Below are 143250 nucleotides of genomic sequence, written 5' to 3'. Positions count from 1 at the left end.
GAAGAAAGAAATAGAAAAGGACACTAGAAGATAGACTCTCCTGCTCATGGATTTGAAGAATCAATGTTATAAAAAAATGGCTCTCTTGTCTAATGGCTTTCTTATCTAAAACAATCTCCAAAGTCAACACAAATCCCTCAAAATTCCAATGACATTCTTAATAGAACACAAAAACAATCCTAAAATTCAAGTAGAAACACAAAAGCATTTCCAAGCAGAGAACAATGCTCAAAGTACCACAGCTGATGCTCTCAAACTATACTCCTAAGCCATAATAACAAAAACAGCACAGTACTGGCATAGAGACAAACATGTAACTCAATGGTGTAGAAAGCAGGAATAAAGGACTCTCACGGATATCGACATGTGGTGCTTATACATACCCACATGCAGGTAAACACCCATACATTAAAAATTAAACATACGATAATATTGGTTTTTTAAAGGATTGTATCTTTCCTCAGAATGGCCATCATCAAGGAAACAGATAAATTCTGGGAGGAAGTGAGGGGGAGCTCTTGTAGAGTGCTGACAGGAGTATGAACTAGTATAGCCACTATAGAAATTAGAGTGGAGGTTGCTCAAAAATCTGAAGATAGAAATACATATGATCCAGCTATACCACTCCTACCAAGTACTCAATGGGCTCTTAGTCTACATACCACAGAGATAACATGCATGCACATTTGTGTTTATTGCTACACGATTTATAATAGCTACTTATAAGGGCTAAGAGATAGAACAAGTGTAGCTGTCCACCACCTGAAGGATAAAGGAAGCATGGTACCTACCTACAATCAGCCATGGAGAAATATTTCCTGTAATTGAAGATGATTGTGTTAGGTTAAATAAACCAGACTCAGAATGACAAATTCTGGGTATTTCTCTCTCATATGCAGGCACTAAATTTGTGTGTGGGAGACTGTGAATTCTTACAGAGGAGTGTGTGGAGGAGGAGGATATATTATATGCATGAATATATATCATGAGTTGACACTGATAAAGCAGAATTCAGATTCAGATGTAATATTTCAATGCAAATTTCAGTGCAATGATAGATTCTGATCTGAGGAGTTTGTCTTCGAAGGCAGAAACGTGCTAACAAAGCAAAACCAGAGACACAGCTGGGATTGGTCATTTCAGAGTTATGTCCCTGTATAGTTAAAGCAAAGGGAAATTCCTTATTGAGTTATTTTCATTGACTAGACTCTCCTTTTTTATTGAAAAGATAATTGGCCCATTTCATTCTTTACTTGGATTACGTGATATGTAACACACATAATTCCATTCCGTTTGGTTCTAACAGTGAAGGTTTATAACTACTGTTAAATGAATTTTGTGGGAGGGTGCAGTCCTGGAATAGCCTCCTGTTCTAGGCCCTCACAGATCATAACCAAACCATTACTTCAGAGTTATGCTCCTGTAAGCATGTTGTTTGTTCAAATCAATGACAGTGTGAGACTTCATTCAAACAATAGAGTAGGACAGGGCCCACCTCCGCAGTACATGATCTAGGACAGGGTCACCTCACAGTACATGATCTAGGACAGGGTCACCTCACAGTGAGTGATCTAGAACAGGGTCACCTTACAGTGCATGATCTAGGACAGGGTCACCTCACAGTGAATGATCTTGAACAGGGTCACCTCACAATGTGTGACCTAGAACAGGGTCACTTCACAGTGAGTGATCTAGGAAAGGCTCACCTCACAGTGAGTGTTCTAGGACAGGGTCACCTCACAGTGCATGATCTAGGACAGGGTCACCTCACAGTGAATGATCTAGGAAAGGCTCACCTCACAGTTTGTGATCTGGCAGCTCTGGACAGGCTTAAGCTCATCCCTCAGCTTTCCCTCGTTTATAGGACTATGGGAGATCTAGAGTTACTGTGTTGTATTTATCTTTATTATATTCTCTTCCATCAAATCTACACAAGCACTTCAGTGGCAGCAGTCTAGATTTACAGAGAAAGGAGCAGTTATGTTGTAGCTAAATAATTACTATGTAACCATTGTGCTCTTGAGGTAAATCAGACACCTAAACCAATGTAGCAGAATAGAGAATCCAGAAGAATTTGTGAGTCTGCAGCCTGCTAGTTTTTAACAAGGGAGCCAAAAGCATATCCTGGAAAATGAAAATTCTCTTTAACAAAGTGTCCTGAATTGTTTCAGGGAGATAACATGTCCACACAGTGAAGAACGCCATTCAAAGCCTCCCTTCCAGCATATGTGACAATGAACACAGAACAGATACTGACTCCACATTACAAGCTGGAACTATAAAAATTCTAATAGAAAACATATGGAAAGTGCTTCATGACCTTTGTCCAGACAAATATTTCTTATATTTGACCCCAAAATTACAGGCAAAAATTGGGGACAAAAAACCCAAAAAGTGTAAGTGGGCTTGCATCTTTACTCATTAGCTGGGTGAGGTATTTCTCTTTGTGCCTCAGTTTCTCTATGCATAAAAGGACACTAACAATAAGTCCTGCCTAGTGTGTTGGCTGTCAAGGCGAAGTGAGATCACTTGTACTTGAACCAGAGTGACTAGAGGTGGCTGTTTCTATTTTGGTTTTTGACAAGGTCTGTTTAGATTCTTCTCTGTTCGTAGTTACAGGTTTTATGACTGTTCTTAAGGAATGGTTGTGTACAAGATTTTTTGTTGTCTAGATGGGCAAATTATATTTTATCAATTGGGTCAGAGGATATTGTGTGATGTATTCTTTCATGTGGTGACTTAATTGCATTCAAGAGATTATATGGTGGCTGGATGCACCGGGCCCACCACGGAATTGGGATGTGAATGCATGGCATGGTGGAAACCAGCCAAGAGAGCTGTGAGCGAGGGCGGGACGGCCTGACAGGGTCCTGTGCTGGAATGGCTCATGGACAATGGGTCAGAAAGTACTTGGGGGCAGCATGGAGCTGCGAGATAAATTAGTGCAGTTCCAATGTCCTGCTGGAGCTGGAACTAGCGAAAGCGTGACCGACAGGGTACGTGAGGGAACCGTTCGCGCCTTTTTAAATTTTTTACTGCAGCAAAGGTCTCTTGCAGCCTGGGCTGGACTTGTCTCATTTAATGGGTAGTCAAAGAGGACTTTGAACTCTGACCTCTTGCCTTCACCTTCATCTCAGTACTGAGATCAGAATGCTTTACTATGCCCTGTGTAAGTTGTCAAGGGGTAGAACCCAGTGTTTCAAAGTGGTATGCAATTACTCTAGCAAATCCTGTCCTTACCCAGCCCAGGGCTGTTCCTTGTTAATCTGGAGGATGGATGACCTTTCTTAACAGGAGAGCCCTTTGACCTTTACCCCAGTTCTTGAGTTATTTTGGTGTATGAACTTGACATAGAATTGGGTGTCTGGGTCCTCACCATGCTTGCTCTGCGAAGGCTTATCTGCCTCGTGTGAACTGACCGGCTGCTTTCAGGTACACAGACCTGAAGGTAAATCGGGGTCCAGTCTGTCTTGCAGCTGTGCAACCTTTTGAGGATCTGGGGGAACAAAACTGGCATGCTGTGAAGTGCAGTGCTGGGTGGGATCTGGGGGACCCTGAACCCCGACTGTTCAAATTAGAGGGAGGGACCGTCACAGCTGCTCTAAGCACTGTACCTCAGATTGATTCACTGCACGGCAGTGGGAACAGGTTGATGGGGCTGGAGACCGTGCTGGGGTTATAGGGAGGCCCATTGAACAGTCTTCAAGGCTCTTGTGCCTGAGTGTTTCTAGCCTGCCAGGGGAGGGAGGGATTGGAGAGAAAATTTTTTACCGGGTGTTTGCCTTTACCTCCCATGCTTCTAGGGCATCTCTACCTATTGTACATGAGAGACACTACCCCCATAATAGGGTTTACTGTCTTTTTTTTTTTTTCGAGGGGAGGTTCATGTTGGAAACAGAAACCAAGGTCTCATATATACCGAGAAAGCACACTTATCTCTGAGTTACAACTGGACTGCTTTTGGGTTTTAATCCCTTTTTATTCTACTTTGAGACAGAAGCTCACTAAGTCACTCGTGTGCAGCCCAGTGCAGACCAGTGCAGACTTCGTGCAGACTGCGTGCAGACCGAGACCTGCCCACTGCTCTGTGGTAAAACTGAAGCAGAGAAACAGAGCCCACTTGGCTCCTAAGGATTCTCACAGGCACCACAAGGAGAAGCTAAGTTTCTTCTGCATCTTCCGTTCAAGCATGTTTTCATCTTCCCAGGCTTGTGGGAAGATCTGCCTGCCATCCCGAGCTTGTCGTGTGTAAATACACACGCACGTTGAAGGACAGATCTAAGGGGAGATTAAAGGATAGATAGAGTTCCCGTAGCCCCAGCTCTCCTCACTCACTGTTTGCTTGAACTACAGTCCAAACGATAAGGCTGGAGCATAAAAAGGTCCTGGTGGGTCCCAGGAGAACAAGCACCTGGCTCCTGTGACCACACCAGTCACCTTAGGATCTGCATCTCCATCAGCTGAAAAAGCAGAGGTGAGGCAAACAAGCCCTGCACCCCCCACCCCCACCCCCAAGACTTTGCTCCAACCCAGGCTGAGTATGTCTGATGTCACTGACTTTGTTGTAGATGCTGACCCTCTGGACAGTCTCTCTTTTCCTACTGGGAGCAGCTCAGGGTAAGCAACGCCACAGTGCCCCACGGCTGTCGATGTGTGCTCCGACCCTCTCTAAGGCTGGAGAAAGCGCTGGCCCAGACAAAGCTTGCAGGTGCCCCAGACTTTCCCACGGTTCTGGGAAAGGTGGTGCAACAGCCTGGGAGGATGGGCTGGGCGACTGAGGGGAATGGGTCCCTATGCCTGCAGGAGCTTGGGGCCTGAATTTTTAAGGAAAAATTCTAGAACGTCTAGAAGTGACAGGTGCACTTTTGCTGCATTAACATGGACCTCTGGGGTTGGGGCTGCTCTGCAAATATGCTGGAAGAGTTTGGGAAGGGATTTGGGGTGTTTTAGGGTTTTTTTCTCTTTTATTGAGAATAGACTTTTTCCATGCAATATGTTCTGATTGCAGTTTTCTCTTTCTCCCACTCCTCCCAACTCATCCCCATCTCCCCTCCCATCCTAATCCACCCCCTTTCTGTCTCTTGTTAGAAAACAAATGGGGTTCTAAATGATGATAATTCAATAAAAATAAATCAAAAAGCAAACAAATCTGAATATGACCAAAGTTCCAAACAAGAAAAAGAACCAACTAAAAGGTGCAAACCCACATGTAGATGCAGAGATAAACATGTTCACACACACAGGGATCCCATAAAACCCCCAAACTGGAAGCCATAACATATATGCAAGGACCTGTACTGTTAAAAACAAATTCATCGTCAGACAAAGACACTCTGAAGATGCTGCTGAGTTCATTTTATGGTGAACTCCTACTGCTGGGCACGGTGCCTACCCTAGGAGTGGTTTCCCCAGTGAGACTTTCTTGGCGGAAACTAGATTTTCATTTGCAAGTGTCTATCAGTTTGAAATAGCTTCTGGGTTAGCATGCCTTGCACAGCCATCATCGGAGAAGCTTCCCCCTTCAGAGATTGGAACAACCAGCCAGACAATCTGTAGAGAGTGAGAGACCTTGGAACACTCGGGTTCCCATCAAGCCCCCCAGTCAGGAACTTGGGAGCTCAGCCACAATAGCTTCTTCTTGAGCCTATCCACATTCTCTCTCCCCAGGAAAAGAGGTTTGCTATGATAACCTTGGATGCTTTTCTGACGCTGAGCCCTGGGCAGGGACAGCTATCAGGCCCCTCAAACTTCTCCCATGGAGCCCTGAGAAGATCAACACTCGCTTCCTGCTGTACACCAATGAGAACCCAATTGCTTTTCAGGTAAGACTTCTCTTCATGAACTCTGAGGATATCCCTTATCTTTGTACCTGTTTCCCACGCCCTGCCCCACCTTATGGGTGAGTGACTGGTTCACAGCTGTGTAGTTCCTGCTAACTCTTTAGCCCTCATCTGGACATGGGCTTTCTGTCCAACGATTCCACAGGAATGATAACTTGTAAGCCCCCATCCCAGACCCAGTGGAGGTAGGGTATCAGGAGTGAAAAGGTCAGGGTGGCCTCCTGAGGTGACTTTGTGCTCAGCCTTGAAAGGCCAATACAGTGGGAAAGGCGAGGATGGAGATGGGAACAGATAGGCTCAGGGGACAAGTAGGCAAAAACCTAAACCCTTCCTGCTTGTCACAGACTCTCCAGCTTTCTGACCCATCGACCATTGGAGCCTCCAATTTTCAAGTTGCCAGGAAGACTCGGTTTATCATCCATGGCTTCATAGACAAAGGAGAGGAAAACTGGGTGGTTGACATGTGCAAGGTAAGGAACACCTCTCATCCAATCACTCAGCCCCACTCACGCCTCTGATCTACACAGCCCTGTCCTACTGACCTGTCACACCTCACACAGCCACACTACGTAAGCTTGAAAGCAAAAGATCTGGCAGCTCAAATGCTTCTCTTCACCAAACCCCAATTCCTCTCCAGTTTCTAATCCAAATTTGCAGCCCGAAGCAGGAATTTGCTGTGGGAACTCTCCCCTCCCCCATGGCTGCGCGTCCTGTTTAGCTGTGGTTAAGGTGCACTCTCAAATTTTGGCAGGAGTGTTTGTATTTCTGCAAACGAGGGATTGTGGAGTTTCATTTGTCCAAATCTTCTCCACATTCCTAAGAGTCAGAGGCATGTGTCTGTGACCACTTATTGAAGACACAAAGGACTAAGGTTGACATGGTGACTTTGAAGAGGCCCAGTAGGGAGCAGGACACCAATAATGAGGCAGCCATGGGAGGACACAGACCTATACACATGTGCACATGGGAAACTGGCATAGAGACATGCATGGCTGTACATGCTTAGTCTACACACATGTAAAAGATGGTATCCTCCTTTCTTATTATATGTACAGATTCTGTCTATTTGTCTCAGAAGTCGTGCAGCCACCTGCCTTCCACACATGTAGAAATAACAGTGATAATTTTGACAATAAAAATTACAATTTGTCCCTTGGCGCCTGTCACCCCCCTTGACCTGTCTTTTATAAACATCTCGTTAATCCAGCTACAGCCCCAAACTTTCCAAGGTCTGGAGATTTCCCAGGCTTGCTTTGAGAATGGAAATCTCGAGGAACAGGACCTCAGAAACTCAGACATCTGACGTGTTAGCACTATTGTCAAAATGTTAGATGGGAATCTAAGATATCGGTGCCAACTGGTCATGTGTGTGGCCTGGATGAGCACAAGGATGCGCTCCCTAATTCCCTGATCTCTCCCACATTCGTGTCCTATTTCCTACAAGCCTGAAGTGTGCGTTCTTCCCTCCATGAAGTGTTTACACCATCTTGACTAGAAAATGACCCTTCTCTGCCTCAAAGCTCAAGAAATACCCAGCAGCCTAGCATGTCACCTAAAGGACCTCTCGGGCAGAATCGTGAGGTCACATAGACACCAGCCACCAGATGCTACAGTGAGGCCATTTCCTGTCACAACTGGATTCCTTTAAGGCTGCAACCCATCCACCTTGTCAGATTCAGTTAAAATAATCAGAGGGGCCAGCTTTTCCTCCATCTTTAGGGTGTAGATGTTCTCTGCTGCTAGATTTACTCTTTTGGACTTCAGGATCCCCTGGAGAAAGAGTTCAGCCCATCTCAGCACCCCAGCTACAAGACACAAGGGACCCTTCTGACCCCTGGCTGAAAGGTGTCCCCCCATGCCCTACGGCAATACTGTATCTCTCCAACCCTAGAACATGTTCCAAGTGGAGGAGGTGAACTGCATCTGTGTGGACTGGAAGAAAGGTTCTCAGACTACCTACACACAGGCTGCCAACAATGTGCGAGTAGTGGGTGCCCAGGTAGCTCAGATGATCGACATCCTTGTGGTAAGTGGGCTGGCACGGAGGTTGGGGGATGGAGCACAGAGGTGAATTTAGGAGTAATCAAAGAACCACCTCAGTGGCACACAGGTAAAGGGAGAAGGTGTCAGCTAACACCCAGTGCTGGGATTTTATTATCCTCTCCTATTTATAGTTGAGGAAACTGAGGCACAGGGAGGTTAACTAGCTTGCCAAAAGATAGAGCGGGTGAATAGAAGAGTTGTCTTGGGGCCCAGAGCATCTGGCCTCCACAACATAGTGTCATCTGTGTGATGCAAAGCCTAGTATTGCAAAGAAAGCCACACAGAGCCAGGGGCAGGATGTGCAATTGACAAGTGTGGGTGCCTGCAACTCCAGGTCCCTGCGATCTGGGTCCCCTGTGATCTGGGTTCCTAAGACTCTGGGTCCCCAAGACTCTAGGTCCCTATGATCTGAGTCCCACTCTTGCTGGGAAACCCTTCCTTCCATGATCATTTCAGTTCCTTCTTCCAAACTTGGTCTTTGATCTTAGCCAATACTGTAAGACTCTCCTTCTCTGTGTTGATTCAGGAATCCTTTGTGGCCATTTTCTGTACCAGGTCAAAGTCCCACTATTTCCCATCTTTGAGGTCATAAGTCTACAAAGAATGAACTACTTCTGCACCCCTACAGAAATCAGAACCTTTTGGGTTTGTGCAGGAAGCAGAGTAGACCCATTAATGAGAGGCCTGTTGAAGGATATCACAGAACAGTGCATGTAGCTGCCTTGGTTGTCCTGTGTTTCTAAAGCACAGGGGCAATAACTTGTGAGGAGGTAAAGGAAGTCAATGGGATCCTAGGCGTTCAAGGAGCTGCATGCAAGGAAGACTTGCAGTGACCACAGAGCTATCAGTGATCTGTTAGAGGGTTCTGGAGGTGGGGGAAGGGCGTGCAGGCTTTATGTGGGAACATGGGGATAGTTAGTCCACCTTGTATGTGGGCATGGGGTAATGTTTGGGAAGTCTCCGCAGGAAAATGTTACTGAAGAGGGTCTTCAGATAGTTGGTGAGCAAGTAGTAAAGAAGATGGGTTACCATGGTATAAATCAGGTCCAGGGAACACATTGAAGGAAAGGGACACTGTTTCAGATCACAGGATTTTAGCTTGAGAAGATTCTAGTAAGGGACATGTTGAGTCGGGAAAGCTCTGAGGTTCTTGTCAGAAGCTAGAGTTCAATTCTGAGGTCCCAGAGAGCAGGGAAAGTTTACTGCAGGAGAACCCAGAGTATAAACATGTCGAGCACATGTGATCTCTTCTCTCTAGAAAAACTACAGCTACTCGCCTTCCAAAGTCCACCTCATTGGCCACAGCCTAGGAGCCCACGTGGCCGGGGAAGCAGGAAGTCGGACTCCAGGTCTAGGCAGGATTACAGGTAAGGCCCCAGGTCCCATTCCAGCAACCCCAGAGTGGTCACAAGTTTGCAGCCCAGCTGAGAGCCATTCCAAACCCCTCACCTGTGGTAGGGATGGGTATAACCTAGACGAGTATCTTAGGAAGCTTCTAAGAAACACATAGGCCATCATTGTTGGCAAGAAAGATGGTGGCTATGTCTCTGTGATACTTCAACTGTGATCATAGTCAGTCCTCCCCAGAGGCAATCCTTCCTTGATATGGGCTCTGTAGCCACTTTGAACAGGCAGGAAAACAAGCGTGCAGCAGATAGCTAGTACAGACATGAGCAAGTAGACTGAACAGGGGCTGCTCTACCCATTCCTTGCCTTCCTTTCAAAGTCAGAGGAAATTGCTTTCCGCCTTTCTACTGGTAAAGGCTTCTACCCAACATATCTACCAAAAACACCCTTTAATCAGCACCGCCAAAGCAGCCTTTAAACACAGCAAGGCCTTCACATTATAACAAGAACAACAGAACATATCTACATGAGAATATTAGCACCATGATTTAAGACAGCATATGTTAAGTTCCTGATTGCCCTAAACACTGTGCAAAGCTCCTTGTGTTCCTCAACTAATCCTTAGAACTGAAGAAACCCAGTCAGGGAAGCAATACTTGCCTGAGAGCACATAGATTATGTATGATTCCATGCCATTCTTTGTGCTACACATTGTATATTGAATTATTTAATTAACAACTATATAAAATTAATGAATTCATTGTTTTTAATTCATGAAATAGGGAAACTGAGATACAAAAATCTTTGATGGTTTTTGCAAAGTTATACACAATTTGTTCCAAAACTTGCTTAGCAGAGATTTAGAACCCGGCAACCCAGACAGGCCCAAGACACTGCTTTCTTTTTAATTCACTAAAATAAAAGAGAAAAAATGAAAATATTAAATATGAAAGATACATGCAAGAAACTGATGTAGAAAGAAATCCTAGCTCAAACATAATCTGAATTCTTTTGCTCATGTGCCCTCCTCTCCTGCCACAAAGCGCCTTATAAATGAATAGCACTGAGACTCCGTGTCCCCATGTTTCAAACCCAGGCAACGGCACTGTACTACTACAAGTGTGGTGCCATCCAATTGCATAATCTAGCCTGCCCCTCATGAATCTACAGTTTGACATGTTTGCCATCCCTTCTAGGACTGGATCCTGTAGAAGCAAACTTCGAGGGCACTCCTGAAGAGGTCCGGCTTGACCCCTCGGATGCTGACTTTGTTGATGTGATTCACACAGATGCAGCTCCCTTGATCCCGTTCTTGGGTGAGCCCTATGGTGCTCTGGCCTATAGATGTGGGCAAAAGTGGTAGTGCTTTAACCCTAAGAGCTCTGTGCTTCCAAAACCCTGTCTTATTGTTGGTACAAATATTTTAGGCTTCGGAACAAACCAAATGTCAGGGCACCTTGACTTCTTCCCCAACGGAGGACAGAACATGCCCGGGTGCAAGAAGAATGCTCTGTCCCAGATTGTAGACATCGATGGCATCTGGTCAGGTAAAGCCATGGGGGCCACTCTGGAGGATGTTGCTTCTTTGGGATACCAGTGCTTGCCATAACAACCGTGTGTGTGTGTGTGTGTGTGTGTGTGTGTGTGTGTGTGTGTGTGTGTGTGTGGGGGGGTATGTGGAGGGGGTGGGGGTGGTGTGGGGTGGGGTGAGTGGGGTAGGGGTGCATGTGTATAGGTAGGTATGGGGTGTGTGTGTTTGTGTGTGTAGGGGTATGTGTAAGGGAGTGTGTGAGTAGGGGTGTACGTAGAGGTGTGTGAGTAGGGGTGCATATGTATATAGGTGGGTATAGTGTGTGTGTAGGGGCATGTGGAGGGGTGTGTGTGAGTAGGGATGTGTGTAGAGGTGAATGTGTGTAGGGTGCATGTGTATATAAGTGTGCATTGGGTGTATGTGTAGGGGTACATGTGTGTAGGAGTGCATGAGTGTGTAGAGATGCATGTGTGGGTGTGTAGAGCAGTGTGTGTAGGGGTACATGTGTGTAGAGGCGCATTGTGTATAGGTGTGTGTATATGTGTGTATAGGTTGTGTGTGGGGTGTGTGTGTCTGTGTAGGGGTGCATATGTGTGTAGGGATGTGTGTGTAGAGGTGTGTGTGTATGTGTAGTTTGTGTACGGATATGTGTGTCTGTGTAGGGGTACATGTGTGTATGTAGGGGTGCATGTGGGGGGCAGTGGAAAACTTACTGTGTCATTCCTTAGATACTATGTACCCTTTTTTAATGGCACCAGATCCCACCATCCTAGAGAATGTCCTAAGGAACCTTTACTCTGCCAGGACTATCAAAATGCTGCCACATTTAGCTTCTTTTTAACATGGACTTTGGGCATCAAACTCAGGTCCTCCTACTTTCAAGGCAAGCATTTTACTGACTAGGCCATCTCCTTAGCACTATAACAAATCTTAGTAATGAAAATGTACTTCCTTTTAAGAATATATAATGTTTCTTTGTGCATATTATTTCTGAAAAAAAACTATGAAGTTCTTATGTGTCAGATCTACTGATTCTGTGTTTCTCTCAAGCATTGTTTTGAATGTTCTGGAATACATAAGCAACAAAGAATTAAAAATCTCTGTACCATCCCAGCTGTCAGCTGGTAGTTATCTCACAGAGAACAGGAAGTGGCAAGAGGGATCATACAGGATGTCTCAAGAGAACTTTTCTGCAAATGCTTCTGTGAATCAATATTGCAGTTCAATCCTAGACAGCTAGCTTCTGTTTTGTCCCTAGAATAAGGGTATCTCAGAAGTGTGCATGGTGAAGCCATCTCCATAGTGCAAGTCACTGCTCACTTATGGTGAAAAGGGCAATCACATGAGGGAGGCTAGAATGAGGACCATCCATTTGCCATTGATGAGCATGCCTGGGTTAAAGGGCATCTTTCCGGAGTCGGGGATTTAGCTCAGTGGTACAGCGCTTGCCTAGGAAGCGCAAGGCCCTGGGTTCGGTCCCCAGCTCCAAAAAAAAAGAACCAAAAAAAAAAAAAAAAAAAAAAGGCATCCTTCCTTCCATTACAGCACCTATGCTATCTATTGAGATCAAGAATCCAACAGCCATTTCGAGTCATGATAATCAACTAGCACCATATTCAAGTTAAAACCCTTCATGGTGTGATAGAACCTTACAAGTGTCCTTTCTATTCACTCAAAAGGGCTTGGATGGCCTCTATGCAAATATTAAAGCTATATGTCTGGACTTTGATCGCTCCATCAGCAATGGAGAGTAGTTAAGGCCAGGTCAAGAGGTTTGCTGGGACATTTGTCAGGTGGCTTGGGTGAGGACATAGAACACTGAGGGAGAGAGGGAGAGACACTCAGGTGAAGCCACTGGAAGCTACTTTTACCTTCCTGTACATAAGAGCATCATGGCAATGCTCTAATGCTGACCGTGTCACATCTGGAAGAATAAGGCACATCTGGTTGTATCTCTGGGGATTTCCAACCTTGTACCTGGACACAGAAGCTGGAAGGACAGTATTGAACCAGATGAACTTGTGTCCATTACAGCTCTCCCCTTTGCCAACTGGAATCTGTGAATCATTGTGGATGCATTTACAAAAGTGGTATTATGACATCTGCCTCCTAGGAAAAGGGGATGTTTAGCAGACAAGGCCAATGAAGTAACCAGAAAACTACCTCCAACACCCAAAGCCTTGTTTGCTTATTGTCATTATTGTGAATGAATTATGAACTTAAATTCTGAAGACCTGAACTTAAACTCTGGACCTATTACACTGGAGAAAGAGAGGCATAGATCCTGCATAGATCCTGTCACAGCCTGCCTCCAGTTGCCTGGACTGACCTCTTGCCCTGTTTCCCCAGGAACCCGGGACTTTGTGGCTTGTAACCACCTGAGAAGCTACAAGTACTACTTGGAGAGCATCCTTAACCCAGATGGGTTCGCTGCATACCCCTGTGCTTCCTACAAGGACTTTGAGTCTGTAAGCTATTATTCTACCATGAGCGAAGGGCATCACACACCGAGGTCCTACTGTATAGAGACCATAGTGCTTTCTTTCTGCATGCCACACCCTGCCCCTCAAAACCCACTCTCAGATGAGCCACCTAGGAGAGGAAAATTCTTGATGATCAGAGAACAGATCCACATTGACCCGAGCTTAGGAGGCATCCTGCAGAAGGCTACAGTGGAATCTGGCTTGAAAAACAAAGCAATAGAGATTAGAAGGGGAAGGAAATGCCTTTCTGCAGATCAAACATAAAAGGGATGTGTGAGGAGAGTCACCCGCAGTGCAGAGTGGAGGAAAGGCAGATGGTAGGATTCTCTGTGCCAGGCTGGCCACAGCAAAGAGACAGACACCATGACATACTGCTGTGTGCCCCTTTGACTCATGAGAGCCAGTAGGGACATCCTTCATTTAGCTCCATACTTGAGACATCATGTTGGCAGCCTAAAGCTGGCCAGGGTTAAAATATTTATACCATAGAAATTGGCAAACTCTGGGGGCTGTAGCTGTAGCTCAATTGGTAGAATACTTGCTTGGCATGCACAAAGCCCTGGGTTCAATCCCCCCGCACTTTATAAGCCAGATATTGAGGCCCAGCATTAGGGTGTGAATAGCGGGAGGATAAGAAGTTCAAGGTCATTCTCTACTATATAGTGAGGTCAAATACAGCCTGGGCAACATATGATTCTGCCTTTAAGAAAATAAGAAAGAAAAGTGTTGGTAAATGCTACAATCAATATGGAGAGGTGGCACCACCACCACACACCTGCCTGAGAAACACAACCCAAGATGGAAACTGGGCCCAAGACGGCAGTGCTGTTAAAGGTCTCTGATAATTCTAACACGCTGTACATCAGAGCTTGGGATTGTGCTGAGATGGAGGGAATTCAGAGATGATGAGCTCTAATTCCTTTCCCATTGCAAATGGGGGAACTGGGCTCCAAGGGAATAGAGCATCATCTTTTTCCAGAGAGCATAAGATGACAAACCTGCTTCATAGCCCCCTGTTCTCTTTACCAGAACAAATGCTTCCCCTGCCCAGATCAAGGCTGCCCACAGATGGGTCACTATGCCGATAAGTTTGCCGGCAAGTCAGGTGATGAGCCACAGAAGTTCTTCTTGAACACAGGAGAAGCCAAGAACTTTGCACGTAAGTTGACTACTTGCCTGTGTCAAGAGAGTGTCATACTTGGTATGTGGAAAGGCTTGTCCCTAACCTAAAGATTTCTGAACATGTTTAGATTACCTTAAAGGAGGATATGCCTTCCCTCAGTGCTCCATACATGACTCCACTGAGAAACAGGACACATCCAAGCTTCTTCCATTTGATTTCCATTCTGTGGAACAATGGGAAGTCAGCAGTGTCATTTGTGGGTTTGTGGCAATTTACAGAGCTTTGGGAACAACGAGCTTAAACTTTTACCCCTCTAGAGTTCATTGCCCCCTTTCTTATTAGGGTTCTCTCTCAGTCTCTTTCTTGTTTTTCTGTCTGTCTCTCTGCCTCTCTGCCTCTATCTCTCTGTCTCTGTCTCTCTGCCTATGTCTCTCTGTCTCTGTCTCCCTGTCTCTGTATTTCTCTCTCACACATACACACTCCTGTGTACTCCTGTGTTTCTGTGTCTTTGTATCTCTGTCTCTCTCTCAGTCTCTCTGTCTCTTTGTCTCTCTCTCTCTCTCTTCCTCTGTCTCTCTGTGTGTGTCTCTCTCTCAGTCTATTGTTTCTCTGTCTGTCTCTCTATTTCTCTGCCTCTGTCTCTCTCATACCCACACTCCTGTGTATTCCTGTGTCTCTCTCTGTCTGTCTACTGTATACTTGGCACTGGTCCTTCACCAGGGAAATCTCCATAAGGTATTTCCCTTTCTCTATCATGTGCCCCAGGTGCCTGTCTGATGTAGAATGGGGTGCTCACTGAGAAAGGGATGATTCCTCTCCTAATCATCTGGAACTCATTCAAGAGGCCAGGTCTGAATTAGGCATGTTTGCACCGTTTGTGACAACTTAGGTTAGCGAATTCCATGAGGTGTCCCTAATAAAAACAGAAACAATGAATTACAAGACTCCATAAAAATAATGCTGTCTGTAGTTTCTGAAAGTCAGGTGTATTGAGGTATAATTTATGTTTAGGAAGACTCATCCTTTTTAAGACATATTTCTGATCTGACAAACCAATAGATGGATAGTCAGATTCCATGGAGATCTGGGGCCTTCCCATCATTATAGATACACATACCTATAATTTTTTTGGTCTGATTAATCAACCCTCAGTGATGTAGCAATATTTGGAATGCTTGCCTATATTTTTAAAGGAATAGTTCAAAACCGTGTGTTTATCCCCTCAACCCCAACACTTATTTATGTGTCACAGATATGGGCCACTAGGTATGGGGATGGAAGAATGACCAAGATACTGCTTTGGAATTTATGAGTCCTTGGCAGCATTTGTCTGGTGGCTGTTGCATTGATTTGGTGGACTGCTGCATTGGTTGGAAGGACTAATGCATTGGTCTGGTGGGCTGCAGAATTGGTCTCGTGGGCTGTTACATTGGTTGGGTGAGCTGCTCCATTAGTCTGGTGGACTACTGCATTGCTCAGGTGGGCTGCTGCTGAACTAGAGAGAACATGGAAAACTTGACCCTGAGAAGGGAGACAGGAGGGGCAACATCTCAGGGAATGTGAAAGATGAGTGTGACTTAGACAGAGGTATATGTGTTTCTATACGTGTGTACATAACTGAGTGAATTTGTGTGTTTACATGTGTGTACACTGGATGCACATGTGCATACCTGTGTGTATATGTATATTTATATGTTCCTTTGTGCAATGCCTGTGTGTGCATGGGTATTTGTACATGCAAACAGGCCCTGGGACAACAGCACCCTAGTATAAGTTTGCATGACAACTAGGTAAGCACCAGGGGTCCTAAGGATGTAGAGATGGGACAGACCCAGGCTGGAGGTCTGACCCTGAGCTGCCCTCCCTTGGGTGGCCTGGACCCCTGGCTCCTCCTCTTGTCATAATAAACAACACCATCACTCTGGAACACAGCTTTCTCCAGCAAAGGGCTTGCTCAGCCCTGTTGGATCCAGAGGTCATTGACTCCAGTTGGCAATTTAAAACCCACCACATGGCTATTGAACCCGAGGGAGTAAACAATTTATTTATCATGAATTTAACGGTAGGCAGTCATTACTTCTTACTGGGCCAAAGGAGCCACCATCGGGTGCTTATCTAAGGTGTAGATTGGGAAGATATTTCATACTCTGAGCCTCCGTGTAAGGGGTGGGGGTGATAATTCTGTTTAGGACCCCTATTTCTTTATCAGTAAGGTGACCTCTCCCTTGCTTTGTCTAGGCTGGAGGTACCGTGTTTCCTTGATACTGTCTGGAAGAATGGTCACAGGGCAAGTCAAAGTGGCTCTGTTTGGAAGTAATGGCAATACTCGCCAGTACGATATCTTCAGGTAATCCCTGTGGAGTGGACATAGCACTCGAGCATTTACATCTTTAGACATCAGGGGGCTTGAAACTTCTTTATACACATACACAAAAAAAATTTATACTTCCAATAAATTTTCATTTAAACCTAACAGTCCCTTTCTCTCAATAGGTTATATTTTAAATATCTATTATTGTTCCAGATTCCCTCTATATTGATTAGCCTAACAAGATACATTAAGCTAAGAAGATAAATTACTATATAGACAATGCTTCCAGAAAAAAAAAAAACTAAAGTAATTTGAGAGAGGTTTATCATTTTTTCTATGAAGAAAGAGAAATTAATGAGAGTGGGAAAAGCAACACTGAATAATAAGTTGGAGTTGCCGCCAGCTCACTGCCGATTTTCCATGCTTTCATCTTTGATTAGAGGGTGAATTTGAAGGAGACTCATTATTTTAATAAAGGGTGGAGGGCATGGTCCTTCGTGAACTTTACAATATGCCTCAGTGGACAGGAGTGTTTCTCTTTCTTTATTTCAAGGGGAATTATCAAGCCTGGTGCTACACATTCCAGTGAGTTTGATGCCAAGCTCGACGTGGGAACAATTGAGAAAGTCAAGTTTCTCTGGAACAATCAAGTGATAAACCCAAGCTTCCCCAAAGTGGGCGCAGCCAAGATCACTGTGCAAAAGGGAGAGGAGCGGACGGAGTACGTATCTTCCTTTGCTGAGTCCTCTCATGATGTTTGCAGAGGGTGTCTGTAGGGGAATCCCCTCCCCACAGGACAGACAAGGGGAGAAGAAATCATTTGAAATGGGACATGCAAAGTGCAGACAGGGCAACACTTGACAAATCCCATGCCCATCCGCAGCTCCCTGGTTCCTGCCTGATCAGGCACAGGGCTTTCAGTAAAACAGAGGGCAGCTGGAATGGGGAGAGATGACAGAGAGAGGCAGAATCAAGCTTCATCCATCATCCATCCATTCCTGGTGGCTTGGTGGGAAGTGTCAGCTGCTGATGGTCTTTGGGATTGGTGGTTAAATGGAGTCAGCAAACCCAAACCCTTGGAAACTCAGATGCAGATGAGAAGAGGGTTGGCAGAGAGGCTTGTGGTTGATGCAGGGGTCGTCACCTTGGATGGATGGACTTCTGAAATCACCCCTGATTTCACAAGGTGAGAAAACAGGCTGGTGAGGTGATCAGCAGGACCAAGCATCCTCTCAGTAGGACACAGAAGACCCAGGCTGGCCAGTGGAGAACCTTCCCTCAGCCTCCACTGTAAGATACTGCCTGTAGAGTCAGTTCCTAAGGTCTGTTAAGAAGTGTTCCTAGGCCTGGATCCTGCAACTGTGTGCCTAAAATCACATTAGAATATCACTGGGCTCCTAGAGGTTTTTGAAGAGAGATGCACACTTTCTGGAAATCAAACAGGTCTAGTGGAGGCTACCCCTTAGGCCCTATGGACAGTATATGTCTGATAACTTCTCCTGTGACTGAGCACAGTGACTTTGCCTAATCGCTGTCTGTGGGGAGAATCTCTAAAATGTTTTATACATTGTCAAGTGATGACGGCACGCAATTTTAATCCCAGCACTCAGGAGGCAGAAGCAGGCAGAACTCTGAGTTTAAGGCCAGCATGGTGTGTTGAGCGAGTTCCAAGATAGCCAAGGCTACACAGAAAAAACTTGTCTTGGGGAAAAAGCATGCATTTATTTGTGTACACACGAGCATATGCCATGGTGCCCAAAAACTCAGAGGAGAACTTGCTGGAGTGAGTTTTTTAGTTTGTGAGTTCTGGGGAATGAACCTCAGGCCTGGTCACAAGTGTCATTACATGCTAGGCCATCTTACTGACCTACAACGCTCTCTCTCTCTCTCTCAAGGGATTCTGATCCCAAGTGGTTAAAATAGAAGAAAGTCAAAACCCACTTCAAATGTCACAAATGAGCTTGGGGAATAGAACAAACTCAAGGAGTAAATTACTTAGATATTCTACTGTTGTGAGGACTGCCAGGAACACTTGCTATTCAATAACACTAATAGTAATCATAAAATTAAGAACAGTTAATATTGTGACACAACCTCCTCTTGGCACCCTCTCCCATGTAACCTAATGTAGTCATCGCGATGGGATTCCAACCTGCTGACTAGAATTTCTTCCAGGGACATGAGGCCCAAAGAGAAATACAGCTTGTCCTGCATGTGTTACCCCCTCCCATTCAGTACCCATTGCCATGAGACTTTGTCAAGGAGAGTATCAAGCACCTGTCTTGGGGAATTAGAAGGAAAAGCAAAGGTAGAGGCTGCATCAAGGACGTTACTTCAGGCACACATGGCAGATCACATGACCCAGGAGGACAGCAGAGACCACAGAGTGATTGAGAGACTGGGGCAGAGGGAAGAGAAAGGACAGCAGGTGCTCATGAGGGCAGGCAGGTGGCAGCCAGGTGGGCTGGCAGTGGAGACTAAATGCAGGGCTGTCAGGTTAAAAGTTCTAGCAAAGCCACTCAGAAGAGAAAGCTGGAGGGGCCGAAGACAAGTAGTTCTGTTTGGTTGCTTACAAGAGCATGGAGAATGGGCTATTTAAGGTGCAGGGCACCCTGCCAAGGGCTACACTGATGGAAAAACAGTTGGGACAGAAAGTCAGAGTTCACAGAGCCTCAGAGGAGCCCTTGGTCCTTCCACAACCACAGAGATAGCCACTTGTGTCTGCTTTAGCTTCATGTTCGAAAACATTTTCTGTTTGCTGTGAGCTCTCACATAATTACCATGGAAGTCTCAATAACACGAGAGGGAGCCCTCTCATACAAGTGAAGACATCAGAAAACAGCAAGCAGGAGTAGCTGGAAGGGGGTGGGGGGGACCAAGGAGAAAGCCATGCTCTCTGGCCCTGGAAGACAGGCAGGGAGAATGGGATGGGTAATACTACAACAGAAGATGCTGATCATGGCATAAGGTAGGCTTGCAGTTGCATCCTGCACTTTTACCTTAGGTGAGCTTTCTATGCTTCAGTTTCCTCTCCCGCAAGGCAGGGCTAATCATAAGACCTCCTCGCCCATAGGTAGTGTACTTTACACAGGAGAACCTTTTGGTGTATTTGCCTGCAACTGAGAGCTCAGTCTATCGTAGATGATGATATGGCATTCCACTGAGACTTAAGAGTGACTAAGGTCTCTAAGCCCACTGTGGCCACCAGTATCTGTTAAAATGGAAAAAGGAGTGTTCCCTTAGGAAGCCTCAGTCTGACAGGACCAGTGGCCCATCACCTCAGAGCAATAGCAGGCCCAGCCCTAGGCTGGGTGGGCTTCTTCCTAGAAGCTCAGTGGTTGCAGCCATAGCCTTAGTGTGTCTCTCCCAGGCTTCTGAACTTCAGATCCCTGTCAACTGTTGCTCAACCCCCAGAGAGCAGAAGCTTTCCTAAGGGTAACAGAGCACACCAGTGCCAAACCCTTGTGTCTCGTTACAGGTACAACTTCTGTAGTGAAGACACCGTGAGAGAAGACACTCTGCTCACTCTCTTGCCTTGTGAAACCTCAGACACCATGTGACCTCTTAGTGACACCAATAAAATCATCAGCTGCACTTAGCCAAATACCGTCTATCTCAGATGCCCGCGGCCGCGCACAGGGATGTTTAACAACTGGATGTTTAAAGCACAGATGAGCATTTCCCTGCATGTGGGCCTCTCACCATAGCATCTAACAAAATAGCACCTTCCCCTGACCCTTGGTCACTTCCACACACACTGTTTTCTCTTCCCCGGGGAGGGGGTAGATTCACAGAAGTAAAAGGTGAGGGGCCAGGGAACTCTGTAAATTCTTGTCCTCACTGTATCTTCTTACAGGGGAAACTGAGGCACACATCAGGCAGGTTCTATACTCACCCATGAATTCATGCCCCCACCAGGGGTGACTCAGGGGCCAAGCTCAACTCCACTCGTTCCTTCCTGGCCCAGCTACTAACTTGGTGGGGTCATGGAATCTGTGATGCCGATTTCCTAATATTTTAGGGGTGAGAAGTGGGTTTTGGTTTTGGTTTTGGTTGGGGGGGGGAAACTTATGGTAGCCTTAGTTGATAATTGCAGAGACTCATTTAAGCTCATTTGCATAGTCCCTCTTGACTGCAAGTAAGGCTGCTTAGGGTCCTACCTCCCTTTCTCCCTGTCTGTCTGTCTGTCTGCCTGCAGGTTCTGAAGGATGTTTCAGAATAGATTATAGGATACTCATGATGCAGACCTCCTGCTAGAATTACTGGGGGGCTCTCAGTCAGTGATCCCTGACACAGGTCACATTCACATAGACTCGGGTATAGATACTTTCAAGGTAACCCAGCATCGAGCATGCTGTGTCTAAAACAACCAGACACATCCGTGACTTTCCACAAAGTCAGAATCTGTTGAAGGACAATAAACTCCCAAGTCATGTGTGCTACAGGTCACCGAGGGCCCCTGGCTCTGCCTGACACACACTGCCCTGGCCACGGACAACCACAGTCCTTTCATTATGGTCTTAATTACTAATATTAACTCCTTCACACATTACATCAGATGAGCAGACGAGATCTGGCGCTTTGCTAACCACAGCACAGAGCTGTTCCCAGTGCAGAGTTGTCAAAACGCAGGGCCAGGTGGCAGGCCATTCCAAGTACACGGCGAAGTGGGCTGGGTGTCATGAGCATGGGGATCCTACACTCAAGCTGGAGCCTAGGGACAGGCGTAGCAGTCCCTCCTTGTGGTAATCTTCCTGATGGTGGTGGCTCATGACAAAGGACCAGATAGATGATGAGCCAATCTGCCTACCACATCTGTGTTGGAGTGCCCCTTGCATAGTCCCAGGTCTGGATGACTGATAAGCCCATATGTCTGGTGATATAGTTACAGGTATCACTGACAGTTTGTGGCTTGCAGGGTAAAGACAGACAGAGACTGTTCACTTGTATAAACAAGGGGTAGACTCCATCTTCCCTGGTAGTCATACTAAAATGCAATGACTCAGGCAGACTGTTATATTAAGATAGAGTAACCCAAACTTAAGGCTGTGATTCTATACAATATACTGAGCCCCCTTGCAGACCTAGTCTCTTCTCACCCAGCCTAGCGGTAAATCTTCCAGGCAAGCCACGCCCTCCCCAGATGGTAGCCCCTTTAGTCCCTGCAGCAGCCTCAGTACTTCGATTCATTTCTGGCCATCTGAGCAACACCAAACCCTCCCAGTGCTTACAGTTGAATGTCAGTCAGCAGAAGTGGTGCTGTGGTAGTCTCTAAAGAAGCTGTTGTGGGAGAGGACTTCCCAGTGTAACCGAGAAAACCTAAGTAAGCCCCACTGTTGATAGTCATGTGCCTTGAAAAGTTATTAATTCTGAGGACCAGAGAGGTGGCTTAGTGGCTACATGCATTTGCTGTTCTCAAAGAAGACTCAGGTTCAGTTCCCAGCACCCCCAAGATGGCCCAACAATCATCTATAACTTCAGAGGCTCCAGTGCCTACCTCTCACCCCATAGCCAACAGGCATGCACGTGGTGATTGGACATATATGCAGCAAAACAGCTGCACACGTAAGACCAATGAATGAAAATCTGTTGCTGATTCTGCACACCGTACAACTGAGCAAAATGCACCACACCAATGCCTTGCTTAGACATTGTCTCCAGTACGTGCATTCTAATAGCCATTGCTTTTCGGGCCCTTTAAGGCCACTTCTATGAAAAGCACTTACTTTCCCCTTGGGCCTATGTATGTACCTATAAATGACTAAAACCATAAAAGGGCTTGGCTTCTCTGCCTTCATCTTGGAATACATGGTTACCTTAGCCTTTGGAGATAACCATTTCTGCTCAACTGAACATAGACAGATTAGTACTTAGGGAATATGTGTCTGGAACTGAGAGTTCAAGGTTATTTTATCTGAAACTTTCCCAGTCTCTCTCAAGACTGAAGGTGGCCAACAAGATAAAATTATCTAAGATTCTCTCAGGACAATGGAAACATCATCAGCAAATCATCAGCTCCCAAACTTTAGCATCTCAGTTGCCACACGATGGAGAGGCATCAAGAGTCTTTCCATAGTTGAAGCCCTTTCTCTTGCTTACGGGAAAGAGCTTGAAGCTGACTGGGGAGAAGACCATCCTCTCTCCATGCTAGTCCACCATTTCCTCACTGGCTGGCACTGCAACTGTGCCCTTTCTTCCTTTTCCCAACTCCCCTTTGCCTCTTTTGAAATGTCAGATGAACAGATTAGGGCAACAGCAACAGCACAAACCACCACCATCAATAGTACGTAGTCATGCAGGGTTGACAGAGGTGATGGCAGTAGCAGGGGACACTCAGCTCCTTGGTGATGGGGCCTCCAAGCAGTCAGGGCGGGCAGATGCTACGTGGCCTTTTGCCACAGTGAGAACCAGCTGTAGACCTGATCCCACACCATGGCAAGGAGAGGCCATATTAGCAAAAGACTCAGTGTAGTCTAGGTTCTACAATTCTACAGACACGTATCACAGACCAGCCCTGTATGTGTGACCATGCCAGGCACTGGTCACAGAAGAAAGCAGAGAATACCAGCTGTGATGAGCCCAGATGGGCACTGCTGTGTGGCTGTGTCATGGGGACACAAAGCAAGGCATGCCAGGAAAGAGAAGGAGCACATTAGTAAAGTCTTTACTGAGATAGTGGTTTGAGGCCCTAGTTTGATGACAAAACCAAAAGACATCTCTTGAGAGGTCTGGCTGTCAGATAGCTGGGAGGAAGCAGTCCCTGAGTGTTGGGAGCGATGCCCTTAAAGCCCTCCATTATTGATGTTAATATTATGGTTAGAGTTAAGTATACTGGGTTCATGGAAAATCCCCAGCCAGCTGCAGAAGACCAATACAAATCTAGTGGTCAGGATGAACAATGATATGATAAAGCTCTGACCTTGTTGAGAAATACATCTGACATCAAGACGCCCAATGCGATGACCTATAACCTTTCTGAGAAACCAACATCCTGCTGACTAATGATATGACAAACCTGTGACCTTTCTGAAAAAACAACATCCTGTTGACATCAGCTGACCACACGAATACTGTGTCCTTGGCCTGCGTAAATGTTTCACACTTACTCCCCTCCCTCTGTTACCCTTGTTATGGTATAAATTCAGCCTTGGGAAAAAGTAAAATTGTCATACTGATCAGACTCTTGTCTTGGCGACCTTCTTCGCATCTTTTGTCCCCCATTCTCTTCCAGGTACCCTCTGCACCCTGAGGATATGCAAACTACAGAGGATGAGAACTTGTCTGAAGTGGCTGTGTAGAGCTCAGATGTGATTGAGGTAGTCATGAACGACAGCCTTGCTCCCTGGTCAAGGGTAAGATGCTGCATTGCTCATCAAACTACAGGCATAGCGGTGTAGAATCATTGATTTTAAAATAAAGAAAAGCAGAGATTATTATGCAGGTTGGAGAGAGGAAAGTAGGTTGGACATGCCTGCTGGGCACACCATTATCACACCATTTGCATCAGCCTTGAGCCTCAGTGACTTCCTGCAGACATAGGGGTGGCTGCGTGCTCCAGGAGCAGGTAAGGCAGTCATAGCCAGTGGATCCTGAAGCTGGAGTGATGCCAAGCTGCAGCCCTCCTCTTCCCACTGCTTTTCCTAGAACGTGTGTCCTCATATGCAGTGTGCACCTGGACAGTGTCCACATCTGAGATATGCACCTGGGCAAAGCTCACAGAGAGGCAAAGGGCAGGTTCCAAGGTTACACTGATCTGCGTAGGGGCAAGAACTCACTTCCTGGGCTGAAGGAGCTTGCAACCCCATAAGAACAACAATGCCAACCATTTAGAGCTTCTGGGGACTAAACTACACTGAAAGACTATACATGGACTGACCCAGGGCTCCAACTGCATATGTAGCAGAGAACAGCTTTTTTGGGGCACCAGTGGAGAGGGAAACTGTCTCTTATACACATCTAGATGTGTATAAGAGACAGGGTAAGAAGAGGATTGGGCAGAGGACTCTTAAGACTGAAGCATCCCGGGGTTGGGGATTTAGCTCAGTGGTAGAGCGCTTGCCTAGCATGTGCAAGGTCCTGAAATATATCTAATAAAAAAAAGAAAAAGAAAAAGAAAGAAAAAAGAAAGTGTGATGCATATCACTCGGCCCCAAGGCAGGAAGATTTACAATTGCTAAGAAACACTAGGAAGAATCAAGCAGAAAGCTAGAAACAAAATCCAAAGTATTACCACTATAGCTAAGGAAACAAAACTTTTCAGAAGGAGGGCATGGTCAGATGGACCAGGAAGTAAACTAGGAAAATTATTGACCAGGGTCAAATGGAAAGTAGGGATGACTCTGACAAGAGCAGTTTTAATTGTGTGATGGAGTGAAGCCAAGGTAAAATGCAATGCGTGGGGCTAATTATTATGACAGTGAATCTAGAATGTCAGTCTCTCATACTTGACTCTGAAAGGAAATACATGGAAAGGGTGGTGGCTGGAGGGAGAGTCCCTAGCCAAAGAAGACCTGCTGGTTCTGGTTGTTTTAATTGGTGATTGGGAAAAAGAAGTGAAGAAAACATACGCTTAGAAAAGAGAAAGAAACGTTTGAATAAAGAGAGAAAGGGGAGAAGGGAATAAATCTAGGTAATACTGGTACAGTAGGTGCATACGGGTTATGTCACAGTATCTACCACAAAGTGAGGTTAATCTTTATTCGAGGTGGGGGGATATCTGTTATCACAGATTTGTCAGAATTTCACAGAGATTTAGTGAGACAAAAACTATCACGAAAAAACTATTCTGCATCTCTCTGCCTCTCTGTTCTGTTCTTTCTTCTCTCCACTCCTAATCTCCCTCTCCTTTCTCCCCCCCACCCTGTCTCTACCTCTGCCTCTGCCTCTGCCTCTGCCTCTAGCACTTTTTCTTCCTCTCCAAGCATTTCTTTAACAGGCTCACATCTCAGCATAACTCTTCGGGATTCTCAAACTGAATCTAGATGCATTTTTAGTTCCATTCAGTAAGTCTTACGCTGCAGGGTAGGTTCCCTTTCAGTAGAGCAGAACTAGTAGAGTCTGACTAGAATCTTGCAAGAAGTCTTTGGAAACAGAATACACATTACCATCCTCGCACACATGAAGGAAGTAGGTGGACAGTACATGGAAGGGAGTGAACTATTCTTTTTTTTTTTTTCATTTTTAGTGATGCCCTTTCTGTCATTTACTGGTATTTCAATAGAAGAAAGCACAGTATAATATTGTCTCTCACAAACACTGCTTGTCTACAGTTCAAAACATGTAAATAAAGGCAATGCTTCCAAAGGTTAAAAAAAAAAAAAAGAACTCACTTCCTGATGCTGCTGGGATGTGTATTCTCACAGGCACACCTAGGAGATGGACAGACTCTGGTTTTCGTGGTTATTCCATGGAACATCTGTGTTTTCCAGATCTCAGGGGGTATGTAGGGCTAGATTCATTGGTCTTTTAGTGGTTTTGTATTTTTCTTACTCAAATGCCAAGGCTGGTTCACAATGCAAATGAGTAGAGTCTTTGAGGCATTAGAAATATGTTATGCTGTCATGAAGCTTTGAAACAATTCCAGACACTGACATAGTTGGCTACGCAACATTTGTTCGGAGCCTATATTCCCCTTTCCTTCGAGATTAGACCTTGTGTGAGAACTTGGTTTAGCTCTCCTCTTCCCTTGGGAACACGGCATCTGATATTGTTGGAATTCCACGTGGGTGTTCCTGACCTCCAGTGCTGGACTGGAAAATATATATAAACCCAAGAGTTAATGGTTACTTCGGAACCTTAGGCAGGAGCAGACAGTGCCCCGTTCACTTCAGGGCCTTGCAACCTAGCCCTCTATCACGTTTCTGCCCTGTGGTGTCACAGGACATGTGCCCTCCAGGATACCCACTGTGGAGGATCCTCAGTAACCACTCATATGAGGCTCTGTTCAACCTGACCTAGGCTTGGCTTTTCACCAAAGCCTGCTTCCACCCAGACAGAAAGAGTGGACTCTAGTGATTCTGTGAGTCACCCACTGTGTGCTGGTGCACATGCAGCACTTTCTCTGCCAACTTGGTGCACAGTATCTTCCTCCGTAACCATCGCAAACCTCAGGAAAGTTCCCTTTGTATGTGATAAGCTCTGTGACTCATGGAAACACGTTTAGATCACCTTCCTGTCTCCACAGTATGCAGATTGGTGTGCAATTTATTAACATGAAGCTCAAATGCCATTCAGACTGTCTAGAGGCAATATAATGGGGCTGGGAGGCAGTAGTGTGCTCAGGCCAGATGACCTGTGCAAGGGCTGTTTCCTCTCTGGTTTATAGCTCCCTCATACATTCAATGGAGACAATAAGTGGGCCCTGAATTCCTAGTATTAGTGTCTGTCGGCTCCAGCAAGGAAATCAACTGTGTGGTGAGTTGTCACGCTTTATCGTTTAGTTCAGTGGGTTAACCTCAGGGAGTGGTCAAGGTCTGGCTACAGACCTACAAGATGGGGAGGGTTATTATAGTCCCTGGATCTAGGGAATGCAGTACTTGTAAAGAAAGTCCAACCAATCTACATCCTGTTTGCAATCTCCCAAGGTACACAAACTGACCACTTTCTACCGTAATTCTTTGTATAAAAAGCCTAAATTACATGTACTATAGCCCAGATGGGAGCCCTGCTAGTAAGATTCTCTTATTAATCATTGCTAATTTTATACTTATTTGTAAATAACCATGTATCCCATAGGACTTTTGGTACCACAAGATCTAGGAAGATGGGTGTGTAACAAGTTCATTGCTGTGCCAGTCTCCTGCGTAAAAAATACCTGAGACAAAGAGCTCATGGGTATGGCATGGTTATTATCTCTGAATTAGACATAACCATCACCATCTTGAAACAGAGAAGCTGTGGTTATCTGTATGAGACCCTCACAAGAGCTACCCTATGAATGCTCCCTTGTGGAAGGATGGGGCAGGTAAGACTCACAAGGCTCCTCCTCTCCTGAAGATCCTAATTACCATTATAGAAGACATAAATGATTGACTTACGTAAAGTTGCCTGAGTCACCCAGGTTCCTGATAGAAAACCAATAAACTCCCTACTCCACCAAGCTGGACTTCCTTGGGTCTATCAGCTCCTGGGTCCACAGTCCACAGTCACTTGGCCCTGGTGCTTTGACTCTGTGGTGGCAAAGTACGTCACAGCAGGAACATTCCACCGAGGGAACACAAAGAGCCAGGTAGAGGTCAGAGACTCAACGTCCCTCATGAGTACATCCTTTGTGATCTCACTTTTTTTTTTATCTTTATTAACTTGAGTATTTCTTATTTACATTTCGATTGTTATTCCCTTTCCCAGTTTCCGGGCCAACATCCCCCTAACCCCTCCCCCGTCCCTTCTATATTGGTGTTCCCCTCCCCATCCTCCCCCCATTACTGCCCTCCCCCCTATTATAAATAAGGCTGCTATGAACATAGTGGAGCATGTGTCTTTGTTATATGTTGGGGCATCTTTTGGGTATATGCCCAAGAGAGGTATAGCTGGGTCCTCAGGAAGTGCAATGTCCAATTTTCTGAGGAACCTCCAGACTGATTTCCAGAATGCTTGTACCAGTCTGCAATCCCATCAACAATGGAGGAATGTTCCTCTTTCTCCACTTCCTCGCCAGCATTTGCTGTCACCTGAGTTTTTGATCTTAGCCATTCTGACTGGTGTGAGGTGAAATCTCAGGGTTGTTTTGATTTGCATTTCCCTTATGACTAAAGATGTTGAACATTTCTTTAAGTGTTTCTCAGCCATTCGGCATTCCTCAGCTGAGAATTCTTTGTTTAGCTCTTAACTCCATTTTTTCTTTCTTTTTTTCTTTCTTTCTTTTTTTTTTTTCAGAGCTGAGGACCGAACCCAGGGCCTTGCGCTTGGTAGGCAAGCGCTCTACCACTGAGCTAAATCCCCAACCCCTGAACTCCATTTTTTAATAGGGTTATTTGTCTCCTTGCTGTCTAACTTCTTCAGTTCTTTGTATATTTTGGATATAAGCCCTCTATCTGTTGTAGGATTGGTAAAGATCTTTTCCCAATCTGTTGGTTGCCGTTTTGTCCTAACCACAGTGTCCTTTGCCTTACAGAAGCTTTGCAGTTTTATGAGATCCCATTTGTCGATTCTTGATCTTAGAGCATAAGCCATTGGTGTTTTGTTCAGTAAATTTTCTCCAGTGCCCATGTGTTCGAGATGCTTCCCCACTTTTTCTTCTATTAGTTTGACTGTGTGATCTCACTTCTTTGTATTAGGTCCCACCTGTTAGAGACTCTGACACCACCCAGTGGTCCCAAAGACTAGGCACCAAGCTTTCAACACTTTGGACCTTTGGTAGAACACTCATGATCCAAACTATAGCAGTGGAAGAGAGCCAGGCGCACTGCAGTCCCGTGGAAATTAATGTGAATGAGGAAGCTAGTGTAGGACACAAGGACCTTCATACAGAGCTAGAGCTGGAAGGATGGAAGGAAGTGCTGTGGCTGGCCTGGACAGGGGTATGGGATATGCTAGAGAGGTGATATAAGATAACAAGCTCAAGGCAAAGGGAACAGAGAAGGGGTAGAAGACAGACAGGCCTCTGGTGTAAGGACAGAATGACCCAAGCTAGTCCCAGGCCCAAGGCAGCTGCAGTGCCAGTTGGCAAGGATAAGGCTCCCAATCTAACCTTGTAGGCATATGTGGTTGAGAAAGAGATTTTCCCACAGGAGCTGCCCTTCACCTCCTTGACCTACTTCCAGCAGGCAACTAGAAGAGCCTCCAGTCTTCCAGGTGCCTCCAAAAAGGGCTTGCAGCGGAGAGGGAACCGGCGTGGGCAAGCAAGTAAAAGTTAATGAGTTCCTAGATACAGCTGGATTATCCTGCAGAAGAGACGGGGCAGTCTCTGAACTCAAGGGCACCCTGTGACTTTTCCTTCATCCAGCACTTCAACATGCCTCCGCTGTGTATGTGCGTGTGTAGGGGAGGTTCCCAGCCCCCTTTGGAGTCCAAGGACAGAGGTTCTACATTCTGCCCATTCTGTGGATCAACAAGCTAAGACCTTCAGGAATAGAGAAGAGTACTAATGGGGCCCTCGGATTAAGTACTCATTCTTCCGTTCCTCTACACTCAGCTCTTAATCTTTCTGGGTCCCGATTGTCTCAGGTGTAAAGTGGAAATGGCATGTCTCTACTTCACAGCTTTACACTGCTCTGAGAACATAGTTTCAATCCCTGTGCTGACGTTTTCTCTGAGGATATTGTGTATGACCACTGTCTAATTTTTTTCCATGCCTAGCTCTCTCTACCTGCCATCTGGACTATGGTCCCCAAATATTCAGCTCATGTCTCATCACCTTGAATAACATCAGCTCTGACAAAATTTCTTATCCACTTTATAACTCGGGTAGAAATTGTAACAGGCCTGGAAGGAAACACTTGTATCCTTCCCTTTGACTCTGAAACAGACTATTGCAACAATAACCTCCAGGAATCTCACACAGGAAAAGAGAAAGGCTAAACGGGGAACAGTCAGAAGGAGAATATTCTTTTTCTGGAGATTTGCAACTTGTCAGCAATCCTCGAGAGAAAGTGGAACCAAAACAAGGATGGGTCAGCTGTGGGAGGGACCACACTTTGACAAACTGCTTAGATATGCATAATTCTGGCCCTCTGCTTAAATCTAAACCTCAGCTCAGGATCTCAAAGATAGAAGAGCGTGTGTGTTGCAGGGGGTGGGGTGGAGGACACGACATGGATGACAGAGGGACAGATGATCAATGACTCTCTTTATCCCTCTTCTCCCTGTGGCCAAACTGAATAAATTGTATTATGCTTTAAACTATCAATTCAGGTCTTTTAATTGGCTTGTCGAGGATGAGTGCCTGAAACCTGGCTTGTTGAGGCATGGGCCGTGACCCTCAATCTGGTAACAAATGATGTCTTCCTTTGGTGCAGCTCTCGCTTGGACGGAAAGATGGCATCTTGTAGGATCCCAGATCTGAAGACATCCAAGGAATAGACAACCTGAATGAAGACGTTCCTGAGTTACGACTTCTGTCCTGAAGTGAGGCAGAGAGCTCAAATTCCACTAGCAAAACCCTGTGCAGTTTTCTAGTGAGTTTGGCCTTTGGAAAGTGTTCCCTTACATGGCATAAATCTGTTTTATTGGACTCCTGGAAATGAGGGTGACCATCACTTGTCCTTGACCTTTGGAATGGAACCTGGAACCTGGGAATAATAAGAAAGACTTCCTGTGTTACAGGGCTGTAACTCTCCCTGGTGTCTAGCCCTCCTTCAGGTGTGCCAGGCGAACCACCACTGTTCTCTCTGGAGGGGTTTCTCTTGGCTCCTTGCTGATCTATGACTGAAGCCATAGTCACACTCAACCAGGACCAGAAGATGCTCAAGTATTCAGAAGAGGTGGTGGCCTGCTGATGCCAAGACAGTCTGTAGAAAACCACAGCTACCTGTACTGTCTCAGCAGCTACCCATAATCCCTCAGTGATGTTTCCCTTGTACAGTGACAAAACCTCAAAGCCATGTCTGCCCCTCATCCTGGCTTCTGCTGTATCTTGAGAGCCTGAGGCTCTTGGACCTCCCTCCCTGCCCCACTCTCCATCACCAGAGATTGGAATCAAGGGCCTTGAATTGAGTGGCCCTTGTAATGACCACAGTCTCAGAACCTGGGCAGAGAACATTTGAGGGCTGTTAAAGCCAGGAAATGCCAAATTTGGATCCTTCCCCACCCATTTCCCCTGGCTGCAAGGCTTGGTCCTGTTACCTATAGGGTCTCTGGCCATGCTTCCACCTTTGTGCCATGGCAGAAGCTCGGCCTCATGCTGCCAGGTCACCCAGATGGAAGTAGGCAGACTTCTGTTTACCCGCTAGCCCAGTGGGTACAGAATCCCCTGAGGTTTGCCTGTTTATGACATTTAGTTGAGGTTCAAAGCCAAAATTTCAAAGCTGCTCTGGAACTTTTATTTTAACTCACATCTGTGGATTTAACTTTTGTATTTTTTCTTTTTGAATGTTTTTGCGACTTTATTATTAAATATTTTAGTATCCACAAAGTCATCTATATTTGGATCTAAATTGATACACTTTTCCCTCCCCTTTCATTTATCGCCCCCAGTTTCCCTCTCGATTTCATTTTCTCTCTCTCTCTCCCTCTTAATTTAATACCCATCAAGTCTATTTAATGTGACATATATCAGCATTTGGGAGACTGGATAGCATAGTTACACATATGCACTTAGGATGGCACTAGGTCAAGCCAAACAAAATCCCCACAAGGAAGGGAGAGGGGCTCACAAAGACTCACCTCCATATTGAGGAGATATTGTAGTTGGTCTCTATTGGGAGAGTAATTTGTTACCTTTTTAATCATAACTCTGACACAAAGCATTTTTAACATTTCTCCTTTTGTATTTAACTTACTAATTCACATTTGAGATGCTACTCTTAACTTGTGATCAAGTTCTGTGTGAGTTACCATGGAAATGGGCTGGTGTAATGCTATTCTGTATCCAGTATCTTGTGTCTAATAGACAGCACTGAATTCACAAGAACTTTCTACACAAGAAAGGGATATTGGAGGGGGTTGCATGGTGTTGTGACAAGCACTCAGGCTGTAAATATGGCAAATCTGTCCCCCACCATTCTGAGACAAATCCAACTCTCCCAAATCTACCAACCCGGAGGTGTGCTGCTGCTGGTAGAGTCTTTGAAGCTTCACTGCAAGGACCACATCTGTGAGAGCATTTGGGAATACCATCATAGAAACTGGATGGGGAGCTTGGGTATCACTATAAAACCACAAATATATTACCGATTTCCTTTATGTAGTCTAGCTCAGTACCCATTCAATGGGGAATTCGGGACCACTCGGGTGTTCCTGTCCCAGTAAGCCTGGTCTACACAGCAACTGTAAAAGGTAATGGGTCTGGGATGACCACTCAGAGGTCAAGAGCATTTGATGCTGTTGCAGAGTTCAATTATCAGTATTTATGTTGTATTGCTCAACTGCCTGTAACTCCAGTTCCAGGGGATCCGCTATCCTCTTCCTCTTCTGTCCCCAGCATCATCCTGACACATGAATATATAGCCATACATAGATACACACTCATTAAGAAAATATACTGATATATGTGAGACATGGAAGAATTTCAAAGATGCTGTATGTGAGGAATAAAAGATATATACCTACCGGCTCTCTTACCTAAAATTCTGGAACAAAGTAGAAATAGAAATCGCCACACATATAACAGGCGATGGCAAAGGAACCCCACAGAAACTTCTAGCTGGGGGGAATCTTGACTCAGGCATATTCACAGCCACACAGATATCAGAACCCAGTAAACTGTACCTAAGTTTTTAACTGGAATCTGCATCCTTCAGTGCCCCCATGCAATGCTAACTTGAAACACAGCAGGTTGGCACCTGGCTGTTCACTCAGGACTGCTTCTTAGCTCTGAGGGAAAGAAAACATTTCCACTTCTTATCTCCAGGTCAAAGTACCACAGGTTCTTTGCAAATGGAATAGGTTGTTTCTAAACAAACCTGGTTGGAAACAAAGTCATCGGTATGCCTATCTCCTTCTCTACCATCTGTGCCTTTCGAGTCACTTTCTGAGTTCACTGAGGCTGAGAACCGCTGGCCACCCGTCCCACCCCTCAAGTGACCAAGGTGTGTATCTTCACAAATACTCGCGAGCACCCCTATCTCTCCTGTCCTGGCATTTCTTCAATGGCGTCCAAAAGAGAAAACTCGTTTATAAAAGGTCGTGGCCAAACTTCTCTGGTCATAGCTATACATCCCAGTGTAACACAGCAAGTCATAGTGCCACCTGAACAGGAAGAAAAGCGGGGATTCGGGCCAAAGTGGGTGGTAGCTTCAGGAGAAGACTTTGAGCCCAAGATCCTTGGGTGGTGCTACCTCAATCATTAAACTCTGGGAGGCCTCAGCTTCCGGTCCCGCCCACTGGGGATAGCCCCATCTACACAGTCTCCGGTCCCGCCCACCACATTCAGCCCCACCTACACAGCCTCTCCACCCCACCCACCGGGGACAGCCCCATTTACACAGTACAGGCTGCCGGTCTTCTAGTTGTTCACATTCCCCAGTGCACTCTAGAATTAACTGCTTCTTTGAGTCCGGCCTCTGCTGGCCTCATCCTTATCCTATGCCTAGGGGTGTCAGTGGATATCTGTTTCCATCTATGCAGATGTTGCTCTGCTGGATCGTCAGTCTTCTGCTGGCCACTGTCGGAGGTGAGGATGCTGTCACCATTGCTCTAGAGGAAAGGTGATGGCCCGAGCTTGATCACGGAGACTGAGATGGCATGTGTGGGCTAGAGTTCGTAAGCATTAAGTAGTAAGTACTTCGTGCTTAGTAAGAACTTAATGTTTAGTAGCAATTACTTCGTGCTAAGTAGTAAATACTCAATGTTAAGAGCCGTGTGACTTGCACTAAGCTGGCTGGCAGCTTCCTGTGCTATTTTTATCCCAGGTGAATGTGCCTTGAGTTTGCCGATGGGCAACGGTGCTTACTAAACATGCCATTGCAGGACCAACCTAGGGCTCTCAGGTTAGTAGTGTCTGAGGAAGAAACCTAGAAGTGTGCCAGATGCATCCAGTACCCAATAGCTCTTATAGGCACAGAAATCCAGGGAACTACAAGATGACCCATGGCCAGGGTCCACTTGGAAAATTTTCCTGTGACAGATGACATTACTTCTTCCCAGGCCCTTATGCTTGTCCTTTTTGTGGTTTGTTTTTCCCCTCTTCCAGGGAAAGAGGTTTGCTATGGACACCTTGGCTGCTTTTCCAATGACAAGCCCTGGGCAGGGATGCTTCAGCGGCCTTTGAAGATATTCCCTTGGTCCCCAGAGGACATCGATACCCGCTTTCTTCTGTACACAAATGAGAATCCAAATAACTACCAAGTAAGTGTGGGCATGGAGTGTCTGCGTTGGATGACAAAGTCAGTATGAACCACACACTGGGGCCACGAAGTGGCTGCCTAGGGCACAATTGACACTTTGGAAGGGTCCTCCTAATGGGGGGGGGGTTTACTTGACTCTAAAGTCCATAAGCCCTAAATATCTCTGAAAGTATACAAATAAAATACAGAAATGTACACGGGGACATTTATGGAGAAGTCCAGGCATAACCCAAGTAAGGCCCTGATCGCCTTCTCTCAGGGCCGTGGAGCAGTAGCATACGCAAAGCCTTCCTAAGATGATACAAGTCAGGAAATACAATTCAACACAAAGCATTTGAAAATATGAGGTCTCTGGGGCGATTCTCAGGACAGGCCTGCTGTTCCAGGTGGTCAGGTGACCAGCGAAGTTTTTTTAATGACAACGTTGCTATGAGGTTAAGGAGCTCAAGCTTTGGTCCCTGTAGGTAGGTCTGTCTCTGGGTCTTGGTGCCTGGGGTTACCCACGCTGGGACTTAGTTCCTCCATCCTGGAAGCTATGTAGACACAGCGGCCATTCCTGTCTTCCTTGTCCCAACTTTCCAAGGTTTGCTGGCAGAAGATTCCCAAGCAAACCCGTGGGCATATGGAAGTCATTCTGAAGCACCAGGCTCCCCAGAGCTGTTATGGCTTCTAACAAAGGATTTTCTACCTTCCTTATACCAGGAATCTCCCTAGCTACCTGAGGAAGCCTAAAGGCCTTTCTCAGGAAAATATGCCCAAATAGACAAAATAAAATGCGATGGACCACAAAGAAAATCAGAGACTGAAAGCAGTCATTGGAATGTGAAAAAAAAATAGAAAGTATGTAGCATAGTATTAAATAAGCTATTTTATGACCTCAATAGGGTCTGATCTAAAAACTCTCTCAGCAAAGCAGTGATGACATAACACTTTGAGCTACTTACAACAACTATTCCGTGGCATCAGAATTGAGGAACTGAGTCGCAGCCATTGCTAATCCCACTCTAGTCTGCTGCCTGGACCGTCCTTAACAGAATACTTGATTTAGGTTCAAGGTTCATGAAGACAGGTCATTGAACTCGGGCTTTCCTGATTCGCAGGACTCGGCTGCAGGGTTCTAGACCTGGGATCCCATTGGTCCCATTGGTCTGGCTATTGCAGGTTTGCAGATGGGCCAGGCCAACATTTGAATTCATCTTGTCTAATTTAACCAGATAATCTCTGCCACTGAACCAGACACCATCAAGTTTTCCAACTTCCAACTGGACCGCAAGACGCGTTTCATCGTCCATGGATTCATAGACAAGGGAGAGGATGGCTGGTTGCTGGACATGTGCAAGGTTGCTATCCGTTCTTCTCACCCAAATCCCACACCCCATGCCTGGGACACAGGAAGGGAAATGTTCCTGCAGAGAAGGATTCTTCCTAAAATCCTTCTAAGAAAGCCTGCTTCTTGGGCCTCCATTACCACATTCTCCCTACTCACCATTGCTAGCCAGTAAGCTTCAGAGGTGGGGACTCCACACTCGGACTCACATAACATTAAAACAAGCATATTGCCCTCTTAAGCTCCACTAGCTCACGGCCGTGTTCTGTATCTGCTCTGGGAGCCACTGTCTGCAAGTGCACCGGAGGCCACGATTGTGAGCTTTATAGCCTAGGGATTTGTTTGGACCTAGCTTTGAGCCCCGAGACTAGGAAAAGTCCCTCTCAAGCCTCAGTCTCCATATTTGTTAGTAAGACGATCATATCCCAAAGGTCAACTGTGCCAGGAGGGAAGGAAACTGAAATGCTAACAAGGACCAGGCACTCTGGAAGGTGAACCTGGGCTGTTTACAAAGTTTGTTCTCTCTTTCTCTGCCCTAGAAAATGTTTCAAGTGGAGAAAGTGAACTGTATTTGCGTCGATTGGAGGCGAGGATCCAGGACTGAATACACCCAAGCCTCCTACAACACTCGGGTCGTGGGCGCTGAGATTGCCTACCTAGTGCAAGTGTTATCGGTAATGGCCAAGTCTGGGGCGGAGTCAGAGGGAGGGGTGTAGTTAGAGAGAGGGGCAGAGTTAGAGAGGGGTGGAGTCAGAGGGAGGAGCTAGGGAGGAGTGGAGTTAGATTGAGGTAGAATCGGAGGGGTGGAGCTAGAAGTGGGCGGGGTCATGGAGGGGCGGGGTTATGGAGAGGGGTCCGGTTAGTGAGAGGGGTGAAGTTAGGGAGTCACACAGAGAAAGGCAGAGTTGAGAGAGGGGTGGTGTTAGGGGTGGAGTTAGAGAGGGGAGGAGTTAGAGAGACGGGCAGCATTAGAGCGGCGCAGCTGTAGGGGTAGGGAGCACACGTCTGGCACACAGACGTGGCTAGGGACCATAGTTCAGACAGGACAGGGGACACAAGTCAAGGAAGCCAAGTTCTCAACTCCTTCTGAGGAGAAGCAACAACCTTTCTCCTCGCTGACTGTCTACAATGCCCTAGGTGTGGGCCTGAGAGCCTCGGTTTCCCCTTCTAACATAACACCTTTCTTGCAAGCTGTTCTGGGAACTGAGAGCAGACTGCGACGCCCCGCGGTTCTCTCTGTGAAGCTTTGGGCTTCACCTTTCACCATATGGGATAGGGATGGGGTGGGGGACTTAACTCCTGGCTGCCTTTCTTCCCTGTTTTAAGTTCTGGAGGGTTCAAAGCTTCCCTTTCACTGTAAGCCAGTCTGTGAGATGAGGGCAGAGGCCTCCACTGCAACACCAGGTGGCAGCAGCAGCCAGAGAGGTGGCCTGCAGTTAGCGTGGTGGCCACTGGCCAGCACTGTTGCTGCACGTAGGAGCAGGGAATGTTCCCCCCCAAGGACATGCGGCCTGCATTTTCTCCTGGGCTATTTATTTCCCTGGAGTCTCCAGCTCCATCCTGCTTTCTTCCCTCTGGTAAGGGCCAGGCTCTGCTTCCCAATCTTCTTGTTCCCAAGTGGTTCCAGGGGACCTAACGCTCCCTCTTTCCACAGACAGAGATTGGGTACAGCCCAGAGAATGTTCATCTCATCGGCCACAGCCTGGGTGCACACGTGGTTGGGGAGGCAGGCAGGAGGCTGGAGGGCCATGTGGGCAGGATTACAGGTAGGAGTCCTAAGAGCCAGTCTGAGGTAAGAGGGCCCCCAGGAAGTAGGGAAAATTTATCCGTTTCCTCCTCCTCCTCCTCCTCCTCCTCCTCCTCCTCCTCCTCCTCCTCCTCCTCCTCCTCCTCCTCCTCCTCCTCCTCCTCCTCCTCCTCCTCCTCCTCCTCCTCCTCCCCTCTCCTCCTCCTCCCTCCTCCCCCTCCTCCCCTCCAGTGATATCCTGACTCAAAGAGAAGTGCCCATGTTTCTTAATGCCTGTCAGAAAATCCATAGTCATAAGTAAAGACGTGTTTGCAAAACAAGAAAAAAATATAACCAGGTTCAGTTTCATGAACCCTAACTTCAGAGACATTACTGCTGTAATGTAGCAAAGATCTTTGTTTGTTTGTTTTTAAATGGTACGTTTTTTTTTTAACTTTATTAGTTCCACTTCTTGAATGTTTTAGCTCAGTTGGGCACAGCCAGAAAGAGACTTACCATTTAGGAAGTGCCTGGTGAATGGAGGAAATCATTAGGAACAGTCAATGCGCATAAAAGCAGGCTCAAATAGCTATTCATATTGTGCAGTCAAACCAATGTGTAGCCTTGCCCTTCTCTGGGAAGTGGCTTCAAGGATGGAAATGGGACTTCTAGTCCTGTAGATGTTTTCAGTTTGCAGGGGCCTATCTGTCCCATCAGTCCAAGGGATTTTCATAAGCTTGAACGACGGATGGCCTGTTCTCACCCTCTGGATGAGGGTAGACGGACAGAGCCTTCGCACTCTTCTCCTCCCTGGCTCCTTTTGAAAAATGACGGGTACAGCCTCTGCTTTTGGAAATGCACACACCAGTCCAGAATGCAGATGACCAAATAGACAAGATTCAAAGCAGAATTTATGAGCACAAAACAACGCCGTGCTCAGGACAGCCTGAGAAAGGAGAAATTGAGTTGTCACAAGGAGGTGGTATTTGAGGCTGGGTTTAGTGAAGGAGGAGTTGGATAAAGGGTCAGATAAATGTGTTCAAGGGTCAGAAGGCTGAGGTACACAGCTCAGGGAAAGCTGTGGAGGAGGTGTGGGTCTCGGGGACACGGGAGCAACTGAGTGAGGCCACAGAGCTTGTGATCTCTGTGTGAGGAAAATTGGGATGGGATAATGAGAGGTGTGAACCCCAGGTCCTCTCTGGAGATGACGCCAGGGATTTCTGAGCATTCTCTGTTCCCTGCCTCCATCTTGACTTCTAGTCCAGGAACTGTGGCTTCTCAGAACAGCAACCTCTAGGGTATGCAGATCTTCACCCAGCACACCTCGCCTCAGTTTGACACTTAGACCTTGTCTTTCTCAGGCTATGATTTTTCTACCTCTATTCTACCTTTCAGGGCTGGACCCTGCAGAGCCCTGCTTCCAAGGCCTGCCAGAGGAAGTTCGGTTGGACCCATCGGATGCCATGTTTGTAGACGTGATCCACACAGACAGTGCTCCCATAGTTCCCTATCTAGGTGAGCTCCTCACCAACTCCTCATGACCTGTGACGGATGGCATTGCGTCCAAGTGACACTCCCCAGAGACACACAGCTGCAGAGGGGCTGTTAAATATGGTTAACTGCAGAGCATAGCCTCAGGAGGCTAGGGCTCCTCAAGGCCTGCGTCCCTTCCTGGGTCCACAGGAACAGATGTTTTCACTTGACCAGACTGAAAGTTTTTATACTTAATTCTCTATTTTTAAGAGTCGCCAAAGCTTTGGTGACAATTGTCTACAGTTGGTTCCAGTTGGAACTACATACACCTTTTTGCTTAATTCTTCTAAAAGAAGTCCTGTGTATTGTATAACCACGCAAGAAATGTGTACCTATAGGGTATGTTTTAATGATAAAAAGATGATGGCAAAGGATCATTCACTGGATACTTAACATGTGCTGCACTGAACATTTTGCACATAAAAGCTTATCATGGGACACCCTAAAAGGGAAACTGTCCCCCACCTCACAGCCGAGGAGACTCTAAGACCAAATAATTCAGCAAGATCATGAAGTCGGTCAGTGGAACCCAGGTTTGATCACAGGTCTGTGCACCACAAAAACTAAGGCTCCTCCCCATTTGCATATTATTCCCTAAGTAACCTCTGTGGGTCTCACTATAGCAACACAGCCTCGAAGGTCTGAAGCGTAGCTCGGTCGTACGCTCACCATATCACAAATTTTAAAATCTACAGTGCAGGGGGCCTTGCTTAGTGATTGAAAGCACATAGCACACTCAAAGAGGACCCCGGTCTGGTTCCTAGCACCCATGATGGGCAGCTCACAATGCTGCACAAACTCCACCTGTGGGGAGTACATGCACTCATACACATGCACGCATGTACATCCTCAGCATAGGTATAATGTAAATTTATATAACACAGAAACCAAGTACTTAAAAAATTAAATATAATGCAAATACTACCATATACACGCCTACTGGTGCCTTATGATCTTAGATTTACCAATATCATCCAGGGCCTCTCCAAGACAGACAGATAGGCACATATAAAAATAGATATATACACACTCACCCAAACCTCGCCCACCTCCTTCCCCACTCACTTCCCGGGTTGGTTCTTCTCCTTTGTCCTGCCCATTGCCCATTTCAGAACTCTCTGCAGAAAGAGCTGGTGTGGCTAAGGGGGGAAGTGCCAAGGAGCCTTGTGCTGCTGCTCATGTCACCGAGACCAGGATGTAATGTTGGGACTGCTTCAAACATTTCAGGTTTTGGAATGAGCCAAAAGGTTGGACATCTGGATTTCTTCCCCAACGGAGGGAAGGAAATGCCGGGATGTCAGAAAAACATCCTTTCCACCATTGTTGATATCAACGGGATATGGGAAGGTACGTATATGAGAGAAATGATGCGGCACCTTCCCAGTTGGGATGGAGACAGAATGTGGGAGAGTCTGGCCACTGAAACCATGGACTTGCCGCCTTCTGCTGTCTCGATCTGAGCTAGGCATTTCACAATGCTCTAAGATACTTTCTATGTTTCATACATGCAGGCACTGGGTACCTGGAGGGATACATACTTGTCCAAGGCTACCCTATATATAAGCCTAGCTTCTTACTAAAGGGTTCTCAGTTGTCAGGATGCCAGGACAGGGGCTGGATGGGCGCAGGAGCAAACACCCAGCTCTGGTTTTGCCTTCAACATGTTCTCAGCATCTGCTCCTTGAAGAACTGCAGAACTCCGCAGGATGTGGGGGCTCTACCTTTCTTGTTATTGACTATGCCAGGCTGGCTGGAAGAAGATGCACTCTGAGGTTTTCCAGGAAGCCTGGAAGGCCGGCGACTGTGTGACTTCCTGGAGTCTGTGTGTGACTTTGTTCATCCATAGAGCAAGTCTTCCACTTGATATTGGCGACATCTCGGAGACATTGATATGCCTGCCCCTTGTTCTCCAGCTTTCAGTTACTCTTTGTCCCTCTCCTGAGACCAGGCTTCGAATTCTTTCTGAGAGAGGGGGCTTTGGGTCAGTAAACCATTTGTCGACATTTTTCTTAAATTGGAAACTCCATGTGGCTGGGGTCTTAATGAACACCCCATTACCCCAGGGCCTGGCCCTGTCCTGAAGAAAGCACCAAGCACACGCTGTTGAGTGGTTTGTTGTGGTCTTTAACTGTCCTGTGTGCTTCGTGTCTGCAAGAAGCATGGAGAAAGCAACAACCAGCCTTAATGACAAACAGAGCTTTTGACCGCTTGGCCCCTTACCAGGTACCTCATTGGGGACTGGCTGTTCTCCCCCTAAAAAAAGCCTGAGTCGTGATAACAGCCGCCCCCTCCCAGAAGTGACAAGCAAGGCACACACAATAGCAGAGAACCCGGATTAATTAAAGAGGCAATTTAGAGTGAACCGGCCCATGAGCACCGGGAGTGTGTTTCTATTGTGTGTCACACAAGTCACGCAGTCGCTGGGCACAGGGAACAATTGAACGCACTTTGTCCTTTATTATGGGATCCCTGAGCAGCAATTTTGGATCAAAGAAACAATTAAGTTTAAAGCAGGTTCTGTTGTCTACTGAGGGCACTGATGTGAGCCCTGACCTGGAGGCTGGGCTGTGAGCACAGCAGGGCAGGGCTAGGAGCCCAGGGAGCAAAGCTACCCCACCTGTAAAGGGAACAGGTCCTTTCTTGATGAGTGGCCCCCAAGAATGGTCTTTGTAGATTTCTCCACAGGAAGTTTTGCATCAAATAACTAGAGAAGTGAAAAATGATTTCCACAAACAAGTCATCTTTGGGTTAAAGTAGAATCTGGTGGTACACTGGAATCCCCCAGCAGACAGGAGTTGTTACACAGCCATAACAGTGAGACCCAAGATGGTTGGTCCCCAGGAAGGGCTGTATATCCACATGGCTGCCCTGCTGGGAATACTGACAATAAGTCACCTCACGCTCAGTACAGACTCAACTGTTATAGACCTAACAGCACGCACCAGTCGTGGTTGTCTGAACCCAAAAGGTGCAGAATCCACAGATAATGATCACTGCTTCTCTCTCTCTCTCTCTCTCTCTCTCTCTCTCTCTCTCTCTCTCTCTCTCTCTCTCTCTCCATGTATATCTATGTGGGTATTGCTATTGCTTTCTCTTTAAAAAATGTTTTTTTTCTTCAGTTCAATGGTTTGCTGCTAGCATTCACCTCTGTATTTGACATGTTCTGACAGAGCCTCTCAGGAGACAGCTATAGCAGGCTCCTGTCAGCATGCACTTCTTGGCTTCATCAATATTATCTAGTTTTGGTGGCTGTATATAAATGGGGTATATATCCAGGTGAGGCAGGCTCTGAATGGCTGTTCCTTCAGTGTCTGCTCCAAACCTTGTCTTATCCCCTCCTATGAATATTTTTGTTCCCTCTTTCAAGAAGGACTGAAGCATCTACACTTTGGTCATCTTTGTTCTTGAGCTTAATATGGTCCATGAGATATGTTTCTTTTTCAATGTCTAAATTATTAGTTTTTTTAAAAAATAATTAAATTTTTAGCAATTAAATTTATCATTTAAAAAAGTTTTTTTAATTGATTGTTCTCTTCTCTCTTTCCATGTGTGTGTAAACTAGTCTGTGTCTGTTTCTCTTTCTGTCTCTCTCTCTCTCTCTCTCTCTCTCTCTCTCTCTCTCTCTCTCGGCCCCTTGGTTCCCCCATCCTCCAGCCCTTTCATGTTTGTTATATATATGTTACATGCATTCAACAAGCATGCTTGCCAGGATTTGTGAGCCTTCAGCCGTTCCCTGGCCAGAGGCCTGAGGTGTGGAGGCTGCTCCTTACTCACTCAGAATGGTCGACCTGAAGGTGAAGGCCCTTCTCTCACTCCTGTGGCCTTGGCTTTCTCAGGAACTCGAAACTTTGCAGCCTGCAACCACCTGCGGAGCTACAAATACTACGCCAGCAGCATCCTCAACCCCGACGGCTTCCTGGGGTACCCTTGCTCTTCCTATGAGAAGTTCCAGCAGGTAGGTCACTGTCTCTGTGACATAGAACATAATGAAAAGGTTCATGCGACCCTTCAGGCATGAAACGGGGCTGGGCGGTCGGGGTTGTAGGGTAGGGGGATATGTAGAAGTTGCCAAAGCCACATTCCTCCAGCAGGGAAGTGGACTGGAGTGGAGATATTGCTGACTGACCTCCTCAGGGTCTCCAGCTTTTCCATTTAGGACAATTCCCAGCCTAGGGGAAGGTTGAAATAGGTGCACAGAAGTAAGTGCCCCTTACACCTGTCACTCACGTGGACCAATGGCTAAGGTTTCCCACACAAGCATGTCTGTGTGCTTCATGCCTTAAGTGTGTGAACGTGGAACAGAGATATGAGGCGCTGTTCTCTGTGACATCTCCAAGGACAAGCATAGCCTCCTATAAAGGGCACCTAAGAAATCCATCTCTTACACACTAGCATTTTAAATGTGTAAGCCGTGTGGACAAAACCCCATCTTTCTAAAGTTTGCTAGAACTGCACTGGCCTGCCACCGTCATTCCTTCCCAACTTCCTTCTTTGTTCCCCCGTCCTTCCCCTATCCCTCCCTTCTTCCTGCTTTTCCTTCCATCTTCCCTCCTCTCTTCCTTCCCTCTTTCCTTCTCCCTCACCCCCAGGTATCTCCTTCCCTCCTTCATTCCTTCTTCTTCCTCTTCTTTTTCCTCCTCTCCTTCCCTCCTCCTTCCTGTCTTTCCTTTCCTCCTGTCTTTCCTTCCCTCCCCTGTCTTTCCCCTTCCTGTCTCTCCTTCCCTCTTCCCTCTCCTCTTTCCCCCTCCCCTCTGTCTCTCCTTCCCTCCCCTCCCCTCCCTGTCTCTCCTTCCCTCCCCCTTTCTGTCTTTCCTTTCCTCCTGTCTCTCCTTCCCTCCCCCTCTGTCTCTCCTTCCCTCTTCCCTGTCTTTCCCTCCTCTCTCTGTCTCTCTTTCCCTCCTCCCTCTGTCTCTCCTTCCCTCCCCCTTTCTCTCCTTCCTTTCCCCTGTCTTTCCCTCCTCCCCCTGTCTTTCCTTCCCTCCCCCCCTCTGCCTCTCCTTCCTCCCCTCTGTCTCTCCTTCCCTCTTCCCCTCCTTTCCCTCCCCTCTGTCTCTCCTTCCCTCCTCCCTGTCTCCCCTTCCCTCTCCTCCTTTCTGTCTTTCCTTTCCCCCTGTCTCTCCTTCCCTCCCCTTTCTGTCTCTCCTTCCCTCCCTCTGTCTCTTCCCTCTTCCCTGTCTTTCCCTCCTCTCTCTGTCTCCTTCCCTCCTCCCTCTGTCTCTCCTTCCCTCCTCCTTTCTGTCTTTCCTTTCCTCCTGTCTTTCTTCCCCCTCCCCGCCACCCCTGCTTCTGCATTGCATTTATTGCCTCTTCTTCTATAACACAGAGCAGTTGGGCATTTTTCCTTAGTCTTCCAGGACACAGATAGTTCTGAGGTTTCTAGGACGTTTGATAGACTGCCCCATGAACTGAAGCTGTTGGTTTCTTCCTGATTTGGTGGCTGACATAGAGCCCTTCTCAGCAGGTCACAACCTGGGACATCCATTCACCAACACCTTCTTGGTATTTGATGACTGATGTTAGATTATTCAGATGAGGTTATGTCTGACAGATCTCTCTGTTTTAAAAGCACTAACTCATTCTAAATAACCTTTTAGGGGACTGACCCTGTTTTCAGTAGTAAACTCAGCAAAAAAAAAAAAAAAAAAAATTGAGTTTTTGATGATGCTTTTCACCGAAATCACTTACTACATCAAGAATAGCAAAAACTCTCAGTTTTAAAATATCTTTGTCAAGAAAAAACTACATTTAAATTTACTTTTTTTCAAAACTAACTTTTGACTTAACATCGTGAGATGTATCTGGGTTGAAAGGACCTCCTCCTCTCTGATCATCACAGTCTGGGGTCACGCAGTAAGTAGCCTTGCCTGCACTGGTTGGGAGACTGGGCAGTCCCTTGGCCCCCAACATCTGACTCTTCGCAAGTCTCACATCATGTATTTGTGGTGAGGTGTAGGGTCAGAGAACAGAGGACCATGATATCCTGCTACAGAGTGCTCACCTGATTAAAAGGACCAGTGAGTAAACGGCCATCTAAGGAGTGCTGGGTGGGATCAACCAGGGTGGTAAAATCATTCATAGTAAGAGCAAATGGTTAAGGATCCTTGTCTCTTCCCTCCCTCCTCCCTCTCTCCTCCCTCCCTTCCTGTCTGTCTGTCTGTCATTGATCCACTGATCTATTGATTTAGCTTTTATCTATTATCTATTTGTATTTCTATTTCTCTCCATCCTTCTACTTACCCTTCTCTTGTTTCATTCTCCTGGTGGCTCACTTATTTTACTAGCTCAAACATGTATGCATACATGCATACACACATCTCCCTGGGCCCATGACTATGCATTCATTCTCAGAATTGTACAAAGGATCATTCTTGAACATGCAGAACACCCAACAATGTACCTTGAAAACTTATAGTTGGGAAACAAATCATATAGGAAAGGGGATTGTAAAATGATGTCTCTAGGGAGAAGACAGTTGGAAAGACAAGTTATTTCAAAAAGAGAGGAAGGTAAGGATCTGGGCCAGAGTGGTGGTGCATTTTAATCCCTGTACTGCAGAGGCAGAGGCAGAGGCAGAGGCAGAGGCAGAGGCAGAGGCAGAGGCAGAGGCAGAGGCAGAGGCAGAGGCAGAGGCAGGCTGATCTCTGAGTCTCAGGAGAGCCTGGTCTACACAATGAGTTCCAGGACAGTCAGGGCAAATAAAGAGACCCTGTCTCAAACAAAGAAAGAAAAAGAATTAAAGGAAGGAAAGAAGGAGGGAGGGAGGAAGAGAGGGAGGGAGAGGGGGTAGAGAGGGAAGGAGGGAGGGAAGGAGGGAGGGAGAGAGGGAAGGAGGGAGAGGGGGTAGAAGGAGAGGGACCTGGGGCAAGGTCTCCTACTAAGAAATGATTTCTTTGCACTAGAATGACTGCTTCCCTTGTCCAGAAGGAGGGTGTCCCAAAATGGGGCACTATGCTGATCAATTTGAGGGGAAAACCGCTACTGTGGAACAAACCTTTTATCTGAATACAGGAGATAGTGGTAACTTTACTCGTAAGTTTCCATTTTACTTACAATTTTCTTAAAATAATTTTAAAAGGCACATGAGCTCCGCTGGTTAGTCCCCTTGGTGTTAACTGACAAAAACTCAACTGTCAGTGCCACAAGCTGTAGTGTAAGGGTGGCAGAACAGCACTACCTTTGGGGTGTAATGCCTGTGAAACCTGAGGAAAAGAGAGTCGGTGAATTACACGTTCACCTCATGACAGGGAAGATATGCATGTTATTTCAAGAAGACAGCAACAGAAGAAGTGGGACTGTAAATCAGAAAATTATCACAGATAGCTGCCTGACATCTAACTCACGTGCATACACAAAGACACACACAAGCACACACGCACACACAAACACAGACACACACGTACATATGGGTACACACACAGAGATACACACACATGCCTGCAGACACACACAGACACACACACTCACACATGCACACATACAGATATATACAGAGACATGCAAGCACCAGGAACACACACATGCACACACAAACACAGACACACACATACATATGGGTAAACACACATGTACACAGACACACATACTCACACATGCACACACACAGATATACACAGAGACAGGCAAGCACACAGGCATACACACAAACACAAACACAGATACACACAGAGACATGCACACAGATATGCACACACATGCATGTACATGTGTGTGCACACAGACACACATACAAGCATGCATGTATGTGCACACAAACACACACAGATCACTATTAAGCTACACCCTTTCCTTTCTTGTGCTTTGTGAAGAACACATTAATATCAACATTACAAGATAAACATTCCAATTTTCAGAAGCCCCAAAATCTTTAAAAAGTAAAACACTTACATATTCAGTCTCTTTAAAATAGCTGGTCTCTTTTTAAAACCTAAAGTCCTTTGAAATTAAAAGTCTCTCAACTGTGGGTCCCTGTAAAATAAAAAATAAACACTTCCTTACTTCAAGAGGGAAGAACCAGGGCACAGTCACAATCTGAGCAAACAAAACCAAACTCTAATAGTATAAGAACTCAGTGTCCAATTATCTGGGATTTATTCACAATTTTTTATACTCCTCCAAGAGGCTTGGGTCAATTCTCAGCCTCCCTCCTCTGCAACATGCAGTTTGTCTTCTAGACTCTGACTGGTACCGCTCCATGGCCACTGCTGTTCTTGGCAGTCCTCCCATGGTACTGGTCTCTCCAAAATTCTGGGATCTTCTACAGCAAGTAGGCTACACTTTCACTCACAGTTTCTCTCACACAGGCTCTCTTCCTCCATGGCCCCTTCAGGTCTGGGGCTTCCCCTGCTACTCTGGCTATGCCTTCCCAAAAGGCTTCTCCCAATAACAAGCCTCAGCTGCTCTCCATGACTCCTTCATGCCTTCAAAACCACTACCACCTGGGAGTTCTTCTGCCTGCACGAGGTAGAGCCTTGGCTGCCTCTGGAACACAGCTTGTGTTCAGACTGACTTAGGAGAAACACTTCCGACAAGATTTCACCTCAGTGATGCTGGTCTCTTAGGCATTACTGATTTCTCAGCGCCAGCTGACCAGCATCAACATCCCAGTAAATCAAAGGTTTGACTTCAGTGATTCTGGACCCTTGTTAATCAGAGCTGATTCTCCAGCCCCAGCTAACCAGAACCACAGAAAATGGTCACAAGGGGGTCATTACAAGCTCTCAAATTCCCCTCTGAAGCTTCCTGAGCCTGGCCCCATTATCTGACTGTTCTTGTCTTCAAAGCTCCTACAGAACATGTCCTAGAGCTCTCAACACTCAACAGCTCTTCTAGCCCAAAATTCCAAATTCCTCCCCAACACAATCCCCCCAAACACATGGTCTGCAACAGCCAAAACCCCCACTATCCTGGTACCAATTTCTGTGCTAGGTAGGAGTTTCCATTGCTGTGATGTAACACGATGACCAAAAGCAAGTTGAGGAGGAAAGGATTTATTGGCTCACATTTCTGTATCACTGTATATCATTGAAGGAAGTCAGGGCACAAACTCAAGCAGGGCAGGACCTGGAGGCAGGAGCTGATGCAGAGGCCATGGAGGGTGCTGCTTGCTGGCTTACTCCTCATGGCTTGCTCAGCCTGCTCTTTTATAGAACCAAGTACTTCCAGTCCAGGGATGGCGCCACCCATAATGCACTTGGCCCTCTCCCATCAATCTCTAATTAAGAAACTGTTCTACACACTTGCTTACAGCCCACTCTTATGGAGGCACTTCCTCAATTGAGGTTCATTTCTCTCGGATAACTCTAGCTTGTGTCATGTTGACAAAAAACTAGCCATCACAAACAGTTGGGACCTCAACATACGAATTGGGATGGAGGAGGGGAAACCCTCCTGTATCTGTCAGCTATATCTTTCATCCATCATGACAGACTCTGCGCTGTGCTCAGCTGTCATATTTTCTGTCCCTTCAGTCTCCTCACCTTCCCAGAATCTGAATCATGGGTCAACTCCATGAAGAACACAACTCCATCCCTGTCACCTCTTACCCTAGGGGAAGTCAATCTTAGAAAAATAACACTTCCAGTTGAGTCTTTTCCTTTTCAACAGTATGAGTCTGTTGAAACAATATACTTCTTGGCACAGGTTGGAGATACAAAGTATCAGTCACACTGTCCGGAGCAAAGAAACTGAGTGGGTACATCTTGGTTGCTCTGTATGGAAATAACGGAAACTCAAAGCAGTATGAAATTTTCAAGTAAGTTTTGTAGTAAATGCAATGGCTAAACTTCCCGTAAAAGGTGACTCCCAACAACTTGGTTATCCACCACTTTACAAATTTAGGTGTTTACTCAATAGAACATAGTCCCAAACTGTCTGAGCTGGAAGGAAATTGCCACGTCTAATCCAATCACCCCATTTTATATATGAGAACAATGAGGCTCTGTGAGAGAGATCATGGTTTACAATGTGTCACATGGTAATTGCTTTTGTCAGCCACAAGACTACAGGGGTGTGTGTGTGTGTGTGTGTGTGTGTGTGTGTGTGTGTGTGTGTGTATCTGTGTCTATGTGTGACATGATACTTGGAGCTGGGCCCATGGGCTTTTGGCAAGCTGGGCAAATACTTCACAACTGAGACTTAGCTCCAACCCTCCTCTTAGGGTTTCTGTTTAGTTTGTGTGTTTGTTTTGAGATAAGGTCTCACTAAGTTGCCCAGGCTGGCCTTGAACTGGCAATACTTCTGCTTCAGCCTTGTAAACAGCTGAATCTAAACTTGGTCTGACTTGGTTTTCATTTCCCCCCTGAGCAAGGTTCATCCACAGGACAATCCACTCTGCCTCACTCTTCCCAGTAGACACAGAGGTGGACATGAAGCCTGGGGCCCAGAGGTCATTACAGTCATGGTATCAGGCTCTAGCTTATGCTAGATAAATGAAAATCTTGGTAGGTGTGTGTTGAGTGAATATATAGCTTAGACAGTAAAAATTACATTCTTCTTTTCCAATAACTTTTGTGGTTCCACACATGCTTAATTTATTTGTCAACTTCTGGAGTTACTTGTGTGATGTTATCTGTGTTTGCCAAGTTCCATGCATCTTTCAACCAAAGACACTGCTTCAATTCATCCTGTAGCAAACTTAGAGTTCCCAACCACTCCAAATGTTCTCCAGAAATGTGTTTGCTTGTGAAGCCCCTGGATATGTCTGGAGACCTTCCAGGTGTTGCAGAAACCCAGTACCCGCTTCATTTGGAGAAACGATAGGTGAATACCATCCTATGCATGTACCCAGCTGACACGATACTTCTATGTAATCAGCGGATCCCTCAAGCCGGAAGCAAGGCATGTTCGTGACATTGATGTGGACATCAATGTTGGAGAAATCCAGAAGGTTAAGTTCCTCTGGAACAACAAGGTGATAAATCTCTTCCGGCCCACTCTGGGAGCTTCGCAGATCACAGTGCAAAGCGGTGTAGACGGGAAAGAGTACGTATCTGACATTCCAAGTCTGGTTTCATTTATGCTCCTCCTAGTCTATGCATCCTCCCATCCTTCCAATCCCTCGCCCGCCCACCGAACATTCTCTGTCCCTTACCACGCACGGGTCTTTGCTGCTTTGTGGGTTCTTCTTTTTTCCACCTTTTCCCATCCTTTTTCTACCCTTTCAGCCCCTTTACTCTAGATCAGAGAGGGAAAAAAGGCTAGAAAGGAAAGGGGGCGGTATCATCTTTAGACGACTTCCTGCTGATTAGGGACATTGAGTTCCTTAGGGCAAGTTTGATCTTTGCCGTCAGAATATCTAATTTCTTTTTTCTTCATTGTGTATGACGACGTAACAAACAGCAACCAACAACCCACCCTATCTGGGACCCTAGCATGCATGTATGTATGTATGTATGTGTACATACATGCATATATATATATATATACACACACATATATATGTATACACACACATATATATATACATATATATACATGTATATATATATATAGATATATATATATATATATATATACTCTGAAAAGTCCCCACAATAACAGAAATTATCTTCCCCCAGCAAAATCACATACTTGCTAGAGCACAAGGCCAATCACAGTCAGCTGCTGTGGTCAGTCTGAAGCAGCCCGTTATTGCACATTTGGGATTAAAACAAAACCATATTCCTACGTCTGTATTTTTTTTAAAGAAGCCAAAATTCTCACTACAGCTTCCTCTTCTATCCATCAAGTCATCTGCCTCCCCATCTTTCATGTCATGGAGATATTAGTTCATCTTCCCTTTTGCTCATTAAATTACCCAGCTTCCCTCTTGCCTCTCCGCTGGGCCATCTGACTTACTGAGAAAACTGAGTATCCTTTCCCTTAGACAATATTCAGCAAGGCAAGGACAAAGACAAGAGACCAGAAAATCTAGGAAAACTGTGATGGAATTAGTTTCGGTGTGCAGTTTTTAGTATAAACTTCTTTTTTTTCTTTCCAGACCTTTGCCAGGGGAGGGACAGAGACATGAGCTCACCCTCAGGAAAAGGAATCTTCCCTAGGGTTGTGATAGAACCTGCTGTTCTAGTTTCTGTTCTGTTGCTGAGCTAAAACTCTAACCAAAAGCCTCAAGGTCATGGCGGGAGGGGAGTATTTTAGCTCTGGACTCCAAGTCACAGTCCATCAATGAAGGGAGTCCAGGCTGGAACGTGAAGGAACATCCTCTTGCTGATCCAAACAGCATTCTCTGACCAAGGAACTCTCTCACTTCCTAGCCAAATGGAGTACGTTGCTTGCTAGGTGGCTCATAGCCAGCTTTCTCATACAGTTCAGGACCATCTGTCTAGGGAATGGTGCTGCCCACAGTGGGCTGGGCCCTCCTGTATCAATTAGCAATCAAGACAATGTCCCACACTTGCCCAAAAACCAATCTGATCTGAGTAATTCCTCAATTGAGGTAGTCCTCTAAGAGGACTCGAGGGTGTATCGAGTTGGCAGTTAAAGATAACCAGGAAACCTACTTATTTCAAAATATAGAAAGAAAAAAAAAAAGAACACCTCAAAAGATAATAATCAGAAAGACAATGAGGCATTGTAGCCTGAAGAAAATATAGACCTCAAATGGAAAACCCGCTTTGTGTCAGTAGCAGGGCTGCTGGGGGCTTCTGTGAGACCAAAGGAACAGGAAACCTTGAGTTACAAACACTGGTTTGAAGTGTTTGGTCCACTTTCAACATTTGAACAGCCCTCAAGAAGAATGGATTTGGGTTAGTCTTTAGTGGGAATCAGTTGGGTTCCTGACTGGGGTCCCAGAGTGTTTCAGGCTGAGGAAGCAAACCTTGGAGCTGACTGACTGCTGTCTTACAGTCTCATCAAAGAAGTGAACCCGCTGACGAACCCGCCTGCTGCTTTTTCCACAGGTACAACTTCTGTAGCAGCGACACTGTTCGTGAAGACGTCTTACAGTCGCTTTACCCTTGTTAAAGGCATGCCCGTGACTCTCCCCATAATAAACATTCCTGATGCACTTGGTCTGAGGTTGGGGTGTAGCGTGTGTAGTACGCTATGTAGTGGGGTCACGTTTCGAAAGATGCCTGGTTCAAAGGGCAAAGTAACCATGATAATAACACCTGAGACTTCCCACACACGCCCCTGCCATATCTCTGCACTGCAGGGCATGCTGTGCGTCTTGTGCTCATATAATTGTGAGGTGTTTGGGGGTTAAAATAGCTCATGATGTGAAAGAAGAGAAAGGGTCTTTAAAAGAGCAAGTTAACCAAGGTGAAAAACACTGAGTACAGTTCCTTCTGGGTTTGTGGCAAATTCTCCCCCTCCTTAACTACAAATTCCTAGGTTATCTCTCTCTCTCTCTCTCTCTCTCTCTCTCTCTCTCTCTCTGTCTCTCTCTCTCTGTGTGTGTGTGTGTGTGTGTGTGTATGTGTGTGCTGTGCATGTGTGCATGCACATTCTAGAGTTACAAATGGCTATGAGCTGCCCAGTATGGGTACTAGGAACCAAACTCTGGTCCTGTGTGAGAGAAGTACCTGCTCCTGCTCCTAACCACTGAGCTATCTCTCCAGCCCCTGCAGATCTTAACACTAGAAATAAAGCTTTGTAGTGGTTTCCCAGCTGGCACTGCACCACGTGACTCCTCGGTGCTCCACAGTTGCACCTTGCACACAGGGCAGCAGTTAGGATTAAGTAAATGTGGCATGCGTGAAAATCACATACCACAGTGTCTGACACAAACAGCAGCCAATCCATGAGGCAAGAGGTGCCGGTCAATATGATTTTTATTTCAAAGTAACAGAGACTCAAAGGCAAGTGGGTAACACAAGTCACAGCCGCAGAGAAGGTTGTGAAGTATGCACAACCGAGGCCTACTCTTCAGATAACGAAACCAGAAGAGACCAACAGAGGAAGATGATAATGGGTGTAAGTGAGCAGCTAGCCCGGGGAGAGGCTGCTCTAGTCGGTTACTAGTGAAACGAGGTAACAACGGCAAAATGCCCGATGCTGGCAGTGCACAGAGGAAAAAGCTTCTTTCTCATTCCTCTCACAGTTCTGGTAGCTGGTGAGTCTACATGGCAAGCACAACATGGCGGACAAGTGGGTGTGTACAGAAACAAGAGAGAAGCAGAAGGTCTACTGACCTCATGGCAGTCTGTCCTCATGAGAAACCCGTTCCTAAGACCTGACTCACATTAGCCTCTTCCAACAGTAGTGGCCTCCTGATGTTATCCTCTTCCCAAAGGCCTCAGCTCATAAGGACCTGCAACGCCCATTGTGTGTGTGTGTGTGTGTGTGTGTGTGTGTGTGTGTGTGTGTGTGTGTGTGTGTGTGTGATGGGGTGGGGTGGGGGGAGGTCCACATGTGACCACATCCCAAGCACATCAGGGAAAGTTCAATACACACTGGAGATTCCACCTCAACTTGAGGAACCAAACCAGAGGAATGCAGATAAGACCAGAACGATAGTTCGATCAACTTACTATACAAAACTTAACCTTTTCAAACAAAAGTAAACTGAGATCCATAGGCACCAAAATAGGTAGAACCCCCTCCCCCCACGCACCCCGGGGAGAACACAAGTGGTACTGAGGCGCTGCCATGGAGACCCGCTTTGTGTATTTCACTCATGAAATATTACTGCCCACCACCCGGGCTATTTGAAATATCATGACAGCCGAGAAAGCCACTTAGAACCCCCCCAAGAGGCCAGAAAATATCTTATCTATTTTCATTACAAAAGAGGTTGAGATAAAGGTGATAAAGGGGCGGTTTCGGATAACTCCAGGTGGCTATCAGTATGGTTTCTTAGTAAACCTTAGTAGATCTGACTGCTTGAGTTAGGTTGGGATTTTTAGTGGGACAGGATGCGCCCGATCCTGAAGATACTTGATGCCCCAGGGAAGGGGAATTCCGGGGCGTTGAGAGGGTGGAGGGGAGCACGCTCTCAGAGGCAAATGGAAGGGGGTATGGCATAAAGAACTCTTGGAGGGGGGACCGGGAAGAAGGGCAACATTTGGAATGTAAATAAATAAAACAATTAATAAAAAAATATCCAAATCTAGGGAAAAGGGGAGACGTAGGGACTGACTGGTGCAGGAGCCCAGAAGATCAAGGGTGTTTGCGGTTCAGTAGCTATGGAAGGGAAGGGAAAAGGCAACCACATGGTCTTCCATGGCCGCCTTCCCCAGGATGGACTTGTGTCTCCAATTGAATTCAGATCCTGATTCATCAGCTGCTTTTGCACAAGGTAGGAGCCTCTCCTCTCCCCTTCCCCAGACCTACAATTGTTAAAGAAAACTGTTCATCCTCACCCCTGACAGCCTCACCCCATCACCCTAGCGTGGCCTTAACATCCATGGACGAGGTGTTCCCGCCAGGCAGCCACAGCACTAGCCTTCCCAGGCTTAAGCGGTATCATTCCGTAGTTTCCTGAATAAAGATGTTTGCAACAGGAAGGCACCCTCAGAGAACCCAGCGTCTTCATCACGTCTTCTCAGCCCCACTGGGGGCGGGGGAAGGGGGGGGAACGAATGCTTTACAAAACTATTTCATAAAATGTTATGTTAAATGAATATCTTTTACTAGCTTTTAATGCTAATGGTGCCACGTATTCCTGACCTTCAGAAATATGAGATATTTTAAATGACAACGTAAAAAGTGTTCTTGTTTGAAAACCCAAGCTACTTTAGGCTGCATATTATTACTCGTAAGTATAGCGTTTGCGGGCGCCGCGCACTTCAGCAGCCCATTTCTATCTGGCTGGTGTGTATTTCAGCTGACACTCATTGTTCCCCTGCGTATGTGTCAAATTCCTTAATGACGGCCGACAAAGGCGTCGCTCTCGGTATATATAAATTACATTTGCTACCATATAATCAGTTATCTATTAGAACGCTATTTGTGACAAGCCACGCTCAAAATAAAAAAAAAAATGGAATTGATTTTCCCGTTATTTTAATATTGTGCCGTGCACAGCAAGCCTTTGATTGAACCTTAAACACTTTAATGCTCTATTTTTTTGTTGGTGGTGGTGGTGGCAGATCAGAAATGGAGTTTGTACTGTTCACAAAGCTGAAACAATTTGCAAAGACAACACAATCAAATTGCCGAAAAGAAGAAACATCATCTTTATTTTCCAGTCAAGGGAATGTATTTTTGTAAGGCTAGAGTGAGAGGGCACATCGCTGAATGGCTAAAGACACACACACACACACACTTTTCATTTCTGCGCCTCAATTTTCATCTAAATTAGATTTTAACTTTAATGCATGGTATAAAAAGCCTCTCCTGGGCCTTTGTTTCTTCCTTCTCTCAAGCCACCGTAGGCTTTCTCCCAGTTAATACAAGCTACACGCTGGTCTTTGTCCTCTTGTCTTTTGGCCATGGGTTTGGGCTGAATTCTCAGAGCTCTAACTGCAGGAGGCTATGTTTCTGGAATCTTCCAGTGGGTTGTCTCTCAAAGGGGTGCTTGTTGGCCCATACTGTACCAAATCACTGACAACTAGAGTCTGGCAAGCCGCACACTTTTGGCTTAATTTGTTGCTGAGAGGAGAGGCTAGAGAGAGTTCTAAGCCCCCTGCTGTTTGTCCTTCCTCTCCCTTAGCTAGGAATGCTATTCATGGTTTTAATGGTTCCTTAGAAATTCAAAATACAAATGTCATGTCATGACTCATGAAAAGCACATGAACTTTAAAAAAAAATTGTGTTTGTGTGTGTCAATAAAGTTTTATTGAAACATGGTAGCCATCTACTTAGTTACACACTGTGGGCATTCTCCTACAGACAGTGGTAATAGTTGTCAAAATCTACGGCCCTTCAAGCTTATAATGCCTAACTGGACTGCTCTGTCTTTGCTGTTTGTTGCTGTGGTAAACACTCTGACCAAAATCAACAATCCTTCGAGAGGAAAGGGTTTATTTCAGCTGAAACACTGGTCACAATTCATTACTGTGGAAGTCGGATAAAGAACTGGAGACAGGAACCAAGCTTCTGACTGACTAGATCACTGGCTTATGTTTAGCTAGCTTCCTAACCCAGCCTTGGCCCAGCTGCCTACAGAAAGTACCGTCCGGGTCTGGGCCTTCCCACAGTAACGGTCAGTCTAGACAGTTCCTCTCAAGCATGGCACTGGCCAATCTGATGGAGGCAATTCTTCAATTATGGCTCCCTCCTCCCAGGTGACTCTAGGTTGTGTCAAGTTCATAATACAAAGTAACAAACGCACGGCTGGATACAGAAACAGTTCCTTTGGGGCTAGAGAGACAGCTCAACTGTTAAGAGCATGTCCTGATGCACTTCTAGAGGACCCATATTTGCTTCCCAGAACCCAGACAGTATGGCTTACAACCTCTTAACAAGTTCTGGAGGATTTATGCCCTTTGAGGGCACTTGCACACATGCATGCAAACACATGTGCAGAGAGAGCAACCGACCGAATTTCACAATGCTGCAAATACAGCCAATGTCTGAAGAATTAGAAACACTCAGTCAATGACTACTTTAAAACATACAAAAACTGGGGTCTCTAGGCAAGTGGAAGAGGCACCAGGTAAAGAATCCATCTCCATCCTTACCTGAACAACTCAGCTTAGCCTCTTCCTGTCTGACCTGATGCTTTTAGCAGTGGTCACATGCAGAGGCCTGCCTGTCCGTCTGAACTTAATAGCTACAAACTGTGAAATAGATGCTAAGACCATTGTTTCACCGAATCTTCCAAAGCTACCCCACATGAAGGCAGGGTGATTGTTTTTATGACAGACACAGAGACTTGAGGCGGGTGTTTTCCCATGGAGACCATCCAACGGGAATGAGGCATCACAAGGCAAGAGGACTCCTGAAGCCAGCAGTGGCTCCTAACCCTGGAGCTGGCCCCACCCACTTTAAAATTCCACCCTCACTCTCTTACATCTTACCTTCTCGAGGTGAGCCAGGGGAGCCCATGGCTCTTGAGAAGTTGTACACTATGACAGTGGCCGAGGAGCTCCACAGCCCACAAAGTAACATGAGGGATTAACACATAGATCTTCCTTCTTGCCGTGCCACTTACTGTCCATGGAACATTCTACATTGTTATTTTCATCGGTTGCATCTCCGTCTGTTTTATAGGTATAACAGGTTATCTTCTCAACTGAACAGTATCTAGATTCATCTAGGAGACCTATCTCCTGGCACTTCTGTGAGGGGTAACCAGCCTGGGCTAACTGATAGGAGATAAATCCTGGTCATGGGCAGCATCGTTCTATGGACTGGCATCCTGAATAAAAGAGGAGAAAGAGTTAATCACTAATATTCATCTCTCTGCTAACCGTGGCTGTGACATCACCAGCTGCCTTCCGTTCCTGCAGCCAGTGTCTTCCTGACCATGCCATATCGTGCCCTCTTAAGGTGAAAGACAAAGTAAATTTCTTCTTGTTGAGTAGACAGCAGCAACAAGGGAAAGTATAACTAATATTAACATAGCAGGGCTGTGCATGGAGTCCAGGACCTACCCCACCTGAGTCAGGCACTCTACACTGAGCCGCAGCAACAGTCCCATGCCTGCCTTCAGGTGGAAATTTCTGGTTTCTTTGCAGACCCAACTGTGGCATGTAATGTTCTTCCAGAAGCTGTCTTAAGGGGGGATGTTTTGCTGAGAACAGACATGTGGTGTTTTTCTGGAAGCTTCCTAAAAGGGGGGCATGTAATGTTTTGCTAGAGCAGATGCTTGAGAGAACTTGTGATGTTTGGAAGGGGTATAAATATAACCCAACAGGCAGTGGCCGACGCTGCGTGACATTGGTTCTCCTCGCCACTCTTTGCTGCTCTTCCTTGGGCTTTGCTGATACTGGTCTTCACTGGTCACACTAGTTTACCTTGCCTTCCTTGCTGATCACCATTTGTTGTGACTTTGTAGAGAGAAGGGAACCAAAGAACTTCTTGTGATATACTGGCGGCTTCTTGCTGCTTTTGCACACTCAGGCAGATTGGCAGTTTCTTGTTTTCTTTTGGATCAAAATGCCATTGCTGGTTCGTAAGCAGTGTTTGCCAGTGGATTGCTACTGCTGCTGATTTGTGTGAATGAAATTGCTGATGTCCTGACAACAAAGACTGGAATCACCCAAAAGAACTATTTCTAGACAGGTCCACATTCCTCTCTGCCCTATTAACCTTTCCATTCCACTACCTCTGGTGGGTGATGGGCTAGAAACGAGCATTTAAGAACCCTTATTAAAGTATTAAATCTAAGCCTATACTGCCTGCTTTCTTAATGTCATGAGGATGCTGATGGGTTCTTTTGTAATCTGTTTCACAAGTGAGGAATGTGGTCCTCAGAGGGGTCAGGGGATGTGCCCACAGTCACGCATGCAGAAATAAACAGCTGAGGTTTGAACTCTGGAGATCTGCAGCCTGTACTGCACACAGCTGTGCTTGAGCGATGTCAAAGCTAAGACTGGGATCCTCTTTGCCAGCAGCTGGTCACATTGTAGAACCTGTGGCAGGAACAGGGAGTGCCGCTGTCCCCTCTCCAACAACCTGAAGGGAGCTAGCAAGTTTGTACAGAAAGTAAAGGTGACCCTAAAAAGAGGGTTTTCATTGCCACGGAGACCAAGCTATCATGGCAAGAGGTCCAGTTAGACCAAGGAATTATTTCTTCCTCTTGTCCCCCTCCTCCTATTCCTCCCCCTCTTCTCTCCTCTTTCTCCTATTTTTCTCCTCCTCTTCCCCTCCCCCTCCTCTTCTTCCTCCTCATCCTCCTCTTTCTCTTCTCCCTTCCTCCTCTTCCCCTCCTCCTCTTCCCCTCCTCCTCTTCCCCTCCTCCTCTTTCCCTCCTCCCCCTTCTCTCCTCCTCTCCTTCTCCCCTCCTCCTCCTCCTCCACCTTCTCTTCTTCCTCCCCCTCCTCCCCCCTTCTCCTCCTCCTCTTCCTCCTCAGGTAATAGAATTGTTTTTAAGAACAAGAATGAGTTCATTAAGGATGCAGCTCGTGCTAATAATGATAATTTGCTGGAAGGCAAAAATCACCTCCATCCACCCCTCCCGGCCGACAGGAGCTCTTGGAAATTATAGGCTAGAGGGAAACAGAAAGGATAAAGATCAAGGAAGAGAATGCAAAGCAGAACTGAGGAAACAAAGGGATCGCAATCCTGCATCCTGAACTTGGTGCTGCTGACCTGGGAAAGCACAGGCTGTTCAGGGACAGACTGCCTCTCACCTCACTACCTTGCCCTCTGGGTTGTTTTCGGGAGGGCTGTTAGAAGGTTTAAGTTTCAGCCACTTTTTAAAAAGTTGCAAAATGAATTAGTCAAGAAATGAAATATTGACATGGGCTTTGACTCTTGGGAGGAGGGCAAATGAGAAATTCACCAGTTTGTCACCGCCTCCATTTCCCAGCAAATGTCCCCAGTAGCCTGACATGCTGCTACCTGCTGGCAAACTGTAGGTCACCAGAGGGGTCAAGCAGACACACCTCTCAAGTCTTTCACCTTGGGGAGCCTGATGGAGAAGATGCAGCAACCGAACCACAAGGTTACCGCTCAAGCAGCCGAGAGACACACTTCCTAGTCCCTCCGTGGGGTTGCGTGGGGTTGCGTGGGGTTGCGTGGGGTTGCGTGGGGTTGCGTGGGGTTGCGTGGGGTTGCGTGGGGTTGCGTGGGGTTGCGTGGGGTTGCGTGGGGTTGCGTGGGGTTGCGTGGGGTTGCGTGGGGTTGTGGAATCACTCCATCGGGGCTAAAGAACCCTAACAGATCCTGGAGCGTTGCTTCAGCTCTCTGAAGAGAACACCAGTTTCCTTCTGCTGAGACATGGTTTTCTTTTTCCTTTCGACAAAAACTCCAATATATTGATTTTTAAAAAATTATTTTTATGTATTTAGGCACTCGCTGTTGGGATGGAAATTACGGCTCCAGTCCAGACAAACCACACCAGGCCAACATGGTCTCACATGGAGGAGGTTTATTGGAATGGCGGAGACGGGGCGTGGGGGAGGCGCCAAGAGAGGGAAAAGAGCAAGAAAAAAAGTAGAGAAAGAGAAGAGGCCGGCCATGCGCATGTGGAGAGAAGGGGGAGGGGAATGGGGAGAGAAAGGACCAAGGTGGGAGAGGATAAGAGCAAGAGAACAAGAGCAAGAAAGTGAGGAGAGAGCAAGCAGCCCCTTTTATAGTGTCGGGCATAGCTGGCTGTTGCCAGGTAACTGCGGGGCGGAGCAAACCTGGCTGTTACTGTGGGGGTGGAGCTTAGACAGAATGCTAACACTCTCAACAACTTACTTGGTTCTCTCCTTCCATCTTGTGGGTCCCAGGGGATTGAATTTAAGTCATCAGGACCTGATGGCAGGAGTCTTTACTGAGCCACCTTTCTGTTCCTAAAAATCATCTTTAAACCAATTCATATTCATCCCACAAACCCTGTTTTGTGTGTGTGTGTGTGTGTGTGTGTGTGTGTGTGTGTACTCAAATATGCACTGTGCTGAAAGGGTGACCTTGCTTCGTGAGGAATTCCTGGGAAAGGCTGTCTCTTTAGGCTCTGCCAGTCTCTGAATGTTCTGCTGCCCATGGACAGACTCCTTGCCCTCCCATCTCCGATTCCTTTTGGTTCTGACAGCTGCCACAGGAAATCAGAGAGCCACCAGTCACAGGAAAGAGGCAGGACGTCAATCTTACTGATTGAACTGTGTCCCTTAGAAACAATGACCTCAGAATACAATTGGCTTGGAAACGGGGTCTCTGCAGACTTGATTAGTTAGAATGACATTAGGTTGGAGCACCGTGCACTCCTGTGCCAATGTGGTAAGTGTCCCTGTGAGGCTGTGTCTCAACACACAAAGAGTGTCATGTGACAGGAAGGAGGATACGTGGTTTGAATGAGAAATGTCCCCAAAGGCTCCTGTCCTTTCTGGTGGTGCTAAATGGTGCAGACCATTGAGGCATGCCACTTCAGGGAGGGGTCTGCGGCTTTCTGACTGAAAAATGCGATGTGTCTGGCCACCTCATGTTCCTGCCTGCCTACTGTGCTTTCTCCACCAGGGTGGATTCTTAACCTTCAAACCTCGAGCTATAATAAATCCTCCCCCACCCCCATTTGAGTTTTTTCTTAGTTATTTGGTTCCAGCAACTGAAATCTACAGATTTGGGCTTTCTGTGTGGTGAAGCCACCCAGCTGGGTATTGTGTTTAAAAAGCCTGGGTAATCAATCTCACAAAGCTGGTGTCCGCTGATTGGAATCTCTCAGAGGACTTGGATTCTAGAAAATCAGGGTTTCAGCAGGATATTAGTGCTAGGGTTGGAGGCAGGTCACACCAGGACCCACGATGGCTGACAGGGTTACACTGGTCAGAGGGACTGGAAGAGCAGCCTGGCCCAGCTACACAAGGTTTCCCTGGTGTTAGGAAGAGACAGCCTGGGTGAGCTCAATACATTGGAGCTCCCATTTCCCAACCATGTGGGGCTGGGGAGCTGTGAGAAGCAGGCCCAGAGCAAGAGTGGGCTTGTGAGGTGTCCAAACCCTAGAAATCTCATCCTGAGATCTGAAAAAGTAGGATCGCTTACCCACTGCCCCAGGACGGCAGGCTTACATTTGCCCACCAGAGTTGGTCACATAGCCTGGTAGCCAGGTTAAACTTCCTCTTACTTTATACGGTCATGTCTGCAGCCCCTGGAATTCCTCTTCATGCTAATGAGGCATCCTGCCCCCAGCCAATAAGGTCCTGCCTTTTGCTTGTATTGTAGTGCTAAATTCCAGGCCCAAGGCCAGGTTTCCCCCAGGGATGTATGTACACAAATGATGCTGTGTGACTTTGTCCTCCAAGCTATCCCTGATTGGTGAATACAGATGCCAACAGCATAGTTGGGCAGAAGAGAGACAGGCAGGGTTTCAGTTCCTGGGTTTAGGGTCTGAGGAGAGAGAAGGTCGAGAGAGGAGGAAGCAGGGTTGGCCAATTGGAGTTAAGAGCTCCCTAACTTGGGGTTATTGATGGGGAAATAGCATAGAGGGTAGCTACCTGCCCAGCTCTAGTGCTGACTAAGGTTTATTATAAATACAAATATGTGTGTTTGTCTGGGAACTGAATAATCAAAGGTGGGGTAGAAGCCCCAGATTGAGATAAATATTTTCTACAGCACAGTCACCCCAACAGCACCTACCCACTCCCCAGAGTGGCCTTTGTGCCCGCCAGGCCTCCTCCCACCCCCGTCCCCAGCTCCAACCCCATGAAATGAGCTGTCTCACTGAAGCTGCCTCCAGAGAGTCTTTCCACCTGAGGTCTTTGCTCCCAGCAGTCTGGCCTTGATTTCCCTCTCAGGATCCACAGATTATGATCAAAGCAGACTCCCAAGCCAAAACAAACAAACAAACAAACAAACAAACAAACAAACAGGCTTAGTATGCTGAGATGTAGCCTCTGAATTCTCTGACTGTCTTAGGCGACAGTGCTAATTACTGGGGCAGCAATTAAGGGATTCTTATTAAATCTCCTCATTGCCCAAAAGGGGCTGGTTTCTATGCAAGCACAGCAGGTATCTCTCCTCCCTTGAAGCTCACATCTCCTGGGAAGAATGCAGGACTCTAGCTCTGGGCAAATTTCTTTGCCCAGGATGTTGGCTCACCCTGCATGACAGATTGGACCAATGAGCACAGCCACAGGGCCTGAGAGCTTGGTAGTTCTCCATTGGGAGTGTTTGACCTGGAAGAGAAAGACCACAGGAGCTGCACACAGGTGACCCAGCTGAGCAAAGGGGCCAGAAGGAAACAGTGCCTCCCTTGCCTTACCTGGCACAAAATGTTCTGGGTATGGGGGTGGGAGGCCTTGCAGCTGTAAGACTTTAGGAGAAGGGTGAAGAGGCTGTGCGGAGCTCACACTGTATGTTCTGAAATGAGCAGAAAGCATGACGTCACTCCTTCTAATATGAAGCATAGCGTGCAGGTCCTGAGCAAGCATAGTGCCTTTGTCCTAATCTTTATGAGCTTAGGATGCTAAGGTCTGGAAATACCACCCCTGTCTCTCAGATGGTAAACAGAGCGAGAGCTGCCTTGGGCATTGCTCCCGTGTCCCAGCCACCTCCCTCCCCTCAGCATCCCCAAGAGCATATTTGGAGGTTCTAGCAGGGAACACAGTAAATTGGTCCTCTTCCAAAAAGGAGGCAACTTTAGGAGGGGAGCAGAGATGGAGGAAGGGGACACCACCCAGCAAGCCAGGTCCCACGAATCAATCCCAGCGATCAGTGGGGTGACAGATGTTACAACCAATCACCCCCATTTTTTATTTTATTTTATTTTATTTTATTTTTTTTTGAGGCTGAATCTCTCTATGTAGCCTTGGCTGTCCTGGAACTCAATACATAGACTAGGCCCTCAAATCACAGGGATCTGCCACCTCTGGACTGCTGGAACAGCAGGTGTGCACACCACGCGCGACTCCCTTAGCATCTTAAGTCTTAAGCCAGTGCTGAGATCGGCACTTCTGAAGGGACTCTCGCCAGCTGGGTGTAGCAAACATGTCCTGTGTCCCCTATTCCCTCCCCTTGCTAAACACCATTAGATTGCATTTCTAAAGCGAGCTACCAAGGTCTATTCCCTTATTCGGCCACTTCTTCCTCCTGGGACTGACTACCAAGGTCCAGCTACCAAAGAATTGAAGCCCAGCCATCAAAAGCCTCCTTAGAGGCGTCCAAATTAACCTGTCCAGTCAAAATTAAACGCCTGACCCTAACTAGGGGTTTCCCCTTGTACCTTGATAATTTGCCATTTGCCTTTGCCCCGCATCTGTCTCCCCCATCCAGAGGCAATCCTTTGTCTGCCCCCCTAGATAAATGGTCCTTCCCTGGTCTCTCTTGTTAACCTCCCCCCCCCCGCCCCATATCTGCTGTCTTTGTCTCTTATTCCCTGTCCTTTGTACTTCTGGGGTAAATAAATCTCCTTTGTGCTGAGAACTTGGTCTGTCTGATGTTCCTAGTCCTTCCAAGGCACAGGCTGCCTGTAAGAGTGCCCTGCTGTCCCTGCCCCACCCCTGCCCCACCCCGGCCCCACCCCCACCACTGGTTCAGCTCCCTAGATGCTGCAGTTTACATGTGCCATGAGCTACACTTACTTCTCATAAGGTTTCAGTTGAGCCCTCTTGGCCTGCTCCACCAAACCCAGGAAGTCCTCGTAGCACTTTCTGGCCATGAGGGTATACCTTGTGGCACAGCCAAATTCAGTGACCTTGGCTCTGGGCAGGTAGCCTGCCCAGCCAGGGATAGGGGGCTCCCTGAGTGGTTTCTTCTGGTTTTTGCATTCTGTAAGGAGACAGCAAGGGTCCTGAGAGTTTCAGAGAAGCACAGTGGGAATAACTCCCAAGCTCCCTGTCATAGGAACAGTTATCCCAGGAACTTCTAGGCCCCACCTAGGGCCCCACTGTGCGCCAGTCAAACCTAGGGCCCCACTGTGTCTCAGCCAAACCTAGGGCCCAACTGTGTCTCAGCCAAACCTAGGGCCCCACTGTGTACCAGCTTCTCTCCTAATATCTCCTTTCCTTCTCTCATCAGCAGCCTTGGAAGCAGACACTACTGTTAGCTCCACGTGTTACTTCTGTGACAAGTTCTGAGACACTGCCAGGAAGTAGTGAGAATAGGTCCAAGGCACACCAGCTCTCAGATCCTAAATCCAGCAGAGTCTCCAGGTGCAGGAAAGCACATCAGAATCAGCACCAGAAGCTGTCATTAGGTCCTGATGGTGACACTGATTGGCAGGGTGGCCAGAGACACCGAGTTCCAGATCAAAGCTGGACAGCACCGTAGGGAATACCTAGTCCATCGTCTCTGCACATATAAATTATTGAATGTTCTGGATAAGTCCCTAAACAACTTAGTTTTAACAACTGGGCTGTGTGCCTCTGTGATGTGTGTGTGTGTGTGTGTGTGTGTGTGTGTGTGTGTGTGTGTGTGTGTGTGTGTGTGTGTGTGTGTGTGTGCACGCACGCCTGTTTGTATTCCCATACTTATAGAGGCCAAAGGTCCACACTGAATGTCTTCTTTAGACAGTCTCGCCTTATTTTTGAAGCTGGATATCTCAGTGCCTCAGATCAATTTGGCTATGCTGGTTGGTCAGCAAGCCCTTGAGACCTACCTATGCAATGTCAACAGTCATATGCCACCATACATGGTTTATGTACATGGGCTCTGGGAGGAATCAAACAAGTCCTCAGGCTTGTGCAGTGAGGACTCTACAGACTGAATAATTCCCTTCCCCTCCACACGGGCCCCTTCCACTCCTAATGGTCTCCTCCACATGGGTTCCCTTCCCCTCCACGGGGTTCCCTTCCCCTCCACAGAAGCTGTGCTCATTAGGTGCTCTTTCTAGCTGCACAGTGGCCTGCTGGGATCTCTCGCAGGTCCAGCTATAAGAGAGGCTGATTTTCTGTTTCGGGGAGGCCGTACCCAGAGTCAGGGGGTGGTACTTCTTGGCATACTCGTGCAGCACCCACAGGACCGTGTCTTCAGAACAGATGGGCTTCAGGGGCCGGGTGTTGGCCACAGAGCAGTTTAGGCTCTGCTGCTCCTCCTTGTACCTCTGCGTCCTCTCCTGGAAGGCTTTCACACAGGAATTCATGCGGTCCTCGACGGGGCTCTCCTGGCAACTAAGCCATGGTATGAAGCCTGGGGGAGTACAGGGAATCACAGCTGGCGTGAGGTGAGGACTCTGCTACAGTCTGAGAGCCTGCCTCTGCACCCGCCACCACAGCCCTCCACTTGGCTCCCCTCCACCACCACCAACGCTGTGTTTTTCCAGAGGCCATTAATATAAGCGGTGTTGTTGTTTGCAACATAGCTAGGCCCTCCCAAGGCTGCAGAAAAATGACCTTGAAGCTGGGGAGGGAAGGTCCATTTCAACAAAGGCGATGACAGTCGTACACTTTGATGGCAAAGCCCCCGATGTCAGGCTGAACAGCAAATGGGGGAAGCATTTAATGGGCCCAAATGATAGTCTGAGGAGTAACTGAAATTATTCATCTTTTTGTGTGTGTGTGTGTGTGTGTGTGTGTGTGTGTGTGTGTGTGTGAGAGAGAGAGAGAGAGAGAGAGAGAGAGAGAGAGAGATATTTTCCTTGACATTTTCCAATATGCAATCTGGGATCTTTCTTGCCAAACCATAGGGAAATTGCAGATCCATTAAAAGCAAGACTATAACATAAAAAGGTAAATTCATTATCTGCAAGGCCCACCCCCAGGACAATTTTTCACCATTTCCTGCAAAATAACATGTAATCATTACAATTAGTAAGGGTAAAACACAACTATTTATTTCAACTGGATGCTGAATCCCTACGTGCTGTGGTGCCACAATAAAACCGTTGAAAAAACAAAAAACAGAAACAACTGAGGGGAACTGGTTAAGAACTTAGTGTTAAGCTGCAAAGTAAATGAATGTCTCTCCTTCCTGAAGCTTATTGCTTTCGCCTTTGTGGCTTAAGAAAGAGAACCATGCTGTGGGAATGAAGGAAGCAGTTCTGACTCCTGTACTCAACAAGAACGCACCTTCTAGAAGAATCTAATTGACTCACCTTGACAGGGCCGAAGACCAAGATCCCTCATCTGCTGTGGTTCAAATATAAAATGTGTCTCCACAAGCTTGTATGTCTGAAACTTGGTCTCATGGTACTGTCTCCCCGGGGAGGTTGTGGAGGTGGGGTCTGGCTGCAGGAAGTGGGCGGCTGAAGGTGGGCTTTAAGGTTTATAGCCAAAGACCACTTCCTGTACTCTCTCTGCTCCTTGGTCCATCATTATGTAAAGTCCCATCCATGAGCCCTTGCTGCCAGGCCGTCCTGCCCACGATGGGCTGTACCCTCAAACGGTAGCCGCAATAAGTCCCTTACACTGTTCCTTATCAGGTACTTGGTCACAGCAACATCTGTACACCAGTCATCTCCCCAGCTGCTGGCCAATCAAGTGTGCGACGCTGTGGGGGAGCCACAGGAACTCGGGGCCCTCTGTGAAGTGTCGTCTCTACCACCAGAACCTACTTTTATCTACGTATCTTATGTATGTGTATTCACACACATGATACTCACATAACCTAACACAAGACATCTTCCTGAGTCTTGATGAGGACCATGACACTTACACAGGTATGTGCATGTCCTTTAATCACCAGAGCTCTCCATGTGATTCGGTAAATTGTTTCCCCCATATACACATATCCAAGTCCTTAAACCCTGATAGCTACAGGCATGGCCTTCTGGGGAAATACGGTCTTAAAGATATAATTAAGGCGCTAAAAGCAAGATAATTCCAAGTCTAAGCTGTCCTCAAAGCCAAAGACTGGTGTCCTTAATTGAGAGAAGGGGAGATAAACTGGAGACTCAAACTCGCAAAGTCCATTTGAAGAATCAAGAGCTGACGGGGCTGGTGGCTATTTCACAGGGTTCATTCCTTGCCTAAAGAAGTGTATTTACAATTGTGTAGACAGTGGTCAGGGAGGTGTGAACTAAATCTGAGCCCATTCTCTTAGCTAGCTGGCTGAGCCTGGTAAGCCTTGGACTATTCCCTCTGAGAATAGCCCCCTCTGAGAATAGCCAGGTCTGAAAACTGAGGGCCCCACTGACTTCATCACTTATTGGGATACTCACAGTTCTCAGTGACTCAGAAACCTCAAGCGGAAGAATCTTTAGGAATGGAAACCAACTGTTCTTGACTGTCAGAGATAAGGGTTCTTAGACATAGAATTTCAGGGCTACAACCTCAGGAAGACACAGGAAGGACTGAGAAAAGTAAGAAGGTACCCTTGTGGGTGATTTGGGGAAGCTGAACTTGGGGAGGACAAAGTCCCAACTTCTGTACTGTTTGTCTATCCTCAATCACCATGTGTAATCCTTCTGTACAAACCACCCAGGGGGGCGTTAAATGCTTGTGGTATGCCCAGCCATGTCCTGCAAGATTTGGCCTAAGTAATGTCTCCTCAGTTATCCAAAACTAGTCGTCTCCCTCTTGCAGCACTGGGTGCCTTCCATGTGTATCTTAGAAGCTGGAGTACTTGCACGAGCCCAGTTAGACGCAGACAATGCTCCAAGACAAGCCAGAGACCAGGGCCACTGTTACGAATGCCACTTACCACAGTATCCTGGTGTGATGGGTAGCTTTCTCATGAAGGTCTTGGGAGGCTCCATTTTACGCTGCGGTGAAGGGAAAGAACCAGGAAGTGACCTCCAGAGTCCCCGCCTGAAGGACTTACTGAACATGTACAAGAGTTCTTAAGTGTTAAAGAATGACTTTGTCAGGGGCTGGGAAATGAGAGCTATGCCTCCATCACACACAAGGCTAGATGACAGAGTTGCCGTTAGGTATAACCCAGACAGCTGGTACCAATGGTTCAGTACCTTGTATGCTTATTGCAGATCTCCACCTATGAGTGTATCACTTTCCAGAGACACCCTTCCTATGACCTTAAAACACCCATCCATCCATCCAACCACCCATCTACCCATCCACTCATCCATCCATACATACATACATACACCCACCCATCCATCCACCCACCCACCCACCCACCCATCCATCCACCCACCCATCAACCCATCCACCCATCTACCCATCCATCCATCCACACACCCACCCATCCACCCACGCACTCATCCATCCATCCATCCATACATACATACATACATACATACATACGTACACCCAACTGTCCATCTACCCACCCATCCATCCACACACCCATCCATCCACTCACCTACCCCTCCACCCATCCATCCATCCATCCATCCATCCATCCATCCACACATCCACCCATCCATCCACCTACCCACCAACCTATCCACCCAGCCAGCCACCCACCCAGCCACCCATCTACCTATCCACCCCTTCACCCACCCATCCACCCATCCACCCTCCCATCCTTCCTTCCTTCCTTCCTTCCTTCCTTCCACCCATCAAACTGATAAACTATGTGCATATTCAGCCATGAAACAGGTGTCAATATAAAGATGAGTAAGGCCCAGGAATCACCATGTGAGAGCGCATGTAACGCTCATCAAACTTGCATAGAGGGGAATGATAAGAAGCCATTTCTCCACAGCGCACTCTTAATTCAAGCAGACTCTGGTAGCAACTTGTGTGGCTAAGTCCCTTTACTCTCAGAATATCTGACAATGCCTGATGTCATAACTAGGGAGACAGGATGCTACTGGTATCTGTGACTAGGTCCCTATTCAACTTTATTCAATGCATATGAGGCACCCCCCTCCCCAACAAAGGCTCAGAGCACATCTGTCTTGGGAGGATCTAAAAACCACAAAAACACTGATGTGGAATCCAAGGAGGGGAGGAATGGAGGTAATAAGTGTCCATTCAGGTACCAGACGCATAGAAACCACCTCTGGAGCTAATCCCGTCACTCACCAGGGATAATCAATGGTCTCCCACAAAGAGCCAAGGTTTGTCTGTGGATTCCGTGGCTCATCTATCCTGCCAAGCCAGTGCCGCTCTTTAAAGTGATACTTTTGAGGCCACAGCCTGAAGTAGAAAGGGAGGCAGGGAACACAAGTCAGTGGTTGAAACAGCCCAACACCGTGTAGGCAAGAGCTATGGAGGTGGGACACATCCAAGGTCCACTTAACCTCTGGCACTGTGCACCTGGTGCCCAGCAGAAGGCTGGTTTTAGACTGTTCCTGGCTGAGAACCCATGTCCAACTCAACACTGATCACCTGCTGGCCAAATTCTCAGACCTTTACAGGCAGAAAGCAGTGAATCTGAATCCTCCCAAGAGCTCCATAACACAAATACTATACCCATTTCCAGATAAGGATCAATAAAAGACAACAGGCATTTATAGAATACTAGCTTTGGGTCATAGGTGAAGGGAACTGTATTCTTGTTTACACACTACAGTGTCAGAGGGGTGTCCATTGAAGTTACCACACCTAACAGGTGGGGAAAAAAAAAAGCAAAAAACAGAGCATTGAGGTATGTTGTTTCAATGCTCTGGAGAGGGGCGCGGGGGAGGAGCAAAGGCTGTTAAATTCCCCGGGGTTGGGGCAGGAAATGCTGAAAGAGTGTGAAGCTTGGGTTAGAAACAAGCCACCCTTTAGGAATAGGAGTAGAAAGGAGTTTGGAGGGCTTCAAAAGGCAAGCAGGACAGAGATCAGGAGAAGAAAGGATCTTTCTCCACCCACTTCCCACGGGGTCCATGCTCTTACGTGGGCAAGCCTGAGCGCCGCCAGGAAACCAGGCAGCTCCGCCTTCCCACAGGCTCTTCCAGACCTTTGTGAGCTCACCCTGCCTGGGCGGGGCTGAAGCTGGGTTCTTACGGGGATATTTGTAGCTGGCCACGCCCCATACATGAAGACCAGGGGTCGGGGCTGGGATGACACCGAACAAAAACTATAGGCACTTGGTAAACCCAGTAAACTTGGCCGCTAATCTCTCAGCAGCAGCCAGTTCTGCCCTGCACTGCGAAGTCCAGAGGTTTGCCTCATGGATGTTTGTTCTGGAAGTTGTTGCCTGTAGCTTGAAGACCTCATTCCTACAAGGGAAGGCGGGACGGCCAATGTAGACACAGAGGGGATCCTTGCAGGAAATCCACATCCTCACCACCCGCACCCTGTTTCCCCTCAAAAGTGTACAGTGGTCTCTACGCACCCCTCCCCCATGTCCCCGCTATCTGAGGTCCAGCAAGGGGCAGGAAGTAGCCTGGGAAAGGAAGGCCATCGGTGTCCATTTGGCTTCCAAACAGGCACTTTGCTCAGTCTCCCAGCATACGTTTTTCTCTACCAGGAAAGCTAGGGTTGGTTTCTGGTTCACCACCACCACCACCACCACCACCACCACCACCACCACCACCACCACCATCCCCACCACCACCACCACCCCCACCAAGGTATCCAGACACAAGCGCTTTACCAAAATGAAGCTGTCCTTGAGGAAGTTGTCTTACTTCCTGCAGTGGTTTTAGGAAAGGCCCCTGCCATCATTTCATTTTGATTGACTCCCAATCAAATGGACTCCCTAATTGTGTGAACCAATTAGGGTGTGGATGGCCTCACAGCTCTGCCATCTAACACTCATTAGTGTGTTTCCCTAGAGAGTACAGGACCGTACCCGCCTGGACACTGAACTTTAGATCAAGCCAGGTGGAGCCAAACACCTTTTCCCTCCCTTGGACCTGTGGGATCGCACCTCAAGCCATCTGGCACTTCTAGGGCCAAATTCAACCGTGCTCCAGGGTAGAGTTTGGAAGGAAGCCTAAGATTTAGACAGACAGCCTCTGCCTGCAGGGATGCCCTGAGGGCAGGCTCCACAAAGCCTTAGACACTTTCAATGATTTTTATCAACTCATTCTGCCCATCTCTTCTCTATAGTTAAGCCGCTTTCTTCCCATTTGGAGAAGGCAGGACTCTGGGCATCCCTGGAGCTTTGGTTCCCAGCAAAGGACAGGTTGTCGGTAAAGCTAGAGCCACCTGAGAAAGGGCGAGAGTCAGTCATGATCCCCCCGCAACTCCACCTACACCCCAAATGAGAAAAAACTATTCTAGGCCATGTGAAATTGAGAGATTTACTTTATTAGAATCTGTGAAGACAGAGTTTGCAGACACAACCCTGTCTAGTTGTGAACTGCTGCAAAGTTCTTCTGTGAAGTTTGGATCCATCTTGTGGTGAGCAAGACTCCCAGTGGTTAAGATCTTAGGATATTGTTCCATATTGCAAGCAGATGAGGGGCATTAAGAGATATTATGGCCAACAAGTTTGATACTAGCCATCCACTTAAAGCCATCCCCCGGCATACGTACTGCGCAGCCTAGTCACAACTATTACATCGCTACAATGTGGAACTCAATCTTCGAGTAATAATGCATTTTGACTCTTGTTTATATTGGTGCATGCAATTCCTTGCTACCCTGGCAATTAACCAGACCTGGACTCTAAAAGCTAAACTTGGTCTAAGTAACATTCTAAGGGTGGGGCAGGCCCTGTAACCTGGACTCAGCCATGACTCCCCAGAACCTCTTCTGTAGCACCTCCTCTTTCCTACTGCCTGTTGCTGGTCCATCACTCTGCATTTATGAATGCCTGCTGTGTACAGGAAATGCCATTAAGTGGCCAGATAACCTATGCAAAGGACAATCCGTGAAGGCCACAGACCTTCTGGAACTTCCTAAGACTGGGAAATGTGTTCCGGGTGTACTCATCCAGTGTTCCTAGTAGGATTACTTCAGTTGGGGTAGGGATAGATTGAAGGTCTTTACTAAAAGAGTTTGGCCACTGGGACTGTATCTCTGGGCCCGAAGGAAGTCCAGTGAAATCACACCCCCTTCCCCATCATCAGTTTGCTAATAGTGCAGATTCCTACCAGCTCATTTAAGCAACATAGGAGGCAAGGATCTAGACTGACATAAGGTACGAAGTGCTTTGCATTAGCCAGGAAAAGAAGGGCTTGACTACACTGCTCCCACTCATTCAACCCAATGGAGACCTTGGCCCATGGGCCGCTTGGTTCCTCTGATCAGGAAGCATGTTGCCGCGCCAGACACAAAGTGTTTCTGGAGGCACTGCTTCCAGGACCAGTACGTTCAGCTCTCAAAGTCTGGAGGGGAGAATAGCGACATTACTCTCTAGGCAGAGACTGCTCAGCTTTGGGTAGGGTGTGTGGGGGTGGAGGGGTCTGATGAAGCTGTTCAATGGGTAGTCTGTGTGGTCAGAAGACTCTGACCCAAGGCACCTCTGTCTATTGCTCAGTCTTGCATACATAGTCCACTGCATGGTAACAACGCAGACAGCAACCAGGGAGAGCAGTTAAGAAACGAACTGTGGAGCCTACAAGCAGCAGTGTTATTAACCAAAATTAAGAGTATCTTCCTTTCCAAACAAGCGCAAGTAGAAATAAAGATTCTGTACAAGATTCTAGTGTTCTATGTACATAAAAATTATATCCGTTATAACAAAATTGAAAGTCTATTTGAGGACTGTGGCTGCAAACACCGAAGCGACACCCATGAGCAGGGTTAGCGGGAATCCTAGAAGGCAAGCATCCTGAGGTCCGGGGGCTCCCACTCGCTTGTTCCGAGGTTTGATAGCGTCTCTCACATTCAAGCAGGGGGTTCTTCGGTAAGCGGTGTGGAAAAGGAGACAGCAGGTTGAAATTCAAAGTGCTATTTGAGATCTGCATATTGGCTAGGATGATGGTTCACAAATCCAGCTTCCCTCATTCTGTACCTATCCACCTGTTTGTCTGTCCATCGTCCGTCTGCCTGTCAGTCCGTCCATTCATTATGCATGCTCCTGGTGACTTGAAATCAGGGTGAATTCCATCAGTCGAGAAAGACAATTTTGAACAGACAAAGAGGACACTGTGGGTCAGATTCTTGACTCTGTGTCCTCACTTGGCTCCTGACGTTGACTGGCCTTGCACAGAGGGAAGAACGCAGAGACTGGCTGGCCCCTTGGGAGGTTTCTTTGTCATGGCTCCTCTCCTGCCTTCTTTTTTCCTTCTCTGATCCTTCCTGGGAGGGTTAAAAGGGCAGGTGGGTCTCTGACCCCCTTATCTAGAGGGCAGAGTGTAGGTACACGCACTCTTCCCTGAGGGAAATCTGACAGGGATTGTTAAGGCCACACACACCGTGGTGGTCTGTGGTCACTTCAGCTCTGAGGGAATCCTCACATTGCAACACTAAGACTTCAGACCCTGTCCCTGCAGAGTCGGCCGCTGTCTAAAAGGGATGAGGTTCAGGAACTGCTCTCGACGAGCACCAGGCGATTCTGAGGCCGGAGAGCCACCGGCCTGCCTTCATTTACCAGGTCTAGGTTTACACTATTTTTAGGTGGATTTGAAAATCTGCAGATTTGATGGAGGCATTTCACGGAACAGAACTCCCTTTCATGTTTCCTTATGGTGGAATAAAGAACAGGGCGAAGGAAGAAAGGAAGGAAGGGGTTAGTTGAAAATGTGCATGGTTTGCAAGGCAGAGGCCTGTTCTGGATTTCCGGGTGTGGTGATAGGTATAAACAGGACAAATAGAAACTTCGTTTTCTCCAATTAAATTCCTATTAAGAACACTAGCATTATGTGTGACCTCTGAACTCAAGCTGAATTCTGGAGAATTACTTTCTGATCAGTGTTTTTATTTACTGGGTTTTCAACTAGCCCCTGTCAACGGTGGTCTGAAAACGCACAGCGGTGTCCTGTAGTAAGATAAACTGAGACAGACCACATTTATACATTGTAACGAGTTGTTTTCACAGTTGTCCCATTTTGTCACCAGTTACTTTTGCTACTCTCTTACTACTTTATTAAATTAAACTTTACCATAGATATGTAAGTACAGAAAAAATGTAGCATAGATAAGGTTTGGTACTATCCACACCTTTGGTCATCCACTGAGGAATCTCAGAATATATACTCCCCAGAAAAAGGGGACAGCTGTAATTTGGGGCACGCCACTAACTCTCCAGTGTGCATTTCCACCAAAGCAAGTTTTACCTGCTCTGGAAAATCAAGGTATCCACACTCTTACAGCCACCCCCATCCTGGTTGAGTTAGCCAAGGTTGTCCTCGCCTTCACTGAGCCTCCTTGGAATCTAAATTGTATGAGAACCTGAAACAGTGCCGGTGTAGGCGGTCCTCTCACACCAGCTTTAAAAAGAAAGAGAATACTGTAAGTTGTCACTGAGTCACCGCTGTGAGTCCCAGGATAAAGAGAAGAAATTAACTCTGCGGGAGTCTGGTATTTCCTATCCACGGCCATCCAAGATAATTTAAAAAAGATCTCTGATGAATATCCGCCCCCTGGCTTGCAGTGGGCATCCTGAGCCCTCCCTTTCAGAGGCCTCTTCAAGGCAGGGTGCACCCAGTCCTCTCTGAGGGCTGTTTGACCGTTCAGGAACCCATGGAAGCTGGCTGCTCTGGGGTCCTCAAACCTCCTATTTCCAGATGGTGATATTGACTTCTGAATCTTTCTCACTCCAATGTACCCTCAGAAGGAATCCTTAGTTGATCTTCTCTCTGGTTTTTTCCTACTGAAATGAGGGTGGGTAATGGCAATGGGTCAGGTCAGGGACAGAAGAGTCAAGGATGAGGTCAGCAAATGCAGATGGGTCCCAGGGAGGGGGGAGATGGTGGCCGGGAGGGACAGTTACACTAGTAATTTAAGAAGTCGATCCCCACTTTGACACTCTTTGAGGTGGCTATGTCAACGGCTGTGGCCTTGATCTCAGTGTCCCCAAACTGCATAAGGGTCTGGATTTCTCTGCGGGCGGGAACCGCTGCGCCGCTGGTCCCTGTGAGATCCAAGCGGAGCGTGCCGCACTTCTTCACCCCTGGGTCGGTGATGAAGCTGACATCGTCGTTCTCAGAGCTGTAGATGTTGATGATGATGACCAGCTGGGAAGGCTTTGCCGGGGTGTAGCTACGCTTGACCAGCTCCCCCAGGGCCACGGACTGGTCAGCAGAGATGAACTTGTCAAAGACGTCAGTGCACCAACGTGTGCCGTCCTTCACCAGCAGCTTCTCCGGAGGGTGCTTCCCTTCCACGTAGCGGTTCAGCACGCCCACTCCGTAGGTGAGAGGGGACCGGCGCACCTTGATAACGGCAGGGTCCAGGCCGAAGAGGACAGCGCCCTTGAGGATGGTGAGGCCGACGTCCTGGGGGATGATGATCCTGCATTTGTCGCCAAAGGCGGCCTGTACTGCCTGCTGCAAAAGGGGAGCTTCTGCAAAGCCACCCACCAGAAAGAGGAACTTGACCGTGGATACCTCAGGCTTCTGAAACAGGTCCCCTGAAAGGGAAGGAGAGAGGAAGGTCAGGTACCCAAAAGCAAGCCAGCAAAGGGGGACCCAGCTGTCTGAGCCTGAGGGAGTCGGGTGACCGATGAGCATCAGCTGGACACTGGCTATGCCTGAGCTCGTTGAACCCAGTTTTGATTGAGCTGGTCTTATGAAAGAAGGTTCTTTTTTTTTTCTTTCTTTCCTTTTTTTCTTTTTTCTTTTTTTTTTTTTTTTTTTTTTTTTGGAGCTGGGGACCAACCTAGGGCCTTGCGCCATAGGCAAGCGCTCTACCACTGAGCTAAATCCCCAACCCTGAAGGAAGGTTCTTATGAAGAAAGCATACACATTGTATGCTTAGGGACAAAGGCCAGGGCCATGCCAAGTGGAATCTCAAGCTGTCAGGTGTCGTGGTGACTTTAATTAGGATTCATTCTTCGTAAGGATAGTAATCCTCTAAGTATGTGGTCTGAGCTACAGACATTACTGTCTCTGGTATTCACAAAAGTAGGTGAGGGATGTGTGGAGGGGTTTGGATCCTGGGCATCCCTGTGGGAGGACACCCAACACACACAAGAAGGCAGCACAGACAGACTCTGTGTTGACAGACAGACCCTGTGTTGCTGGAATCCTTCCTTGCTTCACAAAACAGTTCCTTCTATCCCTGTGAGCCAAGGGTTCCTAAGATTTTCTGACACTTCAAACAAGATACACTCCTAAGGCCTGTCACTCTAGGGTATTATGGCTTCAGAGTTCCCTGACCTCTGACCTTGAAGGTCAAAAGCAAAGCCCAGGTAAGGACAGGTCCTCGGCTTCCTCAGCTCAGCAGAATTTTGAGGGATGAAACCACTCCATCCAGCCTTGTAGCTTCCAGATCCAGATTCCCCCACTGGACTGGGCTGTGTAAGGACTGTCCCTATCCCAACTCTGTCCCACGGGGGCTAAGACCCGATCGGTACTCACTGAGGTGCTCGATGATGCTGTCGATGGTTGGCTTGAAGAGGGCATTCATTGCATCCGGACTCATCCTTAGCATGCCCTGGGAGGACCACTTCACAAAGTCCACACTGGAAGAGCATCAGGAGAAGGAAGCTGTGAGTAAGTGCACGGTGCCAGGTTGGTCTGCACAGATGTGTGCACAGATGCGTGGCCTGAGAGGACATCTGTCCCCACCACAGGGATAAAAGGGTTTCAAAGTCAAAGGCATTCTTGGAAATTCCCCTGACCGCCTGAGCGTAGACCCTTAGCTGCTCTAGAGCTGAGACATGACTTCTCCGTTTCTCCTTGCTTTGTTGCTGGCATCAAACTCCCCCAGCATAAGGAAGGCCAATGCCTAGCACCGAGACAAAGAGGCGAGCCTTTGCCTTTCATGGTGACAGTTGAGACACACCCAAGTTAGAGGACCATAGGATGAGTGTGTTGGACTGACCTAAGCTACAAGCCTGCCCTTAGGCACATCTCCTCAGCTCTCCAGGCCCCTGCAGCATCACAGAGGTGAACCTAATCTTACAAGACCACCTCTGGGCCTCTACGTCTCCAGCCAAGACCCAGCATGACCAGAGCAGCACTCTGGAGCAGAAGGAGCACTGGCCAGGGAGCTGGGCTTCGGGGTGGCCCCATCACTTAGTAACCATGGACTTTCCCCATCCCTTCCTGGACTGCTTCCCCCCAAAGCCCACCCTCCACTCTGTCTTCTCTGAGCTAGGTCTCTGTGACTGGGAACCAGGGTTAATAGTTCTAAACTTAGTGCCTCTCCCAGGGGAGGCTGTGAAGTTCAAGTAGATGCTACACCCGTGAAACACTTAGCAATGTTTGATGTTGCTGTTGTTTGGGTTTTTCCCTAGTTTAACTTATGTTGGGGACTAAACAGTATTGGAAACCATTCATTATCCAGACTCTCAGTAGAGACCCCACCTTCCCCGGCCAGGACATATTTCCATGGTATAACCCAAAGGACAGTACGTGGTGGGGAATGACCCTGTGTCTGGTTGTGACTGGCTAGTTTCCACACTGAGAGGGTTGGAGGGCCCCAGGGACTGTGTGCCCAGGACCTGGGATTTGACCCGGAGGGCAGGCGTTCTCTCCAGGGAACCAACAGGGCAAAGAAAACACCATCCCAGTAAGACAGCCAGCCTGGTGTGACCCTGTCTAGAGGGCACAAAACCTGAGCCAAACCTACTGCTTCTCACTAAAAGGAATCAAGGCTTCTTGGAGAAACAGCCTAGTTCAGTTTGGGGGCAGAGAGTACGAGAGGTAAATCTGGAGAATCTTCATAGGGCAGAGGGCAAAGATACTTCAGAGACTGTTTGCTGTGTCAAAGGAGCTCAGAACCACAGGGAAGAGGCCATTCCTGTCCAAGGAGGGACACAGCATCAACAAGACCATAGTTATTACACTTTAAGATATAGAACCCATGGTTAAGCCCACATTGCCCTACAAAATAAAACTCAGTGCCATTTTGAAGGATGCTAGGATCCCCTTTATTTTTTGAGATAGGGTCTCGCCATTCCATCTAGCCCTAGTTGGTCTAGAATTTACGATGTAGACCAGGCTGGCCCCAAACAGATCTCCTGCTTCTGCCTCTCTAGTGCTGGGATTGAAGTTGTGTACCACCAAACCACTTAAAAAAAAAATAACTAGAAGGATAAATAGCCATTTATTCTCTTTTCTGTAGTAACCGAACCACAAAGGAATAACTATTTTTTAGGAGTGTTCCAGGCACACCAAATAGAAAGGGGGAGATACAGTAGCGAGGCATTGCACGGGCCCATCCCTAATGAAATGTGGGCCATGATCATCAGAGGACGCTAACATCCAACAGAAGAGACAAGTAGGTTGCACATGTCCCCCGATGGGACTAAACAGGAACTTGCAGCAGCTGTGATCACCCACACCAGAACTGCCTGAGGTCAGGCTTTCAACATCCTGTCACGGGAGAGGCAGGATCATGAAGCCCTACTGTCCCCTAAGAGTTATAAGTAGTGATGGTTGCTAAAGAGGAAGAGATGCTCTTCCAGCGACACAGTAGTAAGGTGCTGAGCTTCTGTAAATAACTTCTCACCTATGCTCCTGTACACAACTCTAATGAATTTGGGACACACACACACACACACACACACACACACACACACACACACACACCACGTAAAAAGGACTGGTTGTGAAGAGAATGGGACAAGAGAGGGTGATGAGGGATGTGCAAGAGTTATTTTGCGGGGTTGGGGATTTAGCTCAGCGGTAGAGTGCTTGCCTAGCGAGCGCAAGGCCCTGGGTTCGGTCCCCAGCTCCGGAAAAAAAAAGAAAAAAAAAAAAAGGAAAAGAGTCATTTTGCACTTTGACACAGGCAAGAGTCATTTTGAAAGATGGAACCTTAACTGAGGAAATGTCCCCATCAGATTGGCCAACATTTATTTGCTTTGGCACTTTTCTCTCTCTCTCTCTCTCTCTCTCTCTCTCTCTCTCCTCTCTCCCCTCCCCCCTCCTCCCCTCCTTTCTTTCCTTCCTTCCTTCCTTCCTTCCTTCCTTCCTTCCTTCCTTCCTTCCTTCCTTTAGTTGTTGTTTTGGTTTTGCTTTGGGTTTTTGTTGTCTAAGACAGGGTTTCTTTGTGGAGCTCTGATTGTCTTGAAACTCACTCTGTAGACCAAGCGGGCCTCAGAGATCTGCCTGCCTCTGCCTCCTGAGTGCTGGTATTAAAGGCGTGCACCACCAATGCTCAGGTGGGCCTGTGTTTTCTAGTGATTGATCTGGAAGGGCCCAGTTCATTGTGGGTGGTACCACCCCAGATAGATGGTCCTGGCTGACATAAGCCAACTATGAGGAGCAGGCAAGTAAGCAGCCCTCCTCCATGGCCTCTGCTTTAGTTCCTGCCTCCAAGGTTCCTCTCTTGCTTGACTTTCTGTCCTGACTTCCTTCTATGGCAGACTGCTACCTGGAACCCTAAAAGGAAACCCTTTCCTCCCCAGCTTGCTTTTGGTCATAGTGTTTTATTACAGCAATAGGAACCCTAAGTAAGACAAGAGGTCAAATCAGAATATACTATGCACATACATAAAAGTGTCACAATTAGTCATTGCATGTAATTACTGAGTGGTAATAAACATAAATTTATAAAAAGAAAACGCCCACTTATTAAGTAAATTTGCCAAAAATTCAAACTTGAATCTGCCTGAGATTCAATGTGTGTGTGTTTGCAAAAGCATAGCAAGGGACAGATTCACAGACTGAGGAAGTTGTGGGTACACAGTGAGCAAACAGAGACTGTGGCAAGGTCTCAGGGCAGCCTTGACAACTAAAACACAATGAAGGGCGAAACCAGGAGGGAAGTTTGTGTTTGTATCCGGGGCTTGAGATACTATGTAGCCTTCCTTTGGATATTGATACAAAGTAAAGCAATGAGACAAGAACTGATGATGCTAACGGATTTTTAAAAAGCCTCTCTCTCTCTCTCTCTCTCTCTCTCTCTGTGTGTGTGTGTGTGTGTGTGGGGGGGGGGGGAGGAGAAGGAGGAAGGAGAGGGGAAGGGGGAAAGGAGAGGGAGGGGGAGAAGGAGAGGAAGAGGGGGAGGGGAGGGAGAGGGAGGGAGGGAGGGAGGGAGGGAGAGAGAGAGGGAGAGAGAGAGGGAGAGAGAGAGAGAGAGAGAGAGAGAGAGAGAGAGAGATATTACAACATATATAAGGAGGACAGAGGACAACCTCAAATGCTGACCCTCACATTCTACCTTGTCTTAGATGGGGTCACAGTGTTTAGCACAACAATAGAAATTGTTTGCCACTGAATATTTCAAGTGACCCCACCCTGTAAGCTTCCAGAGGATTCTCTTATGCCCACCTCCCCTCTTGCTGGAGGAATGCTGGGAGTACAGATGATGCTGCTGTGCCTGGCTTTACATGGGCTCTGGGGATGCTAACTGTGGTCCTCACATTTTCACCTCAATTGTTTTACCCACTGAGCCATCTCCCCAGTCTAACTCAGTAATTAAGGACATCGAAGAGCAGTGCATTTTAAGAATGATAACATTAAGGTCATATTAAAATGTACCTCCCTTAGAATCCTAGCCTCAAATATAAATGGATTAGATCATAATCTGAGATTGTCTTTAAAATAACTGCAGGAGGTGTGTGTGATTCAGACTGGCTAGTGACTGAAGGTGGACGGTAACAGTTTTGCCTTCCATTGCGAGGAGGACATTAAGAGGGGGTGACTATGGGAAGTGACGGATATGAAAATTTGTCAGACTGTGGTAACAACCATTTCACTTTGGACATGTATGTTGGAAGTTAGTTTTGGTGTGGCCTTGGTAATGTCGCCCAGGCTGGCTGTGAACTCAAGACACCCCTGCCTCACCCTCCACACTGTGGGGATTAGAGGCATGTGTTATTATACATGGCTCAAAAACAACTTTTTAAAGGTTATCAGACATGTAGGGCTTTTTTTTTTCTATTTAAAAAAATTTCAGTTTTAATCCGAATCTTCCACAGGGGCTCATTTTGCAGCAAATTATAAGCGCAAGCCTTGCAGAAGCAGAAAAAAACAGATTCCTACTGGAGTTTGTGCACCTGGTACACACGGAGTCCTATTCCAGACACTGCTGCAGCAGGCAGCCTTGTGGTGTGAATGAGAATGGCCCCCTTTAGGCTCAGGTATTTGAATGCTTAGTCATCAGAGAGTGGCACTGCTTGAAAAGGATTAGGAGGTGTGGCCTTGTTGGAGAAAGTGCATCACAGGTGTGGGGGGTGGGGCTTTGAGGTCCAGGCCCAGCCTCCCTCCCTCTCCTCAGCTAGTGCATCTGGATGTAGAATTCAGCTCCTTCTCCAGCACCGTGTCTGCCTGTATGCCTTCACGTTCCCTGTCATGATGATGACGACGGATGGAACCTCTGAAATTGGTAAGCCAGCCCCTAATTAAAAGCTTTTTCTTTATGAGAGTTGTCTCGGCCACGGTGTCTCTTCACAGAAGTCGTACAGCGACTAAGATCCTGCCCAAACAAAACATCCTGTTTTCACAAGGGGATTATTTTCCCAGTGATTGTACCAGCCAATGCACAGACCATGCTCTGTGACCTGGGTGTTATGCTCAATGCCTCCTAACAGGGAGGAGCTCATGTTACGCCCACCAACATCCCTCTGAGGTAAATGGAATTGTTAGCCACACTCCTGTAGTAAAATTGAGGCATGGGTGAATTGAGCCGCTTGCTTGAGAGAAGGCAGTGCACAAGGTGGGAACCCAGGGCAAGCCAACTTACTTGCTCTTCCTCAAGGCGTGCTCGACGCTGTGGCCCCGGAACTTCTTGTAGTAGTCAATGAAGGAGAAGGGCAGAGTGATGTTCAGGGGGTTGGTTCGATCTGGTGCCGCGGCTCTTTTGCGAGACTCAAAGGCGATCATTAGGTCAACCCAGGCTGCCGGGCGTTTGATCTTGAACTGTTCGATAAAATCCTCTCCAAATATTTTACAAAGCAGTTTTTCAAATTCATAATCTACTCCCAGGGATCCGTAGGGTCCACCTGAATGGAGAACACATTGAGGGCCCGTGACGTTGGAGAAGTGAGAGAGACTAGGCCAAGCACTGAGATGCAGGCCTTTCCCGTGTTCTCTGAGGCACACCGCAGCCCACTTGGCTCTCAGACAACTACCATCCCCACTCGCACCTCAAAACCCTTTGGCTCTTATTCTGTGGATTTTTTTCCTGCAATAACCTATCCATTTAAATAGTTTTCTTTATAAATAAAATCAATACAGATAACTAACTTCAAAAAAAAAATCACAATATCCCTTCTCAGGAAACCCACAGTTGAGGATTGGAGAATTGGCAGACCTCAGGCCCTGTGCAGTCTCTTGATGGCCCTGCCTCAGGGCACCTCCCCTCCCAAGGGTAAAAGGCATGTTCCTTGTTTTGGTGATCTTATTCCAGGTGCCGAAAACTGGCCTTAGATTCAGTCAGAGGTGGCACCAAGCTACAGGCAAATCCTGGTAAAGCTTCAGAAACAGAGCCGCTATCCAGTTTGATGCCCGAACTCAAGTGGAGGTTTGGAAGACATTTAAATACATTCTGCTCTCCAATCGTAAACAGACGAAGGGCCCTCTACCACCCACAGTCCACGTGCTTCCACATGCTTGTGATGCTGAGAGAAATCTGAAGTGGGCGGACTAGAGTGGCGGAGGGGGGGATGGGAACGCTATGGAGCAAGGCGGTGTCTCACCTGTTGCTTTGTACAGTTCCTTGAGGTGTCCCTCTGGTAGCCTTATCTGATGGACGGTCAGGTCTACCGTGCCTCCGCCGCTGTCGACCACCACGTACTTGTCCCCTGGCATGGAAGACAGCAACCTTTAAGATACACCAGGCATCTGTCCCCCTTCAAACAAGGCGGTGGACGATAACCTGGCTTAGTGAGCACCGTCAATGGCTCATCTGCATGGTGGGCTTTGTTAATTAGCAGCGTAGCAATTTATTCGATAAGTAGAGAATCCAATCATACTGGTCCAGGAAGGTGGGCTAAGCATGCATGAAGCAGCGGCTGTGTGAGAGACTCTAGAAGACCAAATATTCATGTCACACAGGGCTGTGTCCCCACCACATCCCATGGCATGTGGTTAACACAAGACTCCCTCCAGAACTGGGAGCCTTATCTTCCTTGGGAAGAGTCTATTTCTGTGGCTTTCTGACATGCAAAATTGTGGCTCCCAGAAGGGCAGTCCCTGAACCAGTGGCGTTTAAAGCGCCTGAGCATTTTCCCAAAGAGCAAACGGAATGAAAACGAAAGCGCTTGTGCGAGCGGTGAAGAAGAGTAATGAGGTGCAGAGGCAAAGGACATCCCAAGACACTACCTTCCTCCAGCTCGGACCAGATTTCTCCTATGACATTCTCCACCAAAAAGGTCCGACTCTGTCGGTTGCGCCGAACGTGTTCCTTAGCTAGTGGCCAACAGAAAGAAAGAAAAACAGGATCAAGCATAAGAAGGCATGAAAAAGCAGACAGTCATCTGTAGCGATTGAAGACAATGGCATAGCGGGTTCGGGGATGGAACGTTTACTGACACTTCGCCAAAGAGATTAATAGACTTGGCATCAAAAACCAGAAAACCAGACCCTCCAGGGAAAGAAGCCCTAGTCTTTGCCCTAGTCTTTGCCAGTGCCTGGCTCCCCGGGAAAGAAACCCTCATCTTTGCCGGTGCCCGGCTGTGAAGAAGCCCTGACGAGATTCATGGCTCTGGAGACTTTCTTCTGGGGAGTGGCTTAGTGAAATAGGCCAGTTTCCCAGCAGCCCGAGGTGCACTGGGTTAAACTCTTTCCCATCAATGTGCTTTGGAATGCTGGACGCATCTTCCTCACGGGAATCTCTAGGATTAAAGGATTGAGAGCCGCTTCCTGCAGCTGTTGAAGACAATGTGCGCTTCTGCCACATGGTGGCGCTTCGCCCACAAGGTAACATCTGAACCTAGGGGGAGCCCAGCACCCGGGAAAGCGGGTACGTGGGGAAGCCTCTGCCTGTGTGCCCAGTGACTGGACGGCCAGAGAGACAGACGGGGCACAGATAACTGTCCTGTGCTCAGCTGAGGAAAGTGGGGTGAAGCCAAAAGACTCGGAAATCCCTAAGTTTGAAAAGGCAGAGCCATGGGCCCAGAAAAGCAGCGGGCCAATCACTTTAGCCCTTCGGACCTCAGTCTCCTGATCTACAGTGGGGATATCACTGGCTGGCCTAGATTCCCGCTTCACTAATGCACCCTGCTTGTCTAGCACATATCTGGAGTGGCAGCTGTACACACACAGTAGGTGACACCAGAGGCAGAACACCTACTATGAGACCTAGTGGTTAGGGAATGATAACTCTCACGAGTGGTTTATTACAGCAGCCGTTGGGGGGATAGAGGAAGGCTCAGCTGCCTTATCTGCCCTCCCTGAGCTACCCTACTTCTGAAATGCCAGAGAATCCCTCCTTAGTGAGTATCCAACAGCACCCTCCACCTTCTAGCCTCTTTCTGTAAGAAGCAGACTGTTTGCAAAATCAACTTCTCTCAGGATTAGACCAGCAAACGCCCAGATAGCTCGCTCCAAGTTCTTCAGAGCCTGGGCTGGGATGGTCAAAGGGACACCCTGGGAGGCTTCCCCAAACCCTAGATTCTCTCCTACTTCCCACGCAGGGGGCAGGCGAACTATGTTAGAGTAGAGATAGAATACTTCCCTAGCATGCAAGGAGGCGGGAGTCAGATCCTAGGCACAGCAGTAACAAAAAGGAATAACGCCTCGGACCTTGCAAGGATCTAGCTGGCTAAAACAATTTAGATAGCTACAAAATGTCATTCATTAAAAGAAAAAGCTGAGCAGGGCCTGGCAAAACATCTTTCCACTTCCCAAAGAACTATTCCAGTTTTACAGGTAGATTAAGCCCAAGATTGGACAAACGTCCCTTTTATAGATCCCATTAAAACCTATCAAGGGTAAAACATTGTTCCCTGAAAACCCTAAGTGTGGATGCTCAACGTCTGCCAGCTCCATCCCTCTGCAGCTGCCTCTGCCTAAGGGCCTGTGATTAGGAAGGAGCCAGGGCATGTCAGATGTGCTGAAACAGAGCTCCCTGAGGTTCCCCAGGTCCCCACCCTGGGAGAGCCAGGCCAATCACAATGTAAGGCTGACACCTAAACCCCATCCTTGCTGCCCCTCCACAGCATGTTGGTCAACAATGCAGGCTCAAAAAAACAAACAAACAAAAACAAAAAACAAAAGGAAGGGCCCTGTAAGAATAGACATGACTGCATCAAAATTCACAAGCTGTGGGACAGACATAGCAGCAGGAGTGGCTGATGTGGCAGATTAAAGGGGAGACAAGGCAGCCTAGAGGCACGGAAACGCCTGAGGAAGGCTCTCACTCGAAATCAGCAGATGCCTCCTGAAAACTGAGGTATGTGGAAGCTGTGCTGGGCCAAGAGACCCCGATAGGAATCTCTGCTTATGAGCCAGGAGGTACCTTCTAAGGTACAAGTCTGGTCTTCTTTCAAATCAGACTGTGGAGAAAGATGTGTCTTTGTGTGTTTGAAATGATAACACGAGTTCCCTAGAGGAAAGGCTGGCCCAGGCATCCCTCGGCAAGGGATTGATGAGAAAGAATAAGGACGAATCCAGCCCTTGGGCCTAAGGCAAAGTCTTTGCACTCGGTGTGGGAAAAACGGATCTAAGGTGTTAGCACATAGCCTGTGGCAAATAAGATACAGCAGCTGGGGGACAAGCATAGCTCTTGCCACCTCCTGGTCACAACTAAGGACCACACCTAGGGATTAAAAGGAAAGGGTGTCCCCTGGGACAGAGCTGTCTGAGGGTGACTGAGGAGAGACCTGCAGAAAACTGCACACACAGTGCATCCGCTCAGGGGTGAGCCTGGGCCTGGGGTCTTGGCAATGGCAGACTCGGGCTTCTGGTGTGGGGACCATGGAAAAGGTAGGTCTAAGCTTAGGCCAGGCAATACTCACTAATGTTCTTCCTGTCCTCGCATGGGCCTGGGCATTCCAGGGCTGCTTGGGGGTGGACATGGGTAGAGGGCGCCTTTCTGCCCACTAGGTCCTCATCTAGGAGCTAAGCGGAACTCAGAGCCAGGGAGTGCAGCACCCCCCAACACAAGTGGTGTTCCCCGTTACTGCCCAGGTTTTCAGTGGTGCTGTGACCATGACATCACCTCCCCCAACCCTGGGAGCCCTGGATAGACCCTCGGACAGAGCAAGCAGTGGAGCAAACAGTCTTGGGGACCGAGACAGTCCATTTGTGTAGATGACTTATTCAAGAGGCGAAGCTCCTTAAAAATACCCAGCAAATGCTCCTTCCCTCAGCTAAGGGTGCATCTCCTGGGTCAGCACAGATTGGCTCACTTGGTGTGTATAAAGCACCGGATGAGCTCATCCCCCACTTAGCCCAGTGGGTGAGTCAGGAACGAGTCAACAGTGTTAATGAAGGAATTAATAGCAGGCAAATTAGATTAGAGCAACTCAGTTAATATACAAGGCAGGCTCAGAGCCTAGTAAAAACGTGAGGCTAAGAACCACTCTCAGGCCACCCTCAGGTTCTTAGAGAGATGTCCCCAAGGGGTGACAAGCTGGGGTAGCCAATGCTTAGTGTATGGGGAAGTCTTCTCAGGGGCCAGACAGAAACATCACAGAAAGAGGAGCTTAAGACCCACCCTCCTGGCAGAGCAGCCTGGCCCTCACAGCTAGAGGGTCTTTAGTGTCATCACCTCAGCTGACTAACAACTGGGAGCTGGGGGAAGGGGCGAGCAGAGGGAGGGAGAGAGAGAGCAGAGGTACCCTGTGCAAACCCCGCTCCTACTGTGTCACTGGCGCTGTACCCATTGACCACCGCCTTGCTGCTCAGCTCTATCATCTGGTGCAGCCGCAGCTTTCGGCAGTAGATGGAGGCTGCCTCGGGCTCCAACGCGATGATGAGCTGCTCCGAGTTCTCCGGGGAGGCCAGGCCCGCCTGGAAGACAGAGACAGAAGCTGGGACCTGGGGACTCCCTGGGCAGGTCTGCTGGGAGGACAGCACACCTTGTCCTGAGGTCGGAATGCTCACGGGAGGATCTGAGTAATAAGCTTGGCTTGTTTGGGGACTCGGGGGGGAAGGGAGTCCCTCCATAGGTGTCTGCCAAAATTAATACTAGGGGCGATCGGATATTGAGCTCTCAAAGTCCCTTCATGCACAGGACTCTTAGGGAATCCTGGCTGCAGGGCCTCTGGCCCTTGGGGCTTGTCCAGATCGGAACTGAAGAGCACCTTGGAAGCGGTGAGGAGACGATGATGGACCATGGGGTTACTACACAAGCGGCTGGAAGACAGAATCACAAAGGCCCCAACACTCTGAAACCATCTCAGAGAGAGGACAGGTGGACCCGTTCCCTGTGACAAGGGTGGCACGCCTCCTGACAAAGACTGTGCAGATCAGAGTGTAGGTGAGCCTCGGGTAGGCAAGCATGTGACAACCCTCCTGATGTCACCGGTGTGCTTGAGCTCCTGCCACTGCCTGACGTGTGAGAGTGGCTCCCAGAGGACGCACGCCCCTTAACTCCTAGAGTGAGGGTGGGTGGTCAGCTGGAGGTTTTAACCAATGCCTTTATTCTTTCAGTAGTTCATCATATAATATTTTATTATTTATCTATCTATCTGTCTGTCTGTCTGTCTGTCTGTCTGTCTATATGGAGAAGGGGATCCTGGGCTGACCTCAATCTTGCTAGGTAGTCAAGCATGACCAAGGCGTCTAATCTTCCTGTGTCGACCTCACAAGTGCTGCTCTGGGATTGTGAGTGTTCATGTCACCACATCAGTTTGACGTGGTGCTAGCAACGAAGCCAGGACTTTGTGTGTGTGTGTGTGTGTGTGTGTGTGTGTGTGTGTGTGTGTGTGTGTGTGTGTGTGTGAGAGAGAGAGAGAGAGAGAGAGAGAGAGAGAGAGAGACTGTACCCACAGATACAGCCCGGTTTCTCCATATTCTCACTATTATGACAGTCACAGCCCTAGGTTTCCATATGTAACTCCATCTGCTGATGGTGTCTGGGCTCTTCCTTGGCTGGCAAGAGGCAGAAGTGTTTCTGTCCCATGACCCAGTCACGTACCCTCCAGACTTGGAGGTCCCAAGGGCGTCCTTCCTGTGATTACTCAGAGACATGAGCCCTGGTCTATAACTGCACTTCAGGAGCCCTGGCCAGAGCAGAGGGTTGGGGGGGGTAGGGATAGTTGGGGGTGCTCTTCCTGCAGAGGCTGTGCCTGGCGCACGGGGTTCTCTTGGCCGCTAGCAGCAGGGCTCGCTCCTATCACCATGTGCTGTTTTTCTGCTGTTTCCAAGGAAACCAGAAGATCTGTCTCCATGCCACGCCTGCTTGGAGAAAGTCCCCCATTCCTACCCTCACTCTATACCAGGAGTTTAGCAGACAGAAAGTGTCCTGTGCCATATATTCACAGAAGGAGGGGCTAGGAGCTGAGGGGAGAGGGGAGCGCCTTTCATGTAACTAAAGGTACCGCCTTAGTTACTTTTCTATTGCTGAGATAAGACACCACCACAGTCCTAGTTATAGGGCTACTGTTGCTGTGATGACAAAGGGCTTAAGTGTCTTAGACTTCTACATTCCAGTTCATCATCAAAGGGAGTCAGGCAAGAGCTGATGTAGAGGACATGGAGGAGTGCTGCTGACTGCGTTGCTCTCCATGGCTTGCTCAGCCTGCTTTCTTATAGAACCCAGGTCCACCAGCCCAGGGGTGGCATCACCCATAAAGAGCAGGACCACCCTCTGTCAATCACTAATTTAAAAAATGCCCAACAGGGGTTGGGGATTTAGCTCAGTGGTAGAGCACTTGCCTAGCAAGCGCAAGGCCCTGGGTTCGGTCCCCAGCTCCAAAAAAAAAAAAAGAAAGAAAAAAAAAATGCCCAACAGGCTTGCCTACAGCCCGATCTTACTGAGGCATTTCTTCAACTGAAACTCCCCCAATGTCAGCATAGGTCAGGATCCTTAAATCACAACAACTCTCCTCCTTGGAGTGCAGACATTACACGGGAGAGGTCTGGGCCTGGCCCTTTGACAAACTTTTCCTCCTCTGGTTTTAGGCACCATCTCTTCGACCCCTGGGAGGGACGCTATCAGATAACACATTGCCTGGGGTTGTCCATGGACATCCCAGTCCAAAGAAATGTCATTAATAACATCTGCACCAACCAGATAGGAGAAGGAAAGTCTTCATTCTGGATGCACCGTGTGCTTCTCTGGGAACACAACACCTCAGGACGGCTGGTTTCAAAACCCGCACCCGTGTTCTGCGCCCCTTCCCTATGGCCTCGTTCCCCCAGCTATGGCCAACTACATAGGCAACAGTGGTGCTCACTAGCCTGGTCCACGGGCAAATGGGCATGGCTGCCCTTAGATGATGGTCTTAGGCATGAAGGATCTTCTGCTCCCTGTGAAATGGTTAAGAGCCTCTGCCCCAGGTCCACCTCCTCCCCAGGTCAGACCACACACCCTCAGCATGCAGGGACAGCTGAAAGGCAAAGGTGCCCCTGAGATAGGATGGGGTCAGCACGGGGATGGGGTACCACAGGGATGTCGAATCTGTTGAGCCTGAGTCCTGGGGTCCCCAGAAGCAGAAATCCAAAGTAAACAGGGCAGGGCTCCCCTGCCGAAGGGCAGCTCGTGTGCCCAGCAATCCTTTTCTGGGTTTCTAAGCACCAAGGGCCTCTTGGGATTACAGATGCCCAGAGTCAGCTTCACCAGCAAGGGGTGAGAGGGAAGGGGGAGGCTCAGTGTGTCGACTTCCTGGGACCCTGGGTACAGGCTTCTGGAAATCACACTAGAAATGGAACCAAGGTGATGGGATCGAGCCCTGGGTGGAACCTGAGGACCAAGAAAAGTCAGGCAAGGAACTTTAATGCTACAAAACTGTTTCCATGTCCCACTGGGATGTAACTGGCCGGTTGGAATTTGCATCAGACAGAGCCTCAATGGTCCTGAACCACAACAGGAGGTATAGGGATGGGAGTGGAGAAATATCTTCACCCAAGGTCTCGTTCATCCATTGACTATGACCCTGACATCCTAAGCAAGACTCCTGAGTCAGAGGAAACTCTGTGTGTGTGTGTGTGTGTGTGTGTGTCTGTGTGTCTGTGTGTCTGTGTGTGTGTGGTATGTGTATGTGTGTGTGTGGTGTGTGTGTGGTATGTATGTGTATGTGTGGTATGTGTGTGTGGTGTACGTATGTGTTTGCATGTGTGTGTGTGTTTGCATGTGTGTGTATGTGCATGTGTGGTGTGTGTATAGTGTATGTGTGTGATGTATGTGTATGTGTTTGTGATGTGTGTATGTGTATGTATGTGTGGCAGGTGTATATATGTATAATGTGTGTTGATGTATGTGTATGTGTGTGTGTAATGTGTATTGATGTATGTGTGTATGTGTGGTATGTGTATGTGTGTTTATGTGGTGCATGTATGGTATGTGTGTGTATATGTGTGTATGCTGTGTATATGTGTGTGGTGTGTATGTCTCTGCATGTGGTATATTCATGTATTTGCATGTGTGTATGTGTGTGTATGTGTATGTTGTATGTGGTGCATATGTGTGTTTGTATGTATGTGTGTGTAGTGTGTGCATATGTTCGCATGTGTGTATGTGCATGTGTGTGTAATACACAGAGGCTGGATGTCAGCTTCAGGTGTCCTCCTCCATTGCCCTCCCCCTCTCCTTTTGGAGCCAGGCTCTCATTGAATCTGGAGCTCAGTATCAGCCAGGCTGGCCGAGAGCTCCGGGGATGCATCTGTCTCCACCCCCTCCCTAGTAGTGGGGACATAGGCAAGGTTGCCATGTCTGGCTCTTACAGGGGTTCTAGGGATCCCAATTTAGATACTCATGCTTACAACGTGCCCCTTACCTATTATGCCAAGCTCTTGGACCCATGAAATCTTTATATGGAAATTGTACTCAAGGGCATGAGTCCTGGGAGATAAATCCTGGGTCAGTGTGTGGCTATTAGTGAGACAGACTTCCTCTCAAAGCCTAACATTGAAATGACACTTCTGGGGTCCTGGGGAGATGACTGCACAGCAAAGGGCACTTGCTGATCTTACAGAGGACGGGAGTTTCACTCCCAGCACACAGCTGCTCAGAGCTGCCTACAAATGCAGCTTGTCTCTTCTGGTGAGGCAGGCATGCATAGGGGATAGGTTAGCAACCTGGGACTCCACCAGGTTTGGGCCGTGTGTGTGCATGAGAGCTGAGCAGCTTGTAACAATGGAGTAAGTTTTCACTGTAAGGACCATCACACTTAGATTCAGCTCACTTGCTATGTCTGGGCACAGCAAGTAGAATGGCAATCTGACCTGGACTAGTTTGGGGTACATGGGGTTCAAGGCTATGTCCTCAAAGTGAACGTTTAGAGATGTTCCCGTATTTACCATCTTACCCCTACGCCTAACTGGGTTGTGTATATGACTTAAAAACCAAATGCTTTATGGGAAGGGATATGCACAGTAGAGAAACAGGCACAAGGCTTCATCTGCGGGAAAATAGAGAACCATGAAAACTACCTCCTAGTCATCAAATGTGTCTTCATCTGGGCACGCCCCACTGTGAGTCTTAAGAGGATGTTCCTTCTCAGTGTTTGCTTTTGAGTAAAGCTTTCTGGCTGCTTTGTGACTCTGCCTTTCTATCTTGCATGAGACACCAGACCTTGGAAACCGGTCCACACCCAATCCACCAGTGACACTAGCACTGCTGCCCAGCAGTTCAGTCTGTCTCTGACTGTGTGGAGTTGGTACAGACGCACTGAGCCTCTGCACTGGGCCCTGCACTCCCCGAGGACAACAGGGAGGTCTTCTCACTCTGCAGCAGGTCTCAGTTGCTCAGGAGGCAGCTGCTGAGGGAGTGATTGAACCCCTCCTCCAGTCAGCCTCCTGGGGCGCTCTCCTGGCCCTGGTCTCTGGCTGAACATGGGCATTCTGTAGGAGGGCCCTGGGTGTCCTGAAATGTGTGCATGCCTGCAGTACGCTACCCCACGTACTCCTCCGGGAGCTAAAACTGCCCGGTGGGAGCTAAATTTTAAAGCCCTTCTGGAATTGTGAAATCCACTCAGGAGGTGTGGACGACTGAACTGCTCTCCGGGGAGCCCACAGAAGTGGCTGTTTACCCCAACTACTCAGCGCCTCGGTCCTTGCAATCTGCCAGGAAAACCTCCCAAGAGACTTGGTCCACGGATGAGAAAGATGGCCAGGCCAGTTACACGTTCTACCGGGCTGTCATGGAGTCCCAGATGCCCTGGCTGGGAGTGATGCATGCACCTAGGTTTCTCCTGATAGGGTTATTATTCTCTACAGCCTGTTCAGGCAGGAAGTTACAAGCTGTGCCTCCATGTCAAATGAGGCCACCGTACATGGGAGCATCATTTATTTAGCAGGCTTCTGGAACTCACCAGAGTTACACATTTTATGCAAAATGCCCCTAAAATAAAACTGGACAACTTCCTGTTCATGATCCTCTGAGATTCAGCCATCCCCTTCCTCCCCCCCTCCTCCTCCTTCCCTCCCTCCCTCCTTCCTTGATCTTTCCTGAAGGCTGCAGAAAAACAATCTGGTGACCTTTCTGCTCTTCAAGGACCCATAGCTGTCCTGTGTGCAAATCCTAAGGGACTGAGACCAGCAGGCCTAGGGAGGGTCTCCAGATGGAGCAGATCTATGTGCACAACTCTGCAACCCTCATGGGCACCGACTTGAGCAGAGGCCCTGGACCTGGTCCAGAGTAGAGGATGCTATGCTGAGATCATTCTAGCTCTTTTCTCTCTGACCATCCCCCCCCCTCCCTCCGGCAGGTGAATGTAACGTAAAGTTGTACTAAGAAAGTCTCCTAAAAGCTGGAAGGAGGGTCTCTGTGCTTCCCATGCAAGCAGAATGACCACCCAGCTTCCCTACCATTCTGCTGGTACACCAGTTCTGCTTCACTCGCAGGTCACTCCTGTGGGAGGGTTGGTAGGCAGCTCCCGCCATGTAGGAGGAAGCAAATGCCCATCTGACCTTTCATGGCGATCGATGCCCTGTGAGCACTCCCAGAGGACACTGGGCTCAGAACCCCGGTTTTGCTCGTGAACTACATTAACCGGGGTTCTCCAGTACATCAAGCAGGGTACTCAGCACACATAGTCAGAGTTTTGTTTTTTTTTTCAAGGATTTGGCTCACGATTTAAAAAAACCTAATGGATTCCCCACATCCAGAGATCTAGCTGGGTAGCTCCTGTCTGAAGGACATGGCCCAAGACCCAAGAAGAGCTGATATTTCCGTCTGAATGCAAACGGAAGAAACAAAACCCAAACCAAAAACCATGTCCCAGCTGAAAGGCCAGCAGGATGGATTTGTTTCCTCTCAGAGAAGGGTCAGCTGTTTGCCCTGGTCAGCCTTCAGCTGACTAAAGCAGGCCCATCTATGTTACAGAGGCACCCACTTTACTCTGGGCAGTTAAATGATGTCATTCCAAATACCCTCATAGCAACACCAAGAACATCTGGACAAACTCTGACCCACAAAATTCCCCTTCCAGGGGCTGGACCTTCCTCGAGCTGTATTTTAAGAGGAAGAGGGGTGCAGTGGAGAGCAGCCAAGTGTTGCACCCCCCATTTTTCCTGGAACTCTTCCCGAAGGCAAGCTGAAGACATCACAGAGCAGCCATGCCCTGCGTGCTTCCTCTAACTTCCTAACAGTGAGCCATTGGGCCCCATGAGCAACCTGAGGACCCTAACTCAGCTGGGCTCTTCTAGCCACTACCTTTCAGAGCCTGGCACACATAGGCCCCAGTGCACAGGCCCAATGAAGAAATGAGTGAAAAGAAAGACTAGCCGAATGAGGTGGCCATCTTTAAACTCACCTGGTCATGTGACCTGAATGGAAGCGTCAAAGCAGAACTATAAAGAGTCAGCCCCTAAGCTTGAAAAACACTCTGAAAGGACGGTTTGTCTCAACAAACCTGGAAGACAGTCTCAACGTCCTGCATGCCTCTGACCCAAACCAATCCTCCTGCCTTAGCTTTCTAAGTACTGAGGTTACAGGGGTGAGCTGCCACGCTGACTTGTGGGGCCATCTTTATTCCACCAAAGCCAAGGAGATACCGTGCCCTCCCCCTGTCTGATTTTCCTCCTGAGACTCCACCCTTGTCCTACCCACTCAGAGACTACACCCTAGGAAGACCCAGGGCTGCACAGCCTAAGAAACTGACCTTCTGCACCTCCTTCTTTTTCCAGTCTAAAAATAAGATATGAACCCTTTGCAGGTCACACATTGGCTGCTGAAGCCTTCCTGTGGGCTGGGGAGTGCGAGCTGAGACCGCGAAGCTTGCATGGACTTCCTGGGAACAGCTCAGAGCACAGTGCAGTATATACAAATGACCAAGTCCTGTCCCTCGACGACAGTGGCCCATCTTTGGATACGCCCTGAAGACTGATGCCCAGGGCTTCTGCAGACAGCTAAGGTGCATCTACCCTCCTTCCCTTCTTAACGGTTCGCCTCTTTCTGTAACTTCCTGCCTCTTACTTTATCCCTAGAAAAGCAAATCTATTTTTGGCAGCTTCATACAGAAAGCCAGATTCTCACTGCACAGAGGAAGGGGGAGAGTAGAGGAAACGGTCCCGGATGGGGGATCGTGAGTGGAGGATCATCTGCCCTTGGCCTTGAACAAGCTGAGCTCTGGGAGCTGCGTTGGGTAAGACTGTGGGCACTGAACACAGCCTATGGTGCTTAAACTCACGGGGCCACTTTACCATCTGCTGCGGATCAGGCTGACTCGGTGACTCTTTCGGAAGGAAAAAATCACATATATGGCTACTAACTTGATATCAGAAGTGTGCCTCCTGAGAAAGTTGGGTATAATGTCTCTTGAGAGGTCTTTTGTTTTAAGATTTATTTACTTTATGTATTTTCGAACGCCATCACTGCCTTCAGCCACACCAGAAGAGGGCATCAGATCCCATTACAGATGGTTGTGAGCCACCGTGTGGTTGCTGGGAATTAACTCAGGACCTCTGGAAGAGCAGTCAGTGCCCTTAACCACTGAGCCATCTCTCCAGCCCCCTCTTGAGAGATTTTATGATGACAGAGGACAAGGAAACATCTAAGGCATTGACGTGCCTGCCCTGGCTGGGACCAAGATTAAAGACCAAAACCTGACTCTCAAGGCAGCTAAAAGCCAGCTCTGCTGGGGACAGGGACAGACCTCTCTGAAGATGGCTGGGACAGTTGTCTATGACGGTAGGGGCTGGCTGTATTGTTACTTTTCTCAGAGCCAGTGCAAAACACCTGACAGAGGCACTTCAAAGATGGCAGGGTTTATTTTGGCTCCAGGTTTGAGTACAGCCTGGTCACAGAGGGGAAGGCATGATGTCACCGTCGCAGGAGCGTGAGGCAGAGGCTCACACAGCCCTGTCAGGAAGCAGGGAGATGGATCTTGGTGCTTGGCTCCCTGTCTGCAGTTTAGTCAGCCTAGGACTCCTGCCCATGAGAGGGGCCTCCTGCAGTAAGATGGATCCACCCACACCAATTATTGCCAGAAATTTCCCCCACGGTCTTGCCTAATGATTGTCTCCTGGGTAATTCCAGGTCTTGTCAAGCTGGGCGTCAATATCAACCATCAGAGAGGCCGTGAATGTCTACGACGTTGGTGAACCCTTGATGGCTGGTCACCAGCTATGGGAGAGTCTTGCCTCTGAGGGTGACTGGCTCACCCTGGAGCCACAGTGCCACCCTCACAGTGCCACCCTCACTTGGGAGCCTGACAGCACTTGGTATGTTAGCCCTCACCCTTCTCTGAGAGCCCACAGGCTTCTGCATGGCTCTGACAGGCAAGCAAGCAGAGGGTGATTCAGTTCCCAGCGGCAGGAGGCCACTTTCAGCCTCCCGGCCAACATCCTTGCTTCTATTCCCTTCTTATATAAATATTCTTGTTTCCAAGGCTTTTCCTGAAGCTTTTCAATAGTCCTTCATCTACAGGAAATGTCTCTGAACCCCAGCTTGAAATCCAACCTCCAAAAATTACAGTGGAACCATGTGACCCAGACACATGAAACCCAGAGGGGGGTGAGGAGAAAGAAAGGAGTGGGGAGAGAGAGGGGAGGAGAAGATGATGGGAGTTGGGGGGAGATGGGGAAGGAAAAGGGAGAGAAGGAAGAGAAGAGAGGGTGTGGGAGAGGGAGAGAGAGGGAGGGGAGAGGGAGAGAGGGAAGAGAGGGGAGAAAGGGAGAGGGAGAGAAAGGAAGGGAGAGGAGAAGAGAGAGGAAGAGAGAGGGGGAGAGGGAGGGAGAGGAAAGGAAGAGAGAGAAGGAGGGGAGAGAGGGAGAGGGACAGAGAGGAGGAGGAGAAAGAGGGAGAGAAAGCAATTCCTCTGTTAGGCTGACTCAGGAAGCTGAGACACAAGACCCTTTACCCATGTCTCTTCCCACAATCCTTAGGAAGCAGGTGGATGCTGGGAGATATCTGAGCGCAGTCACAGTGGCCACTGTGGGAGTCTCAGCTCTGCTTCCTCTGCCCCCCACCCATCCCAATGTCCCTCACCTGGTAGGCGGCTTCTCTCATGAACTGCTTGGCTGGCTGCTTCCAGATGGCAGGCACTGTGATGACCCATCTGACATCAGAGTTCTCAAAGTCCGACCCTGCCTGATCACTCAGCTCCTAATGCCAAGAAGAATAAGAACGGGAGGTGAGGAGACACTGCTGGTCCCTGGGACACACCTCCTGTGGCTCTGCTGAGCAGTCGGTCTTTTACCAGGAACTCTAGAGGAGTCTGTGCCTTCCTCCCACACATAGCAGTGTGGAGGCAGGGCATCCCCTGGCTCCACTCAATTCTCTCACTCACACCCTATAAGGGAAGGGGCTGTTGTCGGTCCCATATCCCCAGATCCCTGGAAATTACCTACCTGCTGATTCTGTGGGTTCGCTTGTTATGAGCATTTCATACAAAGGGGATTAATTTTATGACGTGGCTTTTGTGTATTATTTCTTTTATTTCATATGATGTTCTCAATGGTTATCTGACTGTGATGTGCATTCGTATTTCATTTTGCGGCTGAATAGCATTCGGTTATCAATCAGTCGATGGGCATTTGAGTGGTTTCCACTGTTTGGTCATTATAAATAACACTGGTCTGAATTTCCAATGTAAATCGTCTTATGTGTATGTGTTCTCACTCCCCTAGGAGTGGGATTGCTGGGTCATGTCTCTGCGTTTGTATCTTTTAGGAACTGCCAAATCCGTTCCAAAATGCCGAACCATTTCACCTTTCCACCAGCGCTGCCTAACAACACACTCGGGGACTGGAAAGATGGGTCAGAGGTTAAGAACACTGACTGCTCTCCCAGGGGTCCTGAGTTCAAATCTCAGCAACCACATGGTGGCTCACGACCATCTGTAATGGGATCCGATGCCCTCTTCTGGTGTGTCCGAAGACGGCTACAGTGTACTCATAAATAAAATAAATGAGAAATCCTTTTTAAAAGAAATCTTTAAAAACAAAAGCAACAAAAGAACACACTCGACTGTTCTAACCTCAGAGCCCACATGCTCTTGGTGCAGGCTACACCACCGCCTCACTGGCAGGTGCAGCAATCCGCAGATGGCCTAACCCAAGGCTGGCTGCCACCGTCCCTAAGGCTCACCTTCAGTGCCTGCTCTTTGAAGTACTGTAGGGCGTAAGTGAAGATCTCGAGGGCTTTGACTTTCTTGCCATTTGCCGCTGTCAGGTCTGTGTCCATGGTGAGGTCCTGGAGGGAGAAAGGTGTGACCGTGGTTAAGGAGAACCAACCGTGCCTTTGGTTTGCGAGCGGCTGTTTGGAGACCAGTGGAACCCTGCTTCCCTATGTTTAGAGAGACAGAGAAAATGTACTTCCCTATCCCCAATGAACCAGGCAGTAAAGCCTCCTTACTGTATTAAAGCTCTGGGGGTTCTCTCCAGGCCCCACCTTCACTGTGTCCTCCTTCCTTCCCTCCCTTCTCTCCCTTTCTAGGACCCTCAGGAACGGGAGCCTCTGGCCAATGGCGAGTCCTGGGAGTGGATGGCAGGTGCCAAGCCCGGTGCAGTTTACATGCAACTTCCAGACATAGGTCACCCTTGGGAGCTCTGTGACAGCAGCTTAAATCATGCCACTTCGCTGCCAAGCGGGATGCTAACGTGCAGCAGCCTCTCCTTCCGCGGCGAGCTGCCAGCCGAGTCACTAAAATAGAAGAGCTCCTATTTTAAGGCCGGTTCTGTCTAATCTGCTGAAAGCCAGGCAGGCATCGCTGCCTCTCTGGCCCTGCCAGAGGCCAAAGCCAGCTGCTGTACATGGATGGTCCTCTGAGAGAGGATACCGCGCAGAGAGGCCAGATGGTGGGTGGAAAGAGGTCATCAAAAAAATGATGAGAGGGTCTCCTGGGGGAGGGGAGAGGATGGGTGGGTGTGGAAGGAAGCCCCTGGACTAACCCACTTATTAGTCTCAGGAACGAATTAATCAGGCTGATGTAGGCTTGATAGCCAGGCTTTGCCTCTGTTTGGAGGCAGGGCCACAAGTTGCTAATGGGTCCGCGTGGAATATCCTAAACCGTCTGCTCATGCTCACCGCCCCCAGCCAGCACCCCATTCTCCCGATGCCCAGCAAGGGGCCCAGCTTCTAGACTCTTCTGCTCAGCCAGGCAGCGGAGTCCGGAGAAGCTACAGTTCGACCTGTGCCTCCATTGTCCCAGTCCCGACATCCAGCACTGGGTCCCATCGGGAAGAGTGCGTGAGTCCTTCTCAGCCAGGAGAAAGGCCACCTCCTGTAGGCCTGGAGCCCCGGAGGGCCGGGTGTCAGCGGAGGCGGTTTTCTTGCGAGCTCTGTGCTGTCTCCTCAAATGCTAACGGAAGCTACCATTCCACTAGAACTTTGCTTCCTCTTCGAACATCATGTATTTACAGCACTTTGATCCTTATGCCCCCCCCCCCCGTGGACACAATGTTGTAACTGTCTCCATTTCAGAAAGGAGTGTAAGCTGGTCCTGGTGGTGTGGGCACAGGAATGTTGGCTCGAGATCGATCCTTTGCTTGGGCGGTGATGAAGAGGAGCTGGTCCTGGCAGTGTTGGCATGGGGGAGCTGGCGGGCTGACCAGCTCAGCCACCAGCCAGGCCCAGATCCAGGCCTTTGAGTTGGCTCACCCCATCATCTACCAATCTTTGAGCTGCTGGAGCATGTGAAGGGGCCGGTCCTACAGACCCAAAGCTGCAGGATCTCCATGACACGGGACAGCAACAGGATGTCCAAGAGGAGTCCCCATGAGGACCCAGGATTGATAGTGTAGCAGAAGCCAGAGGCCTCAAACCAGACCAATGACTCATTGTAATGAACATTTGTAAGTAAAGTTGTTTGAGAAAAACGAGTATATACTCTTCGACACACTGTGGCGTGCCAAAGCTTCCACGTGAGATGGGGTTTGGGGGGAGGTGGGGGAGGAGGTTACAAGGGTGGAAAGCAGCTGTGGAGGGGCTGGGAAACGAGTGGGATTTGGGGTTCATGATGTGAAATTCACGAAGAATCAACAGAAATTATGCAAATAAACAAGTTTTTTAAAGGAAGCACAGTGAGGTCCAGCAAGATCATATGACTTGGACTAAGTGTCTTAGAGGAATCAGGGGTGGGATTGAAACCCAAGGCATGTGGCCAGAGTCTGAGGTCTTCGTCTAGTTTCTACCTTCCCCGTGAAGATTTGGGGTGGGGATGCCTGTTTGACCTGGGCAACTCACAGAAAACCGGCTTGCTCAGGGCTTTAGGAGAGGCCATTGGTCTGGTATTCAGCCCTCTAATGACTACCACACATACTTAGCCTCTTGCACCACACACACAGAGGGTGGTCTGTCTATTACTTCTGGTTTGCAGAGGAATTTTAATCCAGCAACATGGCTGCTCTGACAAGGGATCACATCCAAAGACTTTCTAGGTCTGTGTGATCTGGCCGGAATGACACAACTTTAATCCCTGTGGCTGGAATACATGCCCTTAGTACACAGCTTTAATCCAAAATAATGAAGGTAAGGTTAGTTTGTAGAAGCAACCATGTTTGAAAGTGACATCTAATTGAGGGGCAGACGAAGTAATGAATCAGAGATAGATTTGACAGAATAGTCAGAGATAGAATATGCCCAACTCTCACAAGAACAGGCAAGAAAGAGAGGCAACCTGAGAGAGCAGTGCAGAGAGAGGGAGAGGGAGAAAATGAATGGGATGGAGATTGGATGGGGGAAGGAGGGAGGAATGGGGGGAGGGAGGGGAGAGAGAGAGAGAGAGAGAGAGAGAGAGAGAGAGAGAGAGAGAGAGAGAACAGGTTGCAGGTGAGCAATTCAGTCAAAAGCCAAGAGAATGCTTGGAGAAGCACTTGGGCCAGAACAGGCTGAAATAAACCATCCAGTTCAGAAAGAGCTAGAAGGGGTGAGCTTATTCAGCAGTAAGCCTCTGAGACAACAGTTACATCTGGCAAATAAAAGATATTTTTACACTGGTTTTACTTCCAAACCGATCAGTTAATAGCCTCAGCCCTGACCCACACCTCCCCGACTTGGGTCTTCAGCCACGAGTTGGTCTCAGTGGATAGAGGGGCCCCTGATCTCCCAACAACCCCTTGGGCAGCAAGGGGGCAGTACCCTACACCCACGTCACAGCTGGGATGCTTTCTGGCCTGTCAGTTTCCTAAACAAAACACACAACTGAACACCCCCAACAACTCCTGCTCTACCCTCCACAGCAGGATGGACTGTGAGTCCACAAATGGAAGTGAGGAGCTGTGTCTTCTAGGGTCTCCAAGACCTAGTTCGGTGGTCATTAATCTCTGTAGGGGAAACCTGGGGGAACTCGAGTTGAAGACCCCCCTACACTGAGGTCCCTTGCCCTCCTAAAGAGGCCAACTCACCCCTGTGGTGTGGAGTTTCATCTTGAACTTCTCCAGGTATAGCCATTGCTTGGCCTCGTTGGGATCCAGGTCATGGTAGAAGTCCCTTGCAGCATATCCAAAGCTGTGGAACTTCCTCTCTGGTGTCAGCAAGATGGTGGTTGGGGTCTTCTGGTTGGAAACACCAGGGTCACCTCCTTCCCATCTCCTGTCACCAGAAGGAGAAGCAGAAGTTACGGGTCTTTGAAGACCCCGCTCTAGTAGGCACAGTAGAGCTGAGTCCCTGCAGCGTGTCTCTGTATCAACTGGTTAACCTGCAGACGCACCTCAGTCAGAAGGAGAAGAGACAAGAACCAGGTTCTAACTCAAAATGAGTTCTGCACTTGCCTTTCACTCCACGTTTACTGGGCAGCTACTGCGTGCCCCATGCGGGTGATACATGGGCACAGTGCTGATTATGCTTCCAATAAGCCAGAACCTGGGAGGTCATATGTAGGTTGATGTCATTGTGCAGGTGAAGGCAGGTACAGGATAGAACAAGGCCTGTCATTGGAGGAGAAGGAAGGATGGGTGGGAGAAAAGTTTTAGGGAGGGTGAGGAGGCAGGAGAGAAGAGGCAGCTGAGAGAACATGGCGGCGGATGTTAAGATTTCTCTCTGCACATAGATACAGGTTGTTATGACTACTCTTAAGGGATGGGTGTGTACAGGATTTTGCGCTGTCTAGATGGGAAAATTATATCTTATCGATTGGATCAGAGGGTATTGTGTGATGTGTTCTTTCATGTGGTGACTTAATTGAGTTCAAGAGAGGGTATGGTGGCTGCCACGGAATTGGGAAGCGTATGCCTGGCGTGGTGGAAACCAGGCAAGAGAGCTGTGAGTGAGGGCGGGGCAGCCTGACAGGATGCTGTGTTGGAATGGCTCATGGACAGTGGGTCAGAGAGTAGATGGGGCAACGTGGAGCTGCTGAGATAAATTAACGCTAGCCGGAGCCAGAGTTATCGAGATCACCAGGGTACGCTCAGGAACTGGTTCTGCTAGTTTTGTTTGTTTGTTGTTGTTGTTGTTGTTATTGTTGTTGTTTTTCACTGCAACATTTGCAAGCATTCGCAGCTGACACGAATACAGAGCTAGCCAGATTCCTCTTCTAAATAAGACAGGTATGAACAAATGCACCGAGATGTGCCTGACCGAATGGAAAGAGGGAGCCCAGGGACATGGCCTGAGGGTCCAGGGGAGGCAGAAGTAACAGCTGGTGGGACCCAGGAGAGAGGACTCAGGATAGAGCAATCACATCTCAAGAAGGAAGGTCACTTCAGGCTGCTTTAGGTGAGCTGGCCCAGGCGGTTAAGTGATGGCGTTAGTCAGGCTAAACCTGTGCACTCGAGATGTGCTGTGTGCACGAGAAGAGTGAGAGGTGGGCTGGGACAGCGGTGGAACAGGGCTGGAGAGATCTGTGAATGACAGGGAACAGGTGAAAATCTAACAAGGGATCAGGGATGCTGCTGTCCAGCACAAAGGCAGGTGTAGAGGTCAGGCCTAGCCTGGGGCAGAGCTGAGAGAGAGACTTAGGGAGGGAGAGGAAAAAGCCAAACAAGACCAGAGGACCAAGGCAGTCAATGGCTATGGTGCTGATGGGGAGGAGGGGGCTATAGGTGGGGAGCATCCAGAAGAAAGAGCACATGTATGTAACTGAAGGAGGGGCCCCGGACAGCTTCCACAGCTCAGCGGCAGCCACGCTGACAAGCTGGGGACCATCCTGGGCTGGCCAGTTGTAAACAGAGGAGGAGACACAGGTGGGGGCAGAGGAGGAAACAGGTGGACAGACAGACATGCAACAGGCAGGGCTGGGGTCGGCTCAACCCCAGAGATGTTTCCTTCTCCCGGACAGAAGGAAAAAGAAACGCTAGGGAGAAGGGGTGGGAAGGGCGGGCTGTTCATTTTCTTTGCTTCTTGGGGTTCCTTCCCTCCAGAAGCCAGGGCTGCCAGGAGTCCACACTGTCCCCTTCCTGCCAAGCGACCTGGGAACAGCCTTAGTGCCAGACACAGGCCCGGCCCAGTATAAGACAGAGTAGCTGCCGCCCAGGCTGAGTTCCAACCTGTTCTGAGCAGCACCACATCCAGCATGAAAAGGCCCTCACGGGGCAGACCGGTGCCTCCCTCCCGAGGGACCTCTGCTAAGATAGCTATGGCACCGTCTCTGGCCAGACTCCCAGTCAGGGTGCGTGTTACCCCACAGGCTAAGTGCCCTCGACTTGCTGTGAGTCATTTTGTTACCCCACAGGCTAAGTGCCCCCGACTTGCTGTGAGTCATTTTGTTACCCCACAGACTAAGTGCCCCGGACTTGCTGCGAGTCACTTTTTCAATGACTTTAGACAAATACTAACGCCTTACTCTGAGATCAATCAATTGCTGAATCCCTGGGGACGTTGTCCCACTGGACCCCAAGGACAGTGGTGTAAGAGAGGGCTGGACGGACTGCTGTGTGCATTAAGGATGCCCTAGAGCATTTTGGCTTCAGGGTCATGAGGCAGAGGTCTGCCCTTCTCTGCTTTCTCCGGGGGCTGGGTGTTTTCCTCGCAGGGAAGAGCTGGCACCTTCCTGCTCATATTTTTTTTTTTCGTGTATGCTGAAAATCCCATTCACAAAGAACACAGGAGGCAGACACCGCCTGTATCCCCATCTCTGGAGTGAGGAAACAGAGGTGTGGCAGGTTCAATAACTGCCCGTGGTCACACAGAAAGTGGCCCTTGGGTCACCTCCATCAGATACTATACAGGGAGTCTCCTGGCTTCTCTTACCCAGGTCAAGCCCTGGAGTCACTCTAGCTGGGATTCAATTGTACTGCACAACCCTTCCCCAAACTCTGTGAGAGTTAACCCGATGGGAGCTTGTAGTCTGGACGTTGGCAAGGAGCACAAGGAGTCCAGAACTGAATCCAGGGTGCTCTCCTGCACACAGGCGACTAGCCTACCCACAAGTCTGCACAAGTGTGGTGCCCAGCCCCCCTGGTGGCCCTCCCCCTGCCATACCCACCGCATCACATGGATACATTCTGGCTCCTTGGTAAAGCTGTAGGCATAGCCACTGGACGTGGTCCCAAAGTCGATGGCCACCACCACGAGAAAGGTCTGCTGCTCGGAGACGGGGTCAGCATCGTTCTGCAAGTGCAAGGGGAAGCACGGGAGGGTGAGGGCCAGGCCTCACCTTCAGGAGGAAGCCCCCACCCTGCGCAGTTTGGCATTCGCTGCAGGCAGACTGCCCTGCTCAGGCAGGCCAGCCCTAGCTCCCACCCAAAAGAGAAATGAAAGCAGCCCTAACTGGGGTGCAGGTCAATAGCCTGAGGCTGCCCCCTATAGATGCTAAGGGTGCCCCCTATAGGTGCTTCCCTTTATCTGCTGAGCATGCTGGCTAACTATGAAATGCTGCCATGGGCAGAAGCCCATGTCTCCTTGTGCAGACATGGTCTCCCCACTATTGCTGTACCCAGGCCTCTCTGCAGAACCCCTGCCACCACTCGAGGCTCTCAAGAGCTGATCCTCCTGTCTGCTCACACTACTCTCCAGGCTGATGCCTCTGCAAACATCAGGCACACCTCAGAAAACTTCCCAAGGCCCAGGATAGGAAGCAGGCTTGGTAGAGTACATTTGCTTCTACAACATCCATGTGCACACAACAGGGGGATGTGAGAAGCTGCCTAGAAAAGGCAGCTAACATATGCACACAGACACACAGACACACACACACACACACACACACACACACACACACACACACACACACATGCATGCTCCCCCAGAAGGAAGGTCACTTCAGGCTGCTTTAGGTGTGCACATGCACACGCACACACACATTTCTTACCAAGATGTGGGAAGGGGACAGAGGTGTTATTCCAGTGTCCCCGAGACTCCGTGCTGGAGATGAATATGCAGATGTGGGGGCCGTTTCTAAAAGGAAAGACAAAATTTAGCTTCTTAAAACTGAAGAAGGCCAGCCCAGGGAGCAGAAAAGAGGCCAGTGTGACTTTGTCCCTACACACACGGGTTCTAAAAAGTCTGCTACCACGATGAACAGGGCCGTTCCCAGCCAGGAAGGCAGGATGCCCCTGCCCAGGCCAGAACCCCTTGCTCTTGGCCTTTAGAACTGGATGTCCCTACCCCTTATCTCTAAGTGATCACCAGGTCTATCACCACCGCCCTCGCCTCTACCTCCTTTAAGCAGGAGACACGGCTCTGTTCCCAGAATGGCTCAGCTCTGGGCCGAAGGCCCTGTAATGCAGATTCCACAGTGGACCAGTGCAACCTGAGTCATGTGCAGGAGGATGCGCTGGTCCTCTTATCATCTTCATCAGAGCAGTGTGGCAGCTTGCAAGAGCCCACCCCAATAGGATGACAGTCCCTCAGAGAACAAGGGATTGGGGGGTCACAAGACCCTCACCTGAGGTTCCAAATCTTCCCTCCCAGCCTCTGCATAGGACTCTGCCCTAACTGCAGTGGCCTTGGAGGCTGGGGAAATGCTGGAGTAGAGTACACAGGATGGGGATCATTACGGGGGCAGCTCCTCTTGTGTGGCCATGGAGAAGCCATCATCCCATGCTGGGTGTAGATTTCCTAGGGTGGCTGCTTCATGGTCGCCCATGCTACATGTGTTTAATAACCACATTGGTTCCTCAGTCTGACCTTTAGGGGAATCATGTCACTGGAACTTCATGACAGAGAGATTACTTAGGTCTCCCCATAGAGGAGATGATTGCAATGGAGAACTCTGGAAGAGTATCTACAGCCCTCAGGTGGCAAAAGTGGAGAGGACACACTCTACCTCAGGGCTAACAATTCTTGTCCGTGGGATATGGAACATGAGAGCAATTCCCAGGGACAGCATCCAGTGACTGACTGACTGACCTATCACCTTCCACAGCACAAGCCCCTCCAGAGCGCAGTGGGCTCACATCGTCAGGGATGCTGGAGGTTTCCAACATTCAGGAGGGAAAAAGTAGCAGCCAAAAGGTAGCTGGGTTAGTTGCCCTGGCTCTGGGACTGATCTCGATAAGGTCAAACAGAAGGACAATGGCAAAGTGCATAGATGGCTTGTTGCCCCTGGCCCTGGCCCTGTTGCAATGATTTAAGTACAGACATTTGTTCTGCGGCAGTCTCAGGGGTCCCAAGGACAAGACACGCTGTTCCTGGTCAATGCTCAAAAGCTCTGCAGTGCCTTGGTGCCCACTGCCCAGGGCTGGCAGGGCCCCGAAGCAACCAAGCAAAGACTTGCTGACAGAGCTGCCAACCAATCAGGAAGACAACAGCCAGATGCTACACACCCATCGGTACCAGGAGCCAGGCAGTTCTCTGGAAACCCTGCTAGTTTAGTACACAGCTTAATTCCATGTGGGCGGAAGATGGGTTGGCTCTCTCTGGGAAAGGCTCTCCTCTCTGGGGGAGCATGAGGAATAGCTCCATCTGCTAAATCGCTTTCTGTTAATCCCAGCCTCTTGCAGAATTGTTTTTTTCTACTTGGTGGGAATTCAAACAGCATAATTCCAGTGGCTCCCGAGCAGGCTGAGGAGCGAAACAGACCGTGAATGAGAGAATGGGAGAATGTGAAGTTTCCCATCTGCAAGTCACTTCCTATCTGGGCTCGTGGCCTTTCTCTTCCCCAGAAGGCTCTGTGAGTTTAGGAGAATATGGTCAGCTTCATTAGCTATCAGAGACATGCAGCTCAAAACTACAATGACATCAGGGTGTGGTGGTGCACACTGTTAATCTGAGCACCTGGAAAGCAAGGGAATGTGAATCGCTGAGTTCAAAGCCAACTGGTCTACCAGAAATTACGATGAGATGCTACTTCACCCACAAGGATGACTACAATTTTTAAAAGGAAAGAAAAACAAGTACAGAAATTGGAAGGCTGCTGCCTTGCTGGTGAGATGCAAATGGGCCAGCTGCTGTGAAAACGGTTTGGCTGCTCCTCGAAATGTCATATGTAGGATGACTACGTGATCCAGCAACGTAACCAGTAGAGACTTGGAAACGGGCTCACAGAGAGGCTTGTATGTGAACGCTCACTCCAGCAGCATTCACGATAACCAAAGCTGGAAACACACCCATGTGCCCGGCCACAGAGGAAGGAGGACCGTGGTTCACCAACATGGTGGGATAGTATCTGGAACAGTGCAACCACGTGCTAAGGTGACAGCATTCCTACACATGCTGTAACACCAGTGAGCCAGGAAACAGTGGAAATAAGACAGACACGAAAGGGCAAATACTATGTAATTTCCCTAGCATGAACTATGCTGAACAAGCAAATCCAAAAAGACAGAAAGTAGGTAAAATGTGTCCAGGAGCTATTGCTTCAGAAGCCCAGAGTTCCTGGCTGGGCGATAAGAGTTTTGCAAATAGCTTGTGGCATGCTCAGCATTGGGAACAAAAACCATGCTGCTCATTAACTGTACATCAAACATAAAATTGTTTCAAAGGGAAGTTCTGTGTTAACGTATACTCTACCATAATAAAAATATTCATTAAGCGCTCATCTTGGGCTCGTGATGTACCTCAGTTAGCAAAATGCTTGCCTAGCATGCACAAAGCCCTGGGTTTGACCCCCAGCACAACCGAGTGGCCCACGCCTATAATCCCAGCATTGTGAAGGTATATAGGAGAATCAGATATTCAAGGTCATCCCCAGTTATTTAGGGAGTTTAAGGGCAGCTTGGACTACCTAAAGGCCTTATCTAACAACCAAACATCTTGTTTATCAGAGGACACGACCATTCCTGTTCCTATTAGTGCCCATGTCCGCTGCTCTTGAAAAGAGAATGAGGTAAACTTGTCTCCTCAGCTATCCTGTGGAATACCCCCAGCTTTGCTTATTTCCGAGCACGGGGAGCCTCTTTTATAAAAGCCAGAGGAGGACTCGTATCTCCACACTGGGGCCCAGCCAGGCAACCCTTACCCTGGTCGTGATTCCATCCTATACGAAGCCCCCGGGGCAACCTCGGGCAAGTTGCCATCCACCCAGGAGCCACCCTCTCTCCACCTGCTACCTCCAAGGCCTGAGGCCGTGTCCACACTTGCACAGAAGGTCTTGGAAGATACCAAACATCTAATTGCCCAGAAAATCTGGTGTTGGCAATTAGCAGACAAGCAGCCTGCACAGGGGCTGCACACAGCCTGCTGCTGCCTGATCCTGATTATCTTGTCACTTGGTCCTTCTCGAGCTTTGTTTATCCTGTGACATGCAGAGCAGCACGCATCGAGCCATGCGCTGAACATGCACGGGCTTTGGGACCTCAGGGGACACCGGGATACACTGAGGGCAAAAATCAAGGATGGCGGAGGTGGGTCCTGTCCTCCCCTCCCCCGACACATATGGCACGGTATTGAACAAGTCATTTGACTTGCTGATCACTTTCCAGGCCTAGAGGCAGCCGAACTTCATGGACTTCTTCCATCGGAAATTAAACTCAGCCGCACTGTGTAGACTTCAAACTGATCTGCATAGACGGGGAGGAGGGAGTGGTGACATTCTCATAGATAGGTGCAAAACTGAGTTTTAAACCTCTTGGGGGAAATGGAATAGCCCCACTGTAATCCCTGAGGGTACCGGGGGAAGCTTAAGTCTGCTGCACTGACAGTCCCAACCAGGACTGACTTTCTGAGGGTACAGGGGGAAGCTTAAGTCTGCTGCACTCACAGTCCCAACCAGGACTGAGTTCCTTTGTGTTGTACACAAGTCACAGTAACTAAACATACACAAAAGGACAGTGGAGCTTGAAATCTTTCCCGATAGATGGAAGATAACAGGCAAGAGAACTGGTCTAGGAGAGGCTACGGGTATAGGGAACACGAGTTTGTCTCTGGCTTTTGCTTAGACCAAGGTCATCTGCAAAAGGAAATGCCAGGTGTCACCAGTTCATGCTGCTGTCCAGTGACAGCTCCGTAGGACACGAACTCAGACAACAATCGTGACACCAAAAGCTCAACCTGTGGGAAGATTCTTAGTAATGGTCTTGGAGGAAAAGGAAACTTAGCTCAGCTGTAGAAACAGGGAGGGAGACCGCTGAAATATAGATTAAAGGGAAATGCTTTACTAGGAAGATGGCCAGGGCCAGAGCTGAAAAACCTAGGAATCTGGAGAATTACATGCCCGTGTTCCCGCTTGTAACTGTCCAAGGCTTGTCCCATAACACCGTGGGTGGATTGGCTTTCTGTGGCCATGACAGAATACCTGAGATTATCAGCTGAGAAGTCAGAATGGTTTATGTTTGACTTACATCTCAGAGGATTGCTTTGGGTCTGTGGTGGGCATAGTCATGGTGAGGATGTGTGGTGGAGGAAGTCCACTCATCTCTACGCCAGGAAATACAGACAGACAAACAAACAGATAGACACACACCACATATACATACATGCACACACCATACACACACACATACATATTTGCACACACCACACACACATACACATACCACACACATACACATACCACATACATACTACACACCACATACACACCACACACACACCACACACACCACATACACATACACACATGCAGACACCACACACACACATCACACATACATAGTACACACACATACACACACCACACACACTCCACACCCACATAGTATACGCACACACCGCACATACACACACCACACACACATACATACACACACCATACATGCACATACCATACATGCACACACCACACACCACACATATACACACACATGTACACATAACACACACATAATACATACATATACCACACATATATCACACACCACATACACACACCACATATATGCATACACCACATACACATACACACACACATGTGCATGCACACACACACACACAGACACAGTGGTGCAGGGGAGGGAAAAGCTCTCAATGTCTCCTTCAAAGGCTCCACCTGATCTAACTTCCCTGAAGTAGGTCTCACCTCTCACAGGTTCCACTGTCTCCGGTAGCTTTGGTAGGAACAACAGAGGAACTAGATAGTTTAAAGCCCCAGGAGTTAGAAAGACGGGGACCATTTCAAAGATACAAACCAACTGAAAAACCCTGGAGAGGCTGAGAGGAAGTGACCCTGGTGCTTTCTCGTGAATGGGAATTTAACTGTTTAGTTTCCTACATTAATAATTGTAGGTAACTTTCTTTGTGTGATACTAAGAATTGAACCTAGAGCCCCACAAATGCCAAAAGTGCTCTCTCCCACTGGGCTGTAGTGTCAGCCCATGTTTCAGATAAGTTAGTATCACCCTGGTCTTATACAACTAGGCATATAGACTATCTTTAAAAAAAAATACTTTAGTGAATATTAAATCTGGTTCAGGATCATGTTTGTTGGTTCACTTAAAATGACTTTTGCAGCACAGAAGGGTGTTGGAAATCAAAGTGTTTATGCAGCAAAGTAAGCAATGAGCAGATAGAAGTACGCTGAACCAGTGAGTCTCCGGCTACAGGACTCCTTGGAACCTGAGCCTGGCACGGGGGGTGGGGGTGGGGGGCTGGAGCAGCTACTTAGTTTGACCCTCATGGTTTGCTGTAATGGCTAGGGATTAAAATATGGGCTTCCTCTGGTCCCAGCTACAAAGCGAGGCACATAAAACAGGTCGCTTTTATTTGCTCCCTCTAATGGCTTTCATCAGAGCCGCACTCTTAGGATGAAAATAAATAAATCAAGTCTTGTGAAGGGAGTCGTAATTCATAAACTTGCTTGCTGTCCTTTGTCTCCATTGGGGACATTAGTCAGCAAATGGCAGAAGGCCAACCCCCCCTGCAGTGCAAGGTACACAGAAATCGATCTCGCACCCCAAACGCAATGCTTTTGATGATGAAGATGGAGCCACTGTGCTAGCCTTACACTGTGGAGCTCCAGACTCCTACGAGATGTGACAGGTGGTCTCATCACAGGCTTTCCTCCCTGAGAGCTCTCTTTGCTGACTTGTGGATTTATGTTTCTATTAAATAAACGGTCCTTTCCAAAGGTTCACAACTTTAAAAATGCAATAAACATACACATGCACATACGCATCATATACATATACATCATCAACATACAACACACACATACACACCTACATATACATCATAAACATATAACATACAACACACACATACATATCTACATATACATCATCAACATACAACACACACATACACACCTACATATACATCATAAACATATAACATACAACACACACATACATATCTACATATACATCAACATACAACATACATATATGCACCTACATATATATCATAAATATACACCATACATATACACATCTATGTGTACATCATATACATATACACCATAAACATACAACACACACCTACATATACATCATAAACACACACCATACATATACACATCTATGTGTACATCATATACATATACATCATAAACATACAACGTATACATACTTGTATACATATACACATACATATTCCATTTCTTCTTTCCTGGGATGACAGGTATTAGCTTAAATCAAAGCCTATGTGAAGAAGCCTGTTCCTCCTCTCCTTAACACCATCTCTGCAGTAACATCTTGGAAAACTGATCTGCTCAAGGTCATGTGTAGGTTACTGGGAAATGTCTTTTGGGAAGGAGGATAAAAAAAAAACCCTTTTTTATTGCCCTGGAACAAGCTTCATGGCTAGCTGAACTAATGCATTATACCAGGCTGAAGTTCCATCTCAGTAAATAATTGATGGATTTTTTTTAATTAGCATGGTTGATGTCCAGAGTAAATGGAAATTTTATTAGCATGAGTGGGGAGACCCTCTCGCTACAGAGAACCCTTAATATAAAATAACTGCCCTCTGGATAATTATGGAAATGAGCACTCCATGGTTGAAACCCAAGTATCCAGTATGGGCCAAATGGGGGCTGTGACAATGGTCTGCCTCTTCTAGCAACCCTCCCTGCTTCCCGGACAGTCCAAGAGATAAGACCGAGAACAGTGAGGTCTCCCCAGTCAGTGAGTTCCCAGAGATCCTCGGCTGGGTAGCGCACTTTCTCCATTGTCCAGGTTGAAATGTGTGTTCCTAGGCCTTCAACTTGTGCCTCGCCATGTGCAGGCAACTTCTGGGAGAGGTGAGGAAATGCTTTCTAGACCAAAGCTTACATAAATCAGACTCAGCAACCATACATCATCCAGCCACCAGCACCCTGCATTTAGAGAATCTCCATGCATGGTCTCAAGATAGTTCTGTCCACCAGCTTCCCACCCCCCCCCCCAGCCCCTGCCATGGACTCTGTTCCACTGGCTGAGGTCAGGTCTTGCTTCCTGTCTGATTGTCCTTGCACCTGACATGTCACAGGGTTACAAATGTTGGATAGCTGAATAGTTGAATGGACTGGTGAATAGACAGATAGAAGAGCAGATAGATGTGTGTGTGTGTGTGTGTGTGTGTGTGTGTGTGTGTGATGGCTAGGGTTAATGGCCATCTTCATGGAATCTAGAATCACCTGGACATGCCTGAAGGCAGTGATCTTGATTGCCCTAATGGAGGTGGGAAGACCAGCTCCTCTGAGGGTAGCACTACCCCCTGGTTGTGACCCTGGGATGAGTCAGTGGAGAAATGGAGCTGAGTAACCAGCATTCATCACCGCTGCTCTCTGCTTCTTGAGCGAATACAATGTGACCAGATGTTTCAAGCTCCTGCTGCCATGATTCCTGGCATCCTCAAACTCTGAACTGGAATAAAGTCTTTCTCCATTAAGATGCCTTTGTCAGGGTGTTTCATCACGGCAACGGGAAACGACACTAAAACAGATGGATAGATGGATATTTATGTGTGCCCAGGAGCGGATCTGGTGACTATTATCCACAGACTTGGGGCAACAATGAGGTCCTTCCCAACTGAGGCTCCAACCTCTCAGTCAGTGTATTTGGAATGCACCTGCCAGGTTGCCACTAAAATGTAGAATCAACTCTCAAATCAGCCAGATATGCCTCTCTCCTCAGACACTCTTTTTACCAGAGGAATCATCATTGTTGTCAGACAAGAAGGTCCTCTCCTCTCATCTCATTCCTCTCCTTCCTTCCTCCCTCCCTCCCTCCCCTCCCTCCCTCCCTCCCTTTTCTTCCCTCCCTCCTCCCTCCACCCCTCCATCCCAAGATCCATCACTTCTGTTTCTTACACCTCTCGTTTCTTAGTTCATGTTCTGCAAAGTTACTACCACAGTCTTGCTCCAGACCCTCTTGGCCTTGATCCTGCTTGGTCCTGACAGTGCAAGCCACACCCACCTTGCAGTCAGTTAAAATACCCTAGTCAGAGCTGAGGTCCCTCTGCTTCAGCAATCCTGTCAGGGGCTTCCTAATGTGTAGTCCAATGAGAGAGAGCCCTGTCTACTGATAGCTCTCACACTTCAAAGCCCACCACCCTCCATCTAGGGCCTCTTCTGTGTCTAACCACACCACATCTATCCAAGGATCCCAGAGCACTTTGCCTGATTGGTTCCTCTGCACAGGAGAGTATCCTGCTTCTTTAGTGAGACAACCCTGCCTGGTCCTCCAGGCCTCATCCTCCCAAGTCAGCCCTTTTGGTTTGGATACCAGAAGAAAGGACTCTGCTTCAAGGAACTGGCAATGTTCAGGCGCCAGCAATGCTAAACTGGGTTTCTCTAAGAAACAACCACAAGGAAAAAGCAAGGGTTGGGGACATGGATGAGAGGTTCTCAGCCTGATGGGCATTAGCACTCTCCAGAGGGCTTATTAAAGTGAATGCTTCAGCACAACCCCCACTCCCCCAACAGGTCTGAGGCACTAAATGTGAACCCACAGGAAGTTAGTTCCCAGGGTCTGACTTAGCAACCGACAACCAAAGGCTACTGCTTTAAAGAACTCAGAACACATCAACCACAGGGATCGCAACCTGTGCATTCTTCCGGGATCATAATGTTTTTTTTATAACTCATGAGATGAGCAATGTAAACATTGATCAAATATTGATGATGTTAATTAAGGGTGTATTATTCAGAGTGTAGTTGTAGAATCCTTCAAAAAAAAAAAAAGATGCCCTTCAGGGAGACAGCCTCAAATATTCACGGATGAAGGAATACTTGACTAGGAATTGGGCTAGAATGATATGGGAAGGTGTGTGGCTTGGTTGGTGGAGTGACACACCCAGTGTGATGATTTGTATATGCTTGGTCCAGGGAGCGGCACTATTAAAAGTTGTAGACCTGCTGGGGTGGGTGTATCACCGTGGGTGTGGGCTTCAATACCCTTATCCTAGCTGCCTGAAGCTAGCAGCCTTCAGATGAAGATGTAGAACTCTCAGCTCCTCCTGCACCATGCCTGCCTGGATGCTGTCACGCTCCTGCCTTGATGATAGTGGACTGAACCTCTGAACCTGTAAGCCAGTCCCAATTAAATGTTATCCTTATAAGAGTTGCTTTGGTCATGGTGTCTACTCACAGCAGTACAACCCTGTAGGAACAGCACTTGGATTGTAGACTCAAAAGGATCGGATGTCTAAGGTTAACTTTGTTGCCCTGGTTAGTTTTTGTCATCTTGACACAACCTAGAGTCACCTGGGAGGAGGAAACTCTAAGTGGATAGTTGTCTCCATCAGATTGGGCTGTAGGGCATTTTCTTAATTAATTATTGCTATGGGAGAGTGCAGCCCACTGTGGGCGGTACATTGTCCCCCAGTAGGCCGTCCTGTATCCTGTAAGAAAGTAGGCTGAGCAAGCCCTGGGGAACAAGCCAGTTGGAAGCACTCCTCCACAATCTCCGCTTCAGTTCCTGCCTCTGGGCTCCTACCTTGAGTTTCTGCTGCAGTTTCACCCTGCAACCCCAGTAAGCCGTCCACGCATTTGCTTTATTCAAACCTGAATTGTTAGAAATTATTGGAGGTGTGCAAGCCTGGAAGTCGGTTGGGGAAGTTCTCACTGAATGCACACTACATGGAAGCTGAGAGATTTTTATGTGAAACTCACAAAATCTGTCTGGGTGTTGCCCAGCAGGATTCTGGGTTCTCTGGCCCCAGTCTCTACCCTTGCATTCCACCATCTAAAGCCGGGAGATAGGTATTGTCCATACAATATGTAGGACTGGGCACTCCCTTCCCATTCATTGTTTTAACTTTTATTCTTCTCTCATAATTACATCCTGACCACAGTTTCCCCTCCTTCCATTCCTCCCAGCCCCTCCTCCCCCTCCTCCCCCTCTCTCACATCTCCTCTCTTTTAGATAGACGTAGAGGATCTAGCTCAGACCCGGGTGGAGTCTGTGTTTGTGGCTTCAGTCTCTGTGAGCACCTGTGAGCCCTGTGTAGTTTGTTCTGTGGGTCCAGTTCTCATGGTGTCCTCGACCCCTCTGGCTCCTACCGTCTTCCTTCCCCCACTTCTGCAGGGTTCCCCTGGCTCTGCCCAGTGTCTGGCAGGGTTGGCTGTGGTCCCTGTGTCTGCTCCCATCAGTTGCTGGTTTAGGCCTCTCTGATGACAGTTGGTCTGGGCACTGATCTGTGAGTATGGCAAAGCTCACCTCTTAACATTGCTGCGTTGGGCATTGATTTTACAATGCACGAAATACGGTGACGTATCCAAATCGTAACAGGTATCAATGAAAATCCCCACTTCACCTATGAGCAAAAACTATGGGGGAATCGGGGCACTCCCAAGTCCTGCCAGTGGCCATTTATGCTCCAAGTTCAGGCAACCAGGTAGGCAACTACATAGCTGTGCCTTCCTTGGGCTACAGAACTGAACAAGAACCTTCATTTTCAAGCTATTAATTGGTTGCTAATTAAATAATTATTCATAATTAACGATTAAATAATTGGTGTTTAGTGTTATGTTACATTGTGTTTTATATTTATATACTGTATAAAATATATCATAATTTTAACATATAGTAAAATGTTTGCTTAATATTAAAACTACTAATTAAAAACCTCAAATATCCAAGTAAGGGAGGGATAGTTTGATCCCACCGAAGTCTAAGAGCAGAGTTCAAAGCCTGGTGTGGCCACTTCCCAGATGCCAGCCATTGTGTCTAAGTTTTCTTCTCGGGGACACATTTTACTCCCCCCAAAAATGAGGCTGGGTAACCACAGTGTGTATTTTATTGTGCACTATGAGGATTAAGCAAAAAATACCTATCAAACCCAGTGCCTGACAAGCATCCATGACAAGTTCTAGGTGTTTTTCCCACCAACATCACCATCATCACCACCACCATCATCATCATCACCACCACCACCACCACCATCACACTGGTCCAGCTGCTGCAGAGGAAATGATCCGTGGTTACACCATGGAACAGGCAGAGTGCCCCCAAACATACAAGGTCAGTAAATGTATTCCCCTGAATTTAGATTCTGTGGGTTTGTTCATCAAAGCTGAAAATCCACACCAGACAGAAATGTGGCAAGTGGAACCTATAGGAAAACTTCTAGCAATAGCTGGAAACAGTGAGGGTCAGGACTGCCAAGGCTGAGATGGACTCTCTGGGCTTGGCTTCCCACTTAGGATGTGTGCTCACCCAGGGGCACTTCTAGACTAGCCACGGAGAATATGGGAGGCCACACAGCCTTGAGCAGCCTTTTTGCCTTTCTTTCAAGAAAGCCTGATTTCCCATCTAAACACTAAGGTCAGTGTGGAGCTCTTCTCTGTCTGAGATAGACCCCTCCTAGTTAATGGTAAACATGCCTGGGGGAAGGGGGGCTTCAGAGGCCACTGCACAGCTTCTGGAACTGCTGTGCTTCTAATGCCCAGTCAGCTGGGCACGCACTGAGCAAAGAATATATCCCCGCCACCACAAGTCCTTGGGAGGGAAAGGGGGACAGGAGGACAGGGCAGGCAGATGGAATGTCTGGGTTCACCTCTCTCTAGCTGAACTCTCTCAGCTAACCATGTGCCCCAAGCTAGAGAATGGACACACCCTCCAACATTAATGCAGCAGGTACCTGTGAGAGCAGAGTTGTGAGCACACAACACAATCCTCTGCAGAGCTCCTTAGTGGAAGAGATGTCCCAAAACAGATGGGTAAATGATTTGCTGACCTTGGATGGCATCTCACAAGCACAGACGGCTGCATCATTGTCTTACGGGCAGGTGCTATCCCATGCCAAGAACTTATGGGCTACGACTTCTCTTAGCCACCAGGATGTGGCAGCATAAGGATACAGTCACACAGCAGGTAGTGCCAGCACAGGTTTACTCTATCTTCTCCATTAAACACTCAGAACCCAGCATGCTGATGCAGCTGCCTGCTAAAGGGCTGAGTAGTGGCCACCCTCCCACCTTTCCCTCCCTGGCAGACAATCATTTTCAAAGTGCTGTGAAATAAACACTAAGATTCTGAATACTCATTGATACAATCTAGCTGTAACTGACTGATACAGTGTAGTTGTAGTTGACTGATACAGTGTAGCTGGCCATGGCCGCTCATATTTGTGATCTCAGCACTTAGAAGGCTGTGGTAAGAAGATCAACATGGGAAGCTAGCCTGGGCTACATAGTGAGTTCAGGACTCTTCTGAGCTACAGCATAAGACCCTGTCTGAAAAAGACTAAGCAAATTCTGTGTGACTATTCTCACGGACAAAACTTCTGCTCCCAGAAGGTAAAAGCAAAAGCAGGCCAATGCTCAGAGGCATGAGGGAGCCCTGGGAAGAACGAGGCAGGATCATTGCCCAGCACAGCCATGGGAAGAGTCTGGTGGCTGGTGTCCAAACTGCAGGGACACCTCCAGGACCCAACACCTCATTCAGTACAGCTCTTGCACCATGGGTAAAACACAGGGAGAGCCTTGGTGGCTTGCAGGGAGAAAAGAGAAAAAGGTTTTCCTGAAATCTTCTTAAGATTTTTTTAAAATCAAAACCCATAATTCTTCTCAGTGTTTTTATGAGTCTGGTAGGCTATCTACTGTGCTAACAAGGCACCTTACTTCTCAGTATTTGTAATAAAAAAAACTTGAGTGGTGAACTTGCATGCCAATGAGGACGGAATCCTTCAACTGGGTCCAGTTACTGATTAACACTGGGCTTCGCTAAGGTAAATCGTAAATGGCAAAATTTCAAAAAGGAAATTTTCTTCTTCTGGCGGAGCTGATTTAAAAAGTACTTAACTCAGAATTTAAAAGGCAGGAGAGAGAACACCGGTAGATACTGAAGAAGTGCTCCCCAACACCCCCTCACCTCCAGGCAGGATCTGTTCAAAGTCTTTTATCAAGAAAAGTAAGGGTTTATCGAAGTTACGTTCCAAGGAAGGGGTTTAACTCTAAGGTGTCTCCACAGAGAGGTGGCAAATCCCAAACTCCTCATCCCATCCACCCCAACCTCCACCCAACCATATGGCTAGGCAAGAATGCAAATTATTCCCCCTGAATTCTTTACAGAGCTGAGGAGGGGAAGAAAGTCTGAAACAGAGCAAAGCCAGGCAATAGAATGTGTACTGATTTTCAGGGACATGGAGAGACTGCAGATAGCCTGTGTGTGTGTGTGTGTGTGTGTGTGTGTGTGTGTGTGTGTGTGTGTGTGTGTGTGTTATGTGAGCATGAGAGGGCTTAGATTAAAGTAGTCTCCTAGGGGGGTTGTGGATTTGGCTCAGTGGTAGAGCGCTTGCCTAGCAAGCGCAAGGCCCTGAGTTCGGTCCTCAGCTCTGGAAAAAAAAAAAAAAAAGTAGTCTCCTAGGACCCTTTGACTTGATCTCATACCCAGTCCAGAAATGCTTGAGCCCAGGAGATGAGACTTTGTACTGTGACCACTATGCACGGATGGCCAATAGCTCCATCTGGGCTTAGGGAGATCTTGGCACCCACAGTGGTCCATTGCCCCTTCAGTCCTGTTCTGGTCATTCACAGGCATAATCCTACAAGGATGCAGCACTCTGGCTTCAGTCAGCCTTAGGGTGGCCTGCAAGGACAGCCTCTGACCCTACTGTTATCTTTAACAGCCCTTGTGGAACTCAATTAACCTCACCATCTCCTCTGCAGAGTGGAATGCGCCATGCACCCCCACCCTGCCACGCAATGACCAGCCTGACTCCTGCAGCATACCACTGAACCCGGAATGTCTGAGTCCCGTGTTGACCCTCAGATGAGGAAACGCAGGGCTGGTCCCAGGGATACTACACAAGCCTTTACCTCCCACATACTAGGAGAGGGTCCTGGATGATGTGGGCTGAGAACGCTCTGGATTACTGAACAAGAAAGTTCCAGAAGCTACACATGCCACTGAGAAAGTAGGTGACTGGCCGCTGGGCAATTACTTCAGCATTCCCTGCACAGGAAATCAGCAGAACCAACCAGGGACTTAGTAAACATCAGCCCAGTCTGTGTGTCTGTCCCAGCCCTCTTCTGCCTACCTCACCAGGCTGCCATCATCTGGACCAGAGAACAGGCAGTCCTGCGAACTTAGTTGGGGAGGAGCTGGCTGATTGTGCGGCCTCAGAACTGAGCTTGCTACTTCAGCTCAAAATAATGAGGGAGCAAACGCAGAAGCTGGGTGAAGACCCCGGGGGAGTGACTGCTGACTGGAAGGGGACTTGTGCTGAGTGAGGAAGATGCAGCAGGAACAGAGTGGACACCAGGAGAAAGACAAAGTGGCATGAATTTCCCTGAGGCAACACATCTCTCTCTCTCTCTCTCTCTCTCTCTCTCTCTCTCTCTCTCTCTCTCTCTCTCTCTCTCGGCTGTTTTCTGCCTCCAGGTTGTCCCCTTGGGTCCCATCTTCACCATGAATGTCCTCACGTGACCCCCCACCTCCAGTACCTGCTGAAGCTCTCTATTGTTCTTTGCATAAGATTTAACTGCTTAACCAATCAGATGCCTTGATTAGGCTCTCGCTACTCCCCCTCCTCATCACTGTCCCTCATGCAACCCTCTCCATCAGCTGGGTTGTGCTCTCTGCCATCTGGGAAGCCATCTGCTGTCCCCTAGGCTGTCCCCTGCACTGTCTGCAGCCCCTTAGTGGGGGAGGAGCTGACCCTTCTGGCTGATCTCTGAGGCAGGACCCACCTCCAGCCACTCCTCCAGGGTGGGGGATGGGACTGAGACCTCAGAGTTAGCTGGACTCAGGGATATCAAGTCCTTCCTTCAGCATTTCTGCCAAAGGCAGGACTTTTCCCCAAGCTTCAGATTCTATAACTACAAACAGAGCTAGCAACTGTCACACTCATGGAAGACTTGTAAGAAAGCCCCAGTACTCATAGTATACATGAAGAGTGTTCATGAACATGGGCAACACCTGCCGCCTGGCCACACAAAGTCAATACACTGTTAACGGTCCCCAAGTCAGTCTTGAAAACTTCTACCCAGGTCCAGACTAGGCATCGACCCATGAGTAGCCCCAAAATTACTACAGGCAAGTAGGGCAGACGCTGACACCCGGTCCCCATGCTAGCCTCCTGCTCATGTGCTAAAATCCCTGCACGGCTAAACATAAGCCAAGCCTATGACCCAGTAACTCCACTCTCCGGCATTTACCCGTGAGACATGAGGACCCGTGTCTAACAGGAGATTTATTCCAGAATGTTCGCCACGGCAGCGGTTGTTTGGTTGTGGTTTTCATAGATGTCAAACCCAGCTCCAAAGAGAATGGACAAGTGAAGTATGGTTTAACCACAAAGAGCTACCACTCTGGTAATTAGACCCGGCAACTGGGACACCAGAGCAACAATGAGCCTCCAGATCCAGACTGCTGCAGAGTAAGAGGCCCTGGGCAAGGAGCACTCACTGAAGACCAGGGAGCACTCACTGAAGACAAGGGAGCACACACTGAAGACCAGGGAGCACTCACTGAAGACCAGGGAGCACACACTGAAGACCAGGGAGCACACACTGAAGACCAGGGAGCACACACTGAAGACCAGGGAGCACACACTGAAGACCAGGGAGCACACACTGAAGACCAGGGAGCACACACTGAAGACCAGGGAGCACTCACTGAAGACCAGGGAGCACACACTGAAGACCAGGGAGCACACACTGAAGACCAGGGAGCACTCACTGAAGACCAGGGAGCACTCACTAGAGACCAGGGAGCACTCACTGAAGACCAGGGAGCACACACTGAAGACCAGGGAGCACACACTGATCAGGGAGCACACACTTGAAGACCAGGGAGCACACATTGACTGGTTCCCTTATGAGAAGTTCAGAACAAGCAGGCTGGGCTAGGGAGTCGACCGGCACTGAGCAGGGATGCAGGGAACTTTGTGGAGTGCTGCAATTGTAAGAGCTGGTGATGTAGCTCAGTTATAGAATGCTGGTCTAGCATGCACATATCCCTGGATTCCATGTGCTGACTGCATAAACTGGGCAAGGTGGCACATGCTTGGAATAATACTTAAGAGACAGAGACAGAAAGATGAGTTCAAGGCCATCCTCAGCTACACAGCAAGTCAAGGCCCACCTGAACTGTACACAGTGCACACACGCATGCACACATGCACACACACAAAACAAACTGACAACCCAACAAAGGCCATCCTCTATCTATTTTGCCCGATGTGGTGCTTGGAACGTGTCGCTCCTTGTTGCTATGGTAACAAGTTATTAGCACTTAATGGCTTAACACAAAAATGACTTCATTCTCTTATAGGTCTAGAAGTCAGGCATCTGAAATGGGTCTAATGGCCACATTAGAGGGCGGGCCGATGCCTTGTGGAGGTGCCAGGGAAGAATCCATCCCCCTGCATTTTTCAGACTTGCAGGGACATCTGCATTCCCTAGCTCAGCTCCCCTCCGACTTTACAGGCGGCAACGCTGCATCTTTAAAATGTCATGTCTGATTATCCCATCTGTCTCCTTCCCTCACGATAGCCCTTGAGTTCACATTGGTGCACCCAGATAATCCAACAATATTGCCTTCTCTTCTCCTAACCACACCTGCTTGGTTCCTCTGTCGTGTCAGGTAACAATCAGAGTATGTTCCGGGGAGATACTGGTTTAGTCCGTTTGGAATGTAAGAAAATAATAAAGTTACCATTTGAATGCTAACCTGCAGCTTTAGGGATGGACAGAGGTTGGCTCTGGGTGGGGCTCCCAGCTGTTTCCTCTTTCCTTCCTTTTGATGATTTGATACAGAGGACAGGGAGGCTTCAGCCATGAGAACCAATGCTGCCGAGCTTCATACCCTGGCCCTGTCCAGGAGACGTTGGACAAAGTGTGGCCCTTGCTCCTACCTCTCCCCTGCCTGTTTATCCGGATGCCCTGCTGCCCCGGAGCCTGCATACCCAACTGCTTCTGGCCACAGCGCTTGTCCCGCATGGACTTTATGTCTTGTTTTTTTGCTCCAGGGTCCTCACCCTCCATTAGCTTCCAGCTGGTGCAGGCCTCTTTCTCAGCTCTATCCTCCCAAGTGAGGAAAGAAAAACTCCGAGAGGTTTAGGGGCTGCTGAGTCCTCGCAGCAGGTCAGAGCAGAAGCTTGAGCTCAAAATTCAGTGGGTCCCATGTTACCACCTTCCTCCCAGAGAAAGTTCAGATCAAGCGACCCTGTCCAAACATAGTGGGAGTGTCCTTGCCCTGATCAACCCACCCCTCCCCCAAGGTCCCAGTAGCTACACTTCATGGGTGTAACTTCTGACCTCCACCTTAGACTACTCAGATGCTCTCTAGCTGAAGTGAGTCTTCTCAAAGGCAAGATGGAAAGGGTAAGGGGACCGACACTCTGATTGGGTCTGGCCTCCAGCTTCCCCACCTGAATCCTGGCCCTCAGCCTGAGTGCTAAGTTCAGAGTTCAGTTGCCAAGTGTGGGGCTATCTGGAGCTGGAAATGTGGGGTGTACTTGGAATGGCCTCAGAGTCCCACCAGATGGGGAAGGGGTGCATAGAGTGTAAGCAGGGGGAGGCTGAATTAGAAGGCGCCCGAAAGCCCTCCTGGGACAGGGGAAGGTATACTGTGATACTTTCTTGAGTCGAGGGAGAGCAAGTGGTCATCGCAGTACATAGACATATTTGGGGGAGGGGCTGTGTTTGTGTTCTGCAGTTTGTTTCAAGCTGATGACTGCAATTGTCTTAGAAAGTGGGCTTGTCTTCTCTCCTGCCCCTCACCACAGGATTTTGGAGAAAAACCTTTTTTAAAAAAGATTTATTTATTGTATTTTATATATTTGAGTGGTGTGTGTGTGTGTGTGTGTTTGTGTGTGTGTGTGTGTTTGTGTGTGTGTGTTTGTGTGTGTGTGTGTGTGTGTGTGTGTGTGTGTGTTTTGTGTACACCTCACATACACAGTATCTTCAGAGGTAAGAAGAGAGCACTAGAGCCACTTTGAGGAGTGGAGACCACCAAGTGGGTGAGGTTAAGTGTGCTCAGCAGGGATGCGTGCCCTCCAGCTTCATCAGGCCACTCAGCAAGGTGGTGGTTTTCTGACTGAACCTCATTCAATGCACAAAGTTTTATGTTAAAAATGAGCCACACAGAATGAGGTGAGCTCTGGCATTTCCACGCCTCCCTCCACTGAATCCCACCCTGGGAGCTGCTGTCCAGTGTAAGCACTAGAGCTCAGCTCCCAGCACACAGCATATGGAGGTCTGAGTGAATGATCACTGAAGGCCGAAGGAATGTGGTGTTGGGAGAATCTGTGTCCATAACCAGCCAGATCCTGTGGGTTCACGTTTGATTTAACCAAATAAAACTAGAAGTTTCTACCATCTCTGTCTCTTTATGTGAATTTCAATTTTTTTCCCTCCTTAGTACCTTCCAATTCTGTGGTTCCCTCTCCTTCACAAACCTCTACAAACACACACACACACACACACGCACGCGCACACACACACGTATACATACTCACACACACACACATCCATGAACACACAGACATATACACTCGCTCACTTATACACGCAGAGACATACACGTACTTGCAGACACACACAGACGCACATAAACACTCACACATACATTCACAGGCAGACACACACATACATTCACATACATGTATACACACAGACATGCACACATGCAGATATACACCCCCACACACAGAGATACACATATACACATATACACTCATACACACATACACTCACATACACACACACACACACACACACACACACACCTCTCCCTGAACAGGTCTGGCAGTACCCCAAACACAACAGCAGGATTAAAGGCTTGACTGAGTCTTCTATGTCACCCATAAATTCTCTCCCACCCCATCCACCATAGCATGATGCCCCAAAGGGCTGGTATCCTTAGGCCAACATTCCTCTGCTTCCCAGTGTCCCATAGTTTAAATGTATCCCCCAAGGCCACACCTTAGAGACAGCTCTCAAACTCATGGGCTCAAGGCACTGCAAACTGGGGAACAACTAGGACTAGATGACAGCATGGAAGGAGCAGGGCCTCCCTGGTGGCGGCAGCCGTTCTGTGCTTCAGAGGACACAACCATTCCAGCTCTGCGTGTGGTACCCTCCACTCTGTTATGCTGCAGCCAATGTACTAGATCCAAAGCAGACACCAACCAATGCTGGGCTCTTGAATTTCCCGGCCTCCAGAACCAGGACAAGCAAACCTCTACACTTTACAAGCCACTCAGCCTCAGGGGTTTCGTTATCACAACAGAAAAGGCACTATTGTTCTCCTCTGGGGCACCCCTCAAACCACCAGGCTGAAGCCGGGTGCTGCTACCTCAAACCCCCTCCTCACACTCCCATCACCCCCATCCTTGGCTTGCCCCAGGAAGCAGCACAGCCCGGATGTCACCAGGCACACATTCTGCACTTCGGCATCACTTTCTTGGATTCTGTCTCTTTATCTGGTTGCAAGGAGGTGACTCTGACAGGTGTCACCCTCCGGCTTTAACCACTCCTCGCTCAGACACTCCAAGTCACATTGACTGGCATGCAAATGGCAAAGCAAATGCAACTCCCCAGTTCAATGGTCCCAGGTTGCCTCAACTTCCCAACAAATCATAACCCATAAAAACTGTGACTCTTAAGAGCACCGACTGTTCTTCCAGAGGTCCTGAGTTCAATTCCCAGCAACCACATGGTGGCTCACAACCATCTGTAATGGGATCTGATGCCCTCTTCTGGTGTGTCTGAGAACAGTTACAGTGTACTCATATACATAAAATAAATAATTCTTTAAAAATAAACTGTGATTCTGAAAAGGTGTTGATCCAAAAGTAGATACTGAGACATTTGTTTCAATTTAGCTTTTCTATGTTTTTATGTATATGGGTGTTTTTGCCTGAATGTCTGTGAACTATGCATGAGCATGTCAGATGTCTGCAGAGGTCAGATCCCCTGAAAATGGAATTACAGGTGGTTGTGATATGCTATGTGGATGCTGGGGATCGAACCCAAGTCCTCTTGATGGCTCTTAACTGCTGAGCCATCTCTCAAACACCAGGGCAAGTTTCTAATAAGCCCTGTTTCTAGTAAAAAGAAGACAAAGTAATACTAGTTTATCGCTGATGTTGCAAACAATTTTTTTTCACTCCAAAATTTGGTGGCCTAAAATGACCCCTCATTTGTAAAGAAATCCACAATGGTCATTTCTCATCTGAGGCCCCCTCACAAGCCCTTCATCTGAAGGCTTGATGGTTACTTCATGGCCCATGGCAGCCTTCTTGTGCCTGATACAGCTGGGCTATCGTTCAGGGCTCCAGTCACCCCTTGTGTGGAACTTCTAGTCTGGTAACTTACATGTCCTCAGTAGCATAGAAAGAGGAGGGAGGCCCAACACAGGCACTGCTAGGCTAATGGCACTGGTTATGTGCTGTGTGCTAAAGGTTTGGTCCCTGGAATGAAGAGAGAGTTAAGGGGTGTCCCACAGATCACTGACTGGGATCAAGTTCTTGATCAGTAGGACTCCAGGACTCTGGTGTGTCTGTCTGCCCCCACCCACAAAGTAAGCAGTCTGCTCACGACCCAGCACCCTACAGGCCTAAAAGCAGGTCCACCCAAGCATGAGCTGAAAATCTTTAGAGAGCCATGGTCCAAAACAAACCTTTTCTCTTTATAAGTTAATTCTCTCAAGTATTTTAGTATAGCGATAGGAAGTTAATGCGGCTAGTGCCAAGCCTCCGCTGTGTTCTGAAGTCCATCTGGCTGAAACAATTCTCATGGCTGAACCCTGCAGCCACTGGGTAAGAGCAGCGTATACCAGGATGTGTGAACGTGGGCTGTTCGGGTAACAATCTACCATAAGAGCATATGGTCTGTGACAGTTAATCACGACTGTCAACCTGACTGGACTCAGAACCACCTAAAGGACAAACCTCTGGGTATATCTGTGAGGGCATCCTTAGAGATGTTTAACTGGGGCGGGAAGAACCACCCCGAACATGGGAGGCCCCTACTGAATAAAAGAAGAAAGGCCTGAGAGGCAGCAGCCACTGCCCTCTGCTTCCTGACTGGACACAGGACAAGCACCTCATACTCTTCCAACGTTGCCTTTCCTGCTGTGACGGACGGTGTCCTTCATGAGCCAAAATAAACCCTCCCGTGTCGCTTTTGTCAGGTGTTTTGTTACAACGGCCTTAGAGCCAGCTGCTGCATCGCCAGAAACCCATTTTGAAATGGAATAAACGTAGCTTTGTGGAATCACCTGGGTGCCTCCTCACAAACCACTGTGGTCTCCTTTGCTGGCGACCCTCTCGCTTGCCGCCTGGCCCACAGGCTGGCACTGGCAAATGGCTCTCGGCGATGGCCTCATTCTATCATCAGAGCCAGAGGTGGCTGCAACTCTTAACAACGCAGCATTACGGAAGACCACCTCCTCACTGGTGTGGATGGTTCGAGTCTGCATGCCTTCACCCAGTTGACTAAGGGCTTCTACCGCAGAGTGGGTCTGACTTTGGAAAGAGGAGTGCTATCCAACCCATTTAAAGGAAGGTGGTGCTGAATCAGCTCGGTGTGACTGACAGACTCCCCAAATGCAGAAGGTATCTACCCCTAATCCTTAAGCTGTGCCCTTCCTGGCATTGCCTGTTTTTCTTGAGCTAGGCAGTCAACCTCCCAGAACAAAGCTCTTACATTCCGGCTTCATGGCCAAGAAGCAAAAGGGGAAGAGGCCAGGGTCCTACAGTCTCCGACAGTGACCCGAAGACCTGCCTTAGCAGGCTTCACCTCCTCGTGTCCTACCCTGGAGACAAAGTCAGTATGGGAGGTCACAGGCTATCAGTTTGGGACAGGCCAACCTGCCCTGGCTTTCTGAATACTTGAGAGTTCTCCGCTGTCTCCACTCCCAGCTCCATGGACTCTCAGGCTCTATAGGCAGCACTGTTCAGCCTGGGGCCGACCAAGGATCCCTGGCTCCATGCCTCCCTGCTCCAGAGCTAATGAGGAGCAGGCCAGGAATCACAAATAAAGTCTCCACAAATCCCTAGCACAAAGAGCCTGAGGGCCCAGGCAGGGAACTTAACTTCTATTCAGTGGACCACTGAGGCTCCCTGCCTGACAGGTGTGGCCTAGACCTTGGGATCCCCTACCATCTGAGATGGGGTCTTCTACAAACCAGAAGGATCCTGTTTATAAAGCTTCCGGTGATGGAATTCTCCGAGGCTGTTAATACTCTGTGCATTGATGTGATCGTGGTTACGTAACTATATTATCTTTGTCAAAATCCACTGAACGGAATACCTAGAAAGCTTTCTCCTCACGTGATTTGCACCTCAATAAACTGAAGTTTCAAGGAACCACCCCAGCAGGGAACCTCACCTGCTTAACCCAGCACCATGCCTGCCTGCTAGCGGTTCCCAGTGTGCTTCAAATTAGTGATGAGGAGACTGAACATACACAATTGTGTGCAGGGCAAGTTCTTGATGTCCTCGACTTCCTCTGCTCTCACAACCAACCTGGGGAGTGTCAGAACTGACTTCCAGGTGACATCACGAGGTTCAGAGGGGTGGAGTAACTCGCTTGCGCCAAGGACGGGTGACCAGTAAGTGTGGGAGCCAGAACTCAACCAGGACTTCTTACTATCATGCCTGCCTCACCCCACCCACGAATACCGCAGTAGCTGCTGGATCGTGTTAAGTACTTCTTAGACTCAAGCGAGGCCCAGAGACACCCACTGGTGTGCCTTAGCCAGAAACAAGCAACACTGGGACTCGAAACAAACACTGATTCCAAAACTCCCTCTGTTTTATTGTTCACAAAAACTGGGGATCCCTCCCATCCCTCCCACCCTATCCTCAAGGATGGCATGATTCTAGAGGACCCCGATTTCCAACTGCCCATCCAGTTGCCCTAGCCAAGACTACCAGAGGCAAAGCCCGAGGAAGAAATAGGTCTCCTTGTGTCTTAGTATCTTCAAAACATCTTGGTCGGTTTGAGACAGGAAGACCCAAGGCTGTAGAGGAGAGCCTTTCCCAGTGCATCCATGCAGCGCTTGGGGCGCGTCTGGCTTTCCTGGCCGGGGTAAGCATGACTCCCTCCAACTCCTGACTTCTGCCAGCATTTTCCGAGGAATAAGCAGGAGTTCAAGCAAACTGTGTGCACCTGGGTGTGACCAGACTCCTTGGGACAGCCTTGTTCCCAGGATCTGCTCCAGGGTCCTGCTGTGTGGGCCTTTGTCAGCTTGGCCAAGGATACATCCTCAACAGCCCCCCACGGAGGGTCCTCGAGCCAGTCGCTGACTTTAAACAGACTGGTGTTATGCAGCAGATGACATATTTGGCATCCTTTGGCGAGCATCGTGTCCCTTCTGCTGAACTCCAACTGCTAGATGGGGAGACCACAGCCGGACCTGATGATGTCTGTAGTCCCCTCGAATGAGTCCACTGGCCAGTTCCATGTACACAGACCAAGGCGCAGCATGTGTTGGAAAACTCTGCCATGGGTTCACCCTGTGTCCTCACTAGAAGGACCCAGTGGTCACTCACCCTGTGCAGCGTGAAATACTTGGAGGAAGGAAAATAGTTGTCTCCAAGAAAGAATGGAAGAAGATATCTCTGACGGACCGCACGATCATCCTGTGTATGTACGCAAGTCTCGGCTCCGCCCTCTGTCCTGGTATCAGAGCTAGAGCCATGTGAGTGAAACCTCTCACCATCAAAAGATGCACCCACTGACTCTGCCTCCAGCAGATGACTTTACCCTCCAGCCAAGGTGTGACTGTTCCAGGGTGTCTGCATCACCTCTGGAAATCTGGACTTGGGGAGACAGACTGGACGGATGGCAGACAGAACAATGGACAGCAATCCTTTGAGTAACCAAATACCGTCACATTGGTTCTTTGGTAGCCACAATGGCCAGGCAGGTATAGACTACACACGGTGGGCCTGCAGGGAGGAAGGTCAGGTGTCAAGCCGGGCAGTGGAGGTAAAGAAAGAACTGTCAGGCTCCTCAGACCGACAGACCCGTCCTCACACAGGCCTGGCACTGGCCACCACTCCAGGAGCTTTACCTGAAAGTCACCTCTCTTGCTTCCTCAAGGGAAAGAGTCTTTTCTCTAATGCACTAGTGAACAGCCTTTTACCAAAGACACTCTGCGAACCAGGCGAAAAGATGGGTAGCCAATGCAGCCAAGTGAGAGGCAACACCCAGGGCTCTGTGGTTTCACACTTCATTCCTCAGAATCAAGCCTTTGCTTTGGACACTGAAATGTAAACTTTGCAGGGAGAGACAAGCCATTAATTTATCAGTCACAACGAAGTTTAGATCCTGTGTCATCCACAGGGTGTTCGAGGCCCCCTGTACCTCCAGAAGGTCTAGAGAGGTGATCAGCAGAATGAGATCCTATCCCAGCACTTCAGGGTCTTATCTTAGGATAAGTCCTAAGGGGTCTGTTCCCATCCTGAGCTCAGAATCTGCCCACCTGGAAAAATTTGAGGATAGACCCAACCCAGAGGTGGGATAATCTGGGTCTCTGGCACTCATAGCAAGCACTGCTTTCTGACAGTCACATCCATCTTCACTGGAGACCACCAGGACTCCTTACATTTGCAACATTTCCAAGCCACCCCACAGAGAGAAGGAAAAGGAAGGAAGTGGAAAGCCAGTGGAAAACAGCCTTCAGAGCAGTGAAACAGAGAGAGGCGAGCAGGAGGCCACGGGGTCAGATCACAGCTCAGACGCCCACACCCGGCATCCTGGAGAGAACCAAGTGTCTCGGCACAAGAACCACACAGCTCTTCCTTTGTTATGGAGAAGCCAGCGAGACCCGAGAGAAGAGAGTGCAAAAACTAGAAGACCACAAGGATGTACTTTTTTTTTCCTGTTCCTAGGCAGTAAAGGGAGCTGGCAAAGTCCACAGTCCTACTAGATCCTAGAGCAAGACAGGGAGCAGGGGAGCCCCATCCACAGAACATACACAATCTGTTAGAGGAGGGAGGCTAAGCGGCCGCCATCTTAAAAGGTGAGGCGGTGACCTGACACCACCACCCTCCTGGAGCTTCTGCTTCAGCTATGAAAATCAGAACCCTTCAGTCAGGACTACCCAATCTGTCCTGTCTGGAAACTCCCGGGAAGCAGTCCCCAGAGCGCATATACACAGGAATGAAGGCAAGAATGAACACAGGCAGGAGGCTCCGCCCTGTGAGAGAAAATGCTTTTAAATAGACCTCAATCCCCATGAGATTACAAACATTTCTAATATGATATTATATATTTTCCTAGAAGCCTTCACATTCTGCAAAACCATTCTCTAAAGAAATTCACAGGATTCTCGAGGGAAGCTGAGACACTTTGCTCAACACCTTTGGAACCTTGTTACCAGAATCTTCCCCCGAACACAGCCATTCCTATAATGCTGGGAAGAACTAGTGTGGTTAAATTAGCTTTCCCGGCTCCCTTCAGAGATGGAGAAACTCGGGCTCTTGGTGAGTAGGTGAGCATTTTCATTCTTGCTCTTGTTAAACACCCACCCAGTTTAACTAATTCTGTGGGAAGACATTGTCTTAAGCTCTGTGCCAAATGGTGACCTACCAGCCTCCAAGGGATAGTTTGTTACATGGACTGTCAGTAGATTGGTAACAAAAACACAAAAAGGATGCCGAAAGGAACCTGCTGGGAGGAAAGAGGCAGGAGGGAGAAAAGAGAAGGCAGTGGTGAGAGTAACCATATGTGAAGTAGCCAGACAACAAATTTAACCAACACAAAGCGATTATTTAAGCCTGCCCCTATTTTCTCACAGGAACAAGGTCTTCATGGCTCCTTCAGAGCCTTCCTGACTTCTGTTTGAGTGACAATGGAAGCTGCTAAAGCAGCCAGGACTTGCACCACGTCAGGTGCATCATAAAACTTACAGCTTTCTCTTTTAGTTTCTCATCTGCTTCTCCTTACTCATAAGGAAGTTTATCCTGACCTATCAAAACACAGGCGCAATGGGGAAACCACAGACGAGCCGGCATGACTCTCCTGAACACTAACAGCGTCCTCTGTCCATCACGGAGACACGGGCTGCCGCAGTGGACACTCCCAAGCCTCAGACTGCTGCACTGCACTCCAAACTTGCCAAGGGAGGGGCTCTGGCACGCAGACTCTTGCGACATACAAGCGTTTTAAAGGCTGGACTTTCAACATTTCAGTCCAGCTGACTCTGTTAGAGGAAAAGCTCACACAGTCTTTGCAAAATCTTCCTTTAAAGTAGCCCTCCCCTGTGCCCCTTTGTATCTTGTCTGGTCTAGCCTTGGAACTTGCACTGTGCTTCAGAAACACAGCAGGTGATTTTCTGCTCCTCAGGAAGGCCAAGGGAAGCTTGTAGCCTTCTTTTGTTCTCTCACTGCTACAAGACCATCCCATCAGAAGCCCGAGCTGGCCTTCTGGAAGAGAAGAGCCTGGCTCAGAGCCAGCACTGCCCCCGCCCTCTCTCACTGTCCAGTGGAGAGCAGCCATGAATGAGCACAGGCAAGGCACCTGCCCACAACGTGGCCAGCAAAACAAATGCAGTTGCTTTAACTCATTAGAGATTGCCTGAGGTAATACAATGAGGCATCTTTGTAGGTGTAGCTCCTTGATACTAACGGGGAGTCAATAAATCTTTATTTAGATCTTTATTTAACATGGGGCTCAGAAAGGAGGATGACCCACCTTTGAAGATGGCACTGTCTCTGAGGAAACCTACCAAGGTTGAGTCAAACCAAAGGTAAGACACTAAGAAGGAACTTTCTAGCTAACAATCCCCAATCTGTGGAGACCTCTACCTCTCTGGCTAAGGCAGACACAGTGAAGACCCAGCCATTCAGTGTATCAAGTCCTAATTCCCAGAGCCTGTGGGATATATGGCTTCCTGTGTCCAAAGGAATTCTTCGGGAGAGTAAGTTAAGGACCTTAAGATAAGGAAATGGGGTTTGATGATCCAGGGGTACCTTATAAGAGTTGCTCATGCTATTATCTTTGGGGGGTGGGGAGGGGAGGGCTGGGCAGGGTGGAGATGCCACAATAAAGGGAACAATGGACTCTGATGATGGGAGACATAGTCTTGAGTCAAGGGATGCCAGTGGCTTCCAGAAGAGTGAAAATATAGGACGCTGGTGGACACTCCAAGGGGTACATAGCTTGGCTAATACCTCTCAGTGAGACCCATCTTAGGACTCATGCCTACCATTCAGGAATCTAAGATAACAAATTTGAGCTGTTGGGCTATGATACAGCTCAGCTGGTAGAGTTTTGCCTCACACTCATGAGGGCCTGGGTTCAGTGTCTGGCGCCACATAAACCAGGTGTGCGGGCACATGCTAGAAATCTCAGCGTTGTAAGGGGAAGGCAAGAGGATCAAGAGCTAAGGCCAATCTGAACTACACAGTAAGTCTGGGGCCAGTCTGGGCTGTAGAAGACCCTGTCTCAAAAGCAACAAGAAATAATAATAAATAAAATTGGTCCGTTTCAGAGTATTGCATTTGTAATCCTTTTCCTGATGCCTTGGTGTCTCCTGCCTATGAGAACCTCTCTTTGGAGGTTCATTCGTAATAACACTAGCAGTCGGTCAACGACGCCATTGTCAACCCTAAATCTGTGCCTATTTCATGGTCAGACCCGCTCTGTATGCTTTCCTTGAGTGAACTCAGTATTGTTGATTTACGTGTATGTGTGTGTTTCTGTGTGGGTTTGTGCACACGAGTGCAGATGCTGAAGGGGGCGTCAAATACTCTGGAGCTGGATTACAGGCAGTTGTGAGCCGCCCCACATGGGTCCCATGAATCAAATTTGGGTCCTCTGGAAGAGTAGCACACACTCTTAACCACTGAGCTACCTGTTTAAACCCTGTCACCTGCATTTTGCAGATGAAAAGGTATGCCTTTAAGAGGGCAAGTACCTTTCCAGGATGACAAGACCTTAGATGATACAATATGAATGAATTCAGATTCATTCATATTCATTCAGGGGGCCTGTTCCCAGAGCCCACGTTCTCACCAGGGACCCTGGGACAGTCTCTGTAGATCAGGCTTAGACCAAGCCCTTTATACACATCCTCTCATATCATCCAGAAGCAGCAACATGAAACCTAGGGGTCAGACCCATTTTAGCCAACCCTGCCTGCCTGCCTCAGCACAGCCGAGGAAAGGCCGAAGATTCAGATACAGGCAGGTGATTCACCTAACCAACAGGGATATTTAGAAAGTGAAAGGAGTTGCTGTTAGTACTTAGGGGCTCATGTTTAGAGCCACTGCAGTGAAGCCAGACACACAGACACATAGGTAGAAGAGCAGCAAGAACAAGATCCAGTCTGTGGACGGCTCGTGGTTTCCCGGATGCAGCTGCTGTGCCAAGGGTTTCTCTCAGCTCTTAGGCCCCAGTCAAGGCTGAGGCCAGCCTACAAAAACCCAGGTCTAGAGCTCAGAACTGTGGGCGGAGCCCACTTGGGTGGAAGAATTCTTCTGAGGTCAGAGGCTAGACAGTCCTCCTGGATAGAATCCAGGGATGCAAAGTCCTTGAACCCCACTGTTCAGAATATCCAGCGAGAAGCTGGGAGCTGTGGTGAAAGGCCAACTGGGGTGAGCAGCTTGAGACCTCCTAGGCTCTGGGCCTGCTGGACAAGGCTCTGCACAGGCCTTGTCAGCCCCTGCCTAGCTGTAGAGGTTTCAGGCCAGCCTTTCTGCGCTCTGAGCCTCCCGGATAAAACACACCTGCTGACAGCTGCTCCCATTTGCTTCCACAGAAGCCTCCTAGATAAAATAGCCCTGCTGTCAGCTGCCCCGACCCATTCCACAGGATTCTGGATTATCAACAGCAGCAGACAAGGGCAAATGTGGAACACACGCTCTTACTTAGAGCGGCTATGGGAGACAGGTGAATCCAGTCCGAGGTGGGCAGTGCATTTTCACTTTATACATGAAGAAAGTTTGGTGGGAGTGGCTTTGAGAATCTGGGGGATCAGGCAAGCCTCCCAGATTACCAAAGCCGGTCAGTGGGGAAGCCAGGCCTGGCCTCTCCACTCACTGTCCTTTATAATCTTGTTGGAACATTTCAGTTCCCTACTCCGCCTCCTTGGAGGCAGACCCTGGTCACCATTAGTGGCCTGGGCACAGCCACATCTCACACACTTTTTCTACCTGATTTTAAGACTCAGCAATAAGCTTTGCAAGCATGTGGCCCCAGGCCTCATTTCCCAAAAGGTCCACTAGTTGGAATAGAAATTATAACACCCATGTTATCAGTAGCACCCATCCATCGAAGAGGGTGTCTCCTGCTGCTGCTGTGTCCTGCCCCTCTCTGGAGCTCTGTGGGCTCCCTGTGGACAGCCTAGGCACAAAGCCTTCTCCAGTTTGGCTCTTTTCAGACCTCACCAAATAACCTTATAGTGGGTGGCTCTGCAGTGGGCAGCAGCCCTGAGGCTTAGGGAGTTAGGTTCAGGTTCTGGGGTAGCAGGTTCTAGGGGTGATATGGAGGGGGAAGACGGACTCTGACTGCAGTGGATGTATGGAAAACTCCGCCCCACAAGATTGATTCATAGTTTCTTTTTAAAAGTCAACCTGCTGTTTAAAAATACGCCTTTATCTTGAGAAGGTAAATCAATTTTACAAACAAAAAAAAAAAAAAAAAATCTGTGTTCCTCACCATAAACAAGTGCCGGGATCCAAGGCTTATGTAGACTGCACAGCGAGACCCCTCCTCGAAACTGAAGAAGACGGTGACACTGGCTTGGAGCAGCTACTCCAGAGAGACATGCTGACTCGGAACACACAGTCAGCTCCAACAGAGGCCTGTCTGCTGCTACTCCCTGCCCCCATCCTAGATGACTATGTCTCTTGGATACAAAATGTCTTCCGTAGGCTCCTATAAAGGAGCAGGGAGGAGGCTGGGTTACCTACCAGTTTTGGTGAAGTGACTGAATCCTGAAGGTTCTGATAAGCAGTGGATTCATCTCTTAACAGACACAGGACTGAGAGTGGGCCTGGTTGGAGGAAGAAAGCCGAAGGCCTGCCCTTGAAGGGTGATTGCTCTTCCTGATCCCCTCCCCCCTGCTCCCGCCCCTCCCCTCTGCTTCCCTGTTGGCTACTATGAGGTGAGCTCCTTTGAACTGCAGGTTCCCTGCTACAATGTTTTGCTTCCCCACAAGCTGAGACCTAAAGACAATGGGTGCATCCTGAAAGAACAATTCATTTCTCCCTTTAAGTCCTTTCTCAGGCAGCCCTTTTTGTCACTGAAACGGAACTGAAGAGAAGACTAAGGCAGGTTGACACCAGTTGTGTGGGACCTCCTGGTCAGTGGCTAAAGTGGTTGTCTATTAGAAGAGGTCTGGATGTAACAGTTCTAGGAAGACACACTTTTGGCATCTAGGGGACTCCAATGGAAAAATCAGCCGGAAGGGCATTTTGTGACCATAGAGAGGGACTCCTGTTCTCAGTCCCCAGGGCAATGCAAAAGCAGCCATTACTCTCCCCAAGCTGTGGAATATACAGGGATAGAGAAAACCCGAGGGAACGTTCATGTCACTCCCAAGGGGCTTGCTTCCGAAAGGGCAGAACCTCAGGTCTAAAGGACCAAAACAGGTCACCATATAGCCTTAAGGGGAGAGGGGGGATGAGGACGGGGAACAGCTTGACCCACTACCACAGCACTGGAGGAAACCACTGGTGGACAGAGGCAGGAAGACAGCGAGGAATTCCCTCAGTGATGATAAAGTTATTTCCTGCCCATTCCTTATCTCCTGGCTGTCTCCAGCAGACTCAGGCAAGCACCATGCATTCCCCTCACAAACCCAGGAAGCAAAGTATAGCTGGTTTCTGCATTCCAAGGCATGTTAATTTTCCCAAACCACCAGCAGTGTGGCTGAACATCTGGGGGAAAGCAGGGAGGGTCTGTAGGGCCTGCCCCTTTGGGTCAGGGATCCTAATGAGCATTCTGGCTCCTCCCTGGGGAATCTCCTCTACTCCCCTAACTCTCTCTGAGGGATGCCCATGCCCTCTGTGTACCCAGGGGGCAGGTGCCATCCCTGCCCCATGCTGCTTGTTCATCAAAAAGCCCTTGAGTCTTCCTTGCCATCTAATTATGCACAGCGGCCATAAAGACGCTTTCTCCCTTACCAAAGAGGCCTATTTATATGATGAGAGAGCACTTCGCCCCCACAAGATTGAGTTGTCACTCAAAGCCTTGTTGGAATCAAAGCCTCATCTCTTCAGAAATGCCTGGACTCCCTCCCCCCGCCTCTCCCCCTCCAGCTTGGCCCACTTCTGAGCATCTGTGTTCGCCCAAGTGCCACCGTGGAGTGGGCAGGATGTGGATGCTGTTCCCCACTGCTGTGGTCCTTCACATTTTGCTGACAGAGTCACTCAGCACACAATATTTGCTGAGGGCCTACTATGTGTCACACTGAAAACCTACTGTGTGTGCTTACTGAGAATGATGGAATGAAAGATAAGGCCCCTGCCCTTGTTGAGAGAACAGCAGTGAGAGAAGAAAGGTCACACTCCATGACTGATTCAGAGCCAACTCCAGAGTCCACTGTCTGGGCAAGTTACCAACGTCTCAGAGTCCTCAATTGCCTCACTGGAGAAATGAGGTAACAATAAAGTCAACCCTGGAGGGTTGTTGGGGAACAATAGGATCCAGGCATGTAAACCTGACACGCTGTCTGCACTCATGATGCACTACCTGAAAACATCAACATGGGTGGATCTCACCGACACGCATGACTCTGAAGTTTCCGGAGAGGTGAGCTTCAAAGGATGAGTAAGGGTTTTCTAGGTCAACGGGGACCTATCACAGGGGAGAACTTCGTGTGTCAAGAGCCAAAGGGGATAATGGGGCTTTAGAAAACACAAGACATCGAGAGGTTGGGGATGGAGGCTACCATGCAGGGAACAGAGATCCAGACGCATACGTGGACCATAGCCCAGAACCCTGACACCTCTATTAATCTATGCCCAGTCCCACAGACATACTCCATAAAGCTCTGAGGGCCTACGACCTAGGAGAGGCTGTGTCCTCTGAGTCTGACTCCAGTGGTTTAGGCTATAAGCCTCTCTGACCCCTTTCCCACAGTGCACCATGACACTTGTGGCAGAATGATGACATACTGGTCACCAGCCCCCCTAACCCCCTGCATTGAGTTGTCCATTTAACACATGTGGCCAGGGCTAGGTCAGATAATGGTGTTATCACCAAGTCCTTGATAAGGGCCAGCACTTATTTTTGTTAAGTTTGACTGCCGGGATGGTGAAACGCCAATCTCCAAAGCTCAGGGCCCCAATCATTCAACAACTCCTAGAAAAAAAATAGCTAGGCTTCCACTGTCTGTTCAGCCAGTGACACCAAAGGCTTGGACACCAAAGGACCTGCCCTACATCTGAACCACCAGGTGCCCCACCCACGCATCTCCTCCTAGAGCTCCTGACACACTAACTCAGGTCATGGAGAGGGGAAGGACTTAAGGTCATCTCAATTTCTGCTGTCCTAACACCCGGCACAACAAAGGTGACCCTTCAGATCTTATGAATGAGTTAATTAATATTCTATTAAGGGACTTTCCTAACACAGGAAAGCTGAGTCTTAAGGGTCACATGCTCACCAACCAGGTTCAGCTATGTTTTGCCTTTCTTGTTTCACTTCAACTCTACCCACCTCACCCTATGCCCTCTCCAATGTGAGAGACCAATGGTTCACAAATCCCAATATCCTGGCACCTGTATAATTCACTCATTCATCTATCCATCCATCCATCCATCCATTCATCCATCCATCCATCCATTCATCCATCCATTTATCCATCCATCCACCCATTCGTTTGCAGCAAGAGCATCCTTGAAATAATCCCTTGAAAAGCAACTACTTGGTCATCCCTAACAATATGGTGACCACCAATGACACCAGTGAGGGCCGAATAGGTAGAATCAGATGCCCTGCATCCTAATCAAAGCTTCTTAGATCTGCGACCTTGGACAGGTTGTTTACTTGATATTTAAATTTCTCATCAGTGAAAGAAAGGCCGATAATACATTTATTATGGGATGAGAAATAGAATAATGCACATTCATCACCCAGCAAACAACACACAATGGCAAAACCTGAGAGTAGATGGGACTCTGCTCCTATTAGAAAATATTATTATCCCCCATGTTGTGTGTGTGTGTGTGTGTGTGTGTGCACATGTATGTATCCCTGTCACATCAGAATTGGAGGCAGGGATGTGCACCTATTCTCCAGCACTGATTTGCACAATAAATCATAAAAGGATGGCAGCTCAGAAAAGCACAGTAAGTTGCCAGGAACGCTTGCCCTTCAGGTGACTAGGACTCCAGATGTGTTCCATACTAGGGTGCCTTGAACTTCCTGGAATCTAAAAACACCCTACAAGAAGTCCAGGTGAGCAGTGGTATGTTTCCCATCATAGGTGTGGATCTGTCCCAGCACTGTGTGTGTGTGTGTGTGTGTGTGTGTGTGTGTGTTCGCTTGTGTGCATATGTCCCAGCTCTGTGTGTATGTACGTGTATGTGGGTTTGTTGGTATGTGCATGTGTTTGTGTGTGCATGTGTGTTGTATGTGTATGTGTGTTTATTGTTGTGTATATGTGTTTGAGTGTGTGCATGTGTGTAAGTGTGAGCATATGTGTATAAGTGTGTGCACATGTGTATATGTATGTGTTTGAGTGTGTGCATGTGCATGCATGTGTATAAGTGTGTGCACATGTATATAAGTATGTGCACATGTGTATATGTGTGTATATGTTTGAGTGTGTGCATGTGTGTGCATGTGTATAAGTGTGTGCATATGTGTATAAGTGTATGCACATGTGTATATGTATGTGTTTGAGTGTGTGCATGTGCGTGCATGTGTATAAGTGTGTGTGCATGTGTATAAGTGTGTGCATATGTGTCTATGTGTGTAAGTGTCTGAGTGTGTGCACGTGTGTGTATAGGATAGAACCAGCAAGGTGACTTCACAAGACAAATCAGGGCTGGGGAGTGGGTGCACATCCCTGCCTCCAATTCTGACTTGACAGATCTTATACCCAACCTTGCATTTGGTATAACCACCCACTCGTTACCTCAGCATGAGAGACAGGAAACTGGATCACTTACTCTCAAGCTTAAAGCAATTGTGACAGTTCTCACCATCATGCTCAATGTTGGGTTTTTTTTTCCCAATGTAAAGAAAATAGGTGAGGGAAAAATGAGTCGATCCAATTGCTTAGCGATGTTCAGACAAAGCAACTGCCGTCCGTGGCCGTGTCCACAGACTATGGAAGGTCAGGACAAGAGGCACAGTCAGGGTGCCTGTGTGAGTTGCATCTCCTGGGCTGGGGTTGTGCCTCTCCCCTCCGGTGAGCTCCCAGCCCCCACCCTGCACTCCTCAGTCACTGCAGTGCTTGCTGGCTGGGGAGGCACCTCCCAGATCCGCAGGAACAATGGGCTGGGGAGGGGGCAGGTGCGGCTAGGAGACCCACAGAAGAGGGGACTGCAACCAACCCACACCAGGGCAGAGAAAACAATTACCAGTGCCAGCCCGCTGCGCTGCTGCTGGCCTCAGTTTCCCTGCTTTGGGTCTCTGCAGAGCACAGAGCTCTCCCCCACCCCACCCCACGCCGGATTTCGCCTTAAGTCCCGGCATTTTACTGTCATCCTTGCACAGCATCTTGCTTGGAGCTCCTGGGAAACCGGCTCGAGCCTCTATTCTGGCCAAGGCCCTGTAGGTCAGGGACACGCGCAGGGCCTCCCGCAATCAACTTTCCCCACTTGAGATGCACAGGAAGAAGACTGGAATCCTGACCAGCCCATCCATCCCCTGTGCGGGCGAAGCCTTGATTTACAACTCTGGCTGGGAAAGCATCTCATCCTCTTCCCGGATCCCCGGGCGCTCCCTCCCTCACCATCTGAGCGGCAACCGTGCTCCAGAAGAGCCGCTCTACCACAAATGTAAGAAGCAGCGAGGTTTCAGTACTCGGCATGGGACACCCCCAACCCGCTCCCGGTTACACACACACCTCTGACAAGGACCGGACAACCTAGTCTCTGTAATTTACACACACACACACACACACACACACACACACACACACACACACACACACACACACACACACACACACACCCAACCCAGAGAATCCTAGAGAATGAGAGAGGAGAGCTGTGGGACACCCTTTGGCCTGCAGCTACAGCTGCCACTCCGGCTCCCGTGTCCGGAGAGATGGGGTGGAAAGAGAGGATAGTTATGAATCTGATTTCTCCAAGAACCCTACCTCCTGCCTCACTGAGTCACTGAAACGAGCCGTTGAGGACCCGGGGCCACCTGGCGGCCGGCCATCTACCAGGTCAGCGGTAGCATCCCCAGCACTGTGCTCAGGCGAGGGACAGGAGGGGCGGTTCTCTTGGGAATGATACCAGGCTCTGACCAAGGAGCCAGCACGAGATGGAAACAACCAGGGTTCCCCAGCTGAGGATTTAGTCCTGGTTGCAGAGTCCACACCCCGGCACAAACCTACCACGTGACTGGAGGGCGGCCTCCCACCCAGTGGGCCGGGTGTCCTGCCCAGAAGCTCTCTGATCCGGCCGTGGATGGCGAAACGGTACCAGGGAGCCCACTTTTCTAATGCCCCCAACCGGGCTGCGGGCTGCGGTATATAGCACACCTCATCCCTCTCAGCCCTTCAGCCCACCGCAGCCACCGCAGCAGCCTCCGGTCCCTTGCCCTGCACTCACCTCGGGGCCCGGCATCTCCACCGCCAGCTTCCTTGTCCGCCATGGTCCTGCAGCCTCAGCCCGGGAAAGGCGCCTCCGGTGCTAATCTTAGGCTCTCGAGCTAGGTCTGAGCTTCTGGACAGCGGGAGCACCGCTCTGACGCTGCCGCCGCAGCCCGGGCTCCTCCCCACGCTCCTCCTGGTCCCGCCCCACGGAGCCAAGGCCCTGGGGAAGGCTAGAGTTGGCTCCTCCCTCGAGCTCTGAGACCGCGGGTCGCCGCCCAGCTGAGGCCACACCCCGTGCAGTCATTAGCGCACCCGGACTCTGCTTGGGCAGTGGAGGGTCATAGCCAAGCAGGGGTCTCTGCTGCTTCCAGTCCGGCGGACACAGAAGCTCGCAAGGTCGGGTTTCAAGCCCGGGAGTTCCCGCCAGACGCCTACAGCAAGCACCGCACAATCAGCACCCCTTGGCGAGGCTACCAACTCCAATCCACATCAATGACCTCTGCCCCTAGGTCCCAGAGGAGCGGACCAAAGCTCTGGAGACCCTGGCGCAGCCCGGAGCCAGGCCACAACTCTAGGACTTGTGCAGGGCTGAGCCCCAGAACCACCCCCCTCATCCCCTCCACCCTGCCTTTTCCTCCCCAGGCTGCCTACAGGACTACAAAGAAGCTCCTGACCCCAGGAGGTACTTGTCGCAGACTGTTGCCCTTCCATATATGGGATGCGTCGATGCGTCCCTGGCCCATTAAAATAGGGCATTAATAATTCAAAACTTCCATGGTTGAGTGATTCACTGGTCTCTGGTCTTTGCCCTCTGGCTGGCATCTCTCTCTCTCTCTCTCTCTCTCTCTCTCTCTCTCTCTCTCTCTCTCTCACACACACACACACACACACACACACACACACACACACACACACACACACCTGCGCCTCTGGCACCTGTTAAGGCCTGGCCAGACAGATCCTGGGTCCTGGGTACCTCAGCTCTTTGATAAAAGAAGGGTAAGGATCTCATTACCATAGTCCCTGTGTCTTCCTGGGAGTTGGGGGTGGGAGGAGGGATCTGACACTAAATGCTGATGTTCATATATCCTTATCCCATAGCTGTCGGTTTCTGCGTATAAGAAAACCTGGCAAGGGAGGTTTAAATTATGGTTTCAACATCACACACACACACACACACACACACACACACACACACACACACACACACACACACGCAAATGTCTGGCTGGGATCTTGTCACAGTGGTAAGCACCATCTACCTCTCACTTCATGAGACAGACATCGTCTCCCCTTCCCCCATCCCACCTGGGTACCTATGGGAGGCCTCCACAAGCAGCCTCCCTATGGGCGGTGTGGTGACCTGAGGTCTGCTACCAAAGCCCACAGAGGAGCCCTGAGGATGTAACTCCTGGAGTTCACAAACTGTCTTCTGCCTGCATTGGATATCTAAATGCACGGTCTCTGGCTGTGTGTGGACCTCTCTGAGCCTCCTTTCCCTTTTCTGAGAAATAGGTTCTCAGGGCAAAAAGAAAGGAAGAAAGAAAGAAAGAAACAAAGAAACAAACAAACAAACAAACAAACAAACAAACAAACAAACTAGGGTACAGCAGTTTTAAAAGCATGAGCTACAAGATGCCAGGCCAGGTAGTTGTGCAGAGTGGTCAGGGTACCTGGAAGCCACCCCGCTCCCCCAGGAATGTAGAAAACATGTTTCAATGGAGCAAATTCTCCTAATCAAGACATCAAGACTGCTTTTTAACAGTGACAGCACCCCTGCTATCTCAGAGGCAGATCCAAGAGATGATGTCCCAGCAAAGACCCAAAGGCCAGGAGCAGGAGGCACCCAAGCAGAGAGGAGTCAGGTTGGAAGCAGTTGCTCAGGGCAACAGTCGGATGCTCCAGAGCTCAGCTGAACTTCAGACAGAGAAGCTTGGTCCCTTCCTCCACCCATTGCTACCTTCCGCTTCTGCTCACACCTCCTAATTAAGGGAAAGCAGC

General features: G+C 48.4%; 4 protein-coding genes across 5 annotated transcripts; 2 read left to right on the top strand and 2 right to left on the bottom strand.

The window, feature by feature from the left end:
- Positions 1 to 4408: 4408 nt before the first annotated feature.
- Pnliprp1 (pancreatic lipase related protein 1) lies at positions 4409 to 20286 on the top strand. 2 transcript variants are annotated; one of them, XM_032895555.1, is made up of 13 exons: positions 4409 to 4474; positions 4569 to 4617; positions 5668 to 5822; positions 6185 to 6310; positions 7732 to 7866; positions 9142 to 9250; positions 10427 to 10546; positions 10658 to 10777; positions 13111 to 13229; positions 14274 to 14403; positions 16606 to 16714; positions 17232 to 17399; positions 20157 to 20276. In XM_032895555.1, exons 2-13 carry the CDS (start codon positions 4569 to 4571, stop codon positions 20236 to 20238), a joined length of 1422 nt encoding a protein of 473 aa, XP_032751446.1. In that variant the 5' UTR covers positions 4409 to 4474; the 3' UTR covers positions 20239 to 20276. The 2 variants fall into 2 exon arrangements, with proteins under 2 accessions (XP_032751446.1, XP_032751447.1); XM_032895556.1 differs by lacking the exon at positions 4409 to 4474 and having other exon boundaries at positions 6194 to 6310; positions 20157 to 20286.
- A 13501-nt stretch (positions 20287 to 33787) lies between these two features.
- LOC116893837 (pancreatic lipase-related protein 2) lies at positions 33788 to 52184 on the top strand. The gene is made up of 12 exons (XM_032895553.1): positions 33788 to 33947; positions 34467 to 34621; positions 35835 to 35960; positions 36487 to 36621; positions 37602 to 37713; positions 39069 to 39188; positions 40434 to 40553; positions 43043 to 43161; positions 46106 to 46235; positions 48846 to 48957; positions 50019 to 50186; positions 52103 to 52184. The coding sequence occupies exons 1-12, from the start codon at positions 33860 to 33862 to the stop codon at positions 52164 to 52166; spliced, it is 1449 nt and encodes a 482-aa protein (XP_032751444.1). The 5' UTR covers positions 33788 to 33859; the 3' UTR covers positions 52167 to 52184.
- Positions 52185 to 62730: 10546 nt separating this feature from the next.
- C2H10orf82 (chromosome 2 C10orf82 homolog) lies at positions 62731 to 68304 on the bottom strand. Its single transcript, XM_032895552.1, is given in 6 exon segments — positions 62731 to 62774; positions 62777 to 62848; positions 62935 to 63032; positions 64253 to 64439; positions 65580 to 65798; positions 68250 to 68304. Coding segments are annotated over 6 exon segments (675 nt in total).
- Positions 68305 to 71677: 3373 nt separating this feature from the next.
- On the bottom strand, positions 71678 to 141553 carry Hspa12a (heat shock protein family A (Hsp70) member 12A). The gene is made up of 13 exons (XM_032895033.1): positions 141397 to 141553; positions 141266 to 141319; positions 105132 to 105217; positions 104307 to 104431; positions 101290 to 101476; positions 98033 to 98137; positions 96932 to 97048; positions 87177 to 87348; positions 83716 to 83802; positions 83091 to 83195; positions 82136 to 82394; positions 76858 to 76961; positions 71678 to 75908 (listed from the first exon to the last, which is right to left on the bottom strand). Exons 1-13 carry the CDS (start codon positions 141551 to 141553, stop codon positions 75271 to 75273), a joined length of 2196 nt encoding a protein of 731 aa, XP_032750924.1. The 3' UTR covers positions 71678 to 75270.
- Between the last annotated feature and the right edge of the window lie 1697 nt (positions 141554 to 143250).

The sequence above is a fragment of the Rattus rattus genome, chromosome 2 (genome assembly GCF_011064425.1).
Source record: "Rattus rattus isolate New Zealand chromosome 2, Rrattus_CSIRO_v1, whole genome shotgun sequence".
Taxonomy (NCBI): domain Eukaryota; kingdom Metazoa; phylum Chordata; class Mammalia; order Rodentia; family Muridae; genus Rattus; species Rattus rattus.
This window is presented reverse-complemented; position numbering and strand designations above follow the sequence as displayed.

Bases quoted from the DNA above. Each gene is read 5' to 3' on its own strand.
- Pnliprp1 (XM_032895555.1), top strand. From the start codon at position 4,569: ATGCTGACCCTCTGGACAGTCTCTCTTTTCCTACTGGGAGCAGCTCAG. The intron at 4,618-5,667 runs GTAAGCAACGCC...CTCTCTCCCCAG, and splicing joins CCTACTGGGAGCAGCTCAGG to GAAAAGAGGTTTGCTATGAT. The intron at 17,400-20,156 runs GTACGTATCTTC...GTCTCGTTACAG, and splicing joins AAGGGAGAGGAGCGGACGGA to GTACAACTTCTGTAGTGAAG.
- LOC116893837 (XM_032895553.1), top strand. From the start codon at position 33,860: ATGCCTAGGGGTGTCAGTGGATATCTGTTTCCATCTATGCAGATGTTG. The intron at 40,554-43,042 runs GTACGTATATGA...TGGCTTTCTCAG, and splicing joins TATCAACGGGATATGGGAAG to GAACTCGAAACTTTGCAGCC. The intron at 48,958-50,018 runs GTAAGTTTTGTA...CTATGTAATCAG, and splicing joins AAGCAGTATGAAATTTTCAA to CGGATCCCTCAAGCCGGAAG.
- Hspa12a (XM_032895033.1), bottom strand. From the start codon at position 141,553: ATGACTGCACGGGGTGTGGCCTCAGCTGGGCGGCGACCCGCGGTCTCA. The intron at 104,432-105,131 runs GTAAGAAATGTG...TTGCACTTGCAG, and splicing joins TGTCCCCTTCCCACATCTTG to AACGATGCTGACCCCGTCTC. The intron at 76,962-82,135 runs GTAAGTTGGCTT...ATGCTCTTCCAG, and splicing joins CACGCCTTGAGGAAGAGCAA to TGTGGACTTTGTGAAGTGGT.